Source organism: Microtus oregoni, unplaced genomic scaffold (genome assembly GCF_018167655.1).
Source record: "Microtus oregoni isolate MIOR12 unplaced genomic scaffold, Mior012 000008F_ref0000371, whole genome shotgun sequence".
In the NCBI taxonomy this organism is placed as follows: domain Eukaryota; kingdom Metazoa; phylum Chordata; class Mammalia; order Rodentia; family Cricetidae; genus Microtus; species Microtus oregoni.
This window is the reverse complement of record NW_024543067.1, coordinates 17,013,831-17,158,009: the sequence shown is the minus strand read 5'-3', so window position 1 is coordinate 17,158,009 and position 144,179 is coordinate 17,013,831. Positions and strand designations below refer to the sequence as shown.

The 144,179-nt window shown below is 44.5% G+C and overlaps 3 protein-coding genes across 4 annotated transcripts; all 3 read right to left on the bottom strand.

The window, feature by feature from the left end:
* Positions 1 to 12,935: 12,935 nt before the first annotated feature.
* Positions 12,936 to 23,467, bottom strand: Gem (GTP binding protein overexpressed in skeletal muscle). Its single transcript, XM_041656684.1, has 5 exons — positions 23,324 to 23,467; positions 21,678 to 22,014; positions 16,548 to 16,624; positions 15,572 to 15,776; positions 12,936 to 14,229 (listed from the first exon to the last, which is right to left on the bottom strand). The coding sequence occupies exons 2-5, from the start codon at positions 22,003 to 22,005 to the stop codon at positions 13,952 to 13,954; spliced, it is 888 nt and encodes a 295-aa protein (XP_041512618.1). The 5' UTR covers positions 22,006 to 22,014; positions 23,324 to 23,467; the 3' UTR covers positions 12,936 to 13,951.
* A 50,871-nt stretch (positions 23,468 to 74,338) lies between these two features.
* On the bottom strand, positions 74,339 to 138,030 carry Rad54b (RAD54 homolog B). Of its 2 annotated transcripts, XM_041657805.1 has the most exons (15): positions 137,967 to 138,014; positions 134,357 to 134,507; positions 127,615 to 127,726; positions 103,525 to 103,719; positions 101,686 to 101,967; positions 98,383 to 98,545; positions 95,574 to 95,799; positions 93,533 to 93,740; positions 90,472 to 90,611; positions 83,404 to 83,688; positions 80,130 to 80,305; positions 79,505 to 79,766; positions 77,641 to 77,707; positions 77,272 to 77,472; positions 74,339 to 74,697 (listed from the first exon to the last, which is right to left on the bottom strand). In XM_041657805.1, the coding sequence occupies exons 2-15, from the start codon at positions 134,489 to 134,491 to the stop codon at positions 74,477 to 74,479; spliced, it is 2,673 nt and encodes an 890-aa protein (XP_041513739.1). In that variant the 5' UTR covers positions 134,492 to 134,507; positions 137,967 to 138,014; the 3' UTR covers positions 74,339 to 74,476. The 2 variants fall into 2 exon arrangements, with proteins under 2 accessions (XP_041513739.1, XP_041513740.1); XM_041657806.1 differs by lacking the exon at positions 134,357 to 134,507 and having other exon boundaries at positions 137,967 to 138,030.
* On the bottom strand, positions 108,863 to 119,373 carry LOC121451962 (fibrinogen silencer binding protein). Its single transcript, XM_041657807.1, has 2 exons — positions 118,968 to 119,373; positions 108,863 to 114,006 (listed from the first exon to the last, which is right to left on the bottom strand). Exons 1-2 carry the CDS (start codon positions 119,339 to 119,341, stop codon positions 113,466 to 113,468), a joined length of 915 nt encoding a protein of 304 aa, XP_041513741.1. The 5' UTR covers positions 119,342 to 119,373; the 3' UTR covers positions 108,863 to 113,465.
* Positions 138,031 to 144,179: the final 6,149 nt, after the last annotated feature.

The window sequence follows — 144,179 nt, the reverse complement described above, 5'->3', positions numbered from 1 at the left end:
CAATAGAATACAAGAGATAGAAGAAAGAATCTCAGATTCTGAGGACACCATAGAGAAAATAAATACACAGATCAAAGAAAACAGCAAAGCCAACAAATTCTCAACACAAAACATTCAGGAAATATGGGACACAATAAAAAGACCAAACCTAAGAATAATAGGAATAGAAGAAGGAGAAGAGTCACAGCTCAAAGGCCCAGAAAATATTTTTAACAAAATTATGGAAGAAAACTTTCCCAACATAAAGAAAGATATTCATTTAAATATCCAAGAAGCATACAGAACACCAAACAGACTAGATCAAAGAAAAACATCTCCTCGCCATATAATAATCAAAACACAAAATATACAGGTTAAAGAAAGAATATTAAGAGCCTCAAAGGAAAAAGGGCAAGTAACTTATAAAGGTAAACCGATCAGACTTACACCTGACTTCTCTATGGAAACCATGAAACCCAGAAGGTCCTGGATAGATGTACTACAGAAGCTAAGAGACCATGGATGCAAACCCAAACTACTATACCCAGCCAAGCTATCGTTCACTATCAATGGAGAAAACAAGACATTCCAGGATTAGAACAAATTTAAACAATACGTAGCCACAAATCCAGCCCTACAGAAAGTAATAGAAGGAAAATCACAACCCAAGGAATCCAACATTGCCAACACTGCCTACAATAACTGAGGCATCTAGTGACCCTTCACCAGCACATCTCAAAGAAGGGAGACACACAAACTCTACTACCAAAAACAATAAGAATAACCGGAGTAAACAACCTCTGGTCATTAATATCACTTAATAGTAATGGGCTCAATTCACCTATAAAAAGGCACAGGCTAAGAGATTGGATACGAAAACAGGATCCAACAGTCTGCTGTTTGCAAGAAACACATCTCAACCACAAAGACAGGCATCTACTCAGAGTAAAGGGCTGGGAAAAGGTGTTTCAAGCAAATGGTCCTAAGAAAAAAGCAGGTGTGGCCATACTAATTTCTAACAAAACTGACTTCAAACTAAAATCAATCAGAAGAGATCGAGATGGTCACCTTATACTCATAACAGGAACAATTCATCAGGATGACGTCTCAATCCTAAATATCTATGCCCCTAATATAAAAGCACCCACTATGTAAAAGAAATATTACTAGAACTCAAGGCAGACATCAAACCACACACACTAGTAGTAGGAGACTTCAACACACCTCTCTCTCCAAGGGACAGGTCAATCAGACAGAAACCTAATAGAGAATTAAGAGAATTATTGGAGGTAATGAACCAAATGGACTTAACAGACATCTATAGAACATTCAACCCAAATAGGAAAGAATATACCTTCTTCTCTGCAGCTCATGGAACCTTCTCGAAAATTGACCACATACTTGGAAACAAAGGAAACCTCCACAGATACAAAAAATATCAGTGTCCACCTGTGTCCTATCTGATCACCACGGATTAAAGTTAGAAGGCACCAACAATGCTACCCACAAAAAGCCAACAAACTCATGGAAACTGAACAGTCAACTACTGAACCACACCTGGGTCAAGGAAGAAATTAAGAAAGAAATTAAAGTCTTCCTTGAATTTAATGAAAATAAAGGGACAACATACTCAAACCTATGGGACACAATGAAAGCACTGCTAAGAGGAAAGTTTATAGCACTAAGTGCCCACTTAAAGAAAACGGAGAATGCATACATTGGGGACTTAACAACACACCTGAAAGCTCTAGAAAAAAAAAAGAAGCAGACGTGCCCAGGAGAAGTAGAAGACTGGAAATAATAAAACTGAGGGTGGAAATCAACAAAATAGAAACACAGAAAACAGTCCAAAGAATCAATGAAACAAAAAGTTGGTTCTTGGAGAAAATCAACAAGATCGACAAATCCCTATCCAAACTAATTAAATGACAGAGAGAGAACACGCAAATAAATAAGATCAGAAATGAAAAGGGGGACATAACCACAGACACAGAGGAAATTCAGAGAATCATTAGATCTTACTACAAAAGCCTGTTGCCACAAAACTGGAAAATACAAAAGAAATGGACATTTTTTTAAATAAGTACCATATACCAAAGCTAAACCAAGACCAGGTGAATGATCTAAATAGACCTGTTAGTCGCGAAGAATTAGAAACGGTTATCAAAAATCTCCCTTCAAAAAAAAGCCCAGGACCAGACTGTTTCAATGCAGAATTCTACCAGAACTTCCAAGAAGAACTAATACCTATACTCCTTAATGTATTTCACAATATAGAAACAGAAGAGTCATTGCCAAATTCCTTTTATGAAGCTACAGTTACCCCAATACCAAAACCACACAAAGACTCAACCAAGAAAGAGAATCACAGGCCTATCTCACTCATGAATATCGACACAAAAATTCTCAATAAAATACTGGCAAACCGAATCCAAAAACACATTAGAAAAATTATCCATAATGATCAAGTAGGCTTCATCCCAGAGATGCAGGGCTGGTTCAACATACGCAAATCTATCAATGTAATCCACCATATAAATAAACTGAAAGAAAAAGATCATATGATCATTTCATTAGATGCTGAAAAAGCATTCGACAAAATTCAACACCCCTTTTATAATAAAGGTCTTGGAGAGATTAGGGATACAAGGGTCCTACCTAAATATAGTAAAGGCTATTTACAGCAAGCCGACAGCTAACATTAAATTAAACAGAGATAAACTCAAAGCCATCCCACTAAAATCAGGAACACGACAAGGATGTCCACTCTCTCCATACCTCTTCAATATAGTGCTTGAAGTTCTAGCAATAGCAATAAGACAACATAAGGAGATCAAGGGGATTCATATTGGAAAGGAAAAAGTTAAGCTTTCATTATTTGCAGACGATATGATAGTATACATAAGCTACCCCAAAAACTCTACCAAAGAACTCCTACAGCTGATAAACACCTTTAGTAATGTGGCAGGATACAAGATCAACTCCAAAAAATCAGTTGCCTTCCTATACACTAAGGATAAGGAAGCAGAGAGGGAAATCAGAGAAGCATCACCTTTCACGATAGCCACAAATAGCATAAAATATCTTGGGGTAACTCTGACCAAGGAAGTGAAAGATCTATTTGACAAGAACTATAAGGCATTGAAGAAAGAAATTGAAGAGGACACCAGAAAATGGAAGGACCTCCCTTGCTCTTGGATTGGGAGGATCAACATAGTAAAAATGGCAATTCTACCAAAAGCAATCTAAAGATTCAATGCAATCCCCATCAAAATCCCATCAAAATTCTTCACAGATCTGGAGAAGACAATAATCAACTTTATATGGAAAAACAAAAAAACCCAGGATAGCCAAAACAATCTTATACAATAAAGGATAATCTGGAGGCATTACCATCCCTGACTTCAAACTCTATTACAGAGCTACAGTATTGAAAACAGCTTGGTATTGGCATAAAAACAGAGAAGTCGACCAATGGAATCGAATAGAAGACCCTGACTTTAACCCACAAACCTATGAACACCTGATTTTCGATAAAGGAGCTAAAAGTATACAATGGAAAAAAGAGAGCATCTTCAACAAATTGTGCTGGCAAAACTGGATGTCAATCTGTAGAAGAATGAAAATAGATCCATATCTATCACCATGCACAAAACTCAAGTCCAAATGGATTAAAGACCTCAATATCAGTCCGAACACACTGAACCTGATAGAAGAGAAAGTGGGAAGTACTCTACAACACATGGGCACAGGAGACCACTTCCTACGTATAACCCCAGCAGCACAGACATTAAGGGCCTCATTGAATAAATGGGACCTCCTGAGACTGAGAAGCTTCTGTAAAGCAAAGGACACTGTCACTAAGACAAAAAGGCAACCCACTTACTGGGAGAAGATCTTCACCAACCCCGCAACTGACAAAGGTCTGATCTCCAAAATATATAAAGAACTCAAAATATATATAGACCGCAAAAGGCTAATCAACCCAATTATAAAATGGGGCACTGAGCTGAACAGAGAATTCTCAACAGAAGAAGTTCAAATGGCCAAAAGACACTTAAAGTCGTGCTCAACTTCCTTAGCAATCAGGGAAATGCAAATCAAAACAACTTTGAGATATCATCTTACACCTGTCAGAATGGCTAAAATAAAAAAACACCAATGATAGCCTCTGCTGGAGAGGTTGTGGAGAAAGGGGTACACTCACCCATTGCTGGTGGGAATGCAAACTTGTGCAACCACTCTGGAAAGCAGTGTGTCGGTTTCTCAGGAAATTCGGGATCAACCTACCCCTGGACCCAGCAATACCACTCTTGGGAATATACCCAAGAGAGGCCTTATCATACAACAAAAGTATATGCTCAACTATGTTCATAGCAGCATTGTTTGTAATAGCCAGAACCTGGAAACAACCTAGATGCCCTTCAATGGAAGAATGGATGAAGAAAGTATGGAATATATACATATTAGAGTATTACTCAGCAGTAAAAAAAACAAGGACTTCTTGAATTTTGCATACAAATGGATGGAAATAGAAAACACTATCCTGAGTGAGGTAAGCCAGACCCAAAAAGAGGAACATGGGATGTACTCACTCATATTTGGTTTCTAGCCATAAATAAAGGACATTGAGCTTATAATTCACGTTTCTAGAGAAGCTAAATAAGAAGATGAATCCAAAGACAAACATACAGTCATCCTCCTGAATCGGGTGATGAAATGAGACAGAGACAGAGACCCACATGGGAGCACCGGACAGAAATCTCAAGGTCCAAATCAGGAGCAGAAGGAGAGGGAGCACGAGCAAGGAACTCAGGACCGCGAGTGGTTCACCCACACACTGAGACAATGGTAATGTTCTATCGGGAACTCACCAAGGCCAGCTGGCCCAGGTCTGAAAAAGCATGGGATAAAACCGGACTAGCTGAACATAGCGAACAATGAGGACTACTGAGAACTCAAGAACAATGGCAGTGGATTTTTGATCCTACTGCACGTACTGGCTTTGGGGGAGCCTAGGCAGTTTGGATGCTCACCTTACTAGACCTGGATAGAGGTGGGAGGTCCTTGGGCTTCCCACAGGTCAGGGAACCCTGATTGCTCTTCGAGCTGATGAGGGAGGGAGACTTGATCAGGGGAGGGCGCGGGAAATGGGAGGCGGTGGCGGGGAGGAGGCAGAAATCCTTAAATAAATAAATAAATTTTAAAAAACAAAATAAAAATTAAAAAAAACCAACAATACCACTTTTGAGTATATACCCAAAGGATGATCATCATACTCCAAGGACATGTGCTCAACTATGTTCATAGCAGCATTGTTTGTCATAGCCAGAACCCAAAAAAAAAACCTAAATTGCCCCTTGACCCAAGAATGGATAAGGAAAATGTGGTACATTTACACACTGGAGTGCTACATTAATGGCAAAAAAAATAATGGCATCTTGAATTTTGCAGGAAAATGGATGGATCTAGAAAACATCGTATTGAGTGAGGTCACCCTGACCCAGAAAGACAATTTTCCTATGTACTCACTCATAAGTAGTTTTTAAACATAAAGCAACGAAAACCAGCTTACACATCAGAATCCCAGAGAACATAGACAACAATGAGGACCCTAAGAGAGACATACATGGATCTAATCTACATGGGAAGTAGAGAAAGACAAGATCTCCTGAGTAAATTGGGAGAATGGGGATCATGGAAGAGGGTTGAAAGGGGAAGGGGAGGTAAAAGGAGGGGAGCAGAGAAAAATGTAGAGCTCAATAAAATCAATTTAAAAAAAGAAAAAAAAGTCCTGCTTCCCCAGATAGATCTGTCACATATTCTAGGCCTATAGGCCAAAAGTGAATGCCCCAGGATCACAGGGGAACCTTGGGTGACTGTCCAGGCAGCCAGATATCTGTCATGTCTATAGTTTTGGAAGTTTCTTGCTCTGCACTTCTTGTTACTCGGGTAATATTAGATCCTTCTCAGGTCTTCAGTGGGGTTGAAAACCATATAGTTATAGTTACAGTTTTACTTACCAAATTCAGAAAAATAATTTACATAGGAGATATAAAGTTTATAAGGTTAAGAAACATAAAAACTTGTTTATCTAAAAAAAACTGTTTTAAGGTCTAAAAGAATATTTTTAGGATGGTAATACAAGTTATAATAAAAATAGTTTAGGTATGGTATAAAATGTTATATTCATCGAGACAAAATAGATAATAGAGTAATTTTTCCAAATAAATAGACTAAACATTGTAAATGTAATCCTTATTTGATAATTATTCTTATTGTATATAGTTTTACTATTTTAGAATTAAAACCTTTACTTTTATTTATATAAGAAGGGGGGAATGTTGTGGGATATTTGTACACTGAAGCTACATCACTGTGATTGGTGTAATAAATGGTGAATGGCCAATAGCAGGAGAGATAGGCAGGACTTCCAGGCAGAGAGGAAGAGGATAATCAAGGCCCCCATGAGACACCATGGAAATGAGGAACAAGTCAGACACACAGAGTAGGAGAGAGCTAAAAAGCCATGGGATTGAATGTAGTTTAAAAAATATGGGTTAATTTAAGTTATAGGAATTAGTGGGACAAACCTAAATTAAGCCTGGGCTTTCATAATTAATAATAAGTCTGTGTTGTTTGGGAGCTGGCCACGCAAAGGAAAGCCCCACTACACTCTACCACACAGGTGGACGACCCCTGTCTGTGTTCTGTGCAAACACCTTGTCTTGCTCACGGAGACACCTGTGAGGCCCCAGGGCCCATTTATCTACGGGATAAAGCTCTGTTCTCCTTAACAGCAGAAGAATAAACCAGATCACCCTCTAATCAGCCAAAGATCCTTGCTTTCAGCACCAAAAGTTGCACTCTCATTGACAGTCTGGAAGGAGGCTCCCAGAGGCATGACAAAGAAAATCAGATTAAGAGTTCCCTTCCTCGGTGCCAGGAGGGGTGGCATCAGCATTTTCCTGGCAGCTAATGTTTTGAACTGGCTTTATATCTTCTGAGGGCCAGTGATCAAGGCCAGTAAATGTAGGCGAAAATAAGTGTCTGTCTCTATTCTGGGCAAGGCTGGACACGCTGGAGGTGGTCATCAAAGGGTCCCCCTGACCCGAGGGTCTTCCCATGCACGCGAGATGCCTGGAATTCTCCTTTAAACATCATCAACTCAATTGACATGCAGGCAGGTCCTGGAGCATCCCGAGTGCCCAGGATGTTGATGGCTCTGTAGAGAATGAGATGTCCTCTCTTTGCCACTTGCCCCATCTGTCATCTTAAAAACCCCCAGAGTTCACATTGTTCTTCTGTGTAGATGGGTTAAGATTTCATGAACAGCAAAACTGGGGGCTGGTATCTCGGACTTCCCACTCTGAGCCCAGCATTCTTTGATATAAAACATCACTGCTTCCCTAAAGCAGCCCTTTCCCCTGGCAGAAGCCAAAAACCTGGAACTGACACCTGAGTTCTGTTAGGTGTGTGCTGGGAAAAGTGGTCTAGAGAATATGGTACCCACAAGCACAGTGACCAGAGAGCCTCTGCCTGACAACAGTGCACCCAGGTGACATGGCAGGATACTCTCATGGTCTCTGTGATGATCCGGCACCTACAGCAAACGGGGCTACTGAGTTACCTGGGGCAAATATCACTTGGTGTCAGATTTGGGATAATTCTTTGTATAAAGAAGGGTGGGGGGCCCATAGCCAAGGTCCTCTCAACCTCTAAGTTTGAGTCATCTTTCGGAGTCAAGAGAGTTACATGTGCTGCCATGTGACAGAGCCCAAAATAAACATCAGCCGCTCCCATCCTCATCAACAGAGTCTGCTGGCAATGACTCAGATCATTTACACATGACAGCGAGCATATGCCCTTCTCGGCGCCCCATGGAATGGCAGCAGGGCCAATGGCAGGGCCGCCTGCCTTCCTGATGCTATTCTCAGACGTTTGCCGTTCTTGTCCAAAGACATCTTGAGGCCCTGGTTTCACTTACTCTTAATTTTCCAACCCAGCTCGGAACTCTATTTTCCCAATCGTTCCTCCTGTAATCCAAGACCCTCACAAGCCATTTCCAAATACTGAAACACATTATGGCAGGCCACCAGCCCCGTCTTATAATCACACAGATGAATCACAAGGCAATTTCCTTTGGATTTTTTTAATAGGATTTCCACTTCCACCTCCTTGGTCTAGTGTTTACAGAGAAAGAAATGATTGCTTTCAAATATATTTGATTGTGTTTTTTTTAGCCAAGTTAAAGCCGATGTCTTAAGTTGAATGCCTCCTCGGCCTGTTCCACATCCATTTTCTGATAGTCACGGATGTGCCCTTCCTTGGTGATGCTCATTTCCCCAGAAGTGCATCCTCCAACATCGTATGCAAGCGAGCCATTTCTCCTCCAGGTCAGCCACCAGCACGGGGTCTCTGGATGATGCTAGTGGACCCTCCTCAGTATTCTCACAGTGTGGTTTTCCTTAGAGGAGGTAAATCCAGAGGCTAAACTTTTTTTAGACTGAAAGATGCAGGGGAACCTTCGTGTTTACTTACATGATCGCTGCCCCACTAAACCTAAGTAACAGTAGGTGAAGTTCCGAAAGAGGACGTTCCTCAAAGACGCTCCCTGTACCAGGTGTGCTCTGAAATACTTTCGGCTACTGAAAGCCATTTTTGGAACATAAATATTGAAATGTGGAGGGGGATAACAGTCTGGTTGACTCATTGATGTGTGAAGCTATTCTGAGAGAGAGAGAGAGAGAGAGAGAGAGAGAGAGAGAGAGAGAGAGAGAATATCACCTGTATATATTCCTTTATGGAAAACCTTAAGTCCTTGGTTTGTATATATTTCTTTCCCTTCCACTGACCAGGAAGGTGCCCTACACATAGTTCCCTGCTCCTGTGGTTTGGATCAGTAAGTCACCCAAGGTCCAGGGGCACCTGATCTTCTGTGCCTGTCCTCCAGGCGGTCCTCTATCTGTAACCTGCATCCTTACTCCAGTGAGGTCGTGCAGACATGCCCTTGCATCTCGCCCGAGCCCTTCTGCGCTGTCATCTGGCCCTCGCAGGAACCAGAACTCGGTGCTTTGCTAGTCCACGTGAGAGATCACCACGGGCCCTCAGTGTCCTCTCTAGGATGCACGCACATGCTAAGAGAGCCTCACCTGTACCTGAGGACTCCTCTGCATAAGCCACCTCACTCCGCCCTCCCTCCAGTCCAAGGCAGGGGCGTCCTGCTGCTCACCGGAAGTGAATCTCTCCGCCCACTTCTAGCCAACATCCTCAACCCTTGAGCCGTCGGAGGCGGCATCAGGGACACGCCCTGTTTGGGACTATTAGTCACTTGATTTCCCCGCTCGAAACTCAACTTAGCCTGCACCTTCTCCCCAGTTTATCTGTCCAGCTCACTCCGTTCCCCGCCTCTTAGAAGATGAATCAGTAAGTAAAGAAGACGAGGGCCTCTCATTCGGGCCTCATATTCCTGGGCGGTGAGTGCCGTTTCCCCTCACCTTTTAGGTAAATAGAGCAGGGCTCAGTCAACTAAGATCCCTTGTTCTGAACGACCCGGGTGCTTGGTTCCCTAGCACTGCTGGTACTATCACAAGCGTAGACTAAAACAACAGGACTCGATGCTGTTGCAGTTCTAGCAACACCAGGACTTGGGTCCCTGTCATCTGAGACCGGGAACCCTTCCATAGCTCTTCCAGCTTGGCAGCTCCAAGGAGTATTCCATACGCAGCTTTGTTGTCCCAACCTCTTTGTGGCCACCTTCTCTGTGAACCACAACCACCCTCGTACATTCTCTCTCTCTCTCTCTCTCTCTCTCTCTCTCTTCCCCCCCACCCCGTGTGTGTCCATGTGTCGGTCCGTCTGTCTCTATGTGTGTCTGTGTCCTTCTGTGTATATGTATGAGTTTATGTGTCTGTTTCAGTTCCTGTCTGTGTGTGTATGTGTATATACTGTCTCTGTCTCTGTGTGTCTGTCTGTCTCTGTCTCTGTGTGTCTGTCTGTCCCTCTGTGTTCCTGTCTCTCTGTCTCCCTCACTCCCATCTCACATATTCGTCACTGTCTTCCACATCACACCCAGGTTCTTGTGCAGCTGTCCGCATTCACCATCATGCCCTCTCTCCGCCATTATGAACCACACCATAACCTTCTTGAAGGCAAGCTGCTTTGTCCCACCGTGAGTGTACTGTGTCCCACAGTACCTTACATAAGCTGGAGTTCCTTAAGTTTGGCTGAGATCTTGTTTATATATCTTTATTTACACTGGGTCTGGCAGGACAGCCCAGGTTTGCCTCAAACTCGTGGTGCCCCAGCCTCAGTCTGGCAAGTCCTGAGATTACAGGTGTGCACCCCAGCACCTGGCTTTAGCAAAGGAAATGTCTCATAGTCTGCTTCCTTTCCTGCATTTCATAGCTCATGGATTGATAAGCAAAACCAAGACTGGACTAGGAATTCACCTTTCTCCAACGCCCCAATACCCTCAAAGATAAATTTTTGAAGCCCAGCTTGCTTTTTGACATCTAATCAAATCATTTTTGTGATGTTCCCTCATTTGAAGTTTACCTTGGGGAAGAAAACACAATCCCTTCCAAGTATAATACTCTCCATATTTTGTTTTATTTTCTTCCTTGTCCAATGATGCCATGTTTGTTCACTGGGGACCGTCAGATTTCCTGCTGATGGATGAGGTTTCTGAGGACAAGGACAAGTCTTAGTCATTGTGTTCCCAGCACCAAGCGGTGCCTGGGTGTGTGATAAGGAAAGAGGGAGCCTGGGGGAGAGGAGGAGCCTATGCTGGCCACAGGGAAGAAGCCTGGGGGAGAGGAGGAGCCTATGCTGGCCACAGGGAAGAAGCCTGGGGGAGAGAAGGAGCCTATGCTGGCCACAGGGAAGAAGCCTGGGGGAGAGGAGGAGCCTATGCTGGCCACAGGGAAATGAGGCTGGGAGAGAATCAAGAGTGTCACTCCCAGTGTCCCCTAGTGTGCCAAAGCCGAGGTCTGTCTGGCTCTAGAGCTAAAGCTCTCAGCCAAAAGCCCATGGAATTGTCTGGATCTCCAGCCCGGGTCCAGCTCTGAGCCTGCCTGACAGTGCTGAGCACCGCTCTGTCTCAGAGGTCTGTCAGATTCTGCCACTGAGGGAAGAGAGGGGTTTGCTAGTTGCCTTTGTTGTTGTTTGGTTTTGTTTTACAAAACAGGATTTATCTGTTTAGTTCTGGCTGTTCTGGAACTCAGAGATCTGCCTGCCTCTGCCTCCCGAGTGCTGGGATTAAAGGTGTGAACCACCACTCTGTTGGGCAAAAGCTGAGTTTTAAAACAGAGAAAAATTAATATGAAAATACATAGATGTAGTGTGTGTGTGCGTGCAGTTTGTAAATACATAGATATAATGTGCGTACGTGTGTATGTGGCATGTGTGCAGTGTGTAAATGCATAGATGTAGTGTGTGTGTGTATGTGGTGTGTGTGTATGTGGTGTGTGTGTGTAGTTTGCATTCCTGGTATGTATGCTATGTGTTCACAGCATGTATGTATAGTAGGCAATGTGTGCTTGTTTTGTGTGGGGGGGTGTGGGGGTGTGTGTGTGGGTGTGTGTGTGTGGGTGTGTGTGGGTGTGTGTAGGTGTGTGGGTGTGTGTGGGTGTGTGGGTGTGTGTGGGTGTGTGGGGGTGTGGGGGTGTGTGGGGGGGTTGGGTGTGGGTGTGGGTGTGTGTGGGCGTGTGTGAGTGTGTGGGTGTGTGTGCTGTGAGGAATTCCACCTCCCTCGTGGAGCCACCAAAGACCTGTGAAATTCAAGAAGAAACACCCATGAAAGTCCCAGCCCACACGAGGGGTGATACAGAAGAGCAAAGGTGCGGAGGGGAAGGGAAAGGCATGGCAATCTCAGACTGGAATGGGAGAGACGGATCAGAAGCCAGTTCTAAGCTTCACAGAAGGAATCGCAGCAACGAGTGGCAGAACTCGCATTTCTCAAGCTCCTCACAGCACAGCAGAAACAAACGTGACTCTCCCAGCCACCTCATGAAGAAGGTATTGTTAGCGAGTCCATTTAGCAGATGGGAAAATCAGAAACATTTGTCAATCCAGAGACACTCTGACTCAGAGTAGGGCCAAAGTTCATCCCAGGCCCGGGCAACCTGACTCTTTCCTATCGGTTCCCTGTGCAATTTCTTGAGCAATTCAAAGATATAAAGTGGACAGATGTGGAACGCTTGCCCTCAACTTAGAAAAGAAATTCCAAACAAAACTTGGAACGCCTTTGGAAACTACAGAAGTTTGAGGTGATTCAGGAGATCCCATAGGTGTGACACTATTGGGGTGTCTACAACCTCAAAAAGACAGTGGGGTGACAGGGAAGGAAGGTCTAGGAGGAGCCAGCAGAGGAACACCAGCAGGTTCTGTTCCAACAGGGAACACACACGGCCCTTGCAGAGGTGTTCTGGGAGTCAGGCCGAGCTATGTTATTAGCAGAAAGGGCAAACAGTTTAAACTCTGCCTGGCGAGATCTCAGACTGGAAATCACCAGTGTCCGCTGCCCTCAGCTAACCACAGAGAGAGAGAGAGACAGAGACAGACAGAGAGAGCTTTAAATCCCCCCAATGTCTGAGCACCGCCTAAGACCGTGAGCCCTCAGGGACAATGCCGGGCCCATCTGTTCCATCAGGAATTGGCCAGACCCAAAGCAAAAACCCACAGGCCAATCGGCTTTGATTATAGCTCAGCTTTCTATGACCCCAATACTTCCCAGCTCAATCAGCCAAAAATACCTCTTCTTTAATGCGGACCATGATTTCAAAGGACAGGAGTCAGGGGTTCCACAAAATAAAGAAACAGCTGCGGACTGAGCCACCACTAACGACAGGAGAAGCGGTGTCTCCGTCCATCTCCCAGCAATGCAGCTTGCTCTAGAAGCCACAGAAAATAATCATACTGAGCTCACTCGGAGAGGAAAACGGAATGCCTTCCTTTTCAATGATTTTATTTATTTTATTATAAGACATATAGGTAAAAACTTGCATATTTTGAAAAAGATAAAAAAGGTAATAAAACAGACTTTTTCTCAGTAAGAAATATGTTCATAAATATGCTTTATCAAATGTTAAAATGGCTATTTGCAAAATAATAATAAATAGAACACAGCTGCGGCATCCAGGGCTGGGGCCTTGCTATGCTTTGGGAAAACAGTTGTTGACCGTATTTAAAGAGCACTCCCTCTGCACTCCAGGCTGTCAATCAGCTGAGATTTATAAAAAACACTTTTATGATAGCTCCATGATTTCAAAAAACAACAAAGCAAAAAAGAAGATTTGACTAGAATTTGGTGAAAATGCTTTCCTCAAAATAAGCAATTGTTTAAGACACATAAGTAAACAGTTTTTTGAACCTCTAAGTGCTACATGGATCAGCTCCGAAGACTACAAATCTCTGTGGTCTCTAAACAAACCCTGTCAGTACGCCGTCGGTCTCCACCCAGCCAACTCCAGCGCTGCTTCTCTTCACAGCCGTGAAGGGGACAGTTCTGCTCTGCCCCTCCAGGGAGACACGTGTACAGAAAGCCCCCCTTCCGACAAGCTCTCGCCCTTTCCCTAGGTTTCTGTAGGACTCAAGGGCATCAGATTCACAGAGAAGAAAACTGGGCGAAACTTCAATGAGGAGGCACGCCTGTTCTAGGCATTCTGGGTAAATTTCGATATTCTGCTTCCCATAGAAGAGGGAATAAAAGCTCATGTGAACCCCAGACATGCCCTTAAACGAGTCTCAGGTGTCCGTGTAGCAGGCCAAGCTGTTCTAAGAATAAATACTGACTCTTGACAAAGATTCCCTGGCCGTGCGCGTGGCTGCCCATGAGGCTAACCTGTCGATTCCCATCTGCAATCGGGGAAGCCATCTCTAACAATGCTTATGTAGTCAATCTAATATAGATCACTGGTCCCAAAGGCCTTCAATGATGTCCCGTCGGGGACATCTGGGTGATGCGGGGTACCTAGAGCACAGAGAGGTCATGGCAGGATTTCGACTTGAGCTTGAAGGCCATGTTCTTGTTGTTCTTGGCCACAATCTTGCCCCAGAAGCGCCTGGCTTTCCTGGGGAGGCTCTCCCGCCTCTTCTGGTAGGCCAGCCTCCTCTCGTTCTTCTCCTTGCTGTCCCGGCGCAGGCGGACCTGCCGCACGATGCCCTCAAACAGCTCCTTCACGTTGTGCTGCACGGCCGCAGAGGTCTCGATGAACTTGCAGTCGAACACCACCGCGCAGGCTCTCCCTTCTGGAAAAGGAGGAGGGGAGAAGGAAGTCAGAGGGGCCGCAGAGGACGATCCTGCACCACGTGGCCGCGCTGGAGGACGCGTCTCCAAAACTGCACTAGGGTAACATCGAGCAGCAGGCTACTTTATAGGAGGAGGGAGGCAGCAGGGCACACAGCCTCTCTCATCAGCTAGGTGGAGAAACTGGCTGAGGTGTTTTAAAAACATGAGGGAACTCAGGCAGCTGACAGAGACAGCAAACCCAGCCTTGCTCCACGCCCAAGCTTATACACTTTCTCCTGACTCCGTTTCCTTCCCCAAAACCTGTAATTCGAATTCTGCTACTTAGCTTTCCTCTCTTTAAAAAGATTAAAAAAAAAAAAAAGAGGCCGGGCGGTGGTGGCGCATGCCTTTAATCCCAGCACTCGGGAGGCAGAAGCAGGCAGATCTCTGTGAGTTCGAGACCAGCCTGGTCTACAAGAGCTAGTTCCAGGACAGGCTCCAAAACCACAGAGAAACCCTGTCTCGAAAAACAAAAACAAAAAAAAAAAAAAAAAGTATGATGAGATGAGATCTTTTGAGGAAAAATGATGGTTTTATAAATATATAATATGGTTACATCAAACTATTCAAGCTTTTCTGAAACTCCACTGGGTTTAATAACTATGTGTCCAAGTTTTAGTTTGAAAAGGAATAAACACTGAATCTGCTGTGTCCTAGCGAGACAGTCCAACTGCTTGGAGAGATTGTCTTGACTGAGCGGGGACTAAAAACGCCAGGCTTTATTTTCACGGTCCTACTAAATCTACACGAAACCAATACAAACAATCTTGAGGGCCCTAAAAAGAATACGGAGGCACACTCGTCAAACAGGAATTATCCTTGAACAAAGGATGAAGAAGCATGTGTGGTTCCATCAGTCTGATGCCCTCCCAGAAGCTTAGAAGGAGAGGCTGGGGACCAGAATATTAGATGGATATAAACAACCCGAGGATAACGCTGTATTGTTTGCCTCCCAAGCCAGAGCTCCTCACCCTTGCATTACTAAGCCACGTTCCCTCCCTTGAACTTGAAATCTGATTGGAGAACAGAAGGACACAGGGCAAAGGTTAAGACTGCCAGTAAATTCCTGAGGATGCTCTCTTCCCGAAGGGCAGTGGGGAGAACCTGGAACCCTGCAGGAAGACCAGGATAAGGAGAACAAGAGACAGAGACTAATACAAAGGATGGGAACCATGGGCGTCTTAGACGTGAAACTCCACGGAGCACCCCACTGCACCCCTGGTTGCAGCCTCGCAGCGGGAGGGAAGGGAACCTGCCTGCAGGCCAGCGTGTGAGGTACAAGGGCGGTGCCCAGGGCCTCACCTGACACAGACACTTCTCGGCACCGCACTAAGTCACTTTTGTTGCCAACCAAAATGATAGGGATGTCCTCTGTCTGCCGGGCCCTGCGGAGCTGGATCCTTAGCTCGGAGGCCTTCTCAAAGCTTGCTCGGTCTGTGATAGAGTAGACAATCAGGTAGACGTCCCCAACCTGCATGCAGTGGTCCTGGAGCCATTCACTCTCCCCCTAGAGAAGCAAGAAGACCTGCCATGAGCTCGGGCCAGCCTGAAAATTGAGATGTCATTGTTGCAAAGAAACTGTATGTCTTCCCCAAGTAAGAGAGAGGAAGAAAACTACTTCTCACCCCTCAGAATGCACTGGTCGTCCAAGATGTCTAGGGACAAAAAGAGAGTCTGTATCGTTTCTGTGCCAAAAAACTTCCTTTCCAATTACTACAACTTGAGCTGGTCTGAGGCATACAAACATCTTTGACAAACAGTGTTTCCAATTTTCATCTAACCTGCCAAAAATAGGCCTTTCCCAACTTCCTATGAGCTTCCTTTTGTCTTCCTCAGCGGGTAGAATTAAGAATTCTTTGGTGAGAACAGGAGGGTTCTCAACCAACAAATCACCTTGAGTATGTGCTGGGAGGTCAAAAGCCTGCCCAAAGCCATGCTGGCAATGCAGCGTTGGAAAGGCCAGCTTCACACAAGGTGGTTTTGTGTCATTGGAAATGAGTGGCCATGCTCGCCTGAACTTTTCCTAAAACAAATACACTTCTTGTGGTTTTTAATAGAACTCAGGGCAAGCCGCTGCAATTTGTTTGTTCTTTAGGGCTCGTCTGTGGACGATCTGTTCCTCCGCACTCTCTTGATCTCCAGAAGTAAATGCTAATCAAGCAATGAGCCCACCTCCTCTGGAGCATCCACTGTGTGGGACAAGGTCACCCTGGCACAAAGCAGCCTGTCGAAAAGCAAGCCCTAAAAGAACACACCCACAGCGGCGGGTCCTACATACCTTATTTTCCCACAAGTCCAGGAGAATAATTGTTGCGCTCTCTCCATCAACCACCAGGGTGCGCTCATACGTGTCTTCTAGAAAAGAGAGGACATTGCTATCAGAGTCAGGCATAAAAGGCTCCTGTCAGATTCACACTAGAAAATACACTCCGTGGGCACTGAGGAGACAGCTCTCAGTTAGCACCGTGCTCACTGTGCAAGCACGGGAACTGAGTTCGCTCCTCAGAATCCATATGAAAGCCAAGCATGGTGACAAGCACTTGTAACCCTTGCTTTGGGGGCGGGCGCAGAAACAGGCGGATCCCTAGGGTTCACTGGCCAGCCAGCCTAGCCAGCTCAAGTCTCTCCAAACCCAGAGGTTCTCTCTCACAAAACAACATGGATGGTTCTGGAAGAACAGCCCCTGAGAATGACTTCTTGCATCCGTGTGGACATGCACACATATACACACATACATGCTCTCACAAGAACATGTATATCTTATGCACACGCATACACACTGAGGGAGACAGACAGACAGACAGAGACAGAGAATGTACTTAGTACATATACAACAAATTATGTAAATATGCAAACATTTGCGAAAAAATTACCAAATGACTACTGTAAGGGCTAGGAAGATGGCTCAGTCTCTGACTTCGCTGTGTATCTGCACACACACACACACACACACACACATACACACACACTGCTGCTCTCCTTCAGCATGCGGCACACAGTCCTCCAGTCCTACTAAGACATCTTCCACAGTTTTGTATGTGGATGGCTAAATCGCTTGAATTAAAGGGAACTTATTCCCATCATTCTTGAGCCTCTTTGGAGGAAAACCATTTATAGGGATAAATAAACTCCCGAAGAACTTTTGACCCCAATTCAAGGAACGAAGCCCCAAGGAAGCATTAACGGTAAGCTCTAAGCTCCATCTCGGGACATTTTAACTGTAAGCTCTGTTTCCATGGGCCTCATGGAAAATCCACTGTGAGCTCCAGTGGGTGGTCCCTGACCATTTACTCAGTGGAAAGTTCAGGGGCTCTAAGCTTAGCCGTGTTTCTCCTCTTTGCAGACACACAAGAGCAAATATTCTGAGATGTCTCTAGTTGGCCCGTCATTTATCTTCTTCCACCCGCTGCCCTTTTGTTTTGTTGCATGAGGCTGGGGTGAGATGGGTTCTCACCAGTAGCCTGGTCAGCCTGGATCTCACAGGCTGGCCTGGAAGCTGCCCCGTAGGTGCTGGGATTACAGGAATGTGACATCACGCCTGGCTTCTCCGTCTTTGAAAACAAATACACAACACAGCTTGTGTTTTCCTGTCAAAGGCAACTTCTCTTGGTCATGGACACTTTCCCTCTGAACTTGGGCCAAGATTAGCAGTAGGTGAAGGGTAAGAGCAGTCGAGGGCCAGAGGAGTTCCATCTGGAAAAATCCTGTCAGGGGTTGGAAGGGCAGGCTGGCCTGGAATTTTTCTGAGAGGTTTTCCCATCAACCTGGCACAACTACCAGGTGCCTACTCTGGGTTTCCTGCTTTTAATTGCAACTTTTAAAAACTGTAACTTTCATGACAATGTATCTCTTTTGGGTCCTTGTGCCTGGCTCTTCCCCTTTAAGTCCGAGGGAGGCTTGTCCCTGTTAACCGGGTGTTTTCTGAATGTGCCTTTAAAATCGCACCGGAACTCTGCACTTCTTTCCATGATCTATGCATCTTTGCAGCCTAGCATCTCACCTAGCATGTAACACATGCCAGTTACTTCCTGCGCTGTGCTAGCCCCCTGCCCAGTTGTCTCCCTAGCTGCTTTGCCTTCTGTGGCTCCCCTTGCCCCGTGCCCACAATGTGCTTGACCCTTTGTATACGCTCGGTATAAACCTGAGCACTGAATGGATAAGCAGCAAACGCCACGGCATTGCGGCTCGGGGCACACACAAACCTGAATTCAAATCTGAGAGCTGCCCTTCCTTTCCCACGTGGCTCTAAACGATGTAAGTTGCCCAAGGCTCAGTTTTCTGACAGACTACAGAAACAGAGAGATGGAGATGCAGAGTCGACGGTAAACAGTGTTTATTCTGTGTGCACCACAGGCCCGCACTGTGCCACACACTTACTGCTCTCTCCCTTGGTCCCCAGACCACCCTAGGAAGTGTCTCCCCAATTATACATGTGAGGAAGCTTCCTAGGGTGAAGAGGCTGAGCCAAGGGCACATAGCTAAAGCCTGAATCACCTCGGGGTGGAAGATTCTAAACCTGTGCCTTACATTTCAAACCCAGAGCTCTTTGCCAGACTGCTTGTGTGCGCGTGAGCACTGTCTCTTAGCCTAGCTGTCTTTAAGGCCAGCCCAGAGATGGCCTCTTCCACCAAGCCTTTTCTGACCCCTGAATTCCACTTTATCCTTGTAACTCAGAATTCTGTCCCATCCCAGCTAGCTTTCCGGTTGGTGTGTGTCTGACCTCCACAGCACATTGTGAGGCACTGCCAAGAGGAAGCTCCAGGGCTCTGCACCCCCACCGCGCCTCATCAAGTACTGTGGTTCGTGCTAAGGAACTGTCTCGAAGTGAACGAGCCAATGGATGGAGGGACGGGGGATGCGCAGGTGGAAATAACCATGCACAGAGAACCATGGACCATTGCAGTAGTCTGGAATAACAGCCATCTTTATTAGGAGAAATGTGGGGAGACCAGCGTGCGCACCCCAGTTAATGCTGGAGAGAGGAAAACAATGCACGGGCGTACCCTGGAAGCCCTTCCTCTGGGAAAACACAAAGCTTACGAGTCCATGAGAATGAGGGTCCACTTCTAAATCAAAGGAATAGACTTAAGAGGACTGGGTGTGTCCCTCACTGAGAAGCTTCTCTTTATCAGAGGCTCAGGTGAGCAGGCAGTTAAGGAAGAGCCCCAGCCCCTTGCTCTCCAATGAAACTCCTGTCTTTCCCAGTTCCAGTTGCAGATCAATCAGGCAATCCCTCTATGCTTATTGGCTATTACCCTCTGCACTGACACCACCCCTTCGAATAGGCAAATACTTCTAGAAGCCTGTTATCCACTAACTTTTCAACTCCTCCCTCTTTAAACAAATAAAACACTACCACCTAGCCAATCCCTTCCTTACACCAGCCCTACCAGCCCTCAGAGCAATTTACTGTTGCTTTCCTGGTGCTTCTAAGGCACCATGCTGTAAGTCACGGCCACTGGCACTGAACTCTAACAGTCAGCCATCACTGGGTACCCACGTGCTGTGTGCTTAACAGCACCCGGAAGTTAAGTCTTAGGCCTGCAGAGGACAGTGAAGGAAGTCACTTGATTCTGTCAGCCTCCACCCCAACACCTTGAAAGTGGGGACAGTAGCATTGTATTGGTTCTATCCGTGTACGCATTGCCAAAAGCACACACGAAAGGCCTAACACAGTGCCAACACATAGCATGGACCCCATGCATGGTGGAGTGAGTGAAAGAGCGCCAACGTGAATTATAAAAGCCCAGCCTCCACACGCAGCTTCCCCAAAGGGGTGATTCTCCATCTGCCACTCAGTCTCTCATTCCCTCCCAGACCCCATTCACGCACAGGCAGACGCCATCATAGGCCTAGGTAGACAACAGCCAACAGGAGGCACTCCGCAGAACGCCCCTTCCACCACCAACGCCCACTCTGGCATCAGCGCCCCCTCTTCTGCTGTCTTCTAGCACCCACCAGTCTATACTAAGAGCAAAGCAGCTGCACACCTGCCCTGTGTCTCCCCTGACTCTGGCTTAGTCCCCCAGATTCCAGAGTGAGGAGAGAAATGAATACTATGTCAGCGAGTCATCCTTCCTGGTGGGTCCCTGAGCTGCCTCTTGAAGCAGTGAACTTCCTGACCCGAAGACAGCTGAGGAGGATGATGTGTGCCATGGTAGTGAGGGCCAGGGTTTACACAAGTTGGGTAGAGAGAAACGAGTCACAGAAGCCATCTTTCCCATCCTTACTCCCCTCACCCCGAAGTCTGCCGTGAGGGGTACAGTTAATTGAAAGTGGAGACAGACCATGTGAAGCGTGCAAACACTGAGCACGCCTTCCTCCATCTCTACACTGTAAATGAGGTATGCCGCTGCTCTGGGCTTGGGTGCCGATGTTGGGGCTCTAGCTGAAGGAAGCTGCATAGAAATAACTGATCATTAGAGTTGTAATGTCTACCCCAGAATGTAAAGCTATCACCTGTGGTGCTATAATATATGTTTTAATGAACTAGGTCTAGAATTAGGTAAGGACTGAATAAATAAATATTTGAAATAAGACCATATGGAGAAACCCATGTGGAAACCCTGCCAGACTCTACACAGGGCATTTATCATCATTTTTATAGTTTGATTTTTTTTTCGGGGGGAGGGGGTTCGAGACAGGGTTTCTCTGTAGCTTTGGTGCCGGTCCCGGAACTAGCTCTTGTAGACCAGGCTGGCCTCGAACTCACAGAGATCCGCCTGCCTCTGCCTCCCGAGTGCTGGGATTAAAGGCGTGCGCCACCACCGCCCGGTTATAGTTTGATTTTTTTAATTATGATATTACTTCAAGTATAGCATTAGACCTAGCTACCCTTGTAAATTCCTCTGGTATTAGTGGATGCAGCCAAATGATGCACTCTAACAGGCTTTTGTGCTTCCCCAAAATCAGTTTGGTTTATGCATAATCATAAAAAAAGTGTCTGGGCTGATCAACTCTTCAAAAATTATCCAGGCCAGAATCAGCTTCCCTGGACCCCTCAGACTTGACCTTAGAAAGCCCCCTGATGGCTCAGGGCAATAGATTCTGGTGCTGTGTGCACATGTTCTTCTCTTCTCTTTTCTTTTTTCTTCTTTCTTTTTTTTTGTCCTGAGGGCCTTTGTAAGGACTGGGGTTTGACCTCGGCCACCCATCTCAGTATCAAAAAGATTTCCTCCTAATTCTGAAGATACATTTTGTTTTGATTTATTATTTTTTGAGGCAGCGACACATAGCCCAGGCTAGCCTCAGACTCACTACATAGCTGAGAATGGCCTCCGCCTTCCCAGAGCTGGGATCACAAGCGCATATCATCATGCCTGGCTTCCAATTCCGCAGAGAAAATGACCCGAACACTCTTGCTCTTCCAGCCCACAAGACAGAAGTCCACCAGGGCTGGACCACCTACCTCCCAGGACCTCACAGTCGCTGTCCATGCTGTCATGCACACCTGCAAAGATGTTGGCCAGTGTAGACTTGCCCACCCCGTGCTCGCCTATAAGCACCACTCGGTAGTAGGTGTTCCCCGACTCAGAGGAGATGACGGAGTCCGTGGAGTCGGAGGACCAGCTTTGCCGGCAGTGGTCTTCAGGAGCAGTGCAGTGGCCGTTGCGGAGGTTGCAAGGGTGGGGATCCTTCTGGACCATCAGATGCCTGCCGTCGGCAGGGATGCTCCAGCGCTGCTGTGGCTGCATGCCCACAGTGCCCTGGCGCATGGTGACATTATTCAGAGTCATCGTGGGATCCTGGGAAGCCAAGCAGACAAGATGCCAATATTAGCAAGGATGAACTAGGCCCAAGGGGGTGCAAACACGGTCCTCGTCGGTGGTATTTCATTTGATGGGTAAGAATTAAGCACTTTTACTATAAGGAACACCAATGAAACAGTTACCAAGGCTCTACCTAGCAAGCAAAATTTTCAACTAGAGAGTGAGGAGAGAGAGAGAGAGAGAGAGAGAGAGAGAGAGAGAGAGACTGGTTTCTCAAGCAGGCTGTCATTTGCGGTTCCAATAGCATCACCAACTGCCCATAATCTTCCTTCATCCTTAAAGTAACTTTGAAAATCCCACTGGGAGCTGGCGCAGAGGCAGCTGAAAGAACCCACTGCCTCCAGAAATGGCTTTACCATCGGCAACAAGTCTGCGCAGTGGGGACCAGCTGGCCAGGGTTAGCTGCTCTTGCCTAAACATGGCTCTTAATCTCACCAGCGTCTTGCAGGCTTTTGTGCCTCAGTGGGGAACACGTGGCAATGACATCACTCCCCTGGCTGAGCTGGACAGGCACTTTGGGGGAACTTCCATGTTTAGTAAAGTTGCCCTGATGTTCTCCAGCTGCCTGAAGAGAACATTATTTGGGGAGTGGGGTGCTTCTGTTTGAGGTTTAAGCCTTACCTCTGCCCCCTTGTTCATGGATACTGTTTAACATACTAGCCCTGAGCTTGGCCCTTCTGAGACCTGTAGGACCTGCTCACATTTGGACACATCAAACTTATGCAGAAAGTGCTTCACTCTTAACGAACCTCGCCCACTCCAAGATCTATTTAATTAGTTTCACCTTCTTGAAGTAAAGAAGTTCAAAGACTCAGCGAAAAGACACTCAACAACTTCCTACAACTTTCTCCTTGCAAGATTTCCTCACCTGTCAGTGCAGTCTGTTCCACCAAGACTACCCAAGAGAACGCAGAAGCATCCACGGTTAACTCAGCAAGTGCCCCGCGTGAGCGCGAAGCTCGCACAGAGCTTGCACACCCTGCTCCACACCGCAACTCCTAAGCCACTAGCCAGAACTAGCGGGTTTCTTTTTAACGGTCTCTGGGCTGGCGAATTGGGCGCCTGGCCACCTACTCGGTAAGGTGACACTTCTCTGGGAACTGAATTAAGGAACCCCCATGAGAAGCGCATCCTTTGCACCTGAACTTCTTTCTCCCATGGCAGAACCCCCAGGACAGACCTCACAGCCGAGGGCTCCCTTCCCAACTTAAAAAGTTCAGAGACCAGGCACGCCCCTCCCCACCGCGACTCCTACCGGGACTGCCCCTCGGCGATGCCCTCTTACTTGGTTGCACCAGGCCGCTGGGTGGACGTCTTCCGTCTGTCGGCACAACGCCTGCTGCAATGCCTGATGCCTGCGATGCTAGCTCCGCAACCCGCGGCTGTGTGGTATCCGCTGGCAGTGCTGCCTCCTAAAGCCACCGCTGCTGGCCGCGGTTTATAGTGCTCGGCGTCCCCGCGACGGGGCTTTTCCGTGACGTCAGCGCTCCCGCCGGGAGGGGGCGGCTCTGCAGCAAACTCTGGAGTTGCAGCCACTTGGCTAAATCAGTTACTCGCAGTCATGTGATTTCCCTCGCCCCTTGAGGGGAGAGAAGAGAGGAGAGAGGAGAGAGGAGAGAGGAGAGAGGAGAGAGAGAGAGAGAGAGAGAGAGAGAGAGAGAGAGAATAGACAGTTTAATCCTTGGCCTCCTTGATTTTGTTTTATTTTCTTTCTACCAGGTGCACACTGGAAAAATACACTTAGTGCTACTTAATCGCCCTTCCCAGCAGGGCACTTGTGATCTGTCTGAACAAAGGATGGTGAAAGACACTGCCCTGAGTTGCCAGTCCACTTCGCCAAGAAAGCAGACCTGCCTGAGCGAGCAAGGCTTCGGCTTCCAGGACGGAGGGGGGGGGGGGGGGGCTACAGTCCCCCTAGGTGGGCAGGGCAATGGGGCTCTTCCTGCTTCGCAGCACCTTCTCTCTGGATTGGGGAGAGGGGGAGCACTTCGTTTCCCTCTTCTGGCCGAGGCCCAAAGACAGGGGGGCAGATGAAAGATTTGGGGAGACCTTGGAAAGGGCAGGTTGGCTCTGAGCAGCTGATGATAAATACTGCCTCCTCCTGTTCTGACCATGATGCTGAAGCTCCTCAATCAGAAATTTAATCACATCCCAATTGGTGCATCTGAGAACCAAGCTGCTTGGCATGGAAGGAACGGTGGCCTGGAGCCTGGGCTTCCCGGGCATGGGGAGATGCCCAGGCCGGATCCCCCGAGAGTCCTGGCCGTGAAGGACACACGATCACAACTGTTACAGACATTTGCTAGGATTTCCAAAAACCTGTGGTGCTGGTGGGCCGGGGACCTTGCTCCTTTCTGCAGTTGTAGATGGAGGAACTAGTGATGCTGCCAGGGAACCTGCCCACGGTCAGTGTTGGTGGCAGGGGCAGCATTCAGAACCAAGTCTGAATAACTTTGCAACTGCACCATTAAGTGACCTCTTCCCCGGGACATGGGTATTTCCCTCCTGCTGTGTTTAGAGTCTTGCTAGCCTGTCCAACACATCCATCTGCTTCTCTGGCCAGCCTCTGCTCTGAGCTGGCTGGTGGGAAGCAGCCAGAAGCACCGATGTCTATTGTGGCTGCTGGACCGCTCTGGGGTACAATGGATTCCCAGTTTTCCTGCAAGCCATCTATCTGATTTGGGAACTATCCAAGTAACTGGCTTCTGAGGCCTGTCAGGGACCAGCTTGGCAGAGACAGAGACTCCACCAAGTAATTTAGAGAGCTTTAGTCTCGGGGTGGAGCCCCAATCTTATTTATGCACAAGGAAGCCGAGTCAGAGGCATGAAGGCTACTCAGAGAGGAGATGGCCAAGCTGGAAGTGCATTCTGGGTTCTATAATGCTCTGGGTACCTCTCTTCATCCACCAAGTTATTCCACAGGATTAGCCAGGAGGAACAGATGCAGATGTAGAGAGAAAAAGAGAGGATTGGGGAGAGAAAGGAGGGAGAAGGGAGAAATGAAATGGAGACAGAGAGAGAGAGATGGGGAGGAGGAAGAAAGACACACACATTGTGTGTGTGTGTGTGTGTGTGTGAGAGAGAGAGAGAGAGAGAGACTACAAATCCCCAAGGCCATATCCAAGTAGCTATATTAAAAATTATCCTGTTTCCACCAGGTCTCTTACTCTACCAACTATACAGACACGCTGTGGAGTGAACTGCCGTGTGGAGTTTGTAAGCATATCCCAACCTCTCTTAATTCTACTTCTGCATGTCCAGAAGGACCTCATACTGGGGGCTGCAGTGACAGCTCAGTTAAAGGCGCTTGTATCTCTTCCAGAGAATTCAATTTCTAGCATTCATATCAAGGGCCTAGCAGCTGCCTGTAACTCTAGCTCCAGGGGCTCTGATGCCTTCTTCTGTGCTCCACAGGCACCTGCACACACACACACGCGCGCACACACGCACGCACACACGCACACACACATACACACAATTCATCAGGGAGATGGCTACACAGGCATGAAGACTAAGTTCAGATCCTTAACGTCCGTATAAAAGCCAGGCATGGGGGTACGTGCCTGTAACCTCAATGCTGGAGAGCAGGGCAGAGACAGGCAGATACCAGGGCCAGCCAGGTCAGCTGATCAGTGAACTACAGGTCAGGTAAAGAGCCCATTTTATAAAAATAACGGAGAGAGCAGTAGAGGACGTCATCCAAAAAGTCAGTCACTGGCCTCAGCTCTCATGAACAGGCAAGTACGACTACACACACACCGTCTCACACACACACACACACACACACACACACACACACACAGTAGCCTCGCATGTAACTGAACATCCTGGCCATATCCACTGCGAACTGTTTCCATATGTAAATCACTCTGCAGAAAATGACCTGTGAAGGAGGGAGGAGGGACAGCAAGGATGTGTTTGAAGGAAAGGATCTACCTTTTCAATTTTTCTGTCCCACAAGAAGACACATGAGGACAAATGAGAAAATAATAATGTAAGACAGGTTCCGGCTAAATGATCGTTAAATGAAAATACAGGGAGAGAGAGAAATCATGATTGCACCTCACCAGAAGCATGTTTGAGAGCCAAATCCTGTCTCCCAGAGTCCCGATGGGCTTGCCCAGGCTTCTGGCTCCAGGGGCCATCCGAGGGAATGGAACTGAAAAGAAAAGGTGCAATCAGGGCGTCCGAGCGAGTGGCAAGTTCTGAAGAGGAGAAACCGGCAGCATCTTTTTGTTTCTCGTTCTGCAAATACTGTCTCCATATTCTTTCTGCCAGCATTGGGAGGCTTCCTTAGGTCACAGCAAAACGAACAGCTGAGGTCTCATAACGGGGCAGAACCTACACAAGAGCAATAAAAAGCACCTTTCCTAAGCAATGCCCGGGCTTCATCTCTGTCCATCCTCGCCATGCCTCCTGCGGTTATGCGCATCTTACAGAGGCGAGGCTGTGGAATGGTCTAACATGGGCTCTGGAGAGCAGAGCTGCTCTCTCGGGACCCACCCATCGCCACTGATTTATTCTGCACAAGCCTTGTTGCTCCCACAGTAGCCCAGCTCGTCCTGGTGGAGGCTTGACCAACTCTCCTCCTAACTCCTCCAAAAGGCATAGGTGTGCGGACGATTGTCCAAAGCTGTGATCTTCCTGGAACCGCAATTCCAAGGGAGCGAGGCTTCGGTCCTCAAAGGCATGAGCCATAGTTCTTCTCCTAGCTCAAAGCCCTGAGTAAGAAGATTAACTTGGGGTCTGTCCATGTGACTGTGCCTGTGTCAGAACGGAGACTTGGGCAGCAGCTTCCAGTGTTACAAATGGGATAAAAGAGGAGGCTAGAAATAGAGGAAGAGCGAAGCCTTTGCTTCAGGATGTAAATGAAGGTAGTAGGGGTGTGTCTCTCATAATTACTGCCTTAGTTAGGGTTTCTACTGCTGTGAAGAGACACCATGACCCTGGCAACTCTTACCAAGGAAAATGACTAAATTGGGGTGACTTACATTTTCAGAGGGTCAGTCCATTGTCAGCATGGCATGACACAGTGGTGTGCAGGCAGACATGATGCTGGAGACAGAGCTGAGAGTCCTGCATCTTGACTTGCAAGCAACAGGAAGTGGTCTAAGACACCGGATGGTATCTTGAGCATATATGAGACCTCAAAGCCCACCTCCACAGTGACATACTTTTTCCAGCAAGGCCACACCCACTCCAACAAAGCCACACCTCCCAATAGGGCCCCTCCCTTTGAAGGCCATTTTCTTTCAAACCACCACAATGACCCTGAATACCATGCCTTGAAAACGAGGTTATGGGTTGGCCTGGGGCTCGTACATGCCTGAGACTATAATACTATTCTGCAATTCTATTCTGAAAGCAGTGGAAGTACTGGCTTACCTGTAACAAATCCCCTCATGCGCAGGCACAACCAAGACAGTGCTACGCTGGCATGCAGGGCATGCATTGTGAACACCCTGCAAATGGTCTCCACTTCCCACCAACAACCAAGAAGATAACGAATGTGTTTGCTTTCTTCTCGATGCCTTTTAAATCCTGTATTTGTCAGCCGTCTGTCGCTATAATAAAATAACTAAGGTAATTAGCTTACAAAGTCAGTTTGGGGCTTGTGGCTCTGGACGATTCACAGTCCATGATAGGGGTGGTTTCGTTTTCCGTGGGCCTCCAGCAAGGCTTCCTATCCTGATGGGAGCAGGAGTCAGAGATAAAGCGCTAACATCAGAGCCAGAACTGAGAGACCAGTGTCTCTCCATCCCTTCCGTGGCCTGCTCTAAGTATCAAAGGACCTCCAATCACACCCCACCTCCTGAAGACCTGGCCCACCTACCACTGGCAGAAACGCAGACTCTCTTGGGAGCCTGTTCATCTCACAGTCAGTCTCTAGGCCTTTATTGCTGGCCTTTGGGGGACTTAGAACATCCAAACTATAGCAAGGTTTACAATTTAGCCAAGCCCACAGTCCTTACTAATCCTTAATAAGGTTGACTCAATGGGCTTTTCCCTTTTTCATTAGCTACTGCCCCCTAAAGACATGCATGATCCCTGCATGGCTGAAAGGAAAGTTGGAGGGGGGGGGGGTTCACACCCTCCCTCCTCCCAGCGAAGCCGAGCCTCAGCGCTGGTCTCTGCTGCTCTGCAAACAGACAGACGGACTGAACTGTGGAAAAGCTTGTTAGCTACAGATGGGCATCAGCACGGTGCTGACCGTGACCACTGGCGCCTACAGCCACCTGCCCTCAGCTCTGCTGCCTCTTCAGGCTCAAGTTAAATTAATCCAGCAGAATTCAGGACACAGGCAATGGCAGAAGGAAAGGCGGCAAATGTCCTCCTGCGGGATGTTACTGGGAAAAAATTAGCAAGGAGAGTGGTGTGGCGAAGCTCTGTAAACAAACGAGATGGGGGCCAAATACCCAGCACACATAATAGGTATCCGTCAGCCACAAAAATACTCAAGGGAGGAGCTGGGTGGGAGGCAGTGTGCTAATGTGAGCACGAAAGGAGCCGCCCGCCCACCGTGGGAAGCCTAAGGAGGGAAAGAATTACTATATGGAAAATCATTGCTTTCCAGAAGTAGGGGGCTGCCAATTGCACAATCAAGAGAGCCTTGATTAAGAGAAAAATAAAGGCTGAAGAAAAGACGACTAAGAATAACCTCCCGGCACCCAGAGGCCTGCAGGATCCAGATGGACAGCCCCTCCAGCTGCATCCCCTTGAGACCCCCCTTCTCATCAGACTCCCGCTGAGCACACTTCATTCCCATTGAAGAAACTCTTAGCTAGCGTCATCTACCATTCCATGAGAACAGCCGGCTGCAGGCCTTCATGTAACCAGGTCCTGCCGGTATTCATCCTGCAGAGCAAAAGCAGGATACAACTGGCTGCAGAGCTGGGGAGGGGCTGAGAAAAAGTAGATATTTCCTAACATTCGTTCTTTCAAAAAACATGCAGAGGGGGTGGAAATACTGGACACAAAGGATAGAGTGGGGACTGAAGGCATGCCCGTTGGTAGGGATCATTAGCGCCAATGGTTACAAACTGATGGCCCATATCCTTCATGACCCAGCAATTCCACTTCTAAACGCACATCTTATTACACAAGGAAATAAAAAAGAAGTGTGGTCACGAAAAGCACTGTTGGAAAGAGCAATGACCAAAAGCCGCCTCACACCGTCAGTGAAGAGATGCCTCGTGGTATGTGTTGTATATATGGTGTGTGTGTATATATGGTGTGTGTGCATATATGGTGTGTGTATATATGGTGTGTGTATATATGGTGTGTGTGTATATATGGTGTGTGTATATATGGTGTGTGTGTATATATGGTGTGTGTATATATGGTGTGTGTGTATATATGGTGTGTGTGTATATATGGTGTGTGTGTATATATGGTGTGTATATATGGTGTGTGTGTATATGGTGTGTGTATATGGTGTGTATATATATGGTGTGTGTGTATATATGGTGTGTGTGTATATATGGTGTGTGTATATATGGTGTGTATATATGGTGTGTGTGTATATGGTGTGTGTATATGGTGTGTATATATATGGTGTGTGTGTATATATGGTGTGTGTGTATATATGGTGTGTGTATATATGGTGTGTATATATGGTGTGTGTGTATATGGTGTGTGTATATATGGTGTGCATATATGGTGTGTGTGTATATGGTGTGTGTATATGGTGTGTATATATATGGTGTGTGTATATGGTGTGTGTATATATGGTGTGGGTGTGTATATGGTGTGTGTATATATGGTGTGTATATATGGTGTGTGTATATATGGTGTGTGTATATATGGTGTGTGTGTATATGGTGTTCGTATATATGGTGTGTGTGTATATATGGTGTGTGTGTATACGGTGTGTGTATATATGGTGTGTATATATGGTGTGTGTGTATATATGGTGTGTGTGTATATATGGTGTGTGTGTATATGGTGTGTGTATATATGGTGTGTATATATGGTGTGTGTATATATGGTGTGTGTGTATATATGGTGTGTGTATATATGGTGTGTGTGTATATATGGTGTGTGTGTATATATGGTGTGTGTGTATATGGTGTGTGTATATATGGTGTGTATATATGGTGTGTGTGTATATATGGTGTGTGTGTGTATATGGTGTGTGTATATATGGTGTGTATATATGGTGTGTGTGTATATATGGTGTGTGTGTATATGGTGTGTGTATATATGGTGTGTATATATGGTGTGTGTGTATATATGGTGTGTGTGTATATATGGTGTGTGTGTATATATATGGTGTGTGTGTATATGGTGTGTGTATATATGGTGTGGGTGTATATGGTGTGTGTATATATGGTGTGTGTGTATATATGGTGTGTGTGTATATATGGTGTGTGTGTATATGGTGTGTGTATATATGATGTGTATATATGGTGTGTGTGTATATGGTGTGTGTATATGGTGTGTATATATATGGTGTGTGTGTATATATGGTGTGTGTGTATATATGGTGTGGGTGTGTATATGGTGTGTTCGTGTATATGGTGTGTGTATATATGGTGTGTGTGTATATATGGTTGTGTATATATGATGTGTGTGTATATATGGTGTGTGTGTATATATGGTGTGTGTATATACATTTATACACAAGTAAAAGTGAGCATCGTGCATCTACTTATTAAGAAAAATGAATATCAAGCTCATATTGATAATGTGGGAAGGCAACTGACAGGATATTGATGGAATAATCAATCATTCATATAAACATTTTAGTGTCACACCAATTGTTATGGTTAAATACATATAGTGAAGGTAGAACAAGAGAGAGAGAAAGCCAAACAGCAGCTTCAGACAGAAGCATTCTTGAGGACAAGAAGGACGGTCGGATGGACAGCAGATGCTCCCAAGAGGCCAGCAAAGAGTTACCCAGTAAGAACAAGATGCCTAGCAAGCCAATCAGGGAGCTCATTCCTGAGAGAGGCTAATTTTCCCTCCCCCAGAAAACTTCAATAAGATACATTCACCCTTCTCTTGCAAGGAATAACATCCAAAGTTTATTTTAAAATGAAAATTAATCGAATCTTTAACAGATGAAAAGTTGTAAAGTTTAGTTGATTGCTTTTCTTTTTCTTTTGAAGTCCACTTAAGGGCAACAAGTGTAGGCCAACGCTCTGTGTTCCGCTCTGCCCTACACACAGGGGCATTATTTGACTCCAAAGGGTGCACTAATGGAAGACAGTGAAGCTAAGCAAATAGGGACAGCATGGCGGGCACTTGTCAGGCCCTGGAGTCCTCGTCAGAACTTTGCAAAGCAGTTACAACATGAATAACGTGTAGACTGAGATCATGGGGTAAGTACTATAACTATACATTGACTTCTATTATCTTCCATACCCATTCTAGGTCCCGGCTCCTAGGAGGAAACCTGGGACACAGTGGGTTTTCAATAAGAATCTTTTGGAAAAACTGAATAAATGCCCTGCCTGATCTGGTAAATTATTTAAAACTACTTAATTCCAGCTTCTCACAGTGACCTCAGAAGACAAGTCTCCATGGAAAGGCCTGCATATCAAGGGCTTCCATCCCGTGCACTGGAGCTTGGTCTCAGTAACCACGTGTGGGGCCCTCACTTTGCACACATGTGAGAAACCATGCTGGGGACAGAACTCAGGGAATAAGGCCAGACACAAGGAGTCCCAAACCCAGAGGACAGAGATGCATGTGTCCAAAGCATTGCACGCAGCACAGAGGGAGAGATGCGCCTGCATAGTCTCCCCTCCTGCACGAGAGCCTTCCCGTCCTCCAGCGTGCCAGCCTCAGGTTTGCGCTCTGCTGCAATCTCCTCACCCTTTAAGAGGACCAGGACTGAGACCTGCGCCCGACCATCTCCCCACACACCCCTGCCTTCTCACCTCCTGCTCGTGGGAACACGTGGTTTATTTTCCTCTTGTAGTCTCTCAAGCAGCACAAGGTTGTGGCGGGAAAGGCCTGTAGTCACTCCATGTAGCATTCTCTGTGGGTGACCTTCAGCAGCTCCCCCCCCCCATCTTCCCCAAGAAGTTTGCTCAGTAGTAGAGGGGGAACTGCTGGCATCAGAAGGATCACAATAGGCTGATCCAGCCAGAGAAAGTTCGTCTTTGCTGAAAGCTCCGTCCAGTGGGGCGTGTCATCTTGTTCCAGCCAACGGCAAGCACGTGTAGTGGTATCCCTCTGAGAGCGAACCCAGGACACCGGCTCTGCCAGCCTTGTTCTCCATCTCTGTGTTCAGAACGTTCAGGTTTGCTCCTTCCTCAAAACGCAACTTCCACGGAGGTGGGATCGTGCCTGATTTCCTCAGCGTCACACAGTGGCATCTAACACGGTGCCTGGATCACACTCAGCCTTTGCCAGTCATTCTGAACGACCCACTGAGGAATGAGATTACTCCCAGCTCGAATGACTGGAAGGGGCTGTGGTGGTATTTAAGGCGAGTCTTCAATAGAAAATATAGGATTCTCGTAACGAGACGAGAACCCTGGCTAACATTTCCCGAGACCTGCTTGGCGTGTTCAGGGCCCCGTGAAACTGCATCATCTTTCAGTCTTCACAACTTCCCTACAAACGAGGTGCGTCCGCCATTACTATTTTACCCGAGAACAAACTAAAACACAGAAAGTGTGGTTAATTGGCCCCAGGCCACACAGCTAGAAAAATGGTCGTTTGAACTTCAGCTTCCGGTTCCAGAGAGCTGTACCCACGCAGACTTAATCAACAGGACATGGGAGTCAACCATTTAACTGAGCAAACAGATGTGAGATGCCTCCTGCCTGACAGTAGCGCATGCCCCTGCCAGTTTCTCCTCAGCCTCTAGAAATAGAGGGACATAGGGAAGTCAGTCTCTGTGTGGATGGCTGAGAAGACAAACTGAACACTTAGTATTAACAGCTGTCCTCTACGGAGCAAGGCAGTTTACTAAGAGATCTGCATATGTCATCTCATACTGTGGGCATCGTTAGTAATATCCACACTATAAATCAGAAAACTGAGTCACAGAAATATTCCCCGGTGATTACGCAGTGACAGAGCTGACATGTGCCCACGCCATTTGTCTTCGGAGTGGGCGTAACTCTACCCGACACCATCACCGAAAGTGAAATGGCAGGAGCCTTCCCGGAGGTCTGGGCTCCGAGGAGTGGAAGCAGCAAGAGGCACGGTGAGCCGTGCTTTCTGCTCTGAACAGAACCTGGGAGGGGCGTGCATCTCTGTGTTCACACACTGGGAATGGAATGTGTCGTTGTGCGTATGTTCTAAGCATGCGCACATGCACTGCTGAGTTTCCCGAGTTGAGAGGGCTGTGACGAGGAACCTTAGCCAAACATTGAGCTGCATGTGGAGAACCCGATGCTCTGTTTAGTCTCATGCCAGTGACTCCAAGTCCAGGCAAGAACCAGGCGGTGCGAGGTGAGAGCAGTCTCTCGGGTCCAGAGGCAAACGAGAAGCCAGCTTGACCAGCCTGGAGTTTCAAATGGGTGCAGGAAGCAGACATTATGGTGCATAGCCACCATGCCTTCCCAAACAAGGACAACAAAGTACCAACAACGTCTTAGTGGAAAGAGCTCCAATAAAGGGAGGTAAGAACTCTTTTGTGCCTACTGGTGCAGGCTGTAGAAACAAGATCCACAAAGACAAGACAGAAAGGGCACGCCCACTCAGATGCCATTCTCTGGAGTAGTGAGAGGTTGGTGTCCAAGTACCCACCCTCTCTTCATCCCTTCCTCTTTCCCTTCTTCATCCCATCTCTCTTCTCTCCTCTCCACTTCTTTGTCTTTGATCTGCATTATTTTCCTAAGCATCCAGGGCACCGCAAATATGGCTTGTGTTCAGCCAAGAGATTGCCATCTCTACCCAATTTGAAACACCACAGTTGGATGGGGAGCAGATGTTCCTGGCCCTTAAATTTCATATGAAAACACAAATGTTCCTCTGACAAGGGAGATAAGGAGATGCCTCTGAGAAATCATGAAGTCATCCCCGTTGGGGAAGTCAGCAGGAGTGATATACGGGCTGGTGGCAAGGGCTTGCTGTTTTTCCTGCAAAATTAAATCACAATCTGGAGCTGTGTGTCTCTGCAAATGACATGGAGATCCAATATCCTATCTGTTCTCCCCGTATTTGGGAAACCCCGCGTTGGGCTAGGATATTGCTTAGTGTAGGCACGGTCATCACAGCTGCTGCACCCATCCGTTTGCATGCTCGACGTATATGATTCAATATGTGTCTTGCTGCAAAGTTTTATGTTCCAGTTTTTCTGTACGGGTGTCTTTTAAATTGCCAGTAAAGAAAAGCTACTTACTAATTCACTCAGAAAAGTTTGGCAGAGAGTCTATTAAGCCCTGGTCACTGTGCTAGACTCTGGGGCACACAAATGAGAAGCAATGCTTGCCCATAATAAAGTCAAACTCTCTGAACTCTCTTACTTAGCACCAAAGTGTCCACTCTCCTCAAAGGCCAAGTGCCCTGAGGGCACAGATGGTCAGGATGATACAGAAACCTCTCCTGGGGAAAGGACGACTGAGCATGAGGAATCGAGCATGGCTCTGCTCATGTCTGCTGTGCCAAGACAGCCCTGCGTGCCCTCCACAGAAGCAAAGTCATACATAAAGAAAAAACTAACAAGAAAGTAGAGAGGGACCCTTGAGGGTGCTATTTGTTGCTTGGAAACTGAACCCCATTGTTTCTGTACCATGCTACTCCATCACTGTGCGGCAACTCCATTAGAATGTCAGACTCTGTGGTTACGTTTGAGTCCTTTCTGGGTGACAAAAAGCAGAGGCACACTCAGCTACGAGATTATTGTGGGAGGACAAGAAGCCACCCCACAACAGCCTTACTGGGTCCACTGCGTACATGCTACCACGTAAGCTCCTCCTCTTCATTAATGCTCTTCCTTGCAAACCTTGGAAACTGCCTTAAGCCACCTTCATTTTTAAAAAGATTTAAAAGTGACAGTCAATACTATAAGAACTCATGTGCCTTGAAGCCCTAAAGAACTTCTTTGAAGAGTCAGTTCTAAGGAATGGGAAGCTAGCAGAGGCAAGGAAGGAAGGAAGGAAGGAAGGAAGGAAGGAAGGAAGGAAGGACCACAGGCACTGTTTCCCTTCCTCTATGAAGTCACATATGTTCTTACCCTCTCTTGATGTGGGATTCCCCTCTGTATGCTGTGAATGCCATTGGTTAATAAAGAAGCTGGCTTGGCCTGATTGGGTAGAACAGAGCTAGGTGGGGAAAACTAAACTGAATGCTGGGAGAAAGGAGGTGGAGTCAGTAAGCCACAGCAACATGGCAATACACAGGTTACTAGAAATGGGTTAAATTAAGATATAAGTGTTAGCCAATAAGAATTTAGAGCTAATGGGCCAAGCAGTGTTTTAAATAATATAGTTTCTGTGTGATTATTTTGGGTCTGAGCTGCCCGGCAGCTGGGAAACAAACAAGCGGCCTCCTTCCAACACTCTCTTCTCTCTATGTGCCAGCTTTGTCTTCACACCCCATAGTTCCATCCAAAATCCAAGGAAAGGGCATCTGATGTCTCCACTTGGAGGAACCACCACTTTCAGTCCTCCAACGAAGTGAAGTCTAGACGGCCGAGCTGTGCAACGCCAACAAGACTATGACAGAGGAGCCCGTAGAGCATAACATAACAGTGTGCTCAGGATCACAGGACGACTGTGGTCTGAGCAAGGACCACAGGTTGTGTATGCTAATCTCTGGTTATTCTGTCTTCTCCGGAAGGACTTCCTCTGCTGCCCATCCTGGGCTGTTTTATTCTAAGCCAGACACACTAACAATAGCCTCCATTCACCAACATTTCTTATTTAACACCAAAAACTTCGAGGGAAGAACCCAGAGCCAGGCGAACTCTCTCCTGCTGACTTATGCCTCCAGCCCTCTCTCTAGGCTTTTGAAAATCGCAAGCAATACTTGATTTAACACTTCACGTGTATTTAGAAAAATGACCACTTTAACATTTGATCAGTACTTTAGTAAGCCTTATTCTCCTCAAACACCTATTTGGGGACATCTAATAGTAAAGCAGAACAAGAAAATAGCAGATTAAAGAAAAAAAAATCCATGTCACAAAATTATCAAAACTAACTGCCATATAAATTCTTGATGACTAAGGTCTTCCAATCCCAGTGGTTAGATTGTGATGTCTCTTGCAAAATCCTCTATAAATGATTTATTTAAACAACTAGAGACAAGCAGTACACCAACATCTTTCTCCCATGCTCCTGAAAAATACGAGCAAATTAATACTGAATAATGCAATGTCCCTGTTCTCGCCATACTAAGGAGAAATGTATCGTAAACACCAAGACGAGAAGACAGAACCCCAAGAACAAAAGAGTCTATCACTGAGAACCAGATGGTTTTGGAAAGAGTACATCACGTTACACAAAAGAGTCTAAATATTTTGATCTCCTAGTTACAAGCTAAGCTTCTGATTAATTTACGGTCTGAAACATCCAGTCACTAGTGAGAGCATCCGTATTCTAACGATGCAGGTTCTCCGGGCATCAGGATGTTCTTTAACCCAGATAAGCCCACCTTCCACACATCTGAGATAGGGCTTCCCAGCCAGATAAAAGCCAGGAGAGTGACAGGACTTTTACCTGAATGGGAGCCACAGAATGTACACTCTTTCATGTGTATCACTCGGTAAAGATTTCCTTTGTGGCCTCGTTTGCAGACCTGAAATTTAGAATCCAGTTTTATTGGTGTGGTCTAACTTCATACACTCTTCCCATAGGATACTGCTCGGGCCCAGATAATTGTCCAGACACAGAAGTCAGGCAGAGTAGCAAGAACTGTAGCCCTGATTCTTGCCATGGACCCCAATCCAGCTGGAATTCTCCCCCCCACCCCCATTTTGTGGGAGTGGATGAAGTCCTGAGTGAGTGTGTTTTATTGATATGAGTATGGCCATGCTAAGGACCCCAATGCCTCAGCCCCATGGGAATGGCAAGGCTTTCCCTGGGCGAGGCTTAGAGAATGCCAAAGTCTTCCTCTAGTCCAAGTACAAATGTTACAAAGGCAGGCGGATCTCTGTGAGTTTAAGGGCAGTCTGGTCTACATAACAAGCTTCAGACCAGCCAAGGCTACATGGTAGAACCCTGTCTCAAAAAAAAAAATGTAGAGAAGTTATAAATGCTTTACCTTTATCTAAAATCAGTACATGTAGAAATTATGGCCCTCGGCTCCCTCCTGCATGAGTCCTCCAACGTGAAACTGCTCCCCTGCCGAGATCTCCTACCTCCATTAGCTCACCCCCTTCTGCTCATTCCGCTGTACACAATAATAAACCTGCCTCCTTCATCCAAAGACGTAATAACTACACCGAGTCTCTGTGCCGCTGGTGTGTCTCCACCAGAACGCACGGCCCACCCCACCACAGCTCTCCTGTCTGTGTGTCTGTCTTTTCTTCATTCCCTCGTGTCAGTCAGGACAGCTCCAAAGCTGTGCAGGTGGAGATGCTGGTTTCTTCTTCCCACTTAGTGAAAGTGGCTCTTGCCAAGGAGAAACCCAACAGAAGCCACATGGCAATTTAGGCACCAAATCTAAAATCAAACCGAGTCTTATGAGCAAGGCTGCAAAGCAGTACATGGCATCCAGAAATCATGGACTATGAATGCAAAAAAAAATGTCAGAATAGAATACATCAGTTGAAGACTCCATTAATGCCTGGGAAATAGGACATGCCAGGGTGAGGAGCCCAATAACGCCTGGGAAATGACTCACCAGGTGGAGGAACTTACTGCCAACCTGAGTTCAGTTCCCATGTCCCACATGGAAGAAAGGGGGAACTGACTCCCAAAAGCTGTCCTCTGACTACACGTGTGTGCCATGACAACATGTACCCATACACATACAATAACTGAATAACAACCAACTTAGAAAATCCATCCAATGAAAATTACCGCACATCTACCGTGGAATTCCTTGGTAATTCTTTTAGAATAAAAAGGCCATGGGAATACAGTCTTTGTTCGACTGAACATTCAATCGCAGCAGCTGTGTGCTGTGGTGAAACAAACAGTCCCAAACAACAACAATTCATGAGCACTGTCATAGTGCTGGGCATTCAAATGCCCTAGCCTCAGGAAGGTGTCTCCTTGCCGGATCTCATCAGACTGACCCACGAGGCAGCTGTCAACCAGCAGTTCAGCAGGGATCTTGCAAACATGGCTCTGACTGGCTACTGGGTCTCTGCCTCTCCTTGTCTTCTCTCACATCCAGTGAAAATGGCCTTGGTTCTCGTGGAGGCAACTGTAGTGTTGAAGAGGGCAGAGGCCAAGCCACAGCCAAGGGTTACCTCACCAACAGCCGAATTCATCTCGATGAGCACCGCTCTCGTTGGTACACATAGAAGATTTTTCAAGTATGGTTTAGAAGAATAGGTCTTTTAAAATATAGCCAATTGACTGCTAGAAAGATGGAAAGAGAATGCCAAAGTTAGAAGCCATGCTTCTAACACCTCAGATTCTGACGTAGTGGTCAACATGGCTTCTCTCCCAACCCTCGCCCCTCCCCCACTCTCTTGTTAAAGTTTTGTTAATATGAGAGGGTGGCTTGGCCTGATCAATGCTGTTTGATACTGCTAGACGTTAGTGTAGAAGACTACAATTCATTTTCCAAGGCCATAACAAAATCAGCCTCATCCTAGCCAAGCTTAGAAAAAAGCCAGCCCTTGAGAGCCAGTAAGTGAAGGTGTTTGCTTCAGGAGCCTGGTGTTCTGGGTGCCTGGAGCCCACATACAGGTAGACGGAAGGGCAGCTCCACAGAATTGTCTTCTGTCCTGCATACACTCACTTTAACCTTGCACAGGGGGCCATGCCAATCTCTATAACATTCCAATTGTAGTTTGTGTGCTGCCCAAGTGAGCAACAGTAACGTGACTTTAGCAAAGAGTTGCCTGAGGTCACCCACATAATTATAACTGCTCTAATCTGGATCAGGTTCGAAAGGTAGCAAGGATATCAGGTGGGGAATCCTTTGAAAAGTGCAACGACTCTTTCCACACTGAATAAACATCCCCTACTACGCTGCCTTCAGTCTACACTTTTTTCAATGAAATGTTTTTATTGATTCTTTGTGGATTTCACATCATGCATCCTGACCCCCCTCATCTCCTCCCGCTTTGCGGCCTCTCTGCTGTTGGGGAATATTATTTTAAGGTGTGTAGCTTTTGTTTGTGCGGCATTTCTTTAACTCTGTGAAGCTGTGATTCTTTGCCTGCCTAAAACACCTGATGGTGCTGATAAAGAGCTGAACAGCCAACAGCAAGGCAGGAGCATGGATAGGCGGGGCTGGCAGGCAGAGAGTATAAATAGAAAGAGAAACTAGGAAGAAGAGGAGCAAGGGAACAAGGAGAAGAGGACATCAGGGGCCAGCCACCCAGCTGCACAGCAAGCCATGGAGAAAGCAGTAAAGAAAGGTATACAGAATTAGAAAGACAAAAGTCCAGAGGCAAAAGATAGTTGGGATAATTTTAGAAAAGTTGTCAAGAAACAGCCAAGTTAAGGCCAGGCATTCATAACTAAGAATAAGCTTCCGTCTGTGATTTATTTGGGAGCTGAGTGGTGGACCCCCCAAAAAAAATCCAAAAGAGTAAAACATCAAACAACACCTCCCAAAATAAAATTTTAAATAAAAACAAAAATCAACAAAAAAGTCTCAACATGGAGGCTGTATCAGGACACAGTGAGGCACCCAGTACATCCTTTAGTCCGTGCAGCTAGTAAGTGTTCATTGCAATGAGTCATTGGTCTGGTTCGAGGCCTCTGCTGCACTCTCAATGCTGGGCCCTCACTGGGGTTTCTCTTAGATATCCTGTTGTCGCCTGTGTCATGGAGATCCTATAGCTTTGGGTCTGCAGGTCTGGCTCCTTCACAGGTTCCAGCAGCTCGGAGATGAGGTGGATGTTGCGGTGTGCCATCTCACAGCCCTGGGTCTGGGTCTGGGTGGTAGCTGGGCTGATCAGCCTGCCAGCTTTTCCTCATCATCACCACCAGGGTGAGCTCTCCAGTACTGCCCAGGTTAGCTCACCCAATGCAGCAGGCAGCAAGGAGCAGGGCCATTTCTCCTGCTCACCCACCCACACCACCAGGGCCAGCTCTGATGTTTGCTCAGGTGAGGGGCAGGACCAGGTCTCCCACACTCGGGTCCCCAAGGCCAGCTCTCCCACCTGCTGCGGGTGACATCTTTCCCTCACCCATTCCACCACATGGCTAACAAGACAGCTCTCCTGCTTTCACACCCTCAGGGCTGGCTCACTGCATCCCTGCCAGCGGGGTCAGCGCTACAGTGCTGCCCAGGCAAGGTGCATGGCCGCCTCTCCCAAGTGCTGCAGTTGGTGAGGGGCGGGGCCAGTTTTCCCTAGTGCCTCAGTCAGTGAGGGGCGGGGCCAAGTGCGTGCAGGCCTATCCTCACTGCCTTCATTGGTAACAGGAACCAAGGACACAGGTTGCAGCAGGACCACGGATCTAGACACGGCCTTTGGCAGCAGCCCAGGCCGGGACATCACAATGACCCCAGGTGACAAGCAGGCCACTCATCTCAGCCCATCCCTCACTCCCCTCGCCTCTTCAGATCCCAGATCAGGTGCCCTTGGGCAGAGCTGTGGCTGTCCTCGTGCCTGGGCCTAATGTCCTTTCGTCGGCGTTTTTACAAATTTTTATTTGACCGAAGTAAGTCACGCCTGGAAATGAAGTGTAAACACTCTGCAGAGCGGCTCCTGTTTGGATGTCTATAACACACTTTTCTGCAGGGCTCTGTGTGAGATGCTTTGTCAGATGCAAAGCATTTTCTCACTAGAGCATGCAGCAACTACACAGTGAACGGGTTAGAGACAGGAGTGGATCGAAAGAAACCTACAAAATGTAGCTATGTGAACTGACAGTCAAGCTCCTGAGGAGTGTTAAATATGTGTTAAATACGGACCATGAGTTAACACATACCTTGTGAAATTAGAATTCTTACGGCATGTTAATGTAAGAATAAGTAATCCAGGACTGTTAACACACACACGCACACACACACACACACACAAAAAATGAGTGGAATGAATGAGACAGTGTTAGTTACACATTTAAAAAGAGCAGGGAGGGCAAGAAATAAGGTATAAGTATTCATCTAGCCTTGAAGCTGGCCCCAGGACACTTAAGTAGACACCCGTCACTACCACCCATAACACTCCCATCCCGTCCTCTTATTTTCTCCTCACACAAAACACAGATGGAACCCATGGTTGATAGACTGACTCACTGGGAATCTTCAGCTGTGGTTCCACGGGGACAGGACCACGTCCATTTACCCATCACTGTATCTCCAGGTCCTCTCTAGGCTACGGACCAAGAAGGCACTTCCTGGTTACCTGTTGCACAGGAAGTACACCCTAGCCAACACCTACAGCACAGATCATATTTGCCACTGAGCCCTGGCTCCTGCCCCTGAGTCCACAGGCGTGGGATCGTCTCAACAGTGTTGACCCTTCTGAACGGTAACTCAGAACCTCACTCGTGCTAGGCAAGTTCTCCACTACTAGGTCATATTGGAGCCACAAAGTGCTTCTGTCTCATGCTATCTTTGGACACCCAGGAAAAGGCAACAGAAGCGGTATTTCTAGCCACATTTTCCAGATGTTTAAACTAAGGCTCGGAGATCATCCAAAGGTCATCACAGACTAGCAAGAAATAAGACAAAGCAAAACCTTAGGTCCTGTAATCTCCACCTTTAAGAAAACTTTCCCAAGCTTCTTCACTACCCAAAGATTAAATTTCGTTTCAGCTGGAAGTTATCAGAACAGAGCCTGCCAAAGCCTTTGAAAACTGAATAGGTGTTTTAATTTCTTTTTAAAAAATAGAGAAGGAATTTCCCCTAAATGCTCACATCTGGGCAAGCACAACACCAAGGGAGCAGGCAAGTACGGAGAACCCAATTGCCATGAGCTCCAGGTTGGCGGAGGTGTGGGAAATGACCTGATGACCGGAACCTGAATCTGTGGTGCGCCTGCTGATAAAATCCAAACTCAGCCTCCCATAGACAGCAAGTCTAACTACCATCTGGGGCTGGGAAAAGCTAGGCTTGCCAGCAGATTCCTGGCTGTCAATAAATACAGACTATTTGCCAAGATCCAGGAAGTCTTTCTTCACAAATCGTCAACGTAATCAAGAAACCATCTCCTAAGGCTTTTAATCCAAGGAGGGAAACTTGGGTGTGTGGCCATCTTCCCTCCTTCCCAAAGTCACACTGACGAGAGTGACATCACATCAAGGAAGCCTGCACTAGGCCAGAAACACTTGGCGGGTCCCTGAGTAGAAAGAGTACAGCCACGTGGGCTCACACACCTCTGATCCTAGCACTTAGGAGGCAGAGGCAAGAGTGTATCTCTAAGTTTGAGAACAGCCTACTCTACGTTGCAAGTTCCGGGCCAACCGAGGCTATAAAGTAAGGCTCTGTCTTGAGTACAAACGAGATAATAAGGAAGGGTAAAAAGGAAGCAGTCATAGCTGAGACTGGAGACCACAGCAGAGCTAAGGCTGGGTTCAAGGACATGAGAACAGAGGGGACTGGAAAGTGGAGCCAGAACCAGGATGGTGAATGAAGGCCTGTGGCTGAAAGATGCAGGGCTAGGCTGGCTGTGTCCAGCTCTGCACTGGAAAACGGTCCCAAACTGCACTTGCTATGGAGAGCAAGAACTCTCCTTCTGGCAGGGCAGAGGTGACTGGTTCATGTGTCCAACCTGCCATAGATACCATCACATGACCTGCCCCACACCATCCCTCTTTGTTTCAGAATTTCAAATGTGCTCTGAATAATTTCCCGTCTTACACTAGCTACTGTTTGGTCATCAAAGACGGTACATCTTGTGCTCTTAGCTGAGATTAGATTCTGATCCAAGCAAGGACAATCAGATTATCTCTGGAACAGGTTGACAGAGGAACTGAAAATTCCAAGTTTACCTTCCAAGGAGGCCCTAGCCCTGGGTCCCACACCATAAGTGTCGCCTAGAGGTAAATCCCCAGGGATAGATTGGTTCTCTGGGCCCTTACCCTGGTTCCTGTTTGAACCTGATCCTTCCTCTTTACCCTAGAGATTATCTACTGTTCCTCATTTTTCTATGACTCAGGGAACCCTGACATTGAATGCTCACCCTCTGACCATCCACCTGCCGTGGCTTGGATTATTTTGAGAATACTATTCTCTACTGTGTGAGGTGGAAAGGATGGCATATTCTCCCACACAGGAGCAGCAGAACCCGCCCCCCTCCCATCATCCTTTTAGAAAGAATTCCTGTGAAAGAGACTAGGTAGGGGGGAATGCAAGCTGGTACAGCCCCTTTGGATGTCAGTATGGCGATTTCTCAGAAAATTAGGAAACAACCTTCCTCAAGACCCGGTAATACCACTTTTGGGTATATACCCAAAGGATGCTCAATTGTGCCACAAGGACATGTGTTCAACTATATTTATAGCAGCGTTACTTGTCATAGCCAGAACCTGGAAACAACCTAAATGCCCCTTGACTAAATAATGGATAAGGAAAATGTGGTACATTTACACAATAGAGTACTACATAGTGGGAAAAAATAATGACATCTTGAAATTTGCAGGCAAAGGGATGGATCTAGGAAACATCATATTGAGTGAGGTAACCCAGACCCAGAAAGACAATTATCATATGTACCCACTCATAAGGGGTTTTTAAACATAAAACAAAGAAAACCACCTATGATTCATAACCCCAGAGACCCTAGACAACAAAGACAACCTAAGAGAGATATACATGGGAAGTAGAAAAAGACAAGCTCTCCTGAGTAAATTGAGAGCATAAGGATCATGGGAGAGGGTAGAAAGGGAGGGGAGAGGAAGGGAGAGGAGTGGAGAAAAATATATAGCTCAATAAAATCAATAAAAAAAGAGAGACGAGCTAATCAGAAGAAAATGAGAATCCAAGAATAAAAGGAAAACACAAGATCCAATACACAGGGGAGATAGCACAGTGAGCTCATTTAAAAAAAAAACTGTGATAATAGTGTCACTGCTGCTTAGGAGGTGACAAGTCAAAATTAAAACAATAAATCAGAAAGTCTGGGAATCAGTCTCCCAGAGCAAATCCACATCACTCGCCTCATGAAGCTGCTGGATGTTCTATGTGATGTGAATTTCTGTCTCTGGTTCACATGGGGAGAAAAGACAGTCCCACAGGCAAAGAGTTTAGAAGTATGGAGCTAAAGTAGATTTCTAAGCTGTTGTGTGGATGGGAGGAAAGGTGACCAACTGGCCTTCACGACTGGGACCTTGTGCTCGCTCTAGCTCCATTTATGACGTACGACTACATTTCCTTCCGACTGCAAGCTGATGTAATAGATAAATAAAATTGACCTGACTCATAACATTGTAAGCACTTTTTATTGCCATTTCATTCTTATTGTAAATTGAGATAAAGATACAGGAAATGGTGGGAGGGGGAAGATGGCGGCTGAGTAAGAGCCTCCTGTGATCAGCTCTCCTGGAGACACATCAGCTTAATGGCTCGTCACACACTAACCACCTTCGCTAGTGCCCAGGGAGTCAGGAGAGAGGATGCACTGCCTGGCTTACTATAATCTTAGAAAAGAAACAAGGCACTGAAGGAGAAAGAAGAAAGTTCCCTCTCCGAGCCCTAACTCAAAGCAACCCAGCATGGACAGAGATACTCCCTACCACTTCGGGCAGAGAATTATGCCCTGGCCTTCAGCTTAAAGCTGAATAGCCAGGCTGGCAGCTGCAGCCTGGGCTGTGGGACTGCGTTAGCTGGGCAGCTGACTTCCTCAAATGCCCTTTTAGTGGGCAGCAGAAACAGAAGCAGAACATGAAAGCCAGCACTGTGCTGATCTTCGTGGAGTGTGGGCTCATTGATGCGGCAAAGTTTTGGAGCATTGCTAAGCATATTCATGGTGTAAGACCCATGGCCAGTCCCATCAGTGTGAGTCTTCCAGAGCCAGGCTGCATCCTTGCCATCTAACCACAGGTCATGGATTGTGGATGAACTTTCTGGGCACAGCTTGTCCCAAGGGGAGGCTCATGGGAGTGAGTTATTATTTCTAGGTTCTTCCTTGGTTTTGAAGATCTGGGATGTGCCTGGCCTTAGACTGTCCTCCAGTGAACCAGGGACAGCACATTGAGGGCATCCCCTTATAATAAACAAAAATATAATTGTTTTATCTTTTAGCTAGCCTGGTTATTTCCCGAATTGAGCTAACTTTTACATAATAATTAGAACAGAAATACATAAAATAGACTGAAAAACCAATGGAAAACATCAGCAAAGATGAACAGCAATGGCAAGCTCATAGACTAAGAAGAACAAAGACTGACATGAGAGAGAAGAATGACTAACAGCTGCCATGATAAAAATAAAGGATCTTTACAGGCTATTATTAACTACACGCTAACAAATATGGCAACCTAGAAGGAATGGAAAAATTCCTGAACTCATACATCTTACCAAGGCTGAGTTATAAAGAAATGAAAAACGTAACCAGGCCAAACCACAAGTGAAATGAGATTCAATCAGTAATGAACTATCCCACTGAAGAAAGGCCCAAAACCAGAAGGCATCACTGTTGGTTCCTACCAAACACTTAAATACCTGGTACCACTTCTTCTTTTTAATAGACTATTTTTACTTATTCTTTGAGAATTTCAAACATGCATGAAATGTATTTTGATCATATTTATCCCCTATCATAATACCTCTCAAATTATTTTTAAAAGTAAAAATAAGGAGAAGGAATTCTCTCAAATGTATTCCATAAGATCAGTATTACTAAAACCATCAGTGTGAAGCTATACATCAAACAGGATCAACCTCAAGAGTACATAGAAACCCTAAAACTTAATGGCAATTAAATGTATTGAAAGAGGATATTTTAAAAGCTAGAAGGAGGAGTTGGAATGTTCTGACATGATGATGAATATTTGTGAAGACATAGCTATGGTGGTTTGAATAAGAATGCCCCCCATAGGTTCATATATTTAAGTGCTTAGTAATCAGGGAGTAAAATCATTTAAAAGGATTAGAAGGATCAGGAGGTGTGGCCTTGTTTAAGGAAGTGCGTCATTGGTGGGCTTTGAGATTTCAAAAGCCCATGACAGTCCCAGTGTCTCTCTCAGCCTATGGACCAGGATGTAGCTTCCAGCTACTCTCCAGTACCATGTGTACTGCCATGCTCCCTGCCACAATGGACTCACTCTCTGGAACTGTAAACAAGCTACTGACTAAGTGCTTTCTTTTGTGAGAGTTGCCTTTGTCATGGCGTCTCTTCACAGCAATACAACAGTGACAAGGACAGAAGCTGGTACCAGGGAGTGGGATATTACTGTCATGGGCCTGATCATGCTTTTGTTTGGAGTATGTGGACTTTGAGACTATAAAGATAATTGAATGCTTCATGCACGGTTTAGTGAGCCATTCTGATAAAAGCATGGAAGAAAGCAGTGAAGAGAGAGGTGTAAATTATAATGACCCAACCCAAGAGGTTTCAGAAAAAAATATTAATACTGCCCTAGAAGCCTTTCTTGTGATATTTTGACAAAGAATCTGGCTGTGGTTTGCCCTTGTCCAAAAAATTTGCCAGAAGTTAAATTGACAAGTTTTAGATTAATGGCATTGGCAGAGGAGACTTCAAGACAACCTACTATTAACACTATTGTGTGGTTATTAGTGATCACTCTTACGCTGTTCTATATTGAAAAGGAGCAAGCTGGACAAATAGATGCAGCATGTGTGGTTTGAAGAGGAAAGGAATACCAAGAAATGTGATGTTGGAGTCAAGTTCAGTGCTCAAGGAGAGAAAAAGGTTTTTTAAAAAGGCTCAAGCTAAAAGGAATAAATGGAGTAGTGGCCTCAGAAAAGACCCCACCCAGGTAAGATTCCAACTTATGAGAAGGAATTTAAGAAGCTTAGTTAGTGAAGGAAACCAAAGAGCTGATGCAAATGTAATTGAAAGTTCCAGCTCCAGCGAGCAGTAGAACTTGGCAGCTTCAGCCACATGGATCTAGTTTTAGAGTCAAGGATACAAAAAGGGATTTGGAATCTCCCTCCATGGCTAAGGAAAACCACTGAGTGGGTCAGGGGTGTCCCTGCATGGAGGCCCAGAGAGGCTATTGCATGAAGCTGTGAAGACGAAGCTTGGATTTCACTGGAGACCCCAGGATGTTGAGATACCAGTCGTGGGATACATGCCAAGGATAGCTGCAGACAGGGTGTGGAACCAACCCAGGAAAGAGAAATATGTTACAGTTGGCAAAGCTGGAAGACGTTGAAGATCTGAAGAGCCCTTTGGCATCAGACATGGAGATGCAGAGTTTGGAGTTTGCCCTGCTCATTTTGATCTTGCTCTGGTCCAATATTCCCTCACTATGTTCTTTTTCCTCCCTTTTGGAGTGGTAATGCATATTTGGTGCCAATGTATGTCGAAAGTATGTGATCTGATTTTTAATTTTGATTTTACATAAGGTTACAATGTACAAGATTGCCCTGAGTTTCAGAAGAAGCTTTGAACATTTTTTGCTTTTTTTATTTTTTATTGATTTATATTGAGCTCTACATTTTTCTCTGCTGCCCTTCCTGCCTCTTCCCTCTCCCCTTTAACCCTCCCCCAAGGTTCCCATGAAGCTTTGAACTTTTAAACATCGATGAGACTATGATAGACTTTGGGGACTTTTGAGGTTGGACTGAATACATTTTTGCATCATAGTTTGAGTACAAGCCTATGGAGGCCAGTGGGGTGTGGTGGTTTGGATAAGAATGGCCCCCACAGACTCATATGTTTGAATGCTTAGTCACCAGAGAGTGGAACTCTTTGAAAGGATTAGAAGGATTAGGAGGTGTGACCTGGTTGGAGGAAGTGTGTCACTGAAGTTGGGCTTTGAGGTTTCAAAGCCCAGTCTCCCTCCCTCTCTCCTCTTTCCCTCGCTCTGCCTGTGGATGAGGATGCAGCTCTCAGCTCCTGCTCCAGTGTCATGCATGCTGCCACGCTCCCCACCATGATGATAATGGACTAAACTTCTGAAACTTTAAACATGCCCCCAAATTAATGCTTTTCTTTATCAGACTTAACTTGGTCATTGTGTCTCTTTACAGAAACAGAACAGTGACTGGGGCGTACATTTAACTTGGTTTAAGAAGTATACAATACATAAGCCTATCAAAATGTCTTACTATACCCTATGCATATGTACAATGTCTTTATACATCTTTAGAAAAATAACTAAGGATATTGTTTAAGAAGGCATAAAATCCACAGATAAATATATGGTGTGATGTATTATTAGTAGGAGGGCTTTTACTTAGCTGCCATCCTGCTCAAGAACTGGAACTATGTCACCCTGCCCCTAGTCTCTCCAGCTTTATGATGCCAGGCTCACCTTCTTGGCTTTCGTTCCGATTATTTCCTTCACTGCTTTATCATTTTGTCCCTTACATGTGCATCTCTGGAGTCTAGTTTCATCTCGACAACTTTTCAATGCTGCTGTCTTCTAAGGTTGGTTCCTTCCCCATGCTAGGGATTGAACCTAGGACTCACAGATGTGATGTGGGATTCCCCTGTATATGCTGTGAACACCATTGGTAAATAAAGAAACTGTCTTGGGCATGCGCAGGGAATAGAGGTAGGCAGAAAAAACTAAACTGAATGCTGGGAGAAAGGAGGCAGAGTCAGAGAAAAGCCATATAGCCCCACCAGACACAGACGCCGGTACTTTACCTGGTAAGCCACAGCCTCGTGGCGGCGATACACAGATTAGTAGAAATGGGTTAAATTAAGATGTAAGAATTAGAAAATAAGAAGCTAGAGCCAATGGGCCAAGCAATGATTTAATTAAAACAGTTTCTGTGTGATTATTTCAGTAGTCTGGGTGACCAGAAAGCAAACAAGCGGCCTCCTTACAACACAGATGCTAGGAAAATGCTCTACCCTTGACTGTAGCTCCAGTTCTTAAGACTTTTTTCTCATTTCAAATTTGAATTAACTGACCTACTGACCAAAATTGTATTGGCATTTCTAGACAGAGATGTGAGACTGGATATTTCCAGGGAGTTACGCTCCTGTCTGTCCCATAGTTTTTATTGTGTAATACATCCAACGAGTTATTAACTTACATTTTATGAATTCTGCCTATTCTTGAAAGCTAATTACAAACTCATAATATATACTTAACATTTATTCCTTAGTGTTGTCTGTATTTTATTTACATTTGTAGCAAAATTGAATATATTCAACCGATAAAGCAAACACACAAATTTGTTTTTTTAACTGGAGAGCTGGCTCCAAGACTAAAAGTTCTTATTAGTCATGCAAAGAGCTTGGGTACTGTTCCCAGAACCTATGTGGCCATTTACAACCATCTGTAACTTCAGTTCCAGGGGATGTAACTCTCTCTTCTGCCCTCTGAGGGGACCAAGCACACATATGGTACATGAACAATACATTTGGCAAAACATCCATATGCCTAAAATAAAATTTTAATATCTAAAAATAAATAAATAACAATAAAACAAATAAAGCTTTTTTTTTCCTTGATGGTAAAGGTTGTAATATGCTTCAGTTACTCATAAAATCCAGTAGAAACAGAATGACAGCCAATTATTCCTTAAAATGATTGTAAAGAAATTTACTGTTTAGCTTTGTGTTTAAGTATCAGTGCAGTTTCTTTCTGTTCCAAAGACTTTGCAGTTAAGATTTTCATTGTATAGATTTTACGAGCGTCATGGGAAGAAACAGCCACAGACTTCACTCCTCAGAAACTCGTGAGTGTGAGTCCTGGTCGGGTAACTGTGCAACCCGCTGGAGCTCCGGTTATGAGTGTGAATCCTGACTGTGCAACCCTCTGGAGCTCTGGTTATCTATGTCACCTGCAACGTGGAAACACTGTGATTGGAAAATAATTAAACAACACTTAATCCATCACATGGAGAGTGGTAAATTGTCTGTTTTGATCCTCATTACGTCAAGGGTGAAGCCACAATCTATATTCATGATTCTAAAACTGCCTACTCCCCAGATGCTCAGTAAAATCCTAATCAAATAAGCTGTAGCTACCATAGAGGAAAGGGGGAATCACCAAGGAAGAGGAAACCCAAGTAAAAACAGTCAAAATATTTAAAAGGAAGCCCTAAAGGAACTAGCTACTAAGACTCACAGGTACCTAAGGATTTCCCAACAATTAGTCCATTTAGAAAAGAGTTTTTGTTCCTCAACTAGATTTTATTTGATTTGAGCTCCAGGTCTCGGGCACCTCCTGGCAGTCTCTGCTCTGTAAGACATAGGCAGGCAAGTTGAAGCAGAGCCCTCTGGGGTTTTTGTCCTGCCCTAAAAGGAGCAGAAGGAGCCTCTGCGATTAGTCATCGGGGGTTAGGGGGTAATTCCTAGTTTTGTAAACATCTCCCCAAAGTGGGCACAGTCCAGCCAGTGATAAGGAAGGAATTAGCTATAGACTGTGCCATTTCCCAAGGCCAACCAGTCAGCCTTTGCCTTCCAGAAGGAACAAACTGTAACTCTTTGGGAGATGTTTGTCTCCCTAAGCCCAGCTGTTGACCAGTTCAGAAACTAACACAGGGTTTAAACTCAGAGAATTTAAATTCTGATCCTAATTCAAACACACGGTGTCTGGCCATTTTTCTTCTTCCTATTTTTTAAGATATTTTATTATTATTATTATTATTATTACTATTATGTGTGTCTTTGCCTTTCCCTTGCCCTGCCATGCCTTGCCCCTTGCCCTTGCCCCTTGCCCCTTGCCCCTTGCCCCTTGCCCTACCATGCCTCGCCAGTTTGAATTTAGGCTGTGAGGCTTGCAGCAAGACTTACCACCTTGGCCATCCCACCAGCACCACATTGGTAGGTTTTAATCTCAGTAGAATAGAGCAGAATGCTCTCCACTGTGTGGACGGGCCTCATCCAATCACTTGGAGTCATAAATGACCCCTATAGGTTCATGTGTTTGCATACCTGGTGGGATTGTTTGGGTAAGTTTAGATGGAAGTATGTCACAGGAAGTGCACTTTCAGAATGTAAAGACATGTGCCCCATTGTCCATGCTTCCAGATTGAGGATCAAGATGTGAGCTCTCAGCTTGCTGTCCCTCCCTGCCACTGTGTCTGCTGACTCTGCTCTGCCATCAACCCTTCCTTCCCTAAGTTGCCTGGGTCCCGGTTTATGTCACAGAAATAGAAAAGCAACTAAGACAAATAGCTTTGAAAGACCCTCCAAGAGTGTCTTTCCTCTGGGGAGACCCTTCCCAAGGAACAGCGAGACCACTTGTACGGATGCAAACAGCAAGAGGTTTATTAAGATACACAGGTACCTGGGGCGACAAAGTCTCTCAGAGGACTTGTGCACCTCCAGGTCGGGGTAATGGGTTTATATATGTTTTGGGGAGCAAAAAGCGCTGTACAGAAGCAAGAAGCGTAGTTACAGGGTTTTCATTGGTCAGTTTGGATGTGGCCGAGTTCAGGTTGGGACAAGGTCTCTAGTTCCCGAGAATTCAGATATGGGCTGCCTTGGCTCTTATCTAGGGCAGACTTCACCGTTCCTCCCCGCCTGGGACAGACGGTGCCTAGCCATATTCTCGGTATTCCCGTTCCTCCCCCGGCCCAGCCACAGGTGTCTCAAGCTCGTTTTGGCAGCTTTTAAACTGCCCTTTGTTCAAACCCTGAATATTCAGTACAAGCCTTGTAAAATGGCGTTACCGGTGCTAAGTCATTTAATAAGCTGGGCGGGGGGGGGGGGGGGTCTTTCAGCTTGTCCTAACACGGTCCAGGGACATGAGCAGGAGACACGGGACTCCCAGGTCAGAAACAAGGAAGCTTATTTCGCTGGCAGAGAAAGCAGCATGAGCATCCGGTCTCTTGGGGTGGGCTCCCTTGGTTCTAACTCCTGCAGAGCACTCTGAAGAGCCAGCTGAGGCCTATTCATGCAGAAGGAAGAGGAAGCCTGCGTTCACAGAACTTGAGCCTTCTATAATGAGTGGTGAGCATGCCTGTCCTCTGTTCCAGAACGGGACATTAGTGCTGTCTTCCAGGACCACGCACCACGCAAGCCTCTCAAAAACAGCGCCATATGGGCCAGCCATGGTCATGTTCACCTTCAGTTCTAGCCTTGGAGAGACGAAGGCAGGCTGAGCACAAACTGAAAGCCAACCCAAGCTACAGAAAGAGCTTGGGGCCAACCTGGGCTCTGGAGTAAGACCGTGTCTCTGAACAAACAAACACATAAACAAAATATAGTATCAAGCAAAGTACAGCCAGGTTCTACTGCCAAGACAAACAGATAGAAGAGGCTGGGGAACCGTGCCCCAGCCTTAGAAGATAAAGGTTGGTTCTTGAGAAAGGGAACATATACAAAACCCTGCTCACATCAGCTGTGTGACTTCGGGGGTGTGTCTTAATCTCTCTGATCTGTTTTTTTCATCTAAAAGACATCATGGTATCCACTGAAAAGTTTTCTAGGTGGAGTTAATATGTGCATAAGTCTCAGCCAAGGGCTAGTAACTCCTGCGCATTCTCTACACGGGCGTGGTCACTATTGTGGAGAGTAACTCGAAGGCTAATTCTGTAGTCTGCGAAACCCAGCAGGGGCCATCCCTGTAGAAGCCCTAACCCCTTCCTCGTTCCCCACAGGAGGCTTAGACTGGGTACGTCCTCCACTGTCCTGTGTGTCCCGTCTGGGGATGTTCTGACTTGTGTGGATTTAGGCTCCCGCCTTCCTAGCTGGATTGTTCTGTCCTGGAGGGGTCTTTCTCTCGGCATGTGACATTACACCACACACACTGCAAAGGACATTAGCAGGAAGCTCACACAACCTGAGACCATGGAGACAGGTCCTTCTTCAGCACAGGCAGGAATGTGTCTGAAAAGAGCAGGGCAGAGGGCTCCTCGCTGTGCACACTAGAGTTCACAGGAGGGGCCTGAGCAACCCTAGGAGGAGCAAAATCCTGGCCTCCAGAAGAAACTTGTTGAAAAGAGCTCACTGACTCGAAGCTGTTTTGTTGTTGTTGTTTGCCTGTTTGTTTTCAACTTCAGGAGCCTCTGCAAAGGACAAGTCCCTGTGACATGTCATGCCCTGTGGCGGCAAAGCCCCCATACCTTCTGTAAACAGGGCCCAACTGACATCCTCCTGAGCATTTTAGTATTTAGTAGCCGACCAACAGTTGATTAAACCCAGATGTACACTGTGCCATCTCTGGTCTGCCAAGAACAAAGAGGTCTTCTCGGCCGTGTCCTGCCTCACATCAGCCCTGTGCCTGTGGTGGCCCTCTGGGCTTTGCGTCATGGGACTGGTTCCTTCGCAAAGCAAGCTTCACACTTAGCTGGAGGAGTGTTGGCTTCCTGCCAAGTCCTGCCAGAGTGTCTTTGCCTGGCTGATGCCCGGCAAACTTTTCTTTTAAAGTCCAAATACTATAAACCAGGGGCAACGGGTGTAGGAAACAAAATTAACAGGAGCCTGGAGGTCCTCACCCTTCTCCCTCACCCTCCTCTCTCACCCCCCCCTCCCTATGTCCTGAGACTCAGCAAGAAGAAGGTGCCGGCAGCTGAAACGGCAGGAACCTGGTGCAGAATGGAAGCGTGGTGCCTCTTCCCAAGACCTACATGCACAAGAGAGAGGCCTTATAGAAGGGCCTTCCAGGATAAGCGCTCCTCACAGTGTCTGTCTGTGCGTGTGTGTGCATGTGCATATGTAAGTATGCATGTATGTACATATATATTAAACACTTGGGAAGAAATGTCTGCTGCTCTGCATGATCCCTTCCAGAGCCATGGCATAGAGACAAGCTCAGGACTAGGCCTGAGTTCCCTGGACCCAAGAGAAGGATAGTAGAGAAGACCAGATCACAGCCAACACTGCACAACTCTGAAACAACCAACCCTGGAGCTGCCACCTTCCAGACTGTGAGAGACCTCATGTTACCATGTGAGTGGATCTGCTGCGTCTTCCAGGCCTCAAAGCCGACTGACTCCACATCAAACATCCATTCTAGGAGCCTCAGGATCAAAGCCAGGAAGTCTTTCCTGGGCCCAGGAGATAGGAGAGTCAGCAACAAGGCTGCTTTAATATTGACGTCACACCCACGTACGCAGGTGCTACCGTGCGCCCGATTCTGTCTTACTTACTCCTCCTAACAACCCTTGAGACACACCCACCTGAAGTGTTCTTACTCTCAGTAGTTTACAGATGGGCAAATTGGAGAGAGGTTTTCTTTAAATACCTGCCCAAGATCACTGAGCCAGTTCATGGCAAAAGAGGACATGGCACCCCCAAAATGCAACACCAGAGCCGGTCTTTTCAGTCCCTCAGAGCATAACAAGCCCCAGAAGGCTTTAATGGCTCACGACACAAGAACGTGGGTCAGAAGGGTTCACTTGAGCATGTCCCAGGAGGTGACTTCCAAGAGGCTCCTTGGTGCCCACACCAGTGCCACAGTCAGGGCCACAGAGTGTCCCACCTCTTATCCAAGACACCTGAAAATTTGCCAGGCCTTTCCCAACACCAACAGGATCCCAAAGTTACAGACAAAATGTTTGACTAAAGGACTTTTAAGGCAGTTTATAAAAAAATGACCTGTTATCCAAGAAAGCTAAGAATCAGCCTGCTAGAGGAACCCACGAGAGGCAGCCAGCAGACTCCCTGCATCCAGACAGACCTTAGCAGCCATGGAGACAGGATGCCCTGTGCTGAGGAGAAAACAAAGACAGGGTGGCAACAGGGGGCTCTCCAGGTAGCAGCCCGCGGCCTTGCCTGGATCCAGCTTCATTTTCTGTGTGTAGAATATCTCTTCTCTCATTAAATTTATCTTACCATTCATTGAAATGAATAAAGTATCGGAAGAAGTGTGTGGGACACATGCCAACGTGACACCATAAGACTCTTGCACGCCCATGGGCCTCGGCCTCCACAGGAGCCCTGGCACCCGACCCTTCATGGACAGTTACTGAAGGACAGCTGTGTTTGCTGGTTGACGCCCAAGAACGAATAAAGGAGTGGATGGCCTGCCTTGAAGAGTGGCCCTCGGCTGCTTCATGAGGCTCTATAACTGGCAGCTGCCTTCTTCTTCACAGGTAGAAGAAAGCCATTGAGGGGCAATGGGTATGCCAGCATCTGGTGCACCTGTTTCTAACAGGAGCCGCAGGGAAAAGGAAGGGAAGGATCACCCCAAGACACGCACACCCCAAACTAACTGGGCCAGCCCGGAGGTCAAACCAAGGCTGGCTTTCCCCTCATGGGCTGGCACGTGTTTTCCAAGCAGGAACTCACTGCCATTGTCTGTGCCCTCCTCCTTCAGCAAGCACAGTCTTTGGGCCATTAATCTTCTTTCAGCCAGCAGAGTTTGCCAAGGACCTCTCGCAGCTCATGAGTCACGGTCTCCAGGTCCTTGAGCATGGGAACATCTCTGGAGGACAGCCAGGATTTGGGGGCCCATGCCCTGAGGGAAGAGGAGACACTGACCAAAGCAGTGTTCAGGAAGGATCCTGTCAGACACGTGGGATGAAGTGGTCAGGACCCCATGGAAACCTGAAAGACGGCCAAGGCCTGGAGGAAGTCAGGGCCGGCAGAAACTTGGGTGCTGACCTGGGCTTGTTCTCGCATACCCAAACTTGGCGAGGTTGTCAGGGAACATGATATAATAAAACCCTGAGAGATTATTCCACAAACTAGAAAATCTTAGTCTTACCTGTTGCTGCAGTGAAGCCCGGGGAGAGCCACAAAACAGGACCCAGAGAAACGGCCAATATAGAAGTTAACCCTGGGCACATTTTGAAGCGTGCATGAAGTTGTAATCTAGCCTGAGACAACCCACAAATTTATGCTGGGCCCCCATAGGTGGCAGAACTGTGTTAGACATGTGGCTTCCTAAAGCTGGCTGGATGCTTTTTCTCCTGTAAATGTAACAAGCTCACAACCAGCGCCAGCATGTCAACTTAATATGCCAGGACTCCTTTGACCCGGAGGAGGGTGACTGCGGCCCAGACAGCTGGGATGGAGATTCATTTCCATTTCAAATGTTTGTCTAGCTTTGGAGGGTGGGAGGAACAGAGCAGGGGAGGGAGAGGAGAGAGAGAGAGAGAGAGTCAGTCTAAGCTTACATTAATTCTAAGATGTCACCTGAAGGTCTTGGTTTCCACAAGTAGAAAATAACAGTTCTTTGATATCTAAGGACATTTCTTACTTATTTCTTACTTTCTTTCTGAGGTTTAAGTAGACAGATACTCATTTGTAAACAAGCAAAGGAAGCAAGACAGGGAGAGGCACTCGGGTCGTGGGCAAGATGTGAGACTCTAAAACTGGAAAATTGTTCAGTCTGTCCGGTCCATGCCAAAAAGTCAATAATTGCCTAAACTCTAATACCTCTTTGACAACTCACATGTGCCCAGAAAAGGAGAAAAACTATTCATATTTGAAAGATCAGGTTTCCTTAAGTGAGTACTCAGTAATAGTGTTGTCAGCTGGGACTCCGCTAGGAGAGACCTGTGGAAGATCTTCATCCCTGCGTTAGCTGATGAGGGGAGAGCCGTCTTGATTTGGGGAAGGACCACCTCTGGGTAGAGGAAAAAGCACTAGGAAGCAGTCATTGCTATTTCTTGACTATAGGTGTCATGTGACCAGCTGCTGCAAGCTCCCAAGGCCCTGACTTCCATACCGTGGTTATCAATAGCTTGACCCGTGAGCCAGGACAAAGCCATTTTCCCTGAGGTTGCTTTTGTCAGAGGATTTTATTGCAGAACAGAACAGCCACTAAGACAGAAATTGGTGCCATGGAGTGGACCTACGGCTGTGAAGAACCTACGTGGTTCTCAGACCACGGGACTGTGCTGTCACTAACCTGTGGAAGGGGTTAGAACTCTGGGTTAGGAAAGTCCTTGAATGCCAGCAGAGAAGCTTTAAGGGCCATTCTTGTGGGAACTTAGAAGACAAGAATTCAAAAATAAAAGGACATGAGGCCCAGCTCACGTGATTTCACAGGAAAGTAAGCACTCTATCGTGACCTGGGAATAAGGCTCATTCTTGTGATATTTTGACCAAGAGTGTGGCTTCATGTTTACCAATGTCTGGGATGAAGTTTAATTTCAAGATAATGGACTGGTTGGTTTGGCAGAGGAGAGCCGAGAGACAGACAGGAGAGCATCAGGCTGAAGCTGAGAAGGCAGCTGTAATGGTGAGAGAAAACTCCTGCTACGAAGAGACCAGAAAGATGCCCTGAGGGGAGAGCCTCGGCCTTTGGAGGCCCTATTTATGAAGACCCACACGCATTTAAAGAAAGTTCTGGCTGAAGGGTTCATTCCCCCAGGGAAAGGGTTCGCAGGGTCACAGCACGCACAGGGTCAGTGCGGCTGGGGTGGGGGGGAGGGGGGCTTCATCTACAGCTGCTGCTGAGCTTGGCGGCAGCATCCATGCACTACTGGTTTAAAGGGCGTGAACCACGTAAGATGAGTGGATGAGGCTCTGCTCCATGGTTTCAGATAGAAGCTGAGCTCGAGTAAGCTACAACCGGGTTAAAGTCTCTACAGAGAGGTGCTGAGAGGTCATTCTGAGTGGCTAAGAAGGTAAAGTTCAAAGTGCAGTGAGATCCCAGGATATCGGAGATGCCAGGACCACGGAACATCTACCAAAGAGAGCCACAGGCACTGAGTGGAGCAGCCTAGGAGAGAATCTGTATGACACAGACAGCTGAGCTGGAAGGCCCAGGCAGGTTCATCACAAGACCCAACTCTGGAGAAGCAGTTGTAGGATTCGGTGGTTTCCCTTATGGATTTTGGTTTGCTTTGGTATGACTGGTTTATTGTGTGTTGTTGTTGTTGTTGTTGTTGTGTGTTGTTGTTGTGTGTTGTTGTCATTGTTGTTTCCTCTGTTCTTGTTCTTCCATTTTGGGACAGGAATTTTTACTCTGTTATTTTATGTTGGAAGTGTGTAACTTTATTTTTTAACTTTTTTTAAAGCTCCATTAAGAGACTTTAGGCCTTTAAAGAGCTGGAATTGTTAAAGACTATGGAGACTTTTAAAGTTGACCTGAATGTGTTTGTATTATAACATGGTCTATAAAGACAGAGTGGAATATTACGACTTAAGCTTGTGTTTGGTTATCAGACTGATAACGAACAGAGTTGCCATGGCTACTGTTAACTGTCAACCTGACAGAAACTAGAATCATCTGGAAGATGGGCCTCTAGGCATGCCTGTGAGAGGTTATCTTGGGCATGTAATTGCTGTGGGAAGGGCCATCTCAAGTTGTGAGCAGGGCTGCTCGTGGGCAGGGGATCCTGGACAGTAGGAAATGGAGAAGCAGACTGAGCGCCAGCAAGCATTCTGACTGTGGGTGAACGTGCCCAGCGGCTGCAGCTCCCGCTGCCTTGCCTTCCCCACTGCAGTGGGCTGTGCCTTCAGCTGCGAGACAGGATAAATCCCTCCCATTAAATCACTTTTGTCATTTTATTAAAATTAAAATTGCATTTTATAATCACAGTAGAGAAAGAAAGTACTTACCGAAAAGGATTGTGGTCAGTTGCCCTTGTCAGGCCTTGATCTTTTGTGACACTAACATTTGATAGGAATCTTTTGTCAGAGAACACTCTTGTTTTCCTGAAATCGGGTAATTGGAAAAAACCAAATAGCCTCTCCTCAAATTAAAGACCTTTATTACCTGTTATAAACAATACTAATTAGTAGCACCTGTCTGCTTCAAAGAATTGACCAGATGTTTATGTGAGGCTGCATCCAAAAATGTAACTCCAGACATCCAAAGAACATAACCGTTACCTCCCTTTCTGGATGGACACAGGAGAAACCAGTGCCCATTTTCTGTGCCGCGAGGCCTCCCCACAGTCTGTCGTGTTGGGAGGAATGCTGATATTCCTCTCAATAACCACACTTAGCGTGACCATCAGATGGTCAGCACTGTGCACTGGAAAGCAACCTAAAGATGAGCAAGACTCTGTGTTCTTGTGCCACAAATGAATAATCCATCAGGAACCTGGCTTCCCATTAGTCTGCTTCTGGTGTGGAGGGCTAGCCGGCACGAATTTTAGAAACTGATTTGGGAACCTGTTAATTACAGAAAAGCTAAAGTCTGTCACATCCATTAAAAGGATAGGGAACCTGAAAGGACCCTATCCTATAGCAATACTGACGAATATCTTGCATATCATCATAGAACCTTCATCTGGTGATGGATGGAGATAGAGACAGAGACCCACACTGGAGCACTGGACTGAGCTCCCAAGGTCCCAATGAGGAGCAGAAGGAGGGAGAACATGAGCAAAGAAGTCAGGACCACGAGGGGTGCACCCACCCACTGAGACAGTGGAGCTGATCTATTGGGAGCTCACCAAGGCCAGCTGGACTGTGACTGAAAAAGCATGGGATAAAACTGGACTCTCTGAGCATGGCAAGCAATGAGGGCTGATGAGAACCCAAGGACAATGGCACGGGGTTTTGAACCTACGTAATGTGCTGGCTTTGTGGGAGCCTAGCCAGTTTGGATGTTCACCTTCCTAGAAATGGACAGAGGGGGGAGGACCTAGGACTTACCACAGGGCAGGGAACCCTGACTGCTCTTTGGACTGGAGAGGGAGGGGGAGAGGAGTGGGGGGAGGGGGAGAAGGGTGGGAGGAGGGGGAGGGAAATGGGAGGCTGGGAGGAGGTGGAAACTTGTTTTTTTTTTCTCCTTTTCTCAATAAAAAAAAGTTTAAAAAAATTTAAAAAAATAAAGATGCTGGCTCTGATCATCAGCCTTAGGTACCTGTAGAACAAGGCTTTCCTTTGAAGTCTTTATTCTGAAGTTTGGGAGGCACCGTTCCTCTCATGTCAAAGACTGGACAATCCTTAAACAATAAATTGTTTGGAAAACAGTATGTTCCTTTAGCATGTTCCTGTCTTATACAGCAAATATTTGTTTATTTCTGCTTGTTAATAGAGCCTCATTCTACAGTCCTGTCTATTACCCTGCTATGTGGACCATGCTGGCCTGAAACCTGTGGCAATCTTCCTGCCTCGGCCTCTCTGTAATCTGCAACCTGCTGTTGGGACTACAGGAGTAGAACACCATGCCAGGCCGATGAAGTAGTGGGGATAAAACACAGAGATTCACGCATGCAAGGCAAGCATGATCCCGGCTAAGCTCCATCCCAGCCACTAGGCAAGAGTTCTCTCCTACTCCACTACTTACGGTAGCCATCCAGCACAGGGCTCACTCTGGTCAGTCTTTGGTCCCTTGAATATCTTATTCGAGCATGCTGTTTCTGTTTGGTTTTCCCCTCATCAACACTGGCTCCAAAAGAAGAGCAGGAAAAGAGGGAAGGCCACTAAAGCTGGGCTAGTTATCTAGCAAGTCTGAGGACAGTGGTTAGCATACCTGCCTGCATGTTTATGTAATGCTTCTCCCTCTCAGAGAGGCAGAATTCACAAAGGATTTGATAGATGGGCAATGACAGGAGAATTTTGAAACAGTCTTTAAAAATATCAGTCTAGGGGCTGGAGAGACAACAAAGATGGCTGCTCTTCTGCAGAACCCAACAACAGTTCCAAGACCCACACTGGGTGGCTCACAATCACCTGTAACTCCAGCTTCAGGGCATCTGACACCTCTTCTGGGCCTCCACTGGCGTGCAAACAGGGCATACATTCACATGTGCACACACACACACACACACACACACACACAATTAAGTGTTTTTAAAAGTCTAGAAACTAATGCAAAAGCATGTTCACTTTTGGGGGAGGCTGCTTGTTCATTTCTCAGCTGCTCAGACTCAGAAATAACCACTTAGAAACTATATTAATTAAAATATTGCTTGGCCAATAGCTTAATCATATTGCTAGCTAGATCTTTTTTAAACATTTATTTATTTTATGTACATGGATGCTCTATTGACTTTATGCCAGGATAGGGCATCAGATTCCACTACAGATGGTTGTGAGCTACCATGTGGTGGGCTGGGAATTGAACTCAGGACCTCTGGAAGAGCAGCCAGTGCTCTTAACCTCTGAGCCATCTTCCAGCCCCATGATAGCTAGATCTTATATCTTTAGTTAACCCATTTCCATTATTTTATATTTTACCACGAGGCTCATGGTCTACCAGCAAGGTTCTGTCTGGCAGCTTGTGTCTTTCTCCTCTGACGGCTCCATGGCATCTCACTGACTCCACCTTCTTTCTCCCAGCATTCAGTTTAGTTTTCCCCACCTATCTCTGTTCTTCCCTGCTATAGACCCAAAGCAGTTTCTTTATTAATTAACCAATAAAAGCAACACATAGACAGAAAGACTTTCCACACCATTTCCCCTTTTCTGTTTAAGTAAAAAGGAAGGTTTTAACTTTAACATAGTGAAATTACATATAACAAAACAGTTATTAAGCAAGAATCACAGTTATAATATTTATATCTACTTTATCTTTCAGTACAACTAAGGAAAACTATAACTATAAATTCTTCAAATTTATCAATGACCCCAGAAGGATATTATATTACCTAAGTAAACAAGAAGTGCATTGTAAGCAACTTCCAAGACTCTAGAATTGACAAAGACATCTTGCTGCCTGGACAGTCACCCAAAGGTCTTCTGTACCGTTGGAGCATCCATCTTCAGCCTACAGGCCTATAGTATCTGGTAGATTTTACACGAAGTAGGAAATTTCAAAGACAGTTCTGCCTATATTGGCAGTTTGTCCATCACTTTCTTTGGTGTCCTGCAGAATGTCTGGCAGACTCTTTCATGAAGCAGGAACCCCAAAGGATAGTCTCACCTTTAGGCAAGTTCAGCAGTCATCTCTCTGTGGGTTCTTCTTGTCTAGTTTATGCATCAGTCCAGGCAAGAGCAGTTTCTTGCCCAAATGGCTAGCAAACTCCATAAGAAGCCTCTTCAATGTCCATCATCCTCTTGAAATAGATTGGTGCTGCCAGGAACATGTGTTTCATTGTCATAAAAAGTCCTAAGTTATTAAAACATTTTAAATGCTATATTCTGAAGGTCTCTGAAAAATTTGAAGAACACCTATCTAACTAAAACATATCTCTATATATCTAGAAAACCTAACTAACATAAGTAGAAGCTTGACTATTATAGATGACTCACTATTAACCTATATTTCTTAATTATACATTACATTTTTAAATGAGCTGCACAAACACAACACCTTAAGAGCAGAAATTAAACTGACCTTAAATTTGTATCAATAAACCAAGATCCATACTAATGCAAAGTATTCATCTCTATATCAAATCCTCCTTTAAATGTAAACAAACATTTATAAACAATATTTAGGGAATTTGGATGTAATTCTCTCCAAACTGATTCCTGCTGTTTATTGGGCGAAATATTTTGCTCTGTTTTGAGCCAGCGATTCTGTTTCAGTAAATAGAGCAATTGGGGAAGACACCGATATCAATCTCTAGCCTCCACAGAGACACACATGAACAAATGCACATGCATACACACATACATACCACACATATATACATGGAAAGAAATGTTTAAGTAAACACCATCAAAATACGGTTATTTTCCTATATGAAAGATGACACAGCAAGCTGGAGAGATGTCAGTGATTAAGAGCACTGGCTGCTCTTCCAGAGGTTCTGAGTTCAATTCCCAGCACCCACATGTCAGCTCACAACCATCTATAATTGTAGACCCATGGGATCCAATGGGCTTTTCTAGTATGCAGACACACATGTAGACAGAATACCCATATATATACATAATACATACATGCACATATGCATACATACACACATCTGCAATCCACGATTCTGAAGAAAGACAACAGCTCCATAATTTCCTTCTACGTGGCTGAATAGGCTCAGCGATACACTACATGGCAGCACATGCTGTAGGGAGCCATTCTTTTCCTGGTCTCCACGCTAGAAGGACACGCTCATGCGTGCCTGCCCTGCAAGTGTCATTTACTCTGTCGCTCGACTCTTTCCTTGGGAAAATAGAAGTTAAGAGACTTGTGGGTCCTTCCAACTTGGCTCAGAGATAGAGGTCAGGCTGCAGCTGGTCAGAGACAAGCACACGTGGACCATCTCCCTAAGCAGCATGGAGATGGGGGCACAGGACAGAGCACACTACTTGGCAACAGATGGAGCCACTTGGCAGGTCATGAGTCTCCTCTGATCATGCCAGGGGAGAACAGAAGTGTTTGATGTATTGTGTTTTGTGGGAACAGACAACAAAATAAATGTCAGTATGATGGAGAAGGAGAAGGAACTTCACTGGGATGAGTAGATGCTGAAGATAACTGGAGACGGGGGAGGGGGGACAATTTGTATTTGGCACCATAAAAAGAGATTATCATATGTGTCAAGGTTAAAGAAAAACATCCTCTATTTGATGCAGAGATTTGTTTTGGAAACTCAAGGGGAGTTGCTGCTTTGCTAAAGAAAAACAAAAAACTGGGGCCATCTAACAAAAACCCCACACCAGACACAATTAGCCCTCTTTTGAGTTGTTGGCCGGGGCTGGCTAGAAGACTCCAGAAGCATACAGACTATTGTGGTTGCCCTTGGGTTATACTCCAGAGGTGGAAGACAAGTCTGTGTTGGTGAAAACACCATGCATTTCAAAAACAGGACCGGGGACTCCTGAGCTGGAACCGACCTCAACACCCTCTCCCTGGGGGCTGGCTTTCATGGTCTTAGAAGGTGCCATGCAGTCTCCCAAAAAAGAGTGGCACCCAACCTATGAGCCACATCCACAGCCAGCATGGCACGATGACCTCACAGGTGCAGTAGTGGCAAACCTTGGCCATAACTAACATCCCTTTAATTGGACTTAAAACCACCCAACAAGATGGATACCATGCTTAGTACTAAAAGCCTAGCTAACGACTCAGTGCTGGTGAGAGCACGGTTGTTAGAGGAAAACGTGCAGCCCTAATTTACTAAACCAGCAGAATCCCTAACACAAATCTGCAACCGTTCATCCTAACACCCACAGATAAGTGCAGTCCTCATTCTCATCCAGCACACTTCTCGTTCCACTACAGAAAACCACAACCGATGAAAATGCAGAGTTGTGGAGCCCAATCCTAGCAGGTACATCTACAAAACACGCCCCACCTACGGCGTAGAAGTGGGGACAGAAAGACTGTAAGAACCAGAGGGCCAGGGAACTTGCTGTGAGAATCAGGTCATCTATAAGTGTTTCCTGCTCCAGCCTCCAGAGTGCTAAGGCTTCTGGTGACAGTCACCAAGATCCAGGTTGAACATCTTTTATCTCGCTGCTTAATTTTACTCAGAAGGAGCAACTGCCTGGAATCCATGTCAATGATGCTACCACTGTGATTGATATTTTAGGAAAACATTAGTCATGTCTGCCTGGGAGCTGGATAGAGGTCCACACACCACCTTTGCTGCCTAGTCCTACTGGGAAAGAGAGTCTATTACAAAAGATATGTTTTCCCTCTAAGACTTTTAAGTTTCAAATTTCTTGCTGAATAAAAGATGCAATGATAATTGTATATTGAATTTCATCGGTCTGCTGGTTCATATGCCTGCACACGCCAGTCAGAAGGGTTTCAGCAACAGAGCAAACACATGAGACAAACGGCTTTGAGCCCCTGAGCCCCTGACATAAACCAACCACAAGAGCTATAGAGAATACTGAGGGAGCTCAGGTTGGAATGGCCCCCACAAGATATCCCCATGTACGGCCCCTTAGAATGTGTGAATGTGACCGTCTATGGCAAAAAAAAAAAAAAAAAAAGAGGGAGGGAAGGGGAGGGAGCGGTCTTTATAGATATAATTAAAGCACTCATGATGGAAGGTTACCCCGGACTGGGAGCAGGTCTCAAATGCAATCACATGTCCTTATAAAAAGCAGAGGGAGATTTGACATGGGACAGAAGATAGGGCATTGTGAACACAGAGGCAGAGAATGGAGTGATTGACCACAGCCATAAGGCAAGGGATATCGGCAGTTGCTGGAACCTGGAAGAAGGTCCTTTCTGGTCCTTGATCCACACAGATCTCGATTTCAGCCCTGAGCTGATTTCCAGTGTCCAGCCTCTAGAACCGTGAGGAGATAAACTTCTGTTCTGCTCCAGAGTCTGTGCGATTATAACATTGGAAAATGAGCAGGTATCCTGAACGCTCCTGGGAAAGGGGTTTGCTCAGGAATGGTGGGAGTTTAGGAACTGATCCTGGCTGATTTAAGCACTCCCCTTCCCTGGAGGTGGTACTAGCAGGGGAGGGGCTCTTATGGTGGGCCAGTGGGCTTGATGGAGGAGTAGCTTAAGCTCCAGTGTTAGTGTCAGGGGAAAGCCTCCAGTGTCCATGGGAGAGCTTCAGCGGAAAGATGGGTGTCCTAGCCATCTCTTGTCCGGTCACTGACTCCTACCCAGAATTCCTGGAACTATAATCTGGTCAGGGGAAGCTTAAACTGATGGTGGGGAGAATGGATGCTGTCCTCTCTGGCCTCCTTGGCTTAGATACAGGGTGGGAGTCCCATGATTATAACACAGAAGGAAATTCAACAACCAAAAATAATAACAATAATAACACAGATACATAACAGGAGACAGTCATATGGATGGCTTCAGGGGAAAAGAGATGTGTGTTATGACCTAAAGAGCCATTAGAAGCCAGTCTGAGCATCCATAGCACTGAACACACACATGTAGGACACACATACACATGCATGTCATCCCCCCTCCTCCGACTTTCACATCTCATTATTGCACTCTTGACCAGGAAATGTGAGGCAGGCTTCAAAGAAAGATATCACGTATGGCCGTTCTACACCTGTGTCCTTGGAACTTGACTCAGAATGCCCCAGAACATCCCAGAACTAAGAGTAAACACTGTCATCACTGAAACTAATTAAGTGTGTATTAGGTTGCCTAGCAACTCTGGGTTGTTTACATGACTGACCATTGACCTCGACACATATGAGTATACCTCTAGCTCTCTGAGGAATGATACTGAGTCATGATTCTCCTTTTATGAGATCAGAGAAGAGTAAAAGCATTGTTTACCTATGGACCCTGAAACAAAGCAGACGTCTGTGAGATCCAGGTAAGGTGACTCAGAAGCCTGGAGGATGGAACATTTCAGTACAAGCTAGAAATGAAGGCTGCTGACATCATCCCTTCAGTGAGGTCCCCGAGTCGCTCAGCCTGGCCACTGCGGGGTCTGAGACAATCATCAGTCAGTCAGTCACTTCCATCCCTGAAACTGGGCGTTATTCCTGGGACGTTCCTGGAAACAACATAATACCCATGTCCTGTGCTAAGATTAAAGGCAAGTTTACCAAATATTTGAAACACTGGATATAGGTCTCACCAAAACTGTGTCTGGAAATAAAATTGTGAGGCTCTCAAAGAGACATGTGGATGGAGGCGTTACCAATGACATGATGGAGGAGATGCATGCAGAAGCTGTGTGTGAAGGATTACAGTCTCTAAGCAGCCAAGTAAGGGATCAAAAGGACATCTCTTGCCTAGAGGAAAGCTCAGAGCTTGGGAGCGCAAGCTGTTGAGAGCAATTTCCTAGGCTGGCTTTGCCTGATGAAGACAATAAAGTTATCAATCAAATGGCTAAGATAACTCAATTTTTAAAATGGGCAAAGAAGTCAGACAGAGAGTTCTCTGAACAAGATATGTAACAACAGAAAGATGCTCTATGTCCCTATCTGTGAGGGACATCAAAGCCATCGGGAGACACCATTCCATGCCCGTGAAGACGGCCACAATTCAAAGAAACAGAGAACAGTTAGTGTGTGCAAGAATGTGTGCATTATTGTGAAGAACGTAAAATGGTTTGGGGTTAAGAGAAAATGCTGCTTTTGCAGAGAACTGAGGTTCAATTCCCAGAACCACATGGTCGTTCACAACTGTCTGTAACTCCATTTCCAGGGGATCTGACACCTTCACACCAATGCACATAAAATAAATAATTTTAAAAAATCAAATAGCAAATCTTTCAGCTCTTTGGTTGGCTTTTGGCTCCTCAAGACAGGGTTTCTTTGTGTAGCTCTGGCTGTCCTGAAACCCAGCTTGTAGACCAGGTTGACCTCAAACTCGCAGAGATCCATCTGCCTCTGCCTCCTGAGTGCTGAGATTAAAGGCGTGCATTACCACCACCAGGCTTGCAAACCATCCGCTTTTATAAAAGTTTATTAAAAACTATGTTGATCTTATGTGAAAATCAAAAGTTGGAAACAAAGGAGTTACTGACTCAACAGATTGTTTACATAAAATTTTAAAAGGTTTGCTCACTTTTCATTTAATTGAATAATTTACTACCCATGGCCTTCTGCCCACACAGGAGTGTAAAACTCTGGTGATATAAAATGTTGGAGAAAATAACACCGTCAGGCATATGGACAGCTGAAATGCGCTGTAGTTTTACAGTGTTCGGAACAGAAGCAGAAAGACTGTTGTGGGAGTCCCCTCTGATGCTGTGAATACCACTGGTGAATAAATACACTGCCTTGGCCTGTTCATAGGGCAGGGTAGAGCTAGGCAGGGTGGGGAGGGGACTAAAGTGAATGCTGGGAGAAAGGAGGCAGAGTCAAGGAGAAGCCATGTAGCCGCTGCTGGACACAGATGTGCTGAAAGCTGGCTGGTAGGCCAAGACCTCGCAGTGATGCACAGATTAATGGAGATGGGTTAAATTAAGATGAGAGTTAGCAAACTAGAGTTAATGGGCCAAGAAATGATTTAAATAATATGGTTTCTGTGTAATTATTTCAGGAGTCTGGGCAGCCAGGAAACAAACAACAGCCTCCTTACAACAGAAAGATGTAGCCTAAGACCAGCCTGCAAGGCCTCAAGAGACAACTATGACCCGTTGCTGCCCCCTGCAGGTCATTCCTATAAACAGCATTTTATCTCAAATAATTCCCAGGATATACAGATTAACCCACAGGTCAGGGAACCCTGATTGCTCGAGCTGATGAGGGAGGGGGACTTAATCGGGGGAGGGGGAGGGAAATGGGAGGCGGTGGCGGGGAGGAGGCAGAAATCTTTAATAAATAAATAAATTAAAAAAAACAGATTAACTAACGAAAGTCACAGATAAAAAATTAACAAGTAATTCATAGCAACATTTTTCTCTTAGAAATGGGCCTTTTAAATTTCTATTCCTATACTTTTTCTCCATATTTTTATTCCACTTATTGCCAGAGCTTTAGGGGTATGCCTCAGCCTGTCGAAGTCAGAGAACAATTTGTGGGAGTCTGTTCTCTCCTTTTACGGTGTGGGTCCCAGTGACCAAACTCAGATCATGAGACCTAACAGCAAACGCCTTTACCTACTGAGTCACTCCGCCAACCCATCATCTATCTTCATAAACCCTCACCTCCTTGACTTCTTGTTTTGTTCTGAGATGTTACTCTCATTAATCAACACGTAGAAGAATGTAAATAGATCCATATCTATCCCCATGCACAAAACTCAAGTCCAAATGGATCAAAGACCTCAACTTAAAACCAGCCACACTGACCCTTATAGAAGAGAAAGTGGGAAGTACACTTGAACATAATGGCACAGGAGACCACTTCCTAAATAGAATCCAGTAGCACAGGCACTGAGAGAAACAATAAGTGGGACCTCCTGAAACTGGAAAGCTTCTGTAAAGCATAGGATATGGTCAACAAGACAAAACGGCAGCCTATAGAATGGGAAAAGATCTTCACCAACCCCACATTGGACAGAGGACTAATCTATAAAATAAATAAATAACTCAAGAAACTTGACATCCAAAGAACAAATAATCCATTAAAAAAAAAAAGATGGTATACAGACCTAAACAGAGAACTCTGAACAGATGAATCTAAAATGGCTGAAAGACACCTACGGAAATAGTCAACATCCTTAACCATCAGAGAAATGCAAATCAATACAACTCTGAGATTCCATCTTACACCTGTCAGAATGGTCAAGATGAAAACCACTGATGACAGCTTATGCTGGAGAGGATGTGGGGTAAAGGGAACACTCCTGCATTGCTGGTGGGAGTGCAGACTGGCACAACTACTTTGGAAATCAGTATGGTGATTTCTCAGAGAATTAGGAAACAATCTACCTCAAGGCCAAGCAATACCTTTTGAAAACACCCAAAGGATGCTCAATCATACCATAAAGACATGTGCTCAACTACGTTTAGAGCAGCTTTTTTTGTCAAAGCCAGAACCTGGAAACCACTTAGATCTTCCTCAACCGAAGAATGAACAAAGAAAATGTGGTACATTTACACAATGGAGCACTATATAGCACAAAAAAAAAATGACATCTTGAAATTTGCAGGCAAATGGATGTATCTATAAAACATCATATTGAGTGAGGTAACCCGGACCCAGAAAGACAAATATCATATGTGCTCACTCAAAAGTGGCTTTTAGACATAAAGCAATGAAAAACCAACCTACAGTCTACAACCTCAGAGAACCTAGGCAACAAAGAGAACATAATGGATCTAAACAGGAAGGAGAAAAAGACAAGATCTCCTGAGTAAATTGGGAGTGTGGCAGTCATGGGAGAGGGGAGGAAGAGAGGGGAGCAAAGAAAAATGTTTAGCGCAATAAAAACAATAAAAAAAATCTTGATATATGTGTTTCTGGCATATGGTAGTGGCTCGGAGACCTTCATAGTGATAACTGCTAATGAAGTGTTGGGGGAGGCTGCTTGTTCGTTTCCTGGCCACCCAGACTCCCAAAATAATCACACAGAAACTGTATTATTTGCAATACTGTTTGGCCAATAGCTTAAGCATATTGCTAGTTAGCTCTTACATCTAGAATTAATCCATTTCCATTATTTTATATTTTTCTATGAAGCTCATGGCTTACTGGCAAGATTCTAGCTGGCAGCTCACATCTTTCCCCTCTGGCGGCTCCATGGCATCTCCCTGACTCCACCTACTGCTGATCCAGACTTTTGCCTGAGAGGAAAGGCAGTAAGCACATGGGGACTTCAAAAATAATATAATTTTTGTGACTCCCAAAATGAATAATGGTTAAATTGCACCTAACACTCCAGGCTTTTGAGCTGTGCAATCCCAATAAAGCATCACCTGAATCAGAAGGCTTTCCCCCCCACACACAGTATTTTTTTAATGATAAAAGTTAAATTCTAAATTGGTATTGATTTTGTGGGCAGTAAGCGGGGTCTTGAAACAGCTCAGGGTAAAGAAAAGACTAGCTACGGAAGAGAGTCACAGGAAACTAGTCCTAGCCAAAAACAAATCTCTATTACACAAGGAAGGAGAAAATAATACCCTTTTATAGCAATCATGTTGAATCCTTCCTCGAACACCAAAACTAAACTCATTTCAAACCCTGTAGGACACAATAGTCATCTGGGATCAAATCAGAGAAACAGCACCATCTGCTGGTTGTGTGTGCTTCCTGCAAGTCCTGGGATTGCAATTTGGCTACCACAGGATCAAGACAAAGTTGCCCACACAGTGGAGTTGTGGGTCTTAACTGACCCCGGATGGAAACACAGCTGGACTTTATTTCTCCTTATTACACACACCCTGCTAAAGGGGGTGTAGAATATTTCCAGAACTTGAATTATGTTGGATCGGAGGCATTTATGTTTTAAACTCAGAGATTCAGTATTAATTAATGGGAACATGATTAAATATATTTACATTGTCACTTAAAAACAAGGGTACAAGTGTAAAACTATATAAAAGGTATATATGGTGGGAGGAGGGGGAGGGAAATGGGAGGCTGGGAGGAGGAGGAAACTTTTTTTTCCTTTTCTCAATAAAAAAAAAATAAAAGGTATATGTATGCAACTAGAAATGAATTCTATATTATAATTGCTATTCCTTCTGGCTTAGTCCTCGTGCTAGCCCTTAGTCCTATATTCCATGTGTAATATAGATTTTTTTTTCTAGAACTAGTTTCCTGTGGCTCTCTTCCATAGCTTAAGTATTCCGTTGCTGTGAAGAGTCACCATGACCAAGGCAACTCTTACTAAAAAAGCACTTAACTGGGGGCTGGCTCAGTTTGAGAGGTCAGTCCATTATCATCATGGCAGGGAGCATGGTAGCACAGGCAGGCATGGTGAGATAGTAGCTAAGAGTTACATCCTGATCCACAGGTGGGAATGCGGAGACATGGGCCTAGCATGGGCTTTCGAAACCTCACAGCCCAGCCCTACTGACACACTCCTGCAACAAGGCCACACCTCCTAGCCCTGTCCTAACAGCTCACGGGCTGGGGACTGAGCATGCGAATCTATGAGGCCAATCTCACTCAGACCACACTCTTACTACCTACTTATGACAGACTGAGAGAAGCCATGGAGTCAAAAAGAATCTGCGTTCTTCTGTGGTCTCGTTGTTGGTGGTAGTTTTTAAGGACTTTTATTGTGGATTATGGTTCCAGAGGGAGAGCCCATAAAATGGCAGGGAGGCATAGCAGTCGGGTCCCCAGAAACTGCAAACTTGAAGGAAATCTCCTTCAAGGCACTGGCTCCAGCCCTTGACCAGCCTTGCCAAGTCCACTCCTAGACAAAGACACAGAACTGAAGTTCCTTGTGTGCTTTTATGGGGACCCCTGAGAAAGTTATACTCCCCAAACAGTGCCAACAACTGGGCACCGAGTACTCAGGGACCTGAGCCTGTGGGGAACGCTCCTCATTCAAACCACCGCATTCCACCCCAGGTACCCAGAAGGGTCGTGGTCCCATCATAATGCAAAGTGCACTTAGCCCCACTTCAAAGGTCCCCATAGTCTTTCACTCTCAACACTGTTCAAAAGTCCCACATCTCTTAAGAAACAAAGCAATCCTTAGCTGCGTGTGATGAGCGTGGGCATGCATAGGGGTCAGCGCTTTCCTTAGCTGCATGTGATGAGCGTGGGCATGCATGGGGGTCAGTGCTTTCCTTCCACCTATCTGCGGGTCTTAGGCCTGCGTAGCAAGGGCCCTGACCTCTGAGACATCCCACAGTTCCTCTTTTGGTCTTTTTAAGTGTTGAACAAAGTTCTGTGCTCAGATATTGATTGACCTAGTATTTTAAAATGAAATCTTCTAAGCCAAGAACCCAACAGACCATTAACAATGAGAAGGACATCAGTCACTTAAGCTCTGAGCAGCTGTTGTGTGCCTCGGGTCACAGATGGCCCAGAGACTGAACAAGCATGGATAAAATGAAATCCTTGTCTTCAAGGAACTCAGTCGAGTGGGAAGAGGGCAAAGCAAGTCAGCAGTTAAGAGGGAAATGTGTTCAGTGCTTCACAGCAGAGTCGATGGCTAGGAGAAGAGAGAGTATGTTCTATAGATGCAGCCCAGATGTTAGCAGGGCCTCTCAACATCTGGGAGAAGTGAGTCTGAACCTGGTGTACCAAGGTCCAAAGTCTTTGTCTTCATTAGGGTTTTTATTGCTATAAAGAGACACCATGACCACAGCAACACTTATAAAGGAAAGCATTTCATTGGGGCTGGCTTACAGTTCAGAGGTTTAGTCCATTATTGTCACAACGAGAAGCATGGTGGTGTGCAGGCAGACATGGTGGTAGAGAAAGAGCTGAGAGTTCTACATTTTGATCTGCAGGCAGCACAAGCAACCGTGTCTTACACTGGGTGAATCTTGAGCACATGAGACCTCCAAGCCCGCCTCTACAGAGACACACTTCCTCCACCAAGGCTGCACCTCCCCGAGAGTTCCACTCCCTGTGGGCCAAGCACTCAAACACATGAATCTCTAAGGGCCAATCCTATTCAAACCATCACAATCTTCCTTGATTCTGAGAGTGTCTCTAGCAGCTCCATGGCTTCTCTCCAACTCTGCCTTCTTCCTCCCAGCATACAGCCTAGCTTTCCTTGCCTACCTATAGGTCCAAAGCAGTTTCTTTATTCATTAATGGTAATCACAGCACTCAGAGGGGCTTCCCACATCACCTCCCCTTTTCTGTTTAAATAAAAAGGAAGGTTTTAACTTTAACATAGTAGGTTTCAAACAAGAATTACAGTTACAATATTTATATATACTTTATCTTTTATCATAACTAATGAAAACTATAACTATAAGTTCTTCAACTCCATCAAAGACTTCAGAAGGATATGATATTACCTAAGTAAACAGGAAGTACATTGTCAGCAACTTCCAAAGCTCCAGAATTGACAAGACATCTCACTGCCTGGACAGTCACCCAAAGTTTTTCTGTACCGTTGGGGCATCCATCTTTCTTCTCTTGTTGGGGTTTCTGTCCAACCCAGTCCTACAGCCGTTCAGCCCCAAAGAAATCACACAGAAGTCTACATTAGTTATAAACTGATTGGCCCATTAGCTCAGGCTTCTTCAAGGCACTGAAAAAATTAAATTGAAGAGCATACTAGAAGACGGAAAGGCAGCCCATGTGTTGGTAGAATTAATATTGTAAAAATGCTTATATTACCTAAAGCAATCTGCAGATTAAATGAAATCTCATTAAAATCCAATGACATGCTTCACAGAACCAGGAGAAAGAATCTCAGTATATCTAGAAGCACAAAGGGCCCCAAACAGCTAAAGCTGTCCTCACCATAATAAATGATCTTCAAGCGTATTACACAACCACAGTAAAAACAACAGAACCACGGTGAACCAGACTGAAGATCAGACCCAGAAATAAACCTGTAGTTACAGCTTTCCAATTCTTTGGTAAAACTATCAAAACTGCAGAGAAAAGACAAGCTGTTTTAGCAATGGTGCTGGGGAAACTGGGTTTCCACGCACAAAATCTATTTAAGATCAAAACCTGGAGTTTGTAAACTGCTAAAGGAGAGCACAGACCCTTCATAACCGGGGCATGGGCAGGAGCTTCCTCCCCAGGAAACGCGTTTAGCAGCTCTAGGGCACGGCATGCGCTCAGCTCCCTGACACGAGCCCAGGTCTACAGCCCCGCTGGGCTCCTCCGCACGCGCTTTTCCCAGTTCTATGGCCCACTCCCATTCCTCGTGTGCCTTCCCTTCCTTAGTCTCCATTTCTAAAAGCACCAACGACAAAGCCCGCATGTGCAGCAGAGGACACCATCTTCAGAGAGAAGAGACAGCTTAAAGGAGGGAATCTTTGCCAACTTGTCATCAGGCAGTGAGTGTCCAGGATACACAAAGAACCACAAAAATTAAACAGCAAAAAGCCCTAAACCCCATCAGCAATGTGCTAATGAACTACACAGACATGGTGGAAAGTGTGCCCAGGGGAAGCGCACCAATGCCGGACTCACCATGGACGGATGAGACAGTGCATCACCAAAGTCTCACTGTCAACACTGAAGGATACACACGAGGAAACAAACAATTCAGCTTTTACTGTATTTAAATTGGCATATTTGAAACAAAGTTCACTGTTATAATTCAAATAATATATTATAATTCAAATAATTTTGCCAACTTTCAAAATTTTATGAAATTTTAAGGGTAGCAAAGGAACGTTACGAAGTAGTCCTTCATTGCACGGTAGGAGCCTGGTTGGTTACATTCTGAAAAAAGAATGATGCATTTTCCCTTATCCTTTCCAGAAATGGGTCTGTAAGATTTAAATTGTCTCCAGAAAAATGCTGCCACTGCTTCAGCTGCAACATGGACAAAGGTCTCAGGGAACGGGACTTCTGGTGCTGAGGGCCGAGCTGACACTGTCTGGAGGTGACAGGGGCGTCAAGTGCATCATCTGAAATAAGGGAACAACGAGACACCTTAGGACAGCATGTGCCCACCGCACAGTGGGTCATCTGATGTCACATCCAACCACACATTCAGCTAAAACAGTCACCCTGTTTACAAACACTGATAGGCAGTTACTGTGCACTCAGTGAGTACCCAGCCTCTGGCACACACCAAATGAATAATGTCACAAAGAAAGGCTCGTCAGTCCACAGTCTGTTATCTAAGCCCTATGGGAGAGAGTCGAAGGTGGAGTCACTTGTGAGCCCTGGGCTTCGGTACATAAGATCCTTGGTTCTATCTCTAGCACCAATAAATAAATGTCCAGCACCAATAAATAAATGTCTAAAAGGTCAGACAGGTTTATAAAAGCAAATCTGGGCCAGAACTTATTCATAAATGTTTGCAGCAGCAAGCACACTAAAAGACTGGAAAATGGATTGCTATGAGAAGGGTCATGAAACTGCTGAGGAACCCATCAAGTAAGAGTCTTTAGGATTTTTGTATTCTTTCTTATTACATGGTTTGTGGATCTGCACATGGGCATGTGCATGTGTGTGCAGGTCACACCCTACAGCTGGGATGACAGACAGCCGTGAGCCACCTAGGGACACTGATAAGTTCCCTGACACACTTGACTATATGAAAACAGTGTGTAAGTTATAAGTCTATAACTAATTACACATCTGTAGTGTGGCGGGTAAACTATGATATTTTCATATAACAGAGGATAACGCAGCTGAGGGGAAGGGACCCACCTTCACCCAGCATATTGCTATTTCTAAAAACTTACGGTGAGTTTATCATATTTACATCATTTACACACCTCCAACTGCTCTCACCCCACTCATCCCCTGGAAACTTACACATCTTCTACAATAACTACTGTCGCACACACACACAACCTGCTGAGTCCACTTAGTACAGCTCATGTGTACAGTGTTTAGGACTGAAAGAATATTTCAAAATAAATCATGAGTAAAGAAGAAATAACAATAGGTAATATGAAATATGTTAAACTGGATGATGAGAAGACTACACATTAAATTTATGGGGTTTGGCATAGAAGAAAATTTAAAGGGTTAAAAATCATTTTAGAAAATAAGTTTGAAAGTCAGTAAGCCATGCTGGGCAACATGAGCAGTGGTGGCATACAAATTTATCCAAGCACTCCAGAGGCAGAGGCAGGCAGATCTCTGAGTTCTAGGACAGCGGGGGGGGGGGGGGGTGAAGGAGGGGGAAGGGAGGGAGAGAGAGAGGAAAGAAAGAAAGAAAGAAAGAAAGAAAGAAAGAAAGAAAGGAAGGAAGAAAGAAAGAAATCATTAAGCCAAGAGTTCAACTGAAAAAAAGAGAAAAAGAGCATTACATTAAATATATTAAAACAGAAGCCCAAGCCTAGTAGATCAGGTCTAAATATCAATTGGGAAGCTGAGACAGCATTGCAAGTTCAAGGCTAGCCTTGGCAACTTGGTGAGATGATACTTCACAATAAAAACTAAAAAGGTTATTGATCTAGCTCAGAAAGAGAAGCTTTCCTAGCATCTGTGAGGTCCTGGGGTGAATCCCTAACTACCGTAACAAATATAAATAAGCAAACAAATACCAGGAAAAGACAGACATGGCAGTGCACACCTATAACCTTAGCACTTGGAAGATTGGGGCCAGAAGATGTTATATTCCAGGCTAGCCTGGGCTATAAGGGGGAATCTGAGGTTACCCCAGGCTATATAACAAGAACTTGACTTTTTTTTAATATTTATTTATTTATTATATATACAATATTCTGCCCATGTGTATGTCTGCAGGCCAGAAGAGGGCACCAGACCCCATTACAGATGGTTGTGAGCCACCATGTGGTTGCTGGGAATTGAACTCAGGACCTTTGGAAGAGCAGGCAACGCTCTTAACCGCTGAGCCATCTCTCCAGCCCAAGAACTTGACTTTTAAAAAAAAAGAAAAAGAAAAGAAAAGAAAAGGTTTTATGAAATAAACCAAAAAGAAAAAAGTACATAATAAGATCAAATGGCCATAAAGAGAAAAATGAAAACATTTATCTGAAGTTTTACATCTATCCCTAAGGCAGGAGGATCCCTGGAAAATAAAGGTCAGCCTGGTCTGCATAACAAACTTTAGATCAGCCAGAGCTACATAGTAAGACCCTGTCTCAAAACCTAAAACAGTAAAATAATCTACCTCCTAATAAATATATATCATTATAATTGAATTATAACTGAAGAATATATGAGGAGTACGGCCGCTTCTTCTGAGCGCCTCTTAAAATCTGGCCCCGTTATAAGCAAATCTTACATGACTTAAACAAACAATAGGTAATTCCACTAAGCACAGGATTTTTATGGCATTGTAATAAAATGTAAAATGTTTTCCTTACTCTGAAGCCACCCTACCAGGCATATTTGCTACCTAAGTTAATTTCTTCAACAACAGAGTCAGAGATGAAAGCAAGAGGAGAACAAAGTTCTATTGAACACTTCTCTAGCACCCGCCCCCCAGCCCCAGAGACAGGAAACCCTAAAGGTTTCCAGAGACAATCTGGCTGCCTGAGGAAACCAACACAACTCACCAGTGGGACCCTTTCCGCCTCCACACTCACAGCCAAGCAGGTCATGGGTCACACACGGTGAATCTTCGTGTAGCGTGAACAAGTCTTTAAGCTCCTCTACCGAGAACTGGATGTGTTCAGATGACCTGGTCAGGTCGACAACCGCCCCCGAGAGACCTTGCTTACTGATCTGCCTTTGGTAGATCTTTTCCTCGATTGTACCTGGGGAGCAAACACCCATGAGGTTCCTTTCTGGCATCTACTGTTTGTGACGGATAAAACAATCTACTACTTATTATCTGACGAAAGAATACATTCCAGATACCGAAGCACAAGCTAACAAAAGGAAAACTCTAAGGAGATACATCTTGTCACATGAAAGCTCTTTACCTGTAGTCAGGAGTCTGTAGATATGCACAGGGTGTTTCTGCCCATCTCGCCATACTCTGGACATAGCCTAGACAAAACAAGAGTTCTGAGTACAGCAGAAACTCATGGCCCTTGCACATGAGCAAATTTCAGGATTATATTTACCATACGGAAGTCTGAATTTCACTAAAGCTCAAAAAAAAAAAAAAAGGATGCCAGCATGCTCAACAGGTAAAAGCACCAGCTTGACAATCCCAGTTTGAGGCCCAGAACCTACAGTGTAAGGGAGAACAGCTCCTGCAGCTGTCCTCTGGCCTGCACAGACACCACTGCATGCATGCACTGTCCTCCGGCCTGCACATACACCATCGCATGCACTGTCCTCCGACCTGCACACACACACACACACACACACACACCATTGCATGTACTGGCCCTCTGTACATCTTCGCCCTGGGTTCAGCGAGGGAGGTTGAGCTTGCACGGAGGCATGTGAAGTAGCTACAGGAGTACCATGCAGCAGTGAGATGGGTATTCTGATAAAACATGGCAGCCAAGATGCAAAAAACCAAGTACAGCCTGGGCACGGCGGGACTAGGCGACTAATAATTCACCCTTGCAAATCCCAAAGGGCATCTGTGACCGCTTTGGGCTTTAGGTGCTGACAATGACACTGTGCAGTAAAGGGCTGGTGTTTAACCTTCTGCACTCCCCCAAAAATGGCTCTCGCTGAAGAGTGACGGCAACACGCATGGGGCCAAGAGATCTAGGCCCTCATGTCCTTAGTCCATGACGCCTGCTGCTGCGTTCCTCTCACTAACAATGAAGCGTGTGGCTGTCCCTCACCCTCACCAGGCACAGGACAACATCGGCAAGCTCAGCCATCAATCTCTACCACAAACTGTCTGCTGATATAAAGCTTACGAAAAAAATCCCTTAATTTGTGAGGTAAGATTTCAAAGAGTATCACCCCCAACACCAACAAACCAGAGGCCACTTAAAGAACCAAGAAAATGCCTGTTTTCTCTGTGACAGGCAGCCTGGATCCTGAAGTCAGGGTTATTCACTTTCCCTCAATTCTTTTCTCTCCTGCTGAAACTTAAGTCTGTAGTTAGTGCGGTTTTCATTTCTCCAAACATCCTTCAACTTCCCTTGTATGAAATATCACACTTCACGTGGTATGATCTGACTGACTCTGGAGGGACTGAATAAATCCATCAGACCGTCCTGGAGGCACGTCCACGTCCACAGAACCAATTCCCAGCAAAGACCCTGAACGGCAAACCTTGGTGCCTGCTCACCAGTGCCGTTCAGACAGCTCTGCCGGGAGGGATGCGCGGAGCGTATATCTGGTCCCTCGTGGACTCCTCATGCATCTGCTGATCTTCGTGTTCTTGTAAAACTGTAACTGTGAGTAAGCTGCCTCCTCAACCCTCTGAACTCAGGGCTGTCTTAGCATCCCATGATGAAAATACCAACTAGGAGAAAAATCTATATGCCGAAAACCTCAAAATACACCAAAGTAGACTGTGTGCTGAGGAAAACCTTGGTCTTCTTCAGTTTCCTAAAGTCAATGCTGCAGACTTACTGCAGTCTACACAAATGGCCCAAGGGTCACAAACACCCTGCAAGCCTGTTGCACAATGTGACATGAAGCCTGGTTGTGAACTCTCAGGTTGAATAACAAGCTTCCATTTCTTCATACAGAAAACATGGGCTTCATACATGCACACGTGGACATGTTGCGAGAATTAAGGAGATGGCAAACGGAGAACAGTCAGCAGGTGCCTGACACAAAAGAAGAGCCCCATACCCAACAACTATTTACGCATCACTTGATTTCCTAGGCATTCACAGTGTAGACTTGATGCATAAACATTCCTACCTGGATGTCAGTAGCTGGGTTCCAGTCAATATCATAGAGAATTAAGTGAGATCCTCCAATAAGATTAAGTCCCACACCACCAGCTTTGGAACTTAATAAAAAAATAAAATCAGTAGAGTATTTACTGTTGAAACGATCAACAATCTGCTGCCTTTGAGACACTGGTGTCTGGCCATCAAGTCTTGCACAAGCATATCCATGACGCCTGCATACATCTTCTAGAATATTCAGGGTTTGTCTGTAGTTGGACACCAAAACCACTCTGTCAACCAAAAACAAAACTTCGTTACATAACATTTTAAGGCAGTATTTTGTTCTTTTGTTTTTGAGTTAAAGGAAAATAGCAACACCAATATGACAGAAGGAGCAGCAATGGCAGACAGAGTTAGGAGCAGCTGTTAGCCACCGAGTTGTGTACAGGATGGACTCTTAACCACGAGCCATCTCCCTAGTTCCTGCCTTAAACCCTGCAGAGGCTCCTGGAAAGGAAGGAGCTCAGAGTATCAGGTACACAGAACCCTAGGTCTCACCTCCACGTGAGAGGGTGACCGGCAAAAGTAACCCAAGGCAGGGACTGCAGAGGCAGGGCACGGTGACAGTAACACGGGGCTGGTGCAGGGCTTACTTTTCAGTGGGACGAAGTTCATGGATGGCCGCCAGGAGCTTCCCCAGCACCTGCAGTTTCCCAGACTCGTTCTCAGAGAACTGGAGAGGGTCGTAGCCGGCCGGGAACACAGTCAGCAAGCCTTGGCATAGGTTCCTCTCTTCATTTTCTTCACTGCTTGAGCTACATTCTTTTCCCTGTTCAAATGGGAGTTAACACTGGCTCATGGCTGCTGCTTTATTAAGGAGGTAGCCCAGCTAACCGTGAGGTCAATCTTTCCAGGTCATAATTACCATTTTGGAAGCAGCCATGCCTCCCGCAAAGTTCTTGGCCCTTCCCAAACCCTGACCCCTCCTATCAATTCTTCTTACTCCCTATCACTGTCCCCTTTCCTCCCTATCACATTTTCCCTTGATTTGTAGGTGGCTCACAGCATCTGCCAGATGACAAACTCAAACAAGCACAACAGTTGCCTGAGCCATGAGTCATATCAGTTTCTTCATAAGAGCAATGACGTCACCGGGCGGTGGTGGCACATACCTTTAATCCCAGCACTCAGGAGGCAGAGACAGGCAGATCTCTGTGAGCTCGAGTTCAGCCTGGTCTGCAAGAGCTAATTCTAGGACAAGCACCAAAGCTACAGAGAAACCCTGCCTTAAAAAAAACAAAAAAAAGAAAAAAGAAAAGAAAAGGAAGGAAAGAAGGAAGGAAGGAAGGAAGGAAGGAAGAGAATGATGTCATCAATAAGCTAAAATTTTAAATTTTATCTTATAACACATTTTGCTTATAATCCCAGGATTTGGGGTGGGGGTATGCTGATATTGAACCCAGGACTCTATTTTACTAATAGACTCTGGTTACTTTATTCCAAGCACCTCTGAAATTCTTCCCTAAAGATGTCTGGTTGGCACAGAAACACACAAGACGAGATGAAAGTGACTCAATGACAATCCCCTTTAGGCTAAATGCTCAGGGGTGGCAGGTCTCCTCCCCCTTCCTCTGAAACCGTGTTCAGACCGCACCTCTGTCTGCCTGGAAAGCTTCCTCTCTCTGCTGTTATCGCAATTCTACAGAAGGCCGTGTGCTGACTCAGAGCCCTTTCTTCTCTCAGGGTCTCAGCTTACAGACCGTCTGGCCTGCAACTCCCTAAGTAGACAGAACTTAGAGATTAAAGACGTGGCTGCCAGGCCTGCCCAGTCCTTTTCCCACACTGGTCCATCCTGGACCTTATTTCACTGAGTAATTGCTACACACATGTTTAACTCCCCTTATGCCCATGCATGCTATACCCTAATTTTTGTACTAGACAAATCTTTCTGGGCATATTTAATTGTAATTTGACTATTCACACATGCACCCAAAATATACTTAGGTCAAGTCATTTGACTGAATATCTATACTACTTGAAGAACTTATATCAGGTTAGATCTACATAAGATGCCTATAATCTGAAGAGGTCTTGACCCAGGGTTTAGTTTAAATATTTGAATATGGTTACACCATAAAAAGTTTGTACGGGGTAGACACACACATTTATATACCACATACACACACACACACACACACACACACACAGAATATGCAAAAACTTTCTAAATTAAGTAATATATTCTAAGCCATCATAATTTCTTCCTTTTAAGGAAAAGTTTTTGGCTTCTATTCTTACCTGGGCATCAGGCCCAAACAATTTCATGTTTACCACTGTATATAGAATCTGTTTCTTAAAATTTGCTTAATAAATTATTATAACCCAGCCTTCTGCAGAATTACCTAAAGCTCACTTCTATGACAAATTAAGGAAATAGGACCCCCATAGGATGAACATGGAAAATTCTGTGAGAACACTCCATTTTTTAAGTATATAATTAATGATCTCATATATAAGTTAGTGCCCAAAGTATTGTTTAGAAAGGTTTTTATTGGGGAACATATTTTGAGTTACTGTATAAAGAACTGAATAAAAGTTTTCCTGGGTGAGATGGAAATATCATTAGTGATTACTGTACAACTTCTTTAACCAGGCGTTCTGCTAGGTTCTTCCTATGATTTCTTGTTAAAATGTCACAATGAGCTAATTATTAGCTCCGCATTCCAGATAAGAAAACCAATGCTCACAGATACAACTTAAGTCCCAAATTTGCCAAAGTTCCAAAGGAAGAGCAGGGAGCAGTGGTGCATGGCCATCACCCAGCTGCTGGGAAACAAAGGCTATCAGAGCCAGGATCTAGGGTCCTGCTCAGCTACACATGAAATCAAGGCCAACCTGAGCTGCAGGAGATGCTCTCAGAGCAAAAGAACTACGGGTATAACTGTAAGGGACCAGCCCTAATCTCCGAAATCCTTGCCATGCTGCAGACTGCCTTACAGTCATTAAATATGCAAACAGTTGGCTCAACTACATCATCATCCAAATTCACACCTATAAAAGGAATCTAATCTGGGAAATGTTCTAGAATAAGATTATACATAAATATCTCTGAGTGCCTGTTTTCCTTTTCTCTGTGGAAAACTGGCCATACTGGAATAGGGACGGGAGCTGAGCACAGTAGCAGGTGCTTCTGGGCCCGGCCATTCCGCCGGCTGAAGCGGGAGAGTCACTAGGGTCTCTGATACAATGCCAGCCATGGCTAAACAGCAGCCACTGTGCCAGCTGAAGTGGGAGAATCACTAGGGCCTGGGATGCAATGCCAGCCTTGGCTAAACAGCAAGAAAATCCCCTTAACAGAAAAGGGAAGACAGTAAGCATTTATTCCAAATAGTTATGAAGAATAAACAAAATAAAACCAGAAGAGCAGTTTATTCTCGGTATTAACAACTATCAGCTAGTACTATTAATAATACCAAAATGTGGTTTTCTCAGGGTGGAGAGTATAACATTATTTTTGTTTTGTTTATGTTCTGCAATAGAGTCTTACTCTGTAGCCCAGGCTGATCCCAAAATCAAAGCAATCCTCCTGCCTCTGCCTCCCACATTGTGTGTATTACAGGTGTGCACACCATACCAATTTTGTTTATTTTCTTTTTGTGAATTTTCTGAATTTTCCAAATTTTATGTAAAAGTCATGTCTTACTTTTATAAAAAGAAAAATAAATTATTTTAATAGTTAAGTTCAGTATTTGTTAGTATCACACAAAACCTACGAAAGGCAAGACCGTGGCAAAGGCTGAGACACAGGAGCGGCTACTGAGCATATGAAACCTTCACAAATGCCAGGGCTGAGCACAGTCGGCCTCCTGGCACTCCCATGCCACACTGCCCTCATCTCAGGCCTGCGTTTCCATGCATATGACATACCTTTACAGGGCGGAACAAAAGGCAAGGGTGATTGCACAGTTTCTTTAGGGCCCCTATGCAGACGAGGTGATTTTCTGACAGTCCTTGGAGACAGAACCTGATGGACTGAGAGCTCAGCAGCTCCCGGTAGAGTTCAACCTGAAGTGCCCCTGGGCGGCAAAAGACAACGCTCTCTATCTTAGGGGGAAGGTACTTATTGATGACTTCCTGAGTTCTTCTGAGGATAAAAAGGCCAGTGAGGCCAGTGAGTTCAGCTGCTCTTCTCTCTCCTAACTCTTTTTCTTCCTGTGGGGAAAAAAGAGCAGACTTAAAAAGTGGTATGCAAAAAAATGCCTGTTGTTATGGTTAAAGTGAGCATTAAATATTATATAATGTTAAACCAGATCAATTATTTCCATCACATTTTATGGGGAGAAAAGGGTGGCTTTTGAGACAAAGTCCACTACATAGCTGAGGCTAGCCTGAGACTCCCCGCATAGCACAGATTTCCGGCCCTACCTCCAGAGTACTGAGATTACAAGCCACATGGGACCTTCCTCCCCCAGAAATGAAATGCAGGTACGGGACAGAAAGCGCAACCACCATAGTGGTAGTCTAATCAATAGCAGAATATACGCAGGGCCCTCTGTTTAAGTACTAGCCCTGGAGGAAACCAAGCAAAAACCCATCACAATCTTTCAAAAATATATACCTTTTATTAATTCTTTGAGACTTTCACACACACATACGGTGTATTTTTATCATATTCTTCTCCCCCTACTCCTCTCTCCATCTCCTCCCAGATGAACCCCAAGTCCTCATAGCTCCCAACTTCCTAAACGTTTTTTATGAACCACTGTGGAGGCAGGAATACGAATGGCCGCTGAAGGCTTAGTATTTAAATGTTTAGTCGCCGGGGGTGGCACTATTTGAAAGGGTTAAAGGTTAGGAGGTGTGGCCTTGTTGGAGGAAATGGTCACGGGGATCAGCTTTGAGGTTTTAAAAGTCCACACTAGGCCCAGTGTCTGTCTGTCTCTCTCTCTGTCTCTGTCTCTCTCTGTCTCTGTCTCTCTCTGTCTCTCTGTCTGTCTGTCCTCTCTCTCTCTGACTCTGTCTCTCTCTCTGTCTCTGTCTCTCTCTGTCTCTGTCTGTCTCTGTCTGTCTGTCCTCTCTGCCTCTCTCTCTCTGTCTCTCTTTCTCTGTCTCTCTCTCTCTCTGTCCTCTCTCTGTGTGTGTGTGTCTCTCTCTGTCTCTCTGTCTCTCTCTCTGTCTCTCTCTGTCCTCTCTCTCTCTCCCCTCCCCCCCCACCTGTGGATAAGGATGCAGCTCTCATCTTCTCCAATACCATGACTGTCATGCCTGATGCCATGCTCCTGATTTGATATGATGATAATGACTAAGCCTCTGAAACTGTAAGGCAGCCCCCAATTAAATGTTGTCTTTTATAAGAACTGCCATGGTCAGGGCTGGAGAGATGGTTCAGAGGTTAAGAGCATTGCCTGCTCTTCCAAAGGTCCTGAGTTCAATTCCCAGTAACCACATGGTGGCTCACAACCATGTGTAATAGGGTCTGGTGCCCTCTTCTGGACTGCAGGCATACACACAGACAGAATATTGTATACAAAATAAACAAACAAACAAACTGCCATGGTCATAGTGTGCTTCATAGCAACAGAACAGTGGCTAAGCACCCACCAACTTCAGTTTTCTATCCACATACTCATTTTTGTGGGCCATCTACTGGAGCATGGTGGACTTGCTAGAGGCCACATTCTTAAAGGAAACTGACTGTTGCTCTCCCAGAAGCCACCAACTGTCATTAGCTTCTCAGCTAGAAGTGGAGGCTCAAGGGCCCCTCCAAAATGGAATCTGACCGAACTGATCTTGGATAGAAACCAAGGCTGCTGTAGCCACTGGCACAACAGTGTTTTGCTCTGATCCTCTCTGGCATCTGGCTCCTATGCTCTTCCCATTCTCTCTTCTGCAACAGTTCTTGAGCCTTGCAGGGGGCTGTGTGATATAAACGTCCCATTTGTGACTGAGTACTCCACAGACATGTATTCTTTGAACTCTCACCAGCTGTGAGTTTCTGTGTTAATTACTAGCCACTGTACAAATAAACTTCTCTGAGGATTGGGAGCTGTACTAATCTACGGTATAAAGATAAGAGCAGAAGAAAGGTACTCACTCATAAGTGATTCTTAAACATAAAGCAAAGAAAACCAGCCTATAAATCACAATCCCGGAGAACCTAGACAGCAAAGAGGACCCTAAGAGAGACATACATGGATCTAATCTACAGGCGAAGTAGAAAAAGACAAGATCTCCTGAGTAAATTGGGAGCATGGGGACCATGAGAGAAGGTTGAAAGGAAGGGGAGAGGCAGGGAGGGGAGCAGAGTAAAATGTGGAGCTCAATAAAATCAATTTAAAAGAAAAGAAAAGAAAAAAAGAACAGAAGAAAGTTAGATACTATGTCCACTTAGCAGAATAACACTTGGAGTCTCTGAGCTCCCAAGGAGAGGCTCTTGGCCCCATTTACAATGCCAGGCATGTATTTCCTCCTGTAGAACAGGCCTTACATCAGCAAGCACCCGGTAACTGCTGCCAGGTCTATGCTGCTCCTGCATCCATGAGATCCTGCGCACCAGTTGTTACTGTAACCACAGGAATCACAACAAATAAGACTTTTGACTCTTCCTCTCCCAGGAGTCTGCACAGAACCTTTCAGTACAAGGAAAGCTTCCTGGTCAGGGACAACTCCATTTCTCCATGTCCTGTGATCAAAGAGTGTGGTCTTATCCTAGACATAGGGTCTTAACATCAAGTTCTGATGGACAACCAAGAGCAATAGCAATAACCAATATTTGGGGGGGATTTCCAGACACCTTTGACCAACAACTCATGAGGAAACATCTCAGAAAGATGATACCAGTCTCTCTTACACACTCTAGGCTTATGAAAGGGAGCTTTATACACTGTTTATGACAATTATGCTCGTGTGTGTGTGATATAGAATATATCATTAAGCCTTCATATGACAGTTGTATGATACACATCTTTAAAATCATCAGCAAGAAGCCGGGCGATGGTGGCGCACGCCTTTAATCCCAGCACTCGGGAGGCAGAGGTAGGCGGATCTCTGTGAGTTCGAGACCAGCCTGGTCTACAGAGCTAGTTCCAGGACAGGCTCCAAAGCCACAGAGAAACCCTGTCTCGAAAAACCAAAAAAAAAAAAAAAAAAAAAAAAAAAAAAAAAAAAAAAATCATCAGCAAGAATGGACGGAAATAGAAAACACTATCCTGAGTGAGGTAAGCCAGACCCAAAAAGAGGAACATGGGATGTACTCACTCATATTTGGTTTCTAGCCATAAATAAAGGACATTGAGCCTATAATTCATGATCCTAGAGAAGCTAAATAAGAAGGTGAACCCAAAGAAAAACATATAGGCATCCTCCTGATGAAAGGCGATGAAAGGAGACAGAGACAGAGACCCACATGGGAGCACGGGACAGAAATCTCAAGGTCCAAATCAGGAGCAGAAAGAGAGAACACGAGCAAGGAACTCAGGACCGCGAGGGGTGCACCCACACACTGAGACAATGGGGATGTTCTATCGGGAACTCACCAAGGCCACCTGGCCTGGGTCTGAAAAAGCATGGGATAAAACCGGACTCGCTGAACATAGTGGACAATGAGGACTACTGAGAACTCAAGATCAATGGCAATGGGTTTTTGATCCTACTGCACGTACTGGCTTTGTGGGAGCCTAGGCAGTTTGGATGCTCACCTTACTAGACCTGGATGGAGGTGGGTGGTCCTTGGACTTCCCACAGGGCAGGGAACCCTGATTGCTCTTCGGGCTGACGAGGGAGGGGGACTTGGTTGGGGGAGGGGGAGGGAAATGGGAGGCGGTGGCAGGGAGGCAGAAATCTTTAATAAATAAATAAATAACAAAAAAAAATCATCAGCAAGGCTCAGGGAACTTCTCACAAGACCAGGGAGAAAGACTGTCAGCTTGAGGTGGGGACAGCAGAACGAGCCAGTGTCTTCTGGGCCTGACAGGGCCACCGCACCCATGGACTCCATGGGCTCACAGCAGCCGGGCTGCGGAGTACACATAAGGGCTGCACTCATGGTCTGTGGGAGGGGACCCAAGCCCCAGCTGGGCTGCAGAGAACACATAAGGGCTGTGCTCATGGTCTGTGGGAGGGGACCCAAGCCCCAGCTGTGCTGCAGAGAACACATAAGGGCTGTGCTCATGGACTCAGAGAAGGGCATGGGGCCATCAATCCACAAGGGATTGGCAGGGCAACAGTGTGTAGTGATATGAATGAAATACATTGTATGCAGGTATGAAATTCTGAAAGAATAAATGAATTTAATTTACTAGCACAGGAGACTGTTGAAACTTTCAAAATCATTATACACTGTTCATTACATAAATGTATATTTTAAGTCAAAACATAATATTAATAAAATATATGCTTAAATTCTTTTTTTTTTTTTAAGAGACGGGGTCTCGCTATGTTGCCCAGGCTGGAGTGCAGTGGCTATTCACAGGCGCGATCCCACTACTGATCAGCACGGGAGTTTTGACCTGCTCCGTTTCCGACCTGGGCCGGTTCACCCCTCCTTAGGCAACCTGGTGGTCCCCTGCTCCCAGGAGGTCACCATATTGATGCCGAACTTAGTGCGGACACCTGATCGGCATAGCACACTACAGCCCAGAACTCCTGGACTCAAGCAATCCTCCTGTCTCAGCCTCCCGAGTAGCTGGGACTACAGGCGTGTGCCACCGCGCCCGGCTTAAATTCTCTATAGAATCCCTTGAGCATACAAAAACTTGACAGAGAAGTTTAAACATATCCTTCATATAAATATTTATTCCCATATATAAATACTCTCCTTACATTTTAAGAGTTTAAATTTTGTTACAAATGTAATAAAGCTTTTAAAGAAAAGATAGAAACTATAGCTCTATACAGAACTATCAGAAACCTAAAGTCTATTTTAATCAAGCAGAAACAGCTACTTTGAGCTGGTGAGATAGCTCAGCAGGTACAGAACACTGACTCGTGTATAATCCCAGGAACCCATCGTCCTCTGAGCACACACGTGCTGTAGCATGCATGCTGCACACAACACAGGAAAACTCCTGAACGCGTCCTCTGAGCACACACGTCTGTAGCATGCATGCTGCACACAATGCAGGAAAACTCCTGAACGCGTCCTCTGAGCACACACGTCTGTAGCATAACTGTTTTGCTATATGTAATTTTACTATGTTAAAGTTAAAGCCTTACTTTTTTTGTTTAAACAGAAAAAGGGGAAGTGATGTGGGAGTGTCATATATCAATCTGTTGATTTCATTGGTTAAGCAAATAAAGAAACTGCTAGGCCCATTTGATAGGCCCACCCTTAGGTGGGTGGAGTAAACAGAACGGAAGGCTGGGAGAAAGAAGCTGAGTCAGAGAGTTGCCATGATTCTCCCACTCCAGGCAGACGCACGTGAAGATCATTCCTGGTAAGCCAGCTCGTGGGCTACAGCAGATTATTAGAAATGGGCTAGTCTTGCCGGGCGATGGTGGCGCACGCCTTTAATCCCAGCACTCGGGAGGCAGAGGCAGGCGGATCTCTGGGAGTTCGAGACCAGCCTGGTCTACAAGAGCTAATTCCAGGACAGGCTCCAAAGCCACAGAGAAACCCTGTCTCGAAAAAAACCAAAAAAAAAAAAAAAAAAAAAAAAGAAATGGGCTAGTCCAGGTGCGAGAGCTAGCCTAGAAGAGGCTAGATAGAAATGGGCCAAGCGTTGTTTAAAAGAATACAGTTTCCGTGTAATTATTTCAGAGCATAACCTAGAGCTAGCCATGTGGGCGGCCGGGTGCTGGGGACGCAGCCCCGCTGCTCCAACTACAACAGCAGGAAAACTCCTGAACGCGTCCTCTGAGCACACACGTCTGTAGCATGCATGCTGCACACAACACAGGAAAACCTCAAGCTACTGGAATGAAGTTTGGTGCAAAGAGGGAAGATTCGTTCTGGCTCATCTTGGATCCTCCAGTGTGTACCTCTTAGCCTTTGATCTACTTGCAGTGTTTAAAGTGTGTGTTATATTAGGCTGGGTGTGGTGGCACTTGCCTTTGATCCCAGCACTTAATAGACCCAGCAGATGGACAACCTGGTCTAGACAGTGAATTCCAGGCCAGTCTGGCCTAGATAAAAAAATCCTGTCTCAAAAGCAAAATCAATAAGTAACTAACACTATTCTTATATACTATACCATGAACATTTTCCATGTAATTATTAAATATTCACATAAGTCATTATTTTACACTAATTCTGAATTGTGTAAAATGCTTAATAAAATATATGCTGACAGATTACCTTTATAATTTAACTTCTCTAGAACAAGATGTAGCACTGGAGATGCTGATCAATTTTTAGACTGCTTCCTAGCATATAAGAAGCCTTCGGTTTGATCCACTTCACATCAGATAAAACTGTATTTGGTAGATCAGGTCAAAGTCAGGAGACTTTCACCAAAAACAAATAACAAAGTAGGGTTTAGTGTTGTGCGTTGGATGAGGTGGGGTGGGGAGCACTGGGGTGTAGTTTTTTGGACACAGGATCTCACAATGTAGCCCTGGCTATCCTGAATTCACTATGTGGACCAGAATTGCCTCAAACTCACAGCAATCCTCCTGCCTCTGCCTCCCTGAGTGCTGGGATTAAAGGCATGTGCCACTACATCTGGCAGAATGTGTGTGTGTGTGGGGGGGAGAGAGAGAGAGAGAGAGAGTGTGTGTGTGTGTGCACTCACATGTGTGTCTTAAATAGAGTCATACTTTGTACCCCAGACTGTCCTAGATTCCAGAAGTCCCGCCTCAGCACCTAGGATACTTTTTAACAATCAATGTTTTCTTTACAATTTTAGTGATGCTCTCTTTAATAATACACAGAACAGTGGTATCGATTATTACTAGAAGTACCTTAGATTTAATAAAATACAGTATGTAAGTGAATACCAAAATTATGATTCTTCCAGATATACTGCATTTTAAAAAAATCATTAAAGTGAATTATACCTTGGAAGAAGAGGGCTCTCTGGACATAATGATGGGCTCCTCATATATTTTCCTGTAGGACGACAAGGGGCCTAATATTCCTGGATTAACAAAGTCCACTAATGCAAAGAACTCTTGCAAGTCATTCTGCACGGGGGTACCTAGGGAGAGGAAAAGTGATGAGAGGTTAGAGTTGTCTTGTATCACAGGTTTCTGAAGAAATTCGTGCCTTCTTCCCTGACAGCAATAAATATAAACAAACACCCTAAAACTCAGGAAGAACAGCAAAATCAAAGCTTCAAATATCAATAGTCGTGTGAATTTTTACATGTAGTTTTAGCAGAGTGTCTGGGGACAGGCTGTGGAGTCTGGCTGCTGGTGTTTTGAACCCACCTTCCCCTTGAGTACCCTGAACAGGATGTTTACAAATTCATCACCTGGAGGGAGGGGGAGTTGATTGGGGGAGGGGGAGGGAAATGGGAGGCGGTGGCGGGGAGGAGGCAGAAATCTTTAATAAATAAATTAATTAATTAAAAAAAAGAAAAAGCAAACACACACAAAAAAAAGAAAGAAAGAAAAGAATTTGTTATAGAAAAAACCTGCAGCTTCTTAATTAAATTTCCCTTTATTTTGACTACTAGAAATTTAAAGAAAGTTCATGTGGATTTTTAAACCTAAAGGTAAACATATTTACAGGACTTAGTGATACTTTTTTGCTGCATGGTTTTAGGACACTCATTTTTCCCAAAATAGTAATATATTTCAAGTTATTATCTGTGTCTGTATGTAGAAGTTTTAAAAATCTACAGTAAAACATCTAGGATAATTATTTTATAGGATTATAAATTATATATTTAAATTTATATGTTGTATTTTTTATAGTATTATATGATAATGTTATAATATTAACATCAGGGCCACTTAGGCATTTTTCAAAAGTGCTCATGTAATGGTTGGCAGAACTCAAACTATTTATAAATACCCAATGTTCTGATTCTTTGAGATTAAAACATTATATAATCGAATCTTTATACTTTCCTCAATTAGATCTTCTCTGTACCTAATATATAGATGTTGTTAAAAGATGGCTGAATTTTGAAGAAAATCTGCTTTAATTAACTCATTCTTTTTATTAAATATGGCTTTGTGGAGCAGCACAAAAAAAAACAACAAAAAAAAACAAACAAATTCATCACCTGGCTAAGGGTCAGAGCAGTCAACTCACATAAACAGCTAAGTACTGGGCGGCTAGTCTTGACAACTCTGGTTGACCTAGAACTCAGTGTGTAGAGAAGGCTCGCCTTGAATTCAGGAGCCATCCTGACTGTCTTCCAAACGCTTGGGTCATGGGAACCCAGTGTCACCCCCTAGCTCAAAGTCACTTTTACAGCATAGTTTTAAATATCGCCACTAGTAATGGCTAATACTAGCCCAAGAACCGAATTGTTTAAAAATGTGTTACCCCAACTTGCTACAAAAAGGAGGCGGAGTTGGCCCTTCTCTGTGGCTATGGGATACTTATATCTGTGAGAAGACTTAGAAAAGGAACAAGCGGCTATTTATAGTCCTTCCCTCTTCCAGTTACAGCTTCACAGGGGCTCTGGCATGCATAAAAGACACACGGAGGACAAGATCACACAGATATCACACCCACAGTTCATTCCAGAAGCATCCAATCCAGTAGGGAATGTGGGGTGGAGGGATGGCTCTTTCAGAGAACCTGGATTCAGTCCCCAGCACCATGGCAGCTCCCAGCCAACAGAAACTTCAGTTCCAGGACACTGATACCCCCTCCTGGCTTCCATGTCCACATACACACACAGCATACATTCACAGAGATATACATATACATGGAAATAAAAATTTTTAAGCGTAAAATGCTAGGGCGTGGAACCTTGAGCAGAAAATGGAGAGACTGGTAAGCACTATTAGAAGAACTTCCTTCCTTCCCCTGCCAGAACAGCAGACTGAAGAATGGCGACGTGGAAAGCAAGTATGAGAGGGAAGTTACTTATCAGACTTTAAGTTAGGCCTAAGCTGAAAGCACAAGACGGAAGGAGACTTTTGTATTATGCAGGATCTGCCCACCTTTCCAACACACTAGGCCGGAAGCGCTGCCCGGCACCAAGCTATGCACTGCAGCACACACAAAACATAGCTGGAAGGGACGCGAAAAGATCACCACACGACAGGGAGTCCCGGTTACGTGAATCCACTCCCCTGGCCCTCACAACTCTACGACATGAATGCCAACACATCCCTGTTTCACTGTGGGAACCCACAGAAGTGGACTAAAGGTCAGAGAGTTCAGAACTACTCTTGCTCCCTCAAGGTTATAACAGGAGGTTTGACTGCCAGGATACTTTGACCTAGGCTGTGGTTGCGTGATGCTCTGGGCACTGAGAAGGTGATTACTTTGTTCTTTGTGTCTTGGTGAAGTCTTTTGTCTCCCCCTCCTTTCTGGATTGGGGTATGTAAAGCCTGTGAGAAATAAACACAGGGAGAATCTGAGTGTTTACTGGATGTCCTCACGACTATATTAGCATCTCTTGTCCCTTTCTCAACCCTCACACTTCCCTCACGCTTCCCTCACACGGACAAATAAGCTGGCAGGACCTGGTCGTATCTTGAATTTTGCATGCAAATGGATGGAATCAGAAAACACTATCCTGAGTGAGGTAACCCAGACCCAAAAAACCAAATATGGCATGTACTCACTCATTAGTGGACTCTAGCCATAAACAAAGAGCATCGAACCTATAGTTCATGATCCTAGAGAAACTAAGTAATAAGGGGAACCCAAAGAAAAACATATATAGACCCACCTGGACTGGGAGTGAACAAGCATGGGAACAACCTACATTCTTTACTATGCCACCACTAAATTTATTCTTCAAAGGGTCCAGAAACAAGGCTGCAGAACTTGCACAGGGACTGAAGATTCAGGTCAATTAAATTAACACAGGCCTACTCGTATGAATTCCCCCAACACCACTTCTTTTTATGTCAAGCATCAGATTACAAACGGCAAAGGTTCAATAGGCAAAAACCCCATCATGTCTTCCCCAGAGTGACTACTAACCAGTCAGGATCACTCTCTTCTCACAAGGGAGGCTGAAGAGGGCTGCAGCTGTCTTAATGCTGCTGTTCTTCAAACGATGCCCCTCATCACAGATCAGAAGGTCAAATCTTACAGTCTTAATTAGATCTAGGGAACGAAGTAACATTTCATAACTGATGACAAGAACAGAATAAAATGTAGAATTGATGAATTCCTCGACTTTATGATCCTAAAGAGAGAAAAATAATATTTAATAAACCATAAAGAGAAACTATGAAATCAAATCTAAGCAGCATATTTGCCAAACAGTAACCAAAGACAGAATCCATTAGCTCATCCTGTCTTTTCCCACTGGGCTATACCAAGATGGTTTCAACAACAGGCAGTCCCAGACGCTGACTCTACAAAGTCATTTGTTTCTTTTCCTCCTTCCGAGGGCTCCTGGGTTTTCTCCCCCATAATTCCTTTAGATCCCACCAGCAAGGGAACTGACTGATGAACATCCTAAGTCAAAGGATCAAAACTACCCGTGAGCAACAGAACCTCCTTGGCACCAACAAAGCCCCACATAGCTGGCCCTAATGTAACAGTCAACTGCACCAGCCAGCCCAGGGACCCTGGTGCTACCACAAAAAGCCTCCCTTCTCCCTGGCTTCCCTGGAAAAGCCCCCTAGCTCACATGATGGAGAGAGGAAGGTCTGCTCTGTCCTCCTTTAGGGCCAGCGTACGAATCCCAACCCAGGCCTCCATCCTTATGACTATATCTAATCCTAGTCAACTCCCAGAGGACCCACTCCTAAAAACATCACAAGCTCCTGGAAGACTTCCCAAGGTTGACTTATAATACTTTGATTTGAAATGGTAACAAAAAAATTAATAAAACCTTTCTGTTTTCTCATTATTCAGTAAAACAAATGAAATATTTAACATTTTATTGTAAAATGGATTTTGGACGGTGACTGACTACATGCAGGGCTAGCAGGCAGCCTCTGATCAGCTCCCCTCTCAGATACTGACAGGCACCTCCTGGGTCCCTGTGTGAACCTAGAGCAAGCAGCCTTATACTGCCAGGGCATCTCAGCTGGAAAGTGTCTACTGAGTCTACATCAAAGGGGTGTCCACAGTGTCCCCCGCACCCTCCCTGCCTCCTGGCCATGTGTCCATGTGAAGAGACCCCCTCTTCTGTCACTGCCATGCTGTCTCTGGGCTGGGGCCTGAGCTCTGCTCAGAGTCATGCTGCCCTGCGTTCGGGAACACTATTTTCAGGTGTGACTTTGGTTTACACTGCGTTTCTTTAACTCCGTGAAGCTGTGGTTCTTTGCCTGCCTAAAACACCTGATGGCCTAACAAAGAGCTGGACGGCCAATAGTAAGGCAGGAGCATGGATAGGCGGGGCTGGCGGGCAGAGAGATAGAGGGAGGAAACTGAAATTACAGAGATAAAAAAAGAAAAAAGCCCAGAGGTAAAAGGTAGTCAGAATAATTTAGGTTAAGAAAAGCTGGCAAGATCATAAGTAAGAATAAGCCTCCATGTGTGATTTATTTGGGAGCTGAGTTGAGGGCCCCCCAAAAAGTCAAAAGAGTAAAGAGTAAGTAAGATAACAACACCCTGTCTCGCTGTCCAAGTCACTGATAACTCTCCTAAGGAACTCCATAGTCCCAGTAATCCAGCTCAGCGACCTCTTAAACCATGAAGCTAATGTGTTCCGAGCACTTTTAATGTAAACTAGACTAAACTATGATGCAGAAAACATTATATGAATCGTGTGTGTGTGTGTGCTCCTGTCTGACCTTCACAGTTCTGGTATTACAGACGAGTCCAGCTGCGTTTCTAACTCGTGACAGTACATCATCACACCGCAAGCAAACGAGCACGTGCACACTGTAGTCAGCACCTGAACATGTGACTCTGCGGAACCAAAGGCAACCCCGCCACAACACCCTGAAACGAAAACTCCATTTCTGGGCAGGGACTTGTGGAACTGCACACACTCCAGAGCTAAAGCTGAAGCTGGCCTACAAAGCTTAAGAATGGCTAGGGCTTAACCCTTTAAAAACCCCACCTGATCAACGGTGAATATCTTGATCCTCTCACTTCCCAGCCACTTCTGAAATTCTTTCCTCCAATTAGTCACCAAGCTTCCAGGGGTGACAATAAGCGTCTTCTTTATTACTGGCTTGCCTCCATAAGGCCCTTGACACTGTAGGGTCCAGATGAGTGAGATACATTGCAGAGTTTTTCCTAAGCCCATTTGATCAGCGAGAATCGCACCACATCTGCCATGTGCTCTGTTAGGAGTGATACTTTCTTGAGTCACAAAGGGAAAATACTTCATGCCCTGATATCATCAAGAACAGGAACCTGGTAATAAGGACTCTGGAGATTAGTGTTTCATCTAACTGATTATAACCTATCAGTTTTGAATCTTTGACAGTTATAACCATTATATATTGTGAACTAATTACCAAAACATGATGTTTCTCATCACTAACATTTGAACACATTTTTAATCAATTTCAGTATTAGACATCAAAACAATTCAAAATATATTGAAACTTTAGTCAGCAAGATCTGAGCTGAAATTGTGTAGAATATATTCTACAATAAGAACTTATCACTCTCTGACAGACTATGGAGTCCTCAATCAAAACAGCTTAGGTAAGAGTCTGACATCTTGCAGCTAATATAACTTTAAATGAAGTCATTGGAAGCATTTCCCAAATCATACATCTTAGGCTGCTTTATATCTTAGCTGTTAGATAGCTACAGGACACTTAAAAGTTACAATGGCCAACGGAATTAAGTTTATTACTGAAAATATCAATATAGTTTGTTAAATTGTATTCTATTAGAAATTAGGGCTAATAAGCAAAGTCTGGGGAGATGGTTCCACTTGCAGCAAAATGAAGATCTAAATTCAATCTCACAACCCATGTAAAGAACCAGGCATGGTGGGACACACTTGTAATCCCACCATGTAGAAGCAGAGACAGGCAGATCCCCAGGCCAAGTCCAGGACAGTAAGAGAGCATATCTCAAGATAGAAGGTAGATGGTACCTATGAAAAGACATCTGAGATTGACCTCTAGTGCCCATGTACACAGGCACACGAGTGCATTCACACACACACATACATACACACATACACATGCACACACACATACATACACATATACACATGCACACACATATACACATGTACACACATATGCACATATATACACACATACACATACATACACATATACACATGCACACACATATACACATGTACACACACATACACACACATACACATGCACATACACACACACCTACACATGCACACACACATACATACACATATACACATGCACACACATATACACATGCACACACATATACACATGCACATACATATACACATGCACACACACATACATACACATGCACACACATATACACATGCACACACACATACATACACACATACACATGCACACACATACACATGTACACACATATGCACACATACACACATATATACACATACATATACACACATACACATGCACACACATATATACACACACATATACACACATACACATGCACACACATATATACACATACATATACACAAATACACATGCACACATATACACATGTACACACATATACACATGCACACACACATACATACACATATACACATGCACACACATATACACATGCACACACATACATACACATATACACATGCACACACATATACACATGTACACACACATGCACACATACACACATATATACACATACACATGTACACACATACAAATATACACACATACATACAAAGAGGATCAATAAGCTCATTAAGAGTCACTTTCTGTGGGCTCTGTTCTGAGAGGAACGAAGACATCAGTGCAGGTTTTACTACTCCTTCCTGAGTGCTCTTCAGAACTCGGCCATGAGCATCCTTCAGATTACTTATGATCCTGCAAGATTCAAGTCAAAGAAGCCGTGCGTCCCAACAACCACACTTTTTGTAGGCACGCATCTTCGTGAGCAGAGAAGTATAAAGAACGTGGATAAGTTTGGAATTAGATCTGTAAGAAGCAGTTCAGTTTGAAAGTGAGGGTTAGGTGACAGCCCTGGTGGGGCTGGACAAGTACGTACAAACCCTGGATTCGATCCCCAGCATAAAAGTGAGTGTGTGTGTGTGTGTGTGTGTGTGTACACATCTATAAACATATTAGATGTACATTTGTTTGTTTGTTTGGGGGTTGAGACAGCATTTCTCTGTATAGCCCTGGCTGTCATGGAACTCACTCTGTAGACCAGTCTGGCCTGGAACTCAGAGATCCACCTGCCTCTGCCTCCCAAGCGCTAGGATTAAAGGTGTGCGCCACCACCGCCCAGCTCATGTACATGTATTTATATTACAGGTATATTTTAGAAGCCATATGGTTTAGAGAAAAGAGCTTTCAACCTAAAGGCTGATCTTTTGCACTCCGTATCTAATGCTGCCTCTTACTAGCCATATAACTGGGAAAGTAAATCTCTATTCTTATCACTGTCCATAGAATGAACCTGGTATTTTCCCTACCTAACTTACATGGTTTTCATGAGAAACAAGTGAAAATAGTACTTATATAAGACTAAAATAAATGGATAGTGTGGGGGTGGGGCTACTTAAGGTCACTGCTCCTGAATGCCCACTTCTCAGCAGGACATCCTGCACATGGCTTCCACCAAACACCACTATGGAAAAAATGCATGCATTTAGTACAAGCTGCTTTTCCTGCCAGCTAACATTTATGGTGCAGACTTGAGGTTCATTCTATCAGATTCTTCACAAAATACCTAATTGTTGCCATTTATTCTCCTACCTCATTCCCATCACACACTCATAGAGGAAGATGACTCCATCTCTCTGATGCGATCGGAGGTGACGAACAAGGTGAGGGTCTACCACCACATCCACAAGAGGGGAGCAGTTCCTATTGAACAGCCGCTGGTGATTCTGGTCCGGTTGCGGCATCACTAGGGAATCTTAAAAAGAAGGTCCAAGTAGAAAGGCAATATCACTTTCAGTTACAACATTATCTCATTCCCATTACTTCTACACCAGAACAGCTTGTCATCGTGATAGGGTGAAGTGTGTGTGTGTGTGTGTGTGTGTGTGTGTGTGTGTGTGGACTAGGGATGGACACACACCTATGATCCTAGCATTCCAGAGGCAGAAAGAAGAGAGGGAATTCTGGTCAAAAGAGGAAAAACAGAAAGAGAAAAAAAGAAGAGGAGAAGAAGGGAGGGAAGAGAAAGGGAGGGGAAGGGAGAGGAAAGGAGAGAAAGTTGTGAACGTTATATTCTCTGACTGCCATAGACAACTGAAATTCACTTTTTTCTAATCGGTAAGCACAGCATCCTATCTCTCAGAGAACAGAGAGCCACTCCCATTTGAAGGCATGGGTAAGAATCTGACAAGATGCACTTGCCAGTGTTCAGATTCTCATTCTGCAAGACTTCCCAAGCTGCTTTTATCTTAAGGTCTGTACAACAGACAGAGACCATCACTTCTGATAACATTAATCAGAACTGAGAGAGAATTAAAAAGTTCCCATTGATTTAACCGTTATTATTGGCTTAAAGTTAACTATTACACTAATGAATGTCAAATTCATGAGCTTTTGCAAAGCAGCATGAATTGACCAGCAAATGATAAACTAATTTTTTAAAACAGGTAACACCACTTAGAGGATTCACTAAAATACCCTCCAAAGACAAAAATCAAACATAAGATGACTGACAGTTGATCAATCTGAAGATAATTAATCTATCAAAGTTGGTTGTGGAGTCTGCATGTTAGCAACATAGCTAAAACTTAATTCAATCCAAGAAATAAACAAGAAAGAAAAGGGGAAGAACAAAGGGATGAGAAAGAGAGAGAAAATAGATTCCAGTCCATTGAATAAACATCTACTGATTGTAGGATTAGCCATGGTCAGAGAGCTCAGCTCAGTTCACAGTTAGCAATGACCCATTCAATCCATCCCAACAGATTCCTTCTTAAAACGGCTGCTTTGTGTTTTATCAGTATGTAATCATCGGCGGATGCTTTCTTCTATAGCCTGAGAACTCTCCCTCCTAATTCAAAGGTTAAAATCATAAAGATGGCTGTATTGCAGGAACAGATGGCCCTAGACATGATCACAGAAACCCAACAGGGATCCGGTTGTGGTAAACACTATGATCAAAAGCAACCTTTGGGGGAAAGGGTTTTATTTTATCTTACAGCTTATGAGTCCATCACTGAGGGAAGCCAGGGCAGAAGTCTGGAGGCAGGAAGAGAGGCAGAGGCCACCAAGGACACTGCTAACTGGCTTGTCACCATGGCTTGATTGTTCAGCCTGATTTCTCATAGCATACAGAAGCACCAGCCCAGGGGTAGCACTACCCACGAGGGCTGGGCCCTCCCACATCAATCGCCAATGGAAAAATTTAAAATGCATTCCAGACTTGACCAGAGGCCAGCCTCACAGAGGCCAGCCTTACAGAGGCCAGCCTTACAGAGGCATTTTCTCCAGTGTGGTTCCCTTCTCTCAGATAACTCTAGCTGTGTCAAGCCGACATGAAAACCAGTTAACACACTGCTAATGCTCACAGCGAAATGCTGCTCCTGTGCCAGTGGCCAGGACAGAGGAGCAGCAGGTGGCACCTGAGCTTCAGGAGTGTGACCCACCAGAGAGCAAGACGGGGGTGGGGGGGTGGATCACTGACAGGCAAGGTCCCAGGGGCCTTGGCTCCAGAATGTCTCTTCTACTGCTGTGCCTTTGCATGTCTGCCGCCACCATTTTTCTCTGGCATCTGGAATGGTGTGAATGGTGTGGGTGATCCCCACTGCCTCTCATGTAGTGTGGTTATCTCATGGAAATATCCCATCCTGCTGGGCATGTTTACCTGTGGATTATTATGAAAATGATTTCTTCCTAAGCTATGCTGTTCAACTGAGGCAATGATTTTATACAATAGTGTTAGTTTAAATAGAACTTTGATGTAAGGTTTTTAACAAATGTAGTAAGGGATTATAATAGAGGTTAGTTTAGTGGGAAAATTAATACAGGTAAAAGGAGGATATAGTGTTGTTCCCTCTCCTGACAAAGCAGGGGCTGCAGCGGATATTTGACTTCAGCAGACAACTCCCAAAGTATTTGATTTCAGCACTATTCTTTATGTCAAAAGGTATATCTGAATATAATCTTCACCTATAATTTTCAATTTTTTCCTTTTTTTCTCCACCCTCCCCCACCTCCCACCCCAATGTGGGATTCCCCTCTGTATGTTGTGAATACCACTGGTTAATAAAGAAGCTGCTTTGGGCCTACTGCAGTGCAGAATAGGGCAAGGTGGGAATTCCAAGCAGTGAGATATAGAGAGAGAATAGGCAGAGTCAAGGAGAAGCCATGTAGCCGCAGAAGACAGACACTGGACGCCAGACAATACATAGATTAATAGAAATTGGTTAATTTCAGATATAAGAGCTAGCTAGAAATGTGCACAACCTAATAGGACAAGCAGTGTTTTAATTAATACAGTTTCTGTGTGCTTATTTCGGATCTGGACAGCCAGGAACAAACAAGCAGCCTCCACCTACACCCCCGCCCCAAAGACAGGGTTTCTCTGTGTGACAGCTCTGGCTGTCCTGGAACTCACTCTGTAAATAAGGTCGGCCTTGAACTCACAGAGATCCGCCTGTCTCTGCCTCCTGAGTGCTGGGATTAAAGGTATTCCTGTCCAGCATAAAATTTTGTTTTTAATTTTGTATATGTATGTGTGTAGGTGTGTGCATGATGTGGAACGGACATGAGACCAGAGGACAGCTTGGTGGAGCTGGTTCTCTCCTTCCACCAGGAGGGTCCCAAGGATCAGATTCAGGTCATCAGACTTGGCAGCAGGTGCCTCTACCCACTAACCCATCTTTCCAGTACCTCACCTGAAAATTTTTTTGTTTTATTTAGTTTTTGGTTTTGAGACAGGTCTCAAAATATAGTTCAGACCGGTTTTCAACTTGCTATGTAACCCAGGCCTGACCTCAACCTTTGCAAATTTTAAAACGAAATTTAAACACAGTTGGCATGACAAAATCTCTGGACAATGAACACAGAAGGCTTGGGTTATCTTTACAATCTTACTTGGTGTGTGTGGGTCATGGCGGGGCTTGCAGTTCTGCCAATCATTTTGTCTGTTCTCCTTTGACTGACCAGACTGGCACACACTTTTGAAAGGGTTGGAAAAGCATTTCCTGGCAGCCTGGGAACTTGGGACTGCAGGGCTTCCACATCCACGCTGAAAACACTTGCCGCTGCTGAAGTCATCAGAAGAGACTGTACCCAGGATTTCCACTTCTTTCCCTCCAATCACCAGTACTTGGCCCTCTTCTATGTTTTCAAGCTCTTTGAATTTATATCCAATGCCTATAAGAAAGAAAATAAATGAATTGAACTGACATTCTAAGAAAACTTAGTAATAAAATAGTCAACTGCCCATGACCACACAGAATAAACACTGTATTGTGCATACAAATTACGCTGTATATCTCATTAGCCAGAAACATAATGTATTATTCTGATTTCAGAACAATGACAGATGAACAAGCCGATGATGCAAGCGCAATTCCCAGAACCCACATCAAACACCAGATGTGTCTCTGTAAGGGGCTGCCCTGTGTGGGTGCTGGAAACTACTCAGGTCCAGAGAGCAGTGTGTACTCTCAACAATAACACTCTCCCCAGCTCATTCCCAGCATGCTTATGGTAAGATGGGAGACTTGGAACAGGAGAATTGCTCGAAAGCTCTTGGGCAAGCTATTGGCTGAAGGAGCTCCCGCAGCACATACCCATACACAGAAATATGCATATATACACACAATTAAAAATGAAATGTTATTATAATTAACATTAAAAGTGTCATATTTTAGAAAATACAACCAAATACTTACAAAACATCTCACCTTCAGATTTCCAGTGGTGTCCCCTGTGAAGCATGCTCTGGTCCCTTAACACTGACACTGCAGCAGGGAAGAACACTCACTGGACGTTGTCTTACCACCCCCTAGTTATCAGTTACACTGCCTTCTCCTTACTAAGCTACAAAATAGATATAACACATAAAGCTATGTGTTCATCCCATATATATAACCACTATATATAAAGCTATGTGTTCATCCCATATATATAATCACTATATATAAAGCTATGTGTTCATCCCATATATATAATCACAATATATATAAAGCTATGTGTTCATCCCATATATAATCACAATATAAATAAAGCTATGTGTTCACCTCTGAATCTTTACTCCAACATAGTAGCTGGCACATGAGCTGAAAAGCAAACAAGCCATAAACCATATTTTAAGTGAGCGAATGAATATGTACAACAGATTTTATAATCTGGCCAAACCCAAACCTAAGTAATAGAGGACAATACATCGAACTCTCCAGTGTGGAGCACCTGGACCTGCCTACGGTGCCAATGGCGCTGCACTAGGACGAGCTCCACGGGAATGCTGTGCAGCGCTAAAAACGGCACCGCCCAGTCTGCTGTGCATCTGGTCAGGTCTAACCCTCATCTCTGTGTTCTACAGCTCAGTCTTTCCTGAGCGGCACGGAAACTGGATAGCACTGAACTCCTATCAGCGACGGCCTTTACTATCTCAGTCACTTCACACTGGGGGTCGGGGGTCATGACAAACTGCTGAATCTCAGGAGAGCGCCAAGACAGCGGCAGCTCGTTGGTGCCTATCAGACAAAATTAAACATAGGATGGAATTTGCCCAAATGAGCTAGCATGCTCACGAAAGCACTGGGTTTGCTATTATGAAGAATATGATGTAGCACACATAGTTGGGGCACAAAATTCAACAGCACCCAATTGTCCCTTTATAAAACCCAACTGTGCTTCAATGCACAGCCACAGACAGACACTAATTTCAGAACAGACCATAAGACAGGTAATAGACCAAAATACCTCTTCCGATATCTTTGCCTTCCAAATCTTTCAGAGTGAAGGACCTCCCTTTTACAATAAGAATAGCATCGCCTTCCCATTTCTTGTGCTTTTTCTTCGAAGCTTTACACCAAACAACACTGAAATATTTAAGCAAGCTACTAGGTTCCTCTTCTTGTGCCTTGGACTCAATAATTTCTTCAGAGGCCAAATGAACTAAAATAAAAAATAAATTTAAAACATTATTATTGAGAATGATTTTAACATTTAAGCATCAGGATCATTCAATCAAAAGTAAATGCGTCCGTGAACATTCATGTCCGTGAACATTGGCACCTTCACCGGTGGGAACAGTTTCATTAACATTAAACTTGATTGTTGGTAGTCATAGATTTCAAATATATGTTTTAAGGTTATAGGGGCTGGAGAGATGGCTCAGTGGTTAAGAGCACTGACTGTTCTTCCAAAGGTCCTGAGTTCAATTCCCAGCAACCACATGGTAGCTCACAACCAACTGTAATGAGCTATAATAGCTTCTTCTGGCCTGCAGGCATATGTGCAGGCAGAACACTGTATGCATAACAAATAAAATTTAAAAAAAAAGAAACCCTGCGATAAGGTTATAAAAAGCTCTCAGCGAAATAAGTAAACCGCAGGAAAGGTCGTTGCAGAGAAAAGCAGATTGTTTTCAAGTGTTCCAACTCTTCAGTTACTGCCACAGCTCCAGATGTCAGTAACTACTCCAGGCTGACTGCCCCAAAGCCATCCTGATACAGATTTTATAACCTGTCAATAAACAGAGAGCATCTATCGCTTCCTCTTTGAAGCACTCTTCCATTTTGTAACACCCTCTGAAGTCCCTTACTTCCTTCACCGAGTGCCCCATAGTCTTTGTCAGTGTTTCCTTTTACCTTTATAGAGAGCTCTTAAGAGCTGAATTGAGGGCATTCGTCTCTCACTGCACACCTTAAATTAGCTAATCCTCCTGTGGTTTCAATGCCTCGGTACCAACAGCTTTTCCTGCCCCTCCCCATGGTATAACAGGCTGGCCTGGAACTCATGGTCCTCCTGCCTCAGTTTCCAGAGCGCTTGGATAACATGCACCACCAAACCAAGAGTTCCTTCTCTGTTCTTCGAAACTAAACTCCATGTTTATTACCAATATCTATTTTTAATGTAAATGACTGGATAAGACTCCTGTTGTTCCTAAGAAAGCACTAAGTCCCTGTGGCAGGGCATTTTAGGGCTTTTCTGTGTGGTGGCTAATCTTCATCATCGACCTGACTGGACTTCCAGTCACCACAGAAACACACCTGAGCACACCTGTTTCCAGAAGGCTTTGACTGAGCAGGAATGCTCACCTGAGTATGTCTGGGACATTCCATGGGGTCCCAAAGTGGACTTAAAAGGGAGGAGGGAGCATCAGCATCTCTCTCGGCCTCCTGAGTGCAGGTGCACTGTCATCAGCAGCCTTGTGTGTCCCCTGCCTTGATGGACCGACCGCACACTCAAACTGGGCGGCAAATGAAGCCCCTTCCTCACAGACGCCATCTTCCTCTCACATGCCTACCACAGGCTAACTTCCGTTCGCTCTTCTATGCACATGTCCCAGTTGCCAGGTGAGATCCAGTTGCCCTATTACCTCAACATTATTGGGACAATAAATTACCTAAAACCTGAATGTCCACCTTTATCACTAAAGAGACCTGAGAAGGCAGATCTGCTTTAACTTCATGTATGAACGTATGGACAAACTGACACTCTATGCTTTAACTTCATGTGTTGACGTATGGACAAACTGACACTCTATGCTTTAACTTCATGTGTTAACGTATGGACAAACTGACACTTACTCTATGCTTTCATTTCAGGGTTTTAAGCACCTAAAAACTACTTTCCATTGAAGAAGTAACTTTAGAAAATGACTGAATTCATTTCCATTGTTGTTCATTTTTATCTTCATATTAAAGGCTTGTTATCTTCAGATCAATTTTTTCAAAATAAAGTTTATAAACAAGATTTGATCAGTCACTTTTTGGTATTTTTTCTAAACCAGTGGTTCTCAAGTCTAATGCTGCAACCCTTTAACCCAGTCCCTCATGCTGTGGTGACCTCCAAACATAAAATTATTTTCATTGCTACTTCCTAACTATAATCTTGTTGCTGTCATGAATCGTAATGTAAGTGCCTGTGTTTCCGATGTCTTAGGTGATCCCTGTGAAAGGGTCATTCAACTCCAACCACTGTTTTATCCCTTTACTTTTTCAAGACAATCCTTACGATGTAGCCCAGGCTGACCACAAACTCATGGTCTAGCTATATCCATCATTTCTAATTTTGCTAACAAAGTTTGCATACCTAAACTTTATCAACATTGCATCAATATACCAATTTTTAGTTAGAAAACTGATTGGGTTTAAAGTAAGAGTTTATTGGTTGGACATGATGGTCCACTCTGCAACCTCACCACTCAAGAGAGTTAGACCAGAGGATTCTCAAATTCTAGGACAGCATATGCCGCATAGGGAGTCCCAGGCCAGGCTCTACTACACAGTTACACAGTGAGGATTTTGGGGAAAAAAAAAAAAAAGGTTATGTGTTGATTATTTTTGTGGTGTTTGATTATCAGAGAAAGTTTTAAGGTATATAACAAAAAGGATGTTCTGATTAGTTTCTGAACACTCCTGCTCTTCTGGAGGACCCCACCACCTTGAGTCCCAGCACCCACACTGGGGGCTCACAACTTTCTGTAACTCTAGGTCCAGGGCATCTGACGCCCTCTTCTGGCCTCCACCAGCACCAGGCACACTCATGACACACAGACAAACATGTGGGCAAACACCCACACACATAAAAATGTTTAAGTGTAGGGCGTGATTGTTTTTGCATGGTTCCCAATAGTGGCCAATCTGTCCTGCTCTCTGCTACGTTACCCAGGAGAACAGAACCCTCTAAACAGTCCACAACCGCCCAGAGTTAAAGGGGCACCTCACCAAATGACTGGGAACAGCTAGGCATGGCAGTAGAGGTCTGGGGGACTGAGGAAGGAGCGGCACAGTTAAAAACCAGCTTGGGTTATATACTGAGTTCTGGGTTGGCCTAGATTTATATAATTAGACCTTGTCTCCAAAAAAGAAAAGAAAGGCTGGAAAGAAGCATAGAAGACTAAATTCTGAGAATCTAAAAAACATTACTGTTATGTCCACTGCTCCCATTTCTGAAAAAGGATAATTCGGGAAACTCAGAAATTTAATTAATATTAAAACCAACAGCCCAGCAGTATGCCCTTCTTTTGAAGATCTTTTCTAAAGAACACACACTATGGAGTCAGAGCCAGGCCCACACTGCCTGGGCCTGAACACCAAGTCTGCCACTTAGTAACTGGGTGGCTTTGGACAAAGCTCTAACTCCCGTGTGCCCGTTGGTAAGTCTACACAGTGGAAGCGGGGCAGCTGGGCGACCGCTCAGTGGGTACAGCGCTCACACAACCCGAAGACCAGAGTCAAGACTCCCATCGCCAGCCTGCAACCAGACTTAAGGAGGCAGAAACAGGAGACTCCCCAAGGCAAGCAGGTCAGCCAGACTATCTGAAATAGCAAACTCTGGGTGCAGTGTGGATCCCTGCTTCAGAAGATACGTAGAGAATTATGAAGGAACACACCCAATATCAACCTTGGGCTTCTACACACACACACACACGCTTGTGTGCACAGGCAAAACACCTATGCCCATAAGTTTCTTTTGGTTTCTCCGCGTAGCCCTAGCTGTTCTGAAACTCAATCTGTAGACCAGACTGGCTTCAAACTCAGAGATCCACCTGCCTCTGCTTCCAAGTACTGGGATTAAAGGTGTGCGCTACCACCACAAGACTATAATTTTCTTAAAATATACAATATATAAATGGCTTAGAATTGAAAATTACCTATAACTTTATTCACCTAATAAAAATAGTGAATGTCAAAGTTCAAGTGTTATATGTAAAATAAACATATATTTCTTTCCACTCAAGATCTATACAATGGAATATTATTCCACAATAAAAATGCAATGAACAACTAATAAGAGGAGAGAGGGGAAAAAAGAGAATACTAAAAACATTAAGGCAGTCTCATAATTAGGGTTACTATTGCTATGATGAAACACCATGACCAAAAACTAGTGGGGAGGAAAGGATTTATTTATACTTCCACATCATAGCTCATCAATGGAGGAAATTAGGATAAGAACTCAAACAGGGCAGGAACCTGGAGGCAGGAGCTGATGCAGAGGCCATGGAGGGTGCTGCTTATTGGCTTGCTCTCCATTGCTTGCTCATAGAGCCTAGGACCACCAGTCCAGGAAAGGCAGTGCCCACAATGGGGGGGGGGGGGGCTCTACGTCAATCACTAATTAAGAAGATGCCCTACAGGCTTGCCTGCAGCCCAATCCAATGAATGCATTTTCTCAGTCAAGGCCCCCATCTCTAAAATGATTCTAGCCTTCGTCAGGTTAACATTAAATGAGCCAGCACAGATAGGTTATTTTTTAAAGCAGTAATTAGAAATTACATGAAATTTTAAAACAGGCAAATGTTATGCAGGTGTGTTTGTTTGAACAGGGTCTTGACATAGACTAGGTCAGGCTGACCTCTAAGTTGTGATGTTCTCAGCTGCTGGAATTAAGGGCATGAGTTGGCACACTAGGTTATGCAGGATTTTAAACAGTTAACACTGGTAGATGAGGTGTGAGGAAACTGATTAGGAAAGAGTAAGAGGGAACTGGAAAGTGCTGATATTCTGAATCTTTGTTCTTTCCCAAGGCTGGAGACTGAACCCAGGACTTCCTGCATGCTAGCAAAATGACTGTAAACTCCTCATGGGAGGTAGGCATATGAATATTTACTACAAAATTCTTTCAGTGTTTTGGTATGTCTGAATAATTGGTTAATAAAATGTTTGGAGTTAGAAACTGTTAACAAGTAAACTAAAACAGAAAGACCTACTAATAAAATAAAGTTCTCATGATGCATTCGCTTTAGTTTCTATTTGGAGTCAGACAAGTTTGGCACCTAGCTCATTTGACAGAGTGCCTGCCTAGCATGGGTTTGATCCTATGCATTGCCTAAATGAAGCATGGCAGCACACCTATAACGCCAGCACTTGGATGGTATAGGAAAAATTTTAAGATCATCTACAGGTAAACAGGAAGTTCAAAGCCAACCTATGTTACATCAAACTGTCTCAAAAGCAAAAAATAAATATTAAATAAGCAAATTGAGCTGATGAGTGACATTTTTATTTGCTTTTACTCATTTATTTTTCATTATTTACAAAGCAATTAAAAAATAATATAATTTCAAATTATACCTACTAGCTTAATCAATTCAAAAGACTAAAAATACATTAATCATCCTGGTGGGGACACAAGTACTTAATATATTATTTAAAAGAACTAAATAAAAGTAAATGTTTAGACAAAGAAAACAGAGATAGTATCTCAAAAATGTATACAAAAATTCAGAACGATTCTGTTCATTTTAATTAGATTGCCTAACTTACAAACTTACTCCTGTATTTATAGACTATGTACTTCATTTACTTCTTAAGTATTTACAATCAAATATTTTATTTTGAGAATTTGTGGACCTTAAGGTTTTTTTAAGCATGATATCTAGATACAGTATATTTGGTATCTATTACAGTCTTCTAGACAATTTTAAGTTTGCTTCATCAAAAACTTTTACCTCTACTATACTACAATCTGATTTATGGCACCAAAAAGAATATATACAAATCAGTTTAACTTCCTTATTCTTAAAAACATGTATTAACAAAACATTCACTTAGCCACCCTCACCAAGAGTACACTGCAGTAAACAGGTTCCCGGTACTCTGAGAGTTAAATGTCCACTAGATGACACCACACTAGCAGGAGGCACACGCTGTAACATTTATGTGAGCAAACATGAACCAGAGGGTGACTCAAAAACCAAACTATACAAGTTGTCGCCTCACTATGCAAAAGGGGATTTATTTTGAACATTTCATGAAATTATAAACAAAAAAGCTTAGCCAGGAGGTGGTGGTGCATGCCTTTAAGTCCCAGCACCAGAGGCAATCAGATTTCTGTGAGTTCGAGGCCAGCCTGGTCTACAGAGCAAGTGCTATGACACCCAGGGCTATACAGAAAAACCCTGTCTCGAAATAAGAAGGGGGAAAAAGCTTTTCTCGGAATACTATTACATGCCACATCCACTTCAGAATATTTTATAATATATCTATTTACGTTCATACAGATAAGCTAGGGAGGGAGCAAAAGCTACCCATTATCTAAATTACTAAGAGATCAAATGAAAGCCAGGCTTGGTGGCGCACACCTTCAGTCCCAGGACTCGGAGGCAGAGGCAGCCAGAGTTTGAGGCCTAAACAGTGAGTTCCAGGACAGCCAAGACAATAATAGAGAGAAAACCTGCTTAGAAGAGGGGAAAGAAAAAAAAAAAAAAAACAGCGAGGGAGAGCAAATGAAATAATCGTTTACCACATTTAAAGTCTCTCTACAGAATCACACCTAAAACAAGAACCAAACAAACCCCCTCAGTCTTGCCAGCATTTCCCAAACTGGAAGAGGATGGCAGCTCCCTCACTGCTAGCGGAAGTTCCTCCTCAGTACTGGCTGAGTGAAACCTGTCCTCAGCAAAGTGTCCTCGAGTTCAAAGTCTCAGTACCACAGAGAAAGGTGGAGAGATTTAGCTCAATTCCCCTACAGGATCAAAGGAAAACAGTCTCAAGACGGGTTCTGCGGTCAAATGACTAATCCTTCGCTCTACTTGGGAATTCTCATAGACCACGCTTAGACCTCACTTTGAAAACACGGTTGCATGGGGGAAGAAATTAGAGAATGGGGCAAGATTATATGTTTTATAACTTTTACAATTAAAACAACACTGATTCATAAAAAACTGCAGAAGTTTACTCTGATGAATGGAATTCTGAATTTAAAATACAAAAAAAAAGTTTATTACTCTTCACAGCCCTTAACTGCTAACAAACTGTATCACTTGACACAGGAAACAGCAAATTTGAACAATGCCAGAGAAAAACGTGATTACAAAACTATATTATGTACAACAAAGGAATTTTCAAAGACATCTATTTTTTAAATTTCCACAATGATTATAGAACTAAACCATCAAAAAAAAAGATGTACTTTCTTTAAACACTGAATTACTTTCTAGAAACATTTCACAGAATTTGTTTTCCACAAAGACACTTGTAAATGGGTTTGCTGTACAAAGTCAATACTCAGACTGGATGTTTACCACACCCGAGCGGCAGCATACTGAAATAATGAGAATCATACTTCATATAACTTACTTTTAATAATTTCAAAAAGATTTCTACTATAGACATATTTACTAAAAATATATTACCTCAAATTAGAAGATCCATTACATTTCAAATGAAATAGCACAGATTAAAAAGGCAAACTGCCAGGGAACACACATGACCTTGAACACTGAGAAGTTGGTAAACAAACTACTTCTATGGCTACATTTGATAGCTTCTACTCAACTCACATTCTTAATCATGTTATCTCTCTAATCAAAACGCCTTCAACAGCTTCTCACTTCATATTCAGTTAAATGTGACTCGTTAAAAACAGCATTTAATGGAATCCCTAATTTTTGTAACAACTGACATTTTATCCATATTACACTCCGGTGAGAAGCGGACATAATTTAAGCACCAAGTTAATTCTCACCCTTTAGCATCAGAATCCCCAGAGGACATTATTCCCAGAGGGCTGGATCCCACCCTAGTTTCTGACTCACTGGATGGATTTACAATTCTAAGGAACTAACAGAAGGCCAGTTCAGGACTGACACTATTGTCTTAACTCTAGTTTTGTGGTGTTCTGGACAGACGCCCTAAGTCTTGATTACACCAGTAGAGCCCTGAATCATCCATCGGCCACAATCCTCACCTGGGCCTTTTACTGGGACGACCACTAACCGGAAGCCTGAGAGCTGGAGGCTGGCGTGCCCAAACTGTTTTAAAAGCATTCTGAATGACTTGCAAACATTTAAATACTACAAATTTTCACAAGAAATACAGATTCCTGACATATTCCTGCATGTTAAATTTCAACTTGAACCAAATAGAAGCTACCCAATGTAGTCAAGAAAGATGTCCACCAGGCACCCCTTATGCAGCACCCCAGAGGTGGACGATCTCTGTGAGGCTGAGGCCAGCCTGGTCTACCTAGAGTGTTCCAGGTCATTGGAGTTACCAAAAGCCAAGACTTCCTACCTATCCTCACTTAAAACTGCCTGGCTTAGACAGCATTTGTGCTTGGACACTGATTCACTCCATCCCATTCTGTGAGTGTTTTTGCAGGAGCTCACTCTGACATCAAGTACCCTTTATCCCCACTATTTCTGAAACTCTACCTGCCCCATCCGAAAGTCTGGCTTTTTAAAGTCTTTCCTCATCAAAATCCCAGAAAAAAAGACACACATTAAATATTTAACATAAATTCAATATGTAAGATTTATGAAAATCAAGATTTTATTTTTATGAATATACAACAATATTTAAAAACCATACTTACAAAAATCTACGAGTTAAATGCTATGTAAACATGATCTTGGCTACTGTCATTCTAAGTAGTTTTCATTTTGTTTAATTCTAATTTTACTACAGTTTCCGGAAAAACACTGAAAATGAATTAAGGTAATTTTAATCACATGGCCAAATATGTAATATTTTCAATAAAAAGACACGATCTCTTTTCTCAGGACAAAGGGCAGGGTAGAGACACAACTCCCCAGACTTCATGACCCAACAACATGTAGCAGTAAGTTCTCTTTTGGTCACCTGGAGACGGCTCAAACACACCAGGAAAGTGCTCTACCCTTGAACTACAATCCCCAACCCAAAAGGTGATTCTAATTAAATAAATTCTCCTAATTAATTAAATAAATTCTGAGATGTTTTACTTCTATAGAATAAGGAAAAATTACTACCACTATCACTCCCTGCTTCCTCAAAAAAGAAAAAAAAAAAAGAACTAAGTACTGCTACTTCTCTGCCATGAAAAGCCGTGCTACCTGAAATAAATTATGGCGTCCTTCCTGACCTCAGTTTCATTACCTCTAACCAAAGTGTTCTCCAAATACCTCCAGTCTCTAAAGCTAACACCACTCTTTCAAAAGATAAAGACAAAACCAATGTCATGCATACTCATTTTCTGTTACCATTAGAATAGCACACAACTATAATCCTAGTATTCAGAAGGCCGAGGCAAAAGGAGCTTGTACTCCAGGATAACCTGGGCTACAGAGTGAGATCTTGTCTCAAAAAAAAAAAAAAAAAATAGGACTAGGGATATAGCTCAGCGATAAAGGTGTGTGCTTACCATCATGTACTTGTTCCAACACCAACACATACACATATTCTCTCTCTCTCTCTCTCTCTCTCTCTGTGTGTGTTTTAACTCTAACTTTCAAAGTTGTAGCTAAAACTGTTGAAGATTCAGTACTTTGAAATACAATTTATGCATTTCACAATTGTGAGCATTCTGTTTTGTTTGACACAGGATTTCACACGCACAGGCTGACCTTGAAATTGGGACCTGTCTCTCCCTCTCCAGTGCTGTGGTCACAGGCTTATGCACCAGATGCAACTCTATCTGTATTATTTCTCTAGTACTCAAAACAAAAGATCATAAAGTCAACAGCTAAATGCCTTAGGAAAAATTAGGGCGAACAATGAACTGGATTATCATGTCAACCAATCAGTAAATTTTAGTATCTAAAGAGAAAATTAAATACTTAGAAAATTGTGTAAAAAAAAAAAGTAGGGTTAGGGAGGAAAAGAAAACCACGTTAAAAGCTTTTTTCTAAGAGAGATTAACAACATTTTTATAGGACGTGTGCTCAACTTCATGATATTCCCAAATTAATTCTGACAAAATTAAAATTATCAAACTGAAAACTCTTGGAGACTACTACATTCGGGCAGATTATGCCGTAAGCGAGAGGCTTTCAGTTTCTCCACTTCAATCTTTGCTCTGAGCAGCTCCTCCTCCAGCAGCTGCCTTCTTCTCAATCCATCCCTCTTTTCCTGAACATACAATCCGAAATTCTTTTGATTTTCTAAGATTATCTGATGTTCCTCTTTTAACATTTGCAGGACCTGAGGGTCATATCTTAGCAGAGACCTAATGTGTTCTCCACTTTCACGATGAAAAAGATCATCTCTCCTTGGAACAGAAGATGGAGATGATGTCATTCTCATATCAACAGAGGAAAGTGACGGAGACAAGGGTTCTTCCATAACATGTACTAATTCATGCTCTTCTCTTTGCTCTAAAGCATCACTGTGTTGAGGATTTGGAAGCACTGGAGGGGATGATTTAATGTCTTCTTCTTGCTTCACCTCTACCGTAATAGCAACAGGATGGTGACCCACCATCACCTGTAGTGAACTGGTACCAGCCTGCGCAGCCTCATCCAAGCTTGCACTATAGCACATATAAAAAAAGAACAGTATAAACAATAAACATATTTATAAAACATTTCATATTTATACGCTTAATATTTCATAATAATATACACTTAACTATAAATCTTTGAATAAAGGGTGAAGGCATACACCTATATCCCCAGCACTTGAGAGGCTGAGACAGGACAATCTCAAGTTCCAGGACAGCCTAGGCTACACACCACACTCTATGTCAAGAAAAAGAGATGGCCCTAATGGCGCACATCTTTAATCCCAACACTCAGGAGGCAGAGGTAATGAATCTTTGTTCCAGGCCAGCCTGGTCTACAGAGTGGATTCTAGGACAGCCAGGGCAACACAGAGAAAGCCTGTCTCAAAAAAACAAAAACAGAAACAAAACCAACAACAACATGGACCCGTGGGATTTTCTTGTTGGGGGGGGATTTTCCCAAGTCCGGGGTTTGTAGAAGGCATTTCTGTGTTTCCTCATCCCCAATACGGCTTTCTCCCACTGCTTTCCTACTGCTGTCTACTACCTGTTACAACTGAAGAATCGGCTTGCCTTTCAGTTCTTGAAGGGGCATTGAAAACGAACCCAATCATGACCTCTAGGCAGGGTGAGTGGTGGAAGTGCAAGGCCGATCTGGTCTACAGAGCAAGTTCCAGGACAGCCAGGGACACACACACACACACACCCTCAAAAACCAAAAAGAAAAGAAAGACCCCTAGGCTGTTTTACAATTACAGTTGTGAGCAGTCATGTGGTACTGGGAATTGAACTTTAATCCCCTGGGAAAGCAGCAGTGCTCCTAACTGGCTCTCTCTAGTAACACAGTTCCTATGTCTCTGTCACGACTTCAGCATGATTTTTTTTAGAACTCAACAGTCAGGTGAAGCTGTTGTATCCGCTACCCTCTCCCTGTGTAGTAATGGTAACGGAGCTATTAACAGACCCTAATGCCTCTTCTTGTCCCCCACTTCCACCCCATTCCCACCAAACACAGGACAGTAGCTACTGGAAGTGGAAGTGAGGGAGGGACCAGAGAAGGAGAGACAGTGAGAGGGTCCAGCCTAGGTAACAAAGATGCTGAACTTCCATCCAATATGACTGGCTTCTTTCTCGCCCACTGGATCTGAGAAAGAGACTTAGAAGCTTAAAACACAGGCCTTGTGAGCTTTTTTTCCCGCAGATAGGACCCCTGCTGATGAACTAGCTAGACAAATTCAAGGCCAGATCAGGACGTGTTTACAGTTGCCCCAATCAGCCTTGTGTGTCTTCAAATCCACCAAGGAAGGAAGTCCTTTCAAAGACTTAAGCAAACAAACTAGCCCTCAAGAAGCTGGCTTCTGCTTCCCAAGTCCCCAGTCTACTCTGCCTTTCTCTCTATGTGACTACTTGCATTGTGTGTGTGTTCCCCACCCCCAATAAAAGCCTTTCTTCAATTGCTATAAAAAAAAAATTTAAAACTATACAAAAAGTGTTTAACAGAAGAAACAACTAAGACCATGCCTTTAATAATGTATCCATTTAGGTATCTGTTCTGTTGGTGGTGCTGATAATCAAGTCAAGGTCCTGGGCATGCTCTCTTCATCCCTAGCCCTCTGTTCTTTTTTTTTTTTTAATATTTATTTATTTATTACATATACAATATTCTGTCTGTGTGTATGCCTGCAGGCCAGAAGAGGGCACCAGACCCCATTATAGATGGTTGTGAGCCACCATGTGGTTGCTGGGAATTGAACTCAGGACCTTTGGAAGAGCAGGCAATGCTCTTAACCTCTGAGCCATCTCTCCAGCCCCTAGCCCTCTGTTCTTAACTTAGGCTCTTACAATGAAATTACAAATGCTACACAGTTAGTAAAATAAAGAAAAGCTACTTTGTGAGTGTACACGTGGGCTGTGTGAGCCTGTGTGTCTGTGTGCTGTGTGCACACGAGTGTGGGCCTCACAGAGAACTGTGTGTTGTGTGCACACGAGTGTGGGGCCTCACAGAGACCCAAGCATGTGGGCTGTGTGAGCCTGCGTGTCTGTGTGTTGTGTGCACACGAGTGTGGCCCTCACAGAGACCCAAGCATGTGGGCTGTGTGAGTCTGCGTGTCTGTGTGTTGTGTGCACACGAGTGTGGGCCTCACAGAGACCCAAGCAGTACTATTTTTTTGAGGTAGAGTCTCTCTGAACCAGAAGCTCATCCACTGAACTCCAGGATCCGCCTGTCTGAGTCCTCTCAATGCTGGGGAGCTACCATTTGTAGCATTTTACAAACGGTGTCCTGGGGTCTGAATTCAGAGCCTCATGCTTGTGTGGTTCCTTATAAAGAGAACCACTCCCAGAATTAAGAAAAGTGGGAGGAAAGAAGGAAGGAAGGAAGGAAGGAAGGAAGGAAGGAAGGAAGGAAAGAAGGAAGGCAGGCTTTTTTTTTCTTACATTTATTTATTTGTGTGTGTGTATTTGGAGGTCAGGTTCTCTCTTCTCCACCTCCCCATGGAGGTACTAGGATCAAAGGCAAACTGTAGGGCTTAGCAGCAAACACTTTTACCAACTGAGCCACCTCACTAGCCCGGAAAAACCATTTAAATGTTCTCAAAGAACATTGCTGAGGTTCTTAAATTAAGCTGTAAAAAAAAAAAATCACCTGACGTTTTCTCCTGCTTTTGTTCTCCTGGACTATCTACAAATCATAAAAGCCGATGACTTTAAGGAAGATGGCAGAGACTATTTATGGGACCAAACATAAAAGTATTTCATTGCTACTTCATAACTGTAGTTTTGCCAGTTATGAATCATAATGTAGATATCTGATATGTGATCCCTGAAGGGGTCACAGCCCACAGGTTGAAAACCACTGATCTAGACTAAAGTATGAGATAAAAAAAGTTGAAACTATAAACAAATTTTACATTATCTTCATAATTTCTACTGCAAAGTACTATGTAGCATATAAAACTAGGCATTATACTTCCACATACATTAAAGATATGCTTATGCTGGATTATTCACTCCATAATGGTGAACATTATAAGTAATAAAACAAAACACTAGAGAAAGTCTCAAGAAAGATAAACAGAACTAAAAATTTCTAAAAGCTGAAAATCTAACTTAGAGGATCAAAAGATTATAAAACATAAATTATAATCTGCTATTTAGAGAGACATAAAAATATCTAAAAATCATTCTAAGTTGTAAAGTAAGTTACAAAATAGAATAGATTATTTTAAAAAAAGACATAAAACATGCAGTAAAATTCCATTCTAGAGAATGTAATCAAATTAATAGTAATATTTGTGTAAAAATAAAATCAAAATTATAGATTTCACAAACTTCTGGGATAATTAAGATTTGTGATGATCTCAGCTAAATACATACAAGCACATTAAATACATAAGTATATTAAATGAATAAGCTAACAGAAAAATATCAATGTAACATAAGTGGCCTATTTTTATATTCTTCCTTTTTTAAGAAAACTAATAAGCAGTTCAACTTAAACAACAGATAGAGAAATACACAGTCAGCTGACTCATCTCATCAGAGAGATGACGGTGTGTCAAAAACTCAGGAGGGCGTGTTTGTGTTTACGATGATCAAAATACATTCCGTGTTCACTGTGTTTTTTAAATAGACAACTAACAGCACATTGTCTGTGTATCCGTTTCAAATTATAAAAATTCAAAATCTAGTGTCCAAAAGGTGTAGTTTTCTAACAAAACCACTTTTCTCCAAGCTGGTTTTGAAAGAGTAAAATTCAAAAACAATCAGGGCAGCCTCAGTTTTCCTGTGGACACAGAGGTGGAAACTCCTACCGGTGGGTGGCCCCAAGAGCTAATCCACTGATCCCCAAGTGGGGGGCTTTCTTAAATTTATGCTACCAATTAGAAATAAGCAGGACAGAGTAAAAAGCTCAGAAATATTTCCTAATAAGTTACCAAAGCAACAGACAGGTCAGCTGAAGTTTTCCTAACCTCAGGCTGCACAAGTAATTGCAACTCTGTTCACCCAGGAAAGCACACTGCTCTCTGTGAGAGAGGCCTTCAACAAAGAGTTTACGGTTTGTTTAAATTACCTAACTGATTGGTAAAAAAATGGTGCTGCCATTTTATCTATGTCAAGAGATAAGATTTGAGTTAGTCACAGGTAAGAGCTTTTAAGATTCTGAGGCAAACAATCAAACAGAACAAGCTTAAACCAAAATTGTTTCCAAGCCCTAACCCAGGTTGCTCTTACTAAAACTGAGTTTTGTAACCTACAGAGCAATATCAAAGTGAAAGTACACCATTAATCAATTACACTTTTTTATGCAACCCGAATCTCTTAATTAGGTATTAACTTCCTTTAGTGTTTCCTTTTTATCTATTTCAAATATATTATATATTAGAAAAACTAAACAGTCTTCACATACACAATCCTTTGATTTTAGTTTTGTTAGTTCAGTGCACACTCAGGAAACATACACAGTAATCATAAAAAACAAAATTTCCATCTGCTCCAAAACTACTAACTTCACACAAATTTTATATAAAACAATTCAAGAAACCCATTTCAACAAAATGTAATCTTAAATAAAAATAATGTATCTCAAAGGCAAATAATCTAATTTTAAGGCTTAAAAAGTTTATGAGATATAATCAAAGTACATAATATACATGCATAAAAATGTCATAATAAAACCATTATTCTGTATATGCTACTGAAGTCTTTAAAAAGTTAATTCAGTGATGTCACAAGCTTCATCCCACTAATTCTCCCCGGCCTTTACTTTTAGAAACTGCCCATGAAACAGGGCGAAGACGGTGAAACCTGTTTAAATCAAGCGCAAGAGAAAAATTCCTCATAGCTTTACTTTTTTTTTTAAGAAAGCAAAACAAAGACACCATTCATGCCCCCTTGTGGGGTGCTGACATGCACATCTCTTGTCACAGCTAAGCAGAGCCCAAGAGCTAGGAGGCGCCATCATTTCCTACAACAAATAAAATAACGCTTACCTTTGTGTGTGGTTCCTGTCTCTTATCAGGCAGAAGCTGGAAATCTGGGGAATCATCTCCATGACTTTCTTGGTTGGCTCGGAAATACTGCTTTTAAAATCTGACTGGGCCTCCTTCTGCTGCAATAGCTCCTGTTTGGCATATTCTTTGAGCCTTTTGTAAAGGCTGCGAAGGCCCTGCGCTGTGCGAGGAGGACGGTCTACTCCAATTGCATTATAGTTAACTGCTATGACATCCCAACATCTATTCTTCTCCACTATTACTGAATTTTTATTAGTATGCTCTTCGAGAATTTTCACGTATGGCTTCACGAGGCTTAGCAGATCAAGCTTTTCAGATAGGGTAAAATTGGAAGATCGAGCCTTCCCTACCATTGTTCTTTTGAAATTAAGTAGGCAGCTTCTGAATCCACCATGCAGCCTTCAGCTCTGCTCAGCTCTTTTCACAAACAGAAAGATCAGGCTTAACTAGGCTAGCCCCATTTAGGCCCACGCCTACAGGGGAGGGCTTATTAAAATTCCTCCAGCTTAAGCTGACGCAGGTTTGGGAAAGCTGCTTAAGCCAAGCCTGACCTACATAAAGCTTCTCACAGAAGGCAGGAAAACACAAGCGAAACACTTGTGTGTAAAGAGAGCGGCTCCAGATAGGATTTAACGCACAAAGGTCTAGAGATAAGCACGGAACACAGCTTAAAATTGACTAATTTAGTGAGAATATTAAATGTCCACACATGTATGCCTGGCTGACAGGCTGAAACAGCCCTGCACTACCACTTTAATAAGACAAAAGAGGAACTGGTTTTGCTGTTTGTTTACAGATCTGGTAGACCAAAAACTAGGAGACACGGGGGTGAATGTAGTTTTCCTGGCAGAGCTCTAATCACTGTTTCTGAGCTGGGTGTTCTCCCTAACGAAATCTGCACACTGCTGGTCCTGCTGTCAATCAGGAATTGCATATCCTCTAGCTAGTTAGGTTACACCAGCTCAGACTGCAGTAAAGCTAAGCTTCCTCTTCATTGCAGTGTACAGCATCCCCTGCATAATTTGTCGTTCTAGGAGAAATTTTTATTGAATACTAGATACAAAAACCAGATAAAATATGCTTTATTATTCTAACTGTAATGTATATAAATATACTAGTTTGTTTTATCATATGTAGAAATTAATGGTGAGAAACAGCATAATTATGTCTTAGATGGGAGTGTACAAACAAAATCATATTTCTATTAAAGCAAGATTTTTTGTTTATCTTAGTCACACAACTTGGACTACGAAAAGAAACAATCTGGCCAGTAGCTTTCATGTTTAATCCTAGTTTAAAGCAGATGACAATCACAAAAACAAAACAAGCTTATTTGTTCCTGATATATTTGTCCAGACAGAGGAATTACTTGAAGCATGCATAAAAGACTCGTGCTACAGCAAGTGTTTCTCATGTACCTTAGGTTTAATCCCTAGCACCTCAAAACAGAAGAAATAAGTAAATGAACCAAATATGAACATATTTGATCCAGTCAAAGGCTGGCAAGAGAGTTCATATGGTGAAGGCACCTGCTACAAGACTGATGGCCTGAATTTGATCCCGGAAACCCACATGGTGGAAGGAGGGAATCAACTCACAAAGTCATACGCACACATACATATATATACACACACACACATATACACATATGTATTTTTGTATGTATGTATGTATTTTTGTTGAGGAAGTAAGACCAGTTCTATAAAACAATCACCAACCTACACAAATGTCCCAAAGGTGGATCTACAACTGCTTTGTAGACAGCTGCAGTACACGGAAATGCTACAAAGAGGCCTCCTGGTGCACACGGCCTTACGACTGTTAGACACACACTGTACTCCCCCCAAAGTGACCTTGTTGAACCAAGAAGCAAATACTAAATTCTCACTTTTTTTAAAGCTGTTTGTTATTGATTTGAGACAAGGTCTCCCTATGTGGTCTCCCTATGCAGTTCAAACTCCCAATGTAGCCTAGACCAGCCTCCAACTCATGATTCTCCTGAGTGCTAGAAAAGAAACGTGTACAAACAAGCCCAATGAGCCTAGCAACCTACAACACACTTTAACTGTATTAGCTATCCAAAAAGTAGGAAAAGAGAAAAGGGGTAAAAGCTGAAGGTAACGTCTTATATTCCCAGGGAGGACGGCACAGCCCAAGGTCAGATGGTCTATGTGTAACAACACCTGTGTCAGAAGAAAAATGGCTGATTAAACGGTTCAAGCAATAAAGTTCTTGTCATTGAAAGCATGAAAACCAGAGTTTAGTTCTCCATCACCCATAAACACACACACACACACACACACACACACACACACACACACACACATATATATAATTTAGTTAACTTTATTTCATATGCGTTGGTGTGAAGATGTCAGATCCCCTGGGACTGGAGTTACAGACAGTTGTGAGCTGCCATGTGGATGCTGGAATTGAACCCGGATCCTCTGAAAGAAGAGTCAGTGCTCTTAACCTCTGAGCCATCTCTCCAGCCCCCATACACACATCTTTAATTCCAGGCAGAGACAGGTATATCTCTATGAGTTCGAGGCCAGCCTGGTCGACAGAACTAGTTCCAGGTTGGCTAGAACTACACAGAGAAACCCTGTCTTAGGGTGGGGGGAGAGAGAAGAAGAAGGAACTCTGCTTCATTAAATAAAGTAAGAGTGCTGGAGGAGGACAGGACACCATTGTAGCCTGCACACACATCCACCCACACAGGTGCCCCCCGCACACACCTGCACACGCATCCACCCACACAGGTGCCCCCCGCACACACACCTGCATACACATCCACCCAGACAGGTGCCCCGCACACACACCTGCACATGCATTCACCCAGACAGGTGCCCCCCGCACACACCTGCACACACATCCACCCACACAGGTGCCCCACACACACACCTGCACACGCATCCACCCACACAGGTGCCCCCCGCACACACCTGCACACGCATCCACCCACACAGGTACCCCCCGCACACACCTGCACACGCATCCACCCACACAGGTGCCCCCCGCACACACACCTGCACATGCATTCACCCAGACAGGTGCCCCCCGCACACACCTGCACACACATCCACCCACACAGGTGCCCCCCACACACACCTGCACACGCATCCACCCACACAGGTGCCCCCCGCACACACACCTGCACACGCATCCACCCACACAGGTGCCCCCTGCACACACACCTGCACACGCATCCACCCACACAGGTGCCCCCTGCACACACACACCTGCACATGCATTCACCCACACAGGTGCCCCCCGCACACACCTGCACACACATCCACCCACACAGGTGCTCCGCATACACACCTGCACACGCATCCACCCACACAGGTGCCCCCCATACACACCTGCACACGCATCCACCCACACAGGTGCCCCCCGCACACACACATACACCTGCACACGCATCCACCCACACAGGTGCTCCGTATACACACCTGCACACGCATCCACCCACACAGGTGCCCCCTGCACACACCTGCACATGCATTCACCCACACAGGTGCCCCCAGCACACACCTGCACACGCATCCACCCACACAGGTGCTCCGCATACACACCTGCACACGCATCCACCCACACAGGTGCCCCCCATACACACCTGCACACGCATCCACCCACACAGGTGCCCCCCCGCACACACACATACACCTGCACACGCATCCACCCACACAGGTGCCCCCTGCACACACACACACCTGCACACGCATCCACCCACACAGGTGCCCCCTGCACACACACACCTGCACATGCATTCACCCACACAGGTGCCCCCCGCACACACCTGCACACACATCCACCCACACAGGTGCTCCCCATACACACCTGCACACGCATCCACGCACACAGGTGCCCCCCATACACACCTGCACACGCATCCACCCACACAGGTGCCCCCCGCACACACACATACACCTGCACACGCATCCACCCACACAGGTGCTCCGTATACACACCTGCACACGCATCCACCCACACAGGTGCCCCCCGCACACACACACCTGCACACACATCCACCCACACCGGTGCCCCCTCCACACACCTGCACACTCATCCACCCACACAGGTGCCCCCTGCACACACACACCTGCACACGCATCCACCCACACCGGTGCCCCCTCCACACACCTGCACACGCATCCACCCACACAGGTGCCCCCCGCACACACACACACCTGCATACACATCCACCCACACAGGTGCCCACACACACTTGCACATGCATTCACACACACACAGCACACACACACAACATAAACATGCAAAATAAAGAAGAGGGGTAGATTTCTTTATATTAACATAGAACAATATTACAGGGTATACTTATAGACAAAACAACAAACTCTCTAATCCCTATTGTGTTGCTATCTGGGCTTCAGCACGGATACCCTACAGTCCCCCTGGGTCTGCTAAATACTGTGAATTAAAAAGCAGCCCCAGAACAGAACCCCTTATCTCAACCCTAAAGCACAGCCGTTTCTCTGACAGTTTCCATCTGCCACACAGGCTAAAAGGCAGCAACATTACTTCCTATGCCAGATCCAAAACCATTTTGTGTGACCTGGAATACTGTAGACAGGAGCCAGCCACAGGCAGCTAAGAAGTGAGCCAATCCCAAAGCAGGCTTTGATATGCTAATAAACTAGTCAGAAGGTGGCATTGGTAAGCTAATGAGCCAGTTCTGAGCTGTGAACCCTGATGGCACAAAACTAATGCCCAATGAGTTGGACGATACAAAGAAAAAAAACTGGAAGTAGTGGTGCGTGCACACCTGTAATCAAGCCCCTTAGGAGGCTGAGACAGGGAGACTACAAGCTTGAGACCACATGCAAAGAAAATTCAATTTAAAAGCAGAGGTTAAACACTATTGCTGTAGGAGACCCAGAAATCCCTGTGCTCACAGACAAGCACTGGGGAACAGGAATGTTAAACACACAGGGTTGTCTCTTCAAAGCGAGAGATGTTTTCCAGCCAGGAGACTGGGGACTAAAGGTAGTTAACAGCCAGGTGACCTTTGTGCTGAGACCACACCAGACCCTTCCCCATCCCTTATCTTGAGCCTGTTTGTCTCTGTCAATCTATAACGCTATCTTCCCCCAGACCCTTATCTTCAGCCCACTTTCTCTGTTACTACAGAACCTATCTTTATGGAAGACATCACTTGTACTGCACAAAGAGGGTCGATGTAGTCAAGTCTTAAGGTTTGTTGGGTACGTGGGATTGAGCTAATTGTCACCAGGAAGCTTTTTTCTAAATTGTGCTGTGCTTATATGTGCCTAAAATAAACTCAGAATTTGAATCAACACCGGCTAGGACGTGTCCAACTCAGCTGCTTCTTATCTTCCAGACTGGCACTCTGAGGCTTTCATGGTCAGAGACCCTGGCAAATTATAATTCCCCACACCAGACCTGGCAAAAGTAAATTCAAAGTAAGTGAATAAGTCCAAAGTACATGCCAGGGAAAAAAGTTTTCTTGAAAGACCACTTGAAGAACATGTCTTACAAAGTTTACAAAGCCTTTATATGAAGAACAGCAAGGATTAGGAAACTGTGAGACACACAGCAAAACTGTGACCATACCCACAGGATATGGGGAAAGAGGAACTTAAAGATAGCCTACAATAGATAGATAGATAGATAGATAGATAGATAGATAGATAGATAGATAGATAGGGACACCGCGCTCAAGCACACTTGCAGCCCCAAATCCACAGTCTGTAATATCTCTTAAGCAATAGGTGGAGAGCTGGCTCAGCGGGTAATAGCATGCTCTACTCTCGCAGAGGATCCCAGTGTGGTTTTCAGGACCCTGATCAGCAGCTCACAACTGCCTGTAACAGCTCAAGGGGATCTAAAGTGTCTTCCACAGGTCCCTTGTACTCACACGCACATGCTCACAGAAAGTTACAACATACACATAATTAAAAATAATAATGCTAAAAATATGACTCAGCAGTTAAGAGCACTGGCTGTTCTTCCAAAGGTCCTAGGTTCTATTCCCAGCACCCACATGACAGCTCACAACCATCTGTAACTCTATTTCCTAGGAATCCAAAGCCCTCTTCTGACCTGTATGCACACCAGACACACACATGGTGTATAAACAGGCATGCAGGCGAAACATTCATACCCATAAAATAATAAAAAATGACAAAAATAACTATTTAAAAACAAAGAAAGGAAGGTAAGGAGTTCTGCAAGGGTGGGTAAGTGTACTTGTTTCCCATGGGAGCCTGATGACCTGAGTTCAATTCCTAGAATCTACTTGGAGAAAGAGAACTGACTCCGCAAGTTGTCCACCGACCTTCGTGTGTGTGTGTGTGTGTGTGTGTGTGTGTGTGTGTGTCTGTCTGTCTGTGTGTCTGTGTGTGTGTGTGCTGCATTTAAAGTCCAGTATGCCAACACACACACCTGTAATCCTGATACCTGGAAAGAGGATGCAGGATGATCAGGAGCTCAAGGTCAGTGTTTTCTACATAGAGAGTTCTGGGCCAGCCTGAGCTACATAGGACCATATCAACATCCTTCTCTCCCACCCTCCCAGCCCCAAAATTCTACAGACACGTATTTCCTAGCTTTGAATCTTGGAAGAGCTAAAAGCTATATCAACAAATACACCTAGTATCAAAACCTTGGTTTTTAAATACCATTCTCTACTAAAATGGAAGTATAGCCTTTGGCTGCTTTCAAGAGACAGGCCAGGATCTGGTAAGATAGCTCAGTGGTAGAAGGTACTTGCCATGGAGACCAACAGTCTGAGCTCAATGCCCAACATCTACAGGGTAGAAAGAGAACACCAGACCTCAAAGCCATCCTCTGACCTCCACATGCTGCAGTATGTACACACGCACATGTATACATACAATAAATAAAAATGCAGAAAAATTAAGGCCTTATTATACTATACAACAATGTATACTAATGGACATTACTAAAAATTTGTGAGGCTTCTGATAAAAAAATTTTATAAAATTCCTAAGAAATTAAAAAAAAAACTTAACATGAAAATTATCAGAAAACAAGTAAGGGGGCTGGGGAGATGGCTCAGAGGTTAAGAGCATTGCCTGCTCTTCCAACGGTCCTGAGTTCAATTCCCAGCAACCACATGGTGGCTCACAACCATCTGTAATGGGGTCTGGTGCCCTCTTCTGGCCTGAAGGCATACACACAGACAGAATATTGTATACATAATAAATAAATAAATCTTTAAAAAAAAAAAAAGAAGAACCCTTGTAAAAGTCTGAGTTAGCTGGAGTAACACACACACACACACACACACACTCATACATGAACACACACACTAATGCACACTTACATATAGAACACATCCTTGCACACAAACATACACAGGAACACACACTCATACACACACGCGCACACACTGATAAGTGTTACAATTCACTGACTAAAACAAGTTTTGTGAATTAATTAGTAAGTAAATGAGGAAAAAGGAAAAGTTTTCCCTTTATCAGAATGCCAACTAATAAATATAAATGGAATTACAAAGTCTACCTTTGGCAGAAAACACACACGCATAATAAATTTCAGGCAAGAATCAGCTTCTGGGCTGGAAATGTAGCTCAAAGGGACACCGTTTGTCTAGCATGTACGAAGATTCCTGACTAATCCTCAGCACTGAAATCAATACTGTCAAAGCAATTCCCTGACGTTACTTATTAACCAGTGCGGAAACTACTTTAGATGGAGTCAAAAGAAACCTCCACACACCATTCTGTTCACATGAAACCACCATCACCAGTAACGGGACAAACTGACAACATGACAGCATAAACCTCCTGAGTGTCCTACCCCAAAATGTACGCGCTGAAACAACATCAAACAAATCTAAGTCAGAGCACAGAGCTTGACCTGCAAAAAGTGGAAACGCCAGCCTGGGTGAATGGCGCTGTGGAGCAAGGAGCACCTAACTGGCTCTCCAAATGTACGTGAGAAGCCCAAAACTATGAGCAGGAGAGTCAGGGCCCAGCAGATCCCAGGGACTCACTGGCCAGCTAGGTTAGCCAAAACGGTGGGTCCAGGTCCAGCATATCTGAAAAGTAAGGTGGAAAGGCTGGGTGCTGATGTGCCCCTCTGACCCAGTACTCAGGAGGCAAAGTGGGGCAGACCTCTGAAAGCTCAAAGCCAGCCCTGTCTACATATCATGTTCCAGGCCAGTCAGGATTACAAAGTGAAACCCTGTCTCAGCAACAAAACAAAATTTAAAAAAAATAATAATAAAGGCAAGACAACAAAATATAGCTCATAATATTGAACTAACAGAGAAAAGAATTTTACCATAAACATTATCTTAATCCATTCAGGCTGTCATAACAAAACACCACAAAATGGCTTACTTAGCCAGTGCTGGGGCTCAAACCCAGGGCCTTGCCATGCAGGGAAAACACTCTAACCACCAAGCTACAGTCTTCTAGATAAATGATATAAATTTAACTTCTAAAGATAAATTTTGACAACAGATAATCTGAAGCAGAAAAATCTAGTGATATTACATGAACAATTATCAGATTAACATCCATTCTTGAATAATCATTTCTAGAGCAGTGTGAGATGACATGTAAGTATAAACACAGTAAAGGCATGGTCTTACCTGTATGAAGTGGGTCTACTCTAGTCCCATGGCCCATCGCCCTAGTGCTGCCCTCCGTGGGCCGAAGATTTGAACTACACACACCTGGATCATCTTGTGACTGTTTAGCACCCTTTAAAAAAAACAGATTTTATACATGGATTAAATATAAGTCCCCACGTGTTTACATAATAGGCTCTAAATTTAAAGCAAGCAGCCAGTTTCTACATTATCTGCATTAACAACAGGTACTGGGTGGGGAGGGGAGACTGCTCGTCCAGATCCTAGCTTCTCAAGTTGGGAGCCAGCCTAGGATAAACAACAAGTTCAAGGCCAACCTGAGCTACACATCAATTCAAACCCGTGCTGTCTCAAACAATCAAGAGCTCAGTGATAGAGAACTTGCCTACCAAACACAAAACCTTGAGCTTAAACACCAGCACCTTCAAGGGGAAGTTGAAATAAACCAAATACTCCTTAACTAATGAATGAAATGTATAAAACATAATAAATAAAAACAACAGAATATTAGTAAGTGTTGTGGGGAGACAGATACTCTCAAAGACACGGTTTACTGCCCCAAAATCTATAGATATGTTGCCATCTTATGTGGCAAAGAGGGCTCAGAAGCTGCGTTAAGAGTTAGACTTTAAAAGAGATTATCTTACACTACCCAATGGAGCCACTCTAACCAAACGAGTTCCAGCTGCAGAAAACTATAGAGGGCGGATGCGCAGCTGCTGCATCCTAGCAGGATATGCTGAACACATAGAGGCAGAGGATCAGGAAGTCAGGTAAATAAACGGATTCCTCCCTAACACCTCCAAACGTCAACAGAGGCCTTACCAGCACCTTGATCCTGGCCCAGAGTGAGGTGATGCACTGTAGTGATTTCAGTGAGAAATGTCCTCCCTCTCCCGGGTGTAGGCGTTTGCACACTTGGTCCCCAGTTAGTGGTGCTGTGTGGGGAGGCTCAGGAGGTGCTGCCTCGCTGGACAAAGGACGTCAGTGGAGATGGTCTCTGAGGGTTCATAGGCTCATCCAACTCCCAGTCCCCCTCTGCTTCCTAACCCTGCTGCCAGCCAGCTGCTTGCTGCCAGGCGTTCCCACCATCATAGACCATTATCCTCTGGAACTGTAAGCCCAAACAAGCTCTTCTTCACAGAAGCAGAGTCTGGTCACGGTGTTCTATTATAGCAGCAGAGAAATAGCGAACACATGTGTCCCCGTACAGCTGTGTGTATATATACACTTGCTCCTCATTCATCTACCTACTGATAGATTCTTTGTTGTTTCCCCCTTCTGCTATCAAAATTACATGATACAATTCTGCTGTTTTAAGTCCGTAAACCAATGGTACTATGTTACTGGAGCAAGAGAAAACTAGTATTTCAGCAATAAAAATAAATCAGCTGCTGACACCTACAACATGGATGCGCCTTGAGAACATGCTACAGAGAAAAGCTATGCAAGTTGCAAGAGGACCCGTAATTCATGAGCTGATTTACACAAATGTCAATAATGCGCAGGTCTAGAGAAAACACATTAACTGTGTCAAATCTGGAGAACTTGGACAGAACACGTAAGGTCCTGCAAAGGCTGCAGTAGAATGTGGTGAGAGCTGCACAACTCTATACATTTACTAAGCCAGGTGTGGTGACGCACGCTTCTAATCCCAGCACTCGGGTGGCACAGGCAGGCTGTTATCTGTGAATTCAAGGCCAGCCTGGTCTACAAAGCGAGTACCAGGACAGCCAGGACTCTAATACAACGATACTCTGCCTTGAAAAACAAAAATAAATAAATAAATAACAAAAAATTTTAAAAACACTAAATTGTACAACTGGATTATAAGATATATAAATTATATCCAAATAAAGCTGCTGAGAGAGAGAGAGAGAGAGAGAGAGAGAACACTAGGGACATAGCTTCATGGTAGAGCTCTTGCTTAGCATATATGAAGCTCCACGTTCAATCCCAGCACACTCACCCCAAAACTCACAGCTTATTATTACTGAGAATATTACTGAGGAGGCCTAAAATTAAATTTCCAGTAATGAGGGTGGAAAAACAAAATAGAAACCTTAGTAAACATAAAAGTCTGTTGGTTGGGGCTGGAGAAATGGCTCAGCGGTTAGGAGCATTGCCTGCTCTTCCAAAGGTCCTAAGTTCTTTTCCCAGTAACCACATGGTGGCTCACAACCATCTGAAATGGGATCTGATGCCCTCTTCTGGCCGACAGGCAGACACACAGACAGAATATTGTATACATAATAAATATTTTTGAAAGTGTGTTGGTTACTTAAAGAACTCAATTATATTATAAATTATAGAACTGTAGGGTTTCTTTTACTTTTCCTTTTATTATTATTTTTTTTTTTTTAGAAACCACTCTAGCTTATGGTGGCACATGGAGGCAGGAGGCAGAGTCAGGCAAATCTGAATTCAAGGCCAGTTAGGTCTACAGAGCAAGTTCCAGGACAGCCAGAGCTTGTAGCTCTATCAAAGATGCCTTACACATCAGGTGCAAGGTCCTGGGGTCACACCAGCAAAGAAAAATAGTAATCATGACGATATAAAAGTCTGAAAAAATTATACAAATTACTTATGTATTTTTTCCTCTTTAAACCATTTTATCCCAAGTTTAACTCACTGAATCAGTAACTTGAAAAAACACTGATAGACTTTTTATTATGTTTATTTATTGTGTGTTCGGCAGGTGTGCGTTTGTGCACACATATGCCACAGAACACATGTGAAGCCAGAGGACAGCTTATGGGAGTCTCTCCTTCTACCCTGTGGTCCTGGGGATTGAACTCAGGTTGTCAAGCTTGGAGGTGGGTGCCTCTACCCACTAGCCTCCCCAGAAGTCCGTAGACCAACTTTCCGAAGGACTGCACCTCTTCCTTGAGAAGACTTTTATTTACTGCTATAGAGAGGCCCAGCCTTCTGCAGGTCAGAGACCAGGAACAAGGTGCCCAGTGGGTGAGGGGTAAAAGCTTCTCTTCTGCTCTTTATCTGTCGGACACCTTCTTATATTCCCCACACCAAGTTCATTACGAAGAGAAGGATCTTCCCATAACAGTTACACAGTTACTACATAATCACTGTAAAAACATATTTTTCTGGAACAACTCAACTCCAATACATTCCTCAACCACACTTCCCACACTCTCTGAGAAGCCCACATTCAGTGGAACATTTGTCTTTTACACTCTCACAAAACCAGGTGCCTTTCAGCCAAAACCATTTACATAGGCAGTACTTTCTATAATTGCCAGAAAAGCAGGTTACTAGTTGCATCTGTCATAATTTAAAGTCCTGTCTAATTATCTTAATTAACAAACCATCCAATTCTTTGCTCTTCTTTTTTTTGGCGGGGTGGGGGGTGGGGGTTCAAGACAGGTTTCTCTGTAGCTTTGGAGCCTGTCCTGGAACTTGCTCTGTAGACCAGGCTGGCCTCAAACTCACAAAATCCACCTGTGTCTGCCTCCCGAGTGTTTGGTTTAAAAATGTACGCCACCTGCACCTGGCCTGTTCTTTGCTTTTTAGTTACATGAAGTCATTACTGAAAGCTCTGTTTTAGCTATGATGCACACCTAAACCCATGAACACATTTCCCAGCATCAAGATTAAAAGAACTTGAGCTAACTCCTGGGACTCAATTGTTTTTCTTTTTTTTTTTAATGGGGGGGGGGGCTATGCATGTACCATAACATGAATGTGAGGGTCAAAGAACAACTTTCAGGCGTCAGTTTGATGGAGGAAGGTCATTGGCTAATAAAGGAACTGCCTTGGCCCATTTTATTGGTTAGAGGATAGGTGGGAGGAGTAAACAGAACAGAACGCTGGGAGGAAGAGGAAGTGAGCTCAGAGACTCGACCGCTTTCCTCTCAGGAGCAGACACCTGAGAGAGACGCCATGCCCTGCTCCCGGAATGAAGCTCCGACCCAGGATGGACATAGGCTAGAATCTTCCCGGTAAGCGCACCTTGGGGTGCTACACACAGATGATTAGAAATGGGCTAAATTAATATGTGAGAATTAGCCTAGAAGAGAATGGGCCAAGCAGTGTTTAAAAGAATACAGTGTCCGTGTAATTATTTCGGGGCATAAGCTAGCCGGGCAGGCGGCTGGGGTGTTGGGGACGCAGCCCCACCGCCGCCCCTATTACTTCATCAGTTCTTTTTTTTCTTGTTCTATTTTATTTTTATTGATACTTATTGAGCTCTACATTTTTCTCTGCTCCCCTTCCTACCTCTCCCCTTCCCCAGGTCCCCATGCTCCCAATTTACTCAGGAGATCTTGTCTTTTTCTACTTTCTACTTCCCATGTAGATTAGATCTATGTAAGTCTCTCTTAGTGTCCGCATTGTTGTCTAAGTTCTCTGGGATTGTGGTTTGTAGGCTGGCTTTCTTTGCTTTATGTTTAAAAACCACCTACAACTGAGTACATGTGATAATTGTCTTTTTGTGTCTGGGTTACATCACTCAAAATAATGTTTTCTAGTTCCATCCATTTTCCTGCAAAATCCAAGCTGTCATTATTTGTTTCTGCTGTGTAATACTCCATTGTGTAAATGTACCACATTTTTCTTATCCATTCTTCATTGGAGGGGCATTTAGGTTGTTTCCAGGTTATGGCTATGACAAAAAATGCTGCTATGAACATAGTTGAACACATGTCCTTGTGGCACGATTGAGCATCCTTTGGATATATACCCAAAAGTGGTATTGCTGGGTCTTGAGGAAGGTTGTTTCCTAATTTTCTGAGAAATCGCCACACTGACATCCAAAGGTGCTGTACCAGCTTGTATATACACCAGCAATGCAGGAGTGCTCCCTTTACCCCACAACCTCTCCAGCATAAGTTGTCATCAGTGTTTTGATCTTGGCCATTCTTACAGGTATAAAATGGAATCTCAGAGTTGTTTTGATTTGCATTTTTCTGATGACTAAGGATGTTGAACATTTCCTAAAGTGTCCTTCAGCCATTTTAGATTCCTCTGTTGAAAGTTCTCTGTTCAGGTCTGTACTCCATTTTTTTTATTGGATTATGTGATCTTTTGGTGTCCAATTTCTTGAGTTCTTTGTATATTTTGGAGATCAGACCTCTGTCTGATGTGGGGTTAGTGAAAATCTTTTCCCATTCTGTAGGATGTCATTTTGTCTTCTTGACCAGGTCCTTTACTTTACAGAAGCTTTTCAGTTTCAGGAGGTCCCATTTATTGTTTCTCTCAGTGTCTGTGCTGCTGGAATTCTATTTAGGAAGTGGTTCCCTGTGCCAATGTGTTCAAGTGTACTACCCACTTTCTCTTCTATAAGATTCAGTGTGGCTGGCTTTATGTTGAGGTCTTTGATCCATTTGGACTTGAGTTTTGTGCATGGAGATAGATATGGGTCTATTTTCAATTTTCTACATGTTCATATCCAGTTATGCCAGCACAACTTGTTAAATATGCTTTTTATTTCCATTTGATATTTTTTTGCTTCTTTATCAAAGATCAGGTGTTCAAAGATGTGTAGATTGATATCCGGGTCTTCTATTCGGTTGCATTGGTCCTCCCGTCTGTTCTTATGCCAATACCAGCTGTTTTCAGTACTGTAGCTCTGTAGTAGAGTTTGAAGTCAGAGATTGTGATGCCTCCAGAAGTTATTTTATTGCCCAGGATTGTTTTAGCTATCCTGGGTTTTTAGCTTTTCCAAATGAAGTTGAGTATCGTTCTTTTGAGGTCTTTGAAGAATTTTGCTGGGATTTTGATAGGCAATTATTTTTCTTAATCATTAACTTAAACCATAGTCTACATGGTTTCTCAAAAGAAACTCATAAGTCCTAGCTTCTTGGTTCCTATTTTCTATCCTCTGCAGCCCTTGCTTTATCAGGAGTGGGAACAACACTATATCCTCCTTTTACCTGTATTAATTTTCCCACTAAGCTAACCTCTATTATAATCCCTTACTACATTTGTTAAAAACCTTACATCGAAGTTCTATTTAAACTAACACTATTGTATAAAATCATTGCTTCAGTTAAACAGCACAGCTTAGGAAGAAATCATTTTCATAATAATCCACAGGTAAACATGCCCAGCAGGATGGGATATTTCCATGAGATAACCACACTACATTAGAGCTGTGGGGATCCCTCACACCCATTCACACCATTCCGGATGCCAGAGAAAAATGGTAGCAGCAAACATGTAATGGCACAGCTGAAGCCCTCAGGACCTTGCCGATCTGAGAAGGGAGAAGTGCGGGGGGGGGGGGGGGGGGGGGGGGGGGGGGGGACTGATTCACCATCACTGCCTAGCTTCCTGGGGGGTGGTCTCCTGAAGCTCGGCTGCCACCTGCTGTCCTCCAGCTTGGCCACCTGCACTACTAACAAAGGCCATATTATTATTGCTAAGATTCTGGAAGAGTGTGTCAGAAGACAGTGAAAGTTTAATAGGCAACAAGGCTTTACTCTGTTGTGGGTTTTCGTTGTTTTCTTTTTCTTTTATTTATTTGATTGATTTTGAGACAGTTTCACTACACAGACCAGGCTAGCCTGAACAAATTATGAAGCCTAAACTCCTACCTCAGCCTTCCAATGCTTGGATTATAGGCATGAGTCACTAGACCTAGTTTTAGGCTATATATATATATATATATATATATATATATATATACACTCACATACATATGCAAATAATATATTATATATAAATAAACTAAAATATATATTTCTTAATATTTACTTCATATTGATTCCCTTCTTTTATTTACCTGAAATAATTTTACATCTGGACCCATCTCTGTGGTCTCTTTATTCAGACTTGTATTACTTCTTCCTGGAGGTATGAATTTTGGTTTTTTAAAGGAATTTGCCTGCACCTGACTTGGTGCTGCAGATCGTCTCATCTTCAGCAATACTCACCTGAAAAATACCAAAATAGAAACCATCCATGAGTGTGATTAGAACAACTGCCATTAATTCCAGTCCCAAAGGATCTGACACCCTCTTCTGGCCTCTGGATGGTACACATGCATACATGGAGGCAAACAATCATACACACAAACTAAAAGTCACTTTTCAATAAACTGAATAAGACATAGAAAACTTGGAGTTGCAGAGATAGCTCGTCCAGTGAATGAAGTGGCTGTGTGCAGACCTGAGGCCCTGAGCTGGGAATCAGCACCCACGTGAACCACACTGCAGAGGCAGCATAGAGGGAGCTGCATCGCAGTGCTCACTATCAGCAGCTCCAGCCAAAACTCCACATCTACTGAGACTATCTCAAACAACAAGGTGGGTAAGTGATTGAGAAAGACATCTCAGCATCAACTTCTGCGCCCCCCCACACACACACAGAGACAGAGAGAGACTGTGCACAGTCGTCCAAAGAGAAAAATCTCAACAGCTAAATACTGAAATTTTCAGTAGCTAAGAGCTACTTAAAAGAATCTCAAGGTTTAGACTGAATTATGTCAGCTTGAGCATGTCAATTTAGATAATGCTAGAATCATATCTGCTCTAATTTAAAAGTAAAAATCTAAAGAAAAAGTGATCCACATGTACATATCAAGCATGTTATACTTTAAGATCCCATTAATTTATAAAACACATGGTAATACTAATCATGTTTGCTTTCATCACCATTCTTGAGGTGGTTTAAATAAAAATGGCCCCATAGGCTCAGATATTTGAATACCTGGTCCCCAGTCAGTGGAACTGTTTGGGAACTAGGTATGGCCTAGGTGGGAGAGGTGTGTCACTGGGAGTAGGCTTGAGGTTTCAAACCAGCACTATTGCTTTGTCTCTCTGCCTGTGGTTGTGGATCAAGTAAATTCTCATGGTCCATAACTTTAATCTCAGTATTCCAGCACTGGGGAGGCAGAGGAAGGCGGATCTCTGTGAGTTCGGGGCCAGACTGATCTACAAAGAGAGTTCCAAAGTAATCAAAGCTATACAGAGAAACTGTTTTGCGAAAAATTTAAAAAAGAAGTAAGTTCTCAGCTACTGCTGCTGCCATGCTCCCTGCCATGATGGTCAATTAAATGTTCTTTTTTTCTTTGTTTCAGTTCTATTCCTCCAGAGAACCCTGACTAATACAAGAAGCCCAAGTTCAATTCCTGGAATCCACACATGTTGAGGAGGAAGAGCCGATTCCACAAGCTGTCCTGATTTTCACATGTTCAATTCCTGGAATCCACACATGTTGAGGAGGAAGAGCTGACTCCCACAAGCTGTCCTGATTTTCACATGTGCATAATGGCACGTGCATCCCCAGACACACACTCATAAATAAATAAGTGTAAATAGATTTTTAAGAAATATAAACAAATTTCATAAGACTAGCAAAACATGTGCTATGACATTGACACTGATTACCTCTGCATGTTAGAATAACAATTTTTATTCTGAGGGTTTCCTTTTTTGTTTTGTTTTTTGAGACAGGGTTTCTCTATAGCTTTGAAGCCTGTCCTAGAACTCACTCTGTAGACCAGGTTAGCCTCAAACTCACAGAGCTCCGCCTGTTTCTGCCTCCCTACTGCTGGGATTAAAGGCCTGGCTAGGTTTTCTTAGTAACTGGAGTTAGACAGTTGTGAGCTGTCATGTGGGTGCTGGGAACTGAACCTGGGTCTTCTGGAAGAGTAGCCAGTGTTCTTAACCACTGAACCATCTCCCCAACCCCATGAGTTCTTTTCTGTGTACTTCAAATTTCCCACAATGAAAATGTTATTTTTAAAATAAATTACCACTGGTTAAATGTGCCATATTTTGTTCAATCTAAAATGCCACCGATTTTCAGACATATTTTATATATTCAAGAAAAAAATCAGTCCATCATTGCTTTGACAGCTGGACCTTTCCCCAATTTCATCCATGTGAAATTTGAATATATTAACTACTTGATGTAAGCTGTTGCTGATGTGTGGCAAAGGAAACTACAGAAATCAGTTCATCGCCTTGTTTTCTGAGACCCAGCCTCTCTGTATCCCAGGCTGGCTTTGAACTTGATCTCTTCCCCCGGCTCCTACCAAGCTCTAGCTGGTTTGTGAGTTTTGCTGAGACCTTTTTCACAGGCCCTAGGAATAAAGCTACTTGGCCACCGAAATGCTGTGATGTATGAGCCATGTGACTTGCACCTGTTTCAGTTCTCGGGGGGGGGGGGGGGGGGGGGCAAAACCAGGCTGACACCTTTGCCACACATCAGCACATTAGATTAGCAAACCATCAGCTTCATAATCTGCTTTAAGATTGTGCTAGTAGAGATGGTTGCATTCGAAGAAACCAGCGCATGAGCTCCACCCACATCTTTCAAACCAGTAACAGCTTACATCAAGTAGTTAATATATTCAAATTTAACATGGATGAAATTGGGGAAAGGTCCAGCTGTCAAAGCAATGATGGACATTGCAGTGCAGAGATTAAGAACACATCTTTGAAGGCCTCCCCAGCACATGATTCTGCAGTTAACTTCAATCTGTTTCCTCATGTGCCTTAATCACACTTGCACACAGCTATGAGATTAAATAACAAGAATTTAGAATAAAACGACTCACAGTAAGTTCTCAACACCTTCTGTAATATTACTACCTACAATTACTGCTGTCTGTGTAAACCACAAAGTCCTGTCAGAGTAGGGACGACCAAGGTCCCACCGCAGGAGAGACAGGAGGATGCGGTTCTGCCTGCAGGATCATAACCAGAATCTGCGCCTTCCTCTGGACTTCACTGAGGGTGTGTGCAAACTCTAAGATGCAGGAAAATGAATTAAACCCCACCAGCCAGCAACATAACTCCCTCGCTGTTTCAGCTTTTTGGTTTCTAGCTACATTAGGAAATAAGATTTCCACTTTATACTGTAAATTACCCTCAAATTTTGCGACTCCAGTCCACCTGCCTACAAATTAATTTATTTTGGAGGACGGGGCTAGAAAGAACCAGTAGGTAAGTAAAATCGCCTAAGGTGGGCGCTGGGTGGTTCTACATCTTCAGACTGTCACCTGCCTAATCGGGCCTTCTCGGGCCCAAGGCGGTCCCCGGGGACAGGGTCATACATCGATTCCAGCCTCGGGGACAGCGGCACCGACAGGCCTCCGGGGTCGGGGGAACCGACCGACCTGGGGACAGGGGCACGGGTGACCGGCCTCCGGGGACAGGGGCACCGACAGGCCTCCGGGGACGGCTCACCGACCGGCCTCCGGGGACCGCGCAGGGGACAGGGACACCGACAGGCCTCCGGGGACAGCGCACCGACCGGCCGCCCCGCGGGGCCCTCCCTCCGCACCAGGTCAGCCAGCGCGGAGGCTCCCGCCTTCCCCCCGGGACCGGCGCCATCCTGCACCAGGCCCCGCGCGCCCTCCCCGGGCCCCCGCGGCAGACACCTACCGCCACAGCGACGGAAACCGCAAACGCCCCGCTGGTCACGACACCCTCCGCCGACAGGCTCAAGTCTCCCGCCTGCACACAGCCAATCGCCGGCCGGGCGCCGAGCATGCGCACCGCCGCGCAGCGGCGACCCGCCCCCTGACTCTGATTGGACTCCATTTCCGGTGCAGCGTTGCTCAGGCGTCTTCACTTTTCCTTTCACTTGCGTGCCGGTTTGATTCCCGTTGGCCGCTAGGTCTAAAACATACTAGTTTGGCTCCAGTTCCCAGTCTTCAGATTCTAACTGAGGCGAAAAACAGTACAATTTATGTGGACAGAAATCAGCAATTTATGATTTGGATTATAGAAATGTGTGCACCGCTAAAGTACACGGAATCCTGTTACTCATTCAAATGACATTGATTAGATGCAGCACCTAAGATGTTTACAAACCCTTTTAAGTCCGAGAAGTGTGAAAATAAACGCAGGATTACCGGACTCTCGTAAAGGGGCTAAGGGCTTCTTTGAACTTGAAAAAGTCCAAAAGTATTGTAAGCAAGGACGCGATATCATTCAGAGGATTTTCCAAGTGAATTTACAAATGCTACAGTGATACGGTCTGTCAGCTCTCTAAGAAATCTAGAATTAGAATTAGCCAGGCAGTGGTAGCCCACGCCTTTATCCCGGCACTTGGAAGGCAGAGGTAGGCGGATCTCTGAGTTCGAGGCCAGCCTGGTCTACAAGAACTAGTTCCAGGACAGACAGAGCTGTGACACAGAAAAACCCTGTCTCGAAAAAAGAAAAAAAAGAAAGAAATCTTAAATTAGATACTCCTAAAAAGAGAAAGTGGTTAAAGGTCATTCGCTGAATTTTATCAAACAGTTTAACAAAAAAAGCTTTAAAAAATAAAGTGTTTAATGAAGTTTGTGAACTAATGAGAACACGCGGTGCTGGCAGAAATATAAACAGGTGTGTTCACTTAAGGAGTAGCTTGACAGCATCTAATTAAAAGGAAAGGTGTGCTTTAAAGGTTTTAGTCCTGGAGACCTTTCCAAGTCTAAGGAGACACTTCATAAATTGAATCTGGTTTCTGGCAACTTCAGGAGCCAGGGTTATAAAGTTGGAGTAAGGGGCCTGCTACAGTAAGATGCGTTCCTAAACCACACCACCCCTCTTCTTCTGAGGAACACAAAAGAAGGGCGATGGCCGGGCAGTGCTGCAGCCTGTCTTTAACATCATCTGTACCGAGCCAGTCCCTACTCACCTCTTACTTCACCCCGACTCTGCTGCAGTTCCCACCCTTTTCCCTAGCACGCTTGCTTCTTGACCGTCTCCGAATTCCTCTCAATTTGAGGGGTGTTTAGAGCAGGCTTTCTGCTTTGCTCCCTGGTATAAATAGTGTTTTGTGGTAGCTTAGCCTGCTATACAGACAGCACACCACAGAGGAAGGAGAGTAACAGTTGTATTCACACATCAAGACCAGCGTCAGAATCTCTGAGGAACTGCTCAAACACAGGTTTAAATTCTGTAGCTCTGAACCACTGCTAATGAGTTCCCAGAAACGCTGACACTGCTGGTCCGGATCACACTCAGAAACGAATCTACAAGGCTACCCTGGCAGGGACCGGGGCTGGTGGAAGGGGCCGGGGACGGGCACACAGACAGGTGCTCAAAACCTGGGAGTGTGGATGAGCTTTAAGAGTGATAAGCAAGCCGGGCGGTGGTGGCGCACGCCTTTAATCCCAGCACTCGGGAGGCAGAGGCAGGCGGATCTCTGTGAGTTCGAGACCAGCCTGGTCTACAGAGCTAGTTCCAGGACAGGCTCCAAAGCCACAGAGAAACCCTGTCTCGAAAAATCCAAAAAAAAAAAAAAAAAAAAAAAAAAAGAGAGAGAGAGAGAGTGATAAGCAGTGGCTACACAGAGGGAGGAAGCTGGAGAACACCAAAGGCGGCCCCAAGACAGCAAAGTGGCATGGCAGTTGGAGCGTACTAGGCAAAGGGGGCACTCATGTCACCAAAGGGTCTTGCAGATTGGACATGCAAAACGATTCCCGTTTCTTGTTGGTTCAGGTGCAGCAGGGACCTGCCAGTCTGCCTTGTTCTCTTGAATCTTCAGCATGTTTCTCTGGTGTCTGCATTTTGGATTTCTCCATATTGAATTTTTTTTTTTTGGATGTCTGATCTTTGGGGGATTAAATGAAGATTTAAGGAAACAATGGAGTCTTACATGATATAAAATTGATCTTACCGTGATGCTAAAAATTCTCAGTGACAGATTTACACTAGAACGTGTAAGGCCCCTGGTTCAGTCCCCTTCGCTGAAAAAAAAAAGTTGCCCTCTTACACTGCTGTTCAACACACTGTAATATCCTGATGGAGTGACAAGCACAAGCTTTTCAGACCTCCAGAGTCAGCCCTCTCCATCCAGTAGACTTACCATGACTTACCATGCCATGATGCTGCTTCAGAACACCAAGTGCCCCGGGTTCTCAGTCGATGTTTATCTGATGCCTCCTCTAAATGCAACAAAAATCATTGCTGTGCTTAATTAAAGACAGAGACACACTGGTGTTCAAGCTAGCTTTATTTTATTTATTTTTAGGTTTTCGAGACAGGGTTTCCCTGTAGCTTTTAGGACAAGCTAGCTTTATTCTGTGTTAAAACACATGTAATTTTTTTTGTTTGTTTGGGTAGCTTTGTTTATGTGCACTTATGTTGGTTTCTGTGTGTGTGCTTAAGCTAAAGTGTAAATGACCTGGGAGTAAGGTCTTACTCCTTCCCGGCTATAAACCTGAAACTTTGAGGGAATCTCACCAAAACCATAAACTTCCCTACAGTGCAAACATGCCTGAACTCCCTCGTGAGCTATAGTCCTGCCCAGCACTCCTCAGGGACCGTGCCTATGATGGTTATTCTTGACTGTCAGGGCGAAAACATCCCAAATCCCTGGATGTGTGCGCACAACCCTCTCTGCAGCCACCCTATTACACAGTTCATGCTAAAACTTCCTTAAGATTCCTGAGTAGAGGGGTTGGAGAGATGGCTCAGTGGATAAGAGCATTGCCTGTTCTTCCAAAGGTCCTGAGTTCAATTCCCAGCAACCACATGGTGGCTCACAACCATCTGTAAAGAGGTCTGGTGCCCTCTTCTGGCCTGCAGACATGCACACAGACAGAATACTGCATGCATAATAAATAAATAAATGAAGTATCAAATAAATATTTTAAAAAAAAGATTCCTGAGTGAAAACGAGAGCTTCTAAAAACAGTTTCTTCTTCATCTTATTAGGGTCCACTTCATCTGAAAGGCTACAGGTGCAAAAATTAGATATAGGCTTTTTCCTTTCTTTCTTTTTATTTTTTGGAGAGTTTCACTGTGTAGTCTTGGCTGTTCTAGAACTCACCCTGTAGATCATGCTGGCCTCAAACTCACAGAGATCTGTCAGCCTCTGCCATCCGAGTATTCTGGTATTAAAGGCCTGCGCCACCACCACCCGGCGTTGTACATAATTTTAACGTTGTGATTGTCTACAGTTTCAAATACAACACAACCACTTAGTAAGTTCTCAACCCCTTTCTACTTCACACTTTCCTATTTTTATTTTTTTAGAAAATGTGGCCCAGGACTGCTAAGCGAAAGGCAGAACAGCAGGCTGGCTGGTTTGTGGAAGAACCTGACACATCATTACCCTCCAGGAAAGACGCTAATAGAGGAAGGGCCTCACCATGAGGACCTCTTCTGGAGGAGCATGACAAGGGCTGCGGCACAGGGTACCAGAATCAAAACAGGGCAGCAGAAGGAAAAAGAGCTCTCACTTAGAACCTGGAGAGCTTCCTTAAGAAGAACAGTTAAGAGAGAACCATCATGGACAGGATGGCATAATGAGGGACGTCCCAAGAAGAAAGAGAAAATCTTCCAAACAAAGGAGGATATCGGGTTCTTATAATTAGGGAGCGGGGGAGTGTCTTACACCACCTGACTTAGTTTGGGACCGCCTATGTCGACAGTGGAGGAGCCAGACGCTGGGTAAGAATATAAACTGGAGGCTGTAGACCCTCTGCACAAACCACTAGGAAGAGCACTGGGGGTGAGACATGGGGCATCTGATCCTTCAGGCTGTGACTGCCCCCTATGCTGAACAGCTTCTTAAGGGAGCAACAAAACTGATTTAACACCTATTTTCAACAGTTGTACTACGTTGCCCAGGCAAGTCTGGAGCTTGTAATCCTCCAGCCTCAGTCACTATGCCTGGCTTTAGTCATTCAAAACACAGCATACATTTCCACTCACGACTGTACAATAGAAAACCAGAGCAAATTCCTATAAACAAACACCACGATCCTAGGTCGACATTTCTGCTGGCTGGGGAGTCGGCCATCTCCTCTCCTCGTGGTCTCTGTACCGCCCCAGCTGTCCCTAGCTACCACATTCAATCCTGAGCTGCTAGGTTTGTTACAATAAACACCTGTGGCGTGTGCCTTCTGAGTCACTCTTCCTCTCACACATCATGAGCATCTTATATGCCAGGATGTGCGTTTCTTTAAAAGCTTCAGATAATTGTGTTTACATCACAAAGTAAGTTAATGAATCACAACACCAGGACTAGCACATAGCGCTCCTTGATTACTAATTTTCTTAGATTTCCACCAAAATCAGTTTCGGGGAAAAAAAAAGTTACTAATAGCTTTTGATAGTTTCACATGCTTCTAGAGTTATTCAGATGCCATAGTTAGCCAGGAAATAGCAACCGTATCATTCTGGAGTCTTCAGCCATCTAACTGCACCAGCCCCAGAGAAAGCAACTTCATGCAGCTGCTTAAGAGGGGGATCAGGTTGCTTCACTTCAAAGCAATCCACAGTACTCGTGAAGCCTTTCCGAGCAAGAGCCACCACATAGCAAACCCCGTTCCCCAACTCTGGCTCTTTTTCAAGATCTTTCTCAAGACCTTGAGAACAATTTTTTAAAACTAGGTTTTCATTTTGATTTGGTTTTGCTGCTGTTCTTGGGTATGTGTGTGTTTGTGCTCACATGTGTGTGGTGTTTGTAATCCCAGCACTTGGAAGGCAGAAGGATTCCAAGTGAGAGGCGAGACAGCCTGCAAAAGCAAGACGGTGTCTGGGGTGGGGGTGGAGAGCGATGCAAAACAAAATGCCCACATATTTCACTTTTATTTTGCTTTAAAATGAAAACTATGCAAAAACTTAATTTTAAAACCCCAAAAAATCAGCCGGGCGGTGGTGGCGCACGCCTTTAATCCCAGCACTCGGAAGGCAGAGGCAGGCGGATCTCTGTGAGTTCGAGGCCAGCTGGTCTACAAGAGCTAGTTCCAGGACAGGAACCAAAAGCTACAGAGAAACCCTGTCTCGAAAAAAAAAAAAAAACCCAAAAAAATGTATGACACACTAACAATAATCAAGTTGTCAAACTTACATTTCGGACTTGGAAGATGGCTCAGTTGGTAGCGCTAGCCACATACGCATGAGGGGCTGAGTTTGGATCCCTACCACACCCACATAAAGTCAGGCAGGCACAGGGACACACTTGGAATCCTAGTGCTGGGGAGTGGAGACACTAAGATCCCTGGAGCTCACCAGCCAGCCAGTCTTGCCAAATCAGTGAGCTCCAACTTCAGTAAGAGATTCTGTGTCAAAAAATTAGGAGGGGCCGGGCGGTGGTGGCGCACGCCTTTAATCCCAGCACTCGGGAGGCAGAGGCAGGCGGATCTCTGTGAGTTCGAGACCAGCCTGGTCTACAGAGCTAGTTCCAGGACAGGCTCCAAAGCCACAGAGAAACCCTGTCTCGAAAAACCAAAAAAAAAAAAAAAAAAAAAAGGAGGGGGCTAGAGAGACAGCTCGGGACGTAAAGGTGCCTGCCATCAACCCAGACAACTGAGTTCAATCCCTGAGACCCACATGGTAGAGAGAACTGGTTCCCAAACACACTGTTCTCTGACCTACACACACACACATCACATGAACACATATAAAAGAAATGTAGTTTAATGTCATTTTGGTTTTTTTCCCCCAGTAAGGAGAGGGCAAAAGGGCTGGCTCCAGGTTGAGAGTGCTTGCTTCTCTAAATTCTAGAGGATATGAGTTTAGGTCCCAGGAACAACACAGTACATCACGACTGCCTGTATCTCCAACTCCAGAAGGATCCCTGACCTTTGACCTTCTTGGACACCTGCATTTGAGTGCACAATACCCACACATACACATATTTTCTTATTAAAT

Excerpts from the sequence above, each read along its gene's own strand:
- Gem (XM_041656684.1), bottom strand. The coding sequence starts at position 22,005 with ATGACTCTGAATAATGTCACCATGCGCCAGGGCACTGTGGGCATGCAG. Across the intron at positions 16,625-21,677 it reads CGACTGTGAGGTCCTGGGAG|AAGACACGTATGAGCGCACC; the intron begins GTAGGTGGTCCA and ends TCTCTTTTCTAG. Across the intron at positions 14,230-15,571 it reads CCGAGAAGTGTCTGTGTCAG|AAGGGAGAGCCTGCGCGGTG; the intron begins GTGAGGCCCTGG and ends CTCCTTTTCCAG.
- LOC121451962 (XM_041657807.1), bottom strand. The coding sequence starts at position 119,341 with ATGGTAGGGAAGGCTCGATCTTCCAATTTTACCCTATCTGAAAAGCTT. Across the intron at positions 114,007-118,967 it reads GACAGGAACCACACACAAAG|TGCAAGCTTGGATGAGGCTG; the intron begins GTAAGCGTTATT and ends TATGTGCTATAG.
- Rad54b (XM_041657805.1), bottom strand. The coding sequence starts at position 134,491 with ATGAGACGATCTGCAGCACCAAGTCAGGTGCAGGCAAATTCCTTTAAA. Across the intron at positions 127,727-134,356 it reads CAGATGTAAAATTATTTCAG|GGTGCTAAACAGTCACAAGA; the intron begins GTAAATAAAAGA and ends TTTTTTTTAAAG. Across the intron at positions 83,689-90,471 it reads GAGAGCCCTCTTCTTCCAAG|GAAGAAAAAGAGTTAGGAGA; the intron begins GTATAATTCACT and ends TTTTCCCCACAG.